Here is a 122,038-nt window from a genome sequence, read left to right on the forward strand (position 1 = left end):
CTGGAGCAATGAAATAGCACTGCTAACCACTGTGCTACCGGAGTTAGATGCATAGTAAAGGAGTGTTGTGTACAATTATAGCGTTCAATTATAGCAGGGAAGTCATTCAGCCCAACATCTGTGCTAGGTCTTTGTCAAAACAATTTAAAACTTATACCACAGCCACACTCTCACCCATTAGCTTCACCAGGGTCACACAGATGGTTGTCCATCTCTTCCTCTTCCAATACAACCATTATTATTCAAATTTCAACATTTATTTCACTGTCATTTAAATGTCCATTCATTGCAGTGGCATAAACAACTGAAGCTTTTTTTAGAACTGTTGATGAGGATTTTAACTACAAGGTTAGGTTTGAGGAGCTGGAGGAGTTGTCCTTGAAGCAAAGGAATTTTGGAGGAGATTTGATAGAGATATACAAGATGTAGACAGGCAGACAAAACAATGTTCCATTAGCTATTCGTACATAGACTGAGAAAAACAGATTATGATTTTGGGCAAGAGAATGTGTGTGTGTGTTTTTTTTGGGGGGGGGAGGCGGGGTGGCGCGGTGAAGAGTTGTAGGGAAGAATGTTTTTACACAGTGACTGGTAATGACCTGGAAGTTTTAGCCTACGGAGATGGTGGAAGAAGAAACAATGAATGATTTCTAAAGTAGATTGGATGAGGCACTTGAGGGAAATAAAGTTCAGAGATCGGAAAGTAGAATGAGGTAACTTACAATGGTACTAGCTGTTTGTTATTGTGCTATGCTGGTTTGTGCTGTTGTATTGAAGATGGCATGTTTATTGTTTTATATTGGATGATACTTTTGTAATTTTATTGAGATTGTATTCTGGTTTGTAATTTGAAAGTGTAATGTATTTTTGCATTTGTGAAGTATTTAAATAAGAGTGAGGCTAGAACGAGGAATGGGACTGACTGCATTACCCGAGAGTGAGCTACCATTGGCTTGATGCACCACCAATTGACCACCTCCTGTACCATCCAAAATAAATGACAAGGAAGGTGACTGAAAACAGAATCAACACCAATGTTAAATTCAGAGTTGGATGCATACTTAAAGTTTGCAGAGTTTTGGGAATTAACTGGTGCGCTTTCAGAGAACCAGTACAATGGGCTGAAGGTGATCAGCAGAGTACCGACACCAGCCATAAATGAGATTAAAGCAAAATATTGCGGATGCAGGAATCTGAAACAAACACGGAAAATCTCAGCAGGTCTGACAGCATCTGTGGCAGATCTGTGTTGCGGAGCCGGAGTCTGCCCCCCTATATTTCTGAAACAGCATCTTGAAGACTTATTGGGAGCAGTATCTGTACATGTGTATTCCTCGCTCCTCCTGATGGGTGCACTTCCGTGGGCTTGTCTCCACCCGGCTCCCACGTCCATGTACCCCACTCCCATCTTTGCCAATACCCCCAGCCCATGGCTTTGCTCTGTCTTCCTCCCTTCCCGTTCTCGCCCCCTTCCTCCCCCCAAGACAAACGTGGAAAAACACATCATTCAGGCACAGACTTTGAGTTTTATTGTCTCCCAATGATTGTGGGATTTTTTTTCGAGCCGACGCCTCCTGTCGCTTAGCAGCAGCAACAGGAAGAGGAAATTGCATTGAAATTGAACGTGGCTCTGTCGCTGGGGAAGGGAAATTTCTGGGACACAGGAAGTCTGTGTGTTCATTGAAAACTGTTGGTTGGGAATGAGAGGCTCCGGGGCTGGATTTATAAACGCAAATTGAGATTGAGATTGGGGTTTAAAGGGTGAATTGTACCATTGGGGTGAAAGGGGGAAGTGAATGTGTCTGCTGACGGTGCCTGCACTGTTGCACTTGCCCCTTGTTTGCAAAATGTTTGACTCCTGTTAGCCCGGGATCCCCGGGAAGCGGGGGGGGGGGTCCCTCGGAATTCCCGGGTTTAGGGGGTGGGGGCTTCCTCGCCCCCCAGGACTCCCAGCACGGCTGTGACGCGCCTGACGATCCTGTTCTGCTACTTTGTTGCATTGTTGCAGCTGAGGAGGATGTGGAGCAGCAAATATCTGCGGAGCCCCCTGTCCCGCTCACTGCTCAGCAACATGAGGCATCAGGCCGACGAAGAACAGGACAAGTTCCAGGTACAGCACTCACATTCTGGGGATGGGAGCGTTTTATTTCAAAATAATGTTTTGACGCCGGCCTGGCATTTCATCCTCCTGAAACAAGTGACATGTAAAAGATTGATTCTGAACTGAACTAAATTTCCACGTAAAAACCTTGTTGCAGTTCACCTTAATTCTTCCCCTCCCTCTCCAATTGTCGCACTTTGTTTTCATGGAGATAACCGCCTTGGTTCAGAGGGTTTCTGATTGACCTCTGAATCAGATGCTGTCTTGAGTTCAAGTTTCACTCTGGAGACCTGAGCACAAAATCTATGCTGACACTCAGTTAACACTGAGGGAGCCCTCCACTAACTTGGGGATGGTACAAAGGGACTGGCTTTATATTCCATATTCATTAATCAATAATTGTTGTCTTGGTGGGATTTGAACCCATGTCTCCAGCAAATTTGTTTATTTATTTGTTGTCACAAGGAGATTCACAATAACCTCGCAATGAAGTTACTGTGAAAATTCCTTAATTTCCACACTCTGGTGCCTGTTCGGGTACACTGAGGGAGAATTTAGCATAGCCCAATGCACCTAACCAGCATGTCTTTCAGACTGAGAGGAAACCCATGCAGGCACTGGAAGAATGTGCAGATGCCACACAATCAGTGACCCAAGCTGGAACTGAACCTGGGTTTTCAATGAACATGCAGAAGTCACAGAAAATTCCCTTCCATAGTGCTAACCACTGTGCCAATTTAGCCTGGACTGCTCGTCCAGTAATGTTACCACTGTGTTGCCATCTCCACACACACATCCCTCCCCCCCCCCCCCCCCAACCATGTTGGAGGTCAGTGCTCAGGGAGCACTAGACTGTCAGAGGGACAGCTGCGGTGTCAGAAGGGCAGTACTGAAGCAGCACTGCACCCTTGGGGGTACAATACTGAAAAAGCACTGCACTGTCGGAAGGTCAGTGCTGACAATCAGGACCAAGGATGTGCTGCATTGTCATGGGCACTGTTGTTTGGATGAGATGTTGGATGGTGGCCCTGCCTACCCTCTTGGGTAGACCTATGGCTACTTTATTTCCTTGTTGAAATGATAGCTGCTATTTTGCTCACATTGCACTTCAACTGTCTTTCTTGAGAGGCAGATCACAAATTTCTTTCCGACTTATTAGTGACCATTCTCTGAAAGTGTCCTATTTAAATCCAGCCCATTTCTTTCATCCCAGCCTGATGTTATGCCTGAAACAATTTAGGAAAAGAAACCAGCCCTACATGATGTACTGGTTGGGGAGATGCTTATTTTACTCCCTGCAAGAAATGACGGGATACAATGGGGAAGGAAAGAGGAGGAGGGGAGGGGAAGGGGGGGGGGGTAGATATTTTCAATGTGTGTTACAACTGCCCATGATTATTTAATTTTCTGATAATGTAGTGCATGACTGGGAAGAAATGAATTTCCCCATGTAAGGACACAGCTTCAAATTGCATTCTGTCAGCATAGCCAGATTTGACCTTTTAATGCCCCAGTTTCTTTCTTTACCTATTTTTATATAAACTATAGGATTGGAGGCAGTGCACAAGTTTCTCCAGTGTCACTGACTGGTAAATGCTGAGGAGACACTGACCATAGAATCCAACATAAAATCCAATGAAAGAAGAATAAACTTCTAATATATTATTGCTCTCACACTCTGCGCCGTGGTGCACACTTGTCACAGGATCCCTCTAACATATCGGGAGGGGTGGGCATAGCACGGTTCTTCTCCAAAGCAACCTGGGCACAGATGAGACCAGAGAGAGAAGGGTGAAAAGTGGCTCTCACCCCCACTCCCTTCAAATTTTAATGTAGTAAATCATTCCATGATTAGATATGGAACCATATGAGGAGATAATGGGTCAAAAACCTGACCAAAGGGGTAGCATCTTAAGGGAAGTCCAAAGATGTGCAGGTTAGGTTGATTTATCATGCTAAATTGTCCCTTAGAGTCAGGGGCATTAACGATAAATAAGTGAGGTTACGGGGATAGGGCCTGGATGGGATTTTTGTCAGTGCAGGTTCGATGGGCCAAATGACTTCCTCCTACATTGTAGGCATTCTATAAAAGAGAGGGGTGGAAGGGTTCTGGGAGATGATTCCAGAGCTTAGGATCCAGACAGCTGAAGGCAGCGATGGAGTGGTTAAAATCCAGGATATGGAGCAAGAGGCCAGACTTGGCGAGCGCAGAGCTTGGTACCTGGAGGAGGCCATAGAGATGGGGAGAGCGTAATGAGGCCACGGGGTTGTTGGGGGGGTTGGGCTCTAAAGATGGGGAGCTGATATCCTGGGGTGAAAAGTGAAAGGGACTTGTTGCAAGTAGGTATACTGGCTGCACATTTGGATGATGTAAGATGGGAGGCCAACCAGGTTTTGGAATAGTCAAATCTGGAGGCATCAAAGGCATGAAGGAGGGTTTCACTAATGCTGTTTAGCAGCATACAAGATTGACAGTCATTTCTATTGAGGGTGCTCATGCTATTGTCATTCTTTTGCAGTGGTACGTCTGTGATACAGAATTGCTGCCAACACATCTGCAACCGCTGTTTGTTCAGAGTTATCTGGATGTGGGGACACATGTATTCCTCAGGCAATGCTCAGAGAAATCCAACTGGCTCTTTGTTCAGATTTATTACTCCCTCGTCACCTCTGTCTTTAGTCTGTTCATGTCCAAGACGTCAATCAATGGGTAAAAGGTCAAAATATAACTTTATTTCAAGCTGGTATTTCTGATTGTCCATGGGGTGACTAGGCTGTCTGATATTGGCGTCAACTCTTCATCTTGAGTGAAGTGACTTCCATATGGTTTGATAGCCAGAGTTAATTAACAGTGTGAGAACCAAGTTAAAAGAGGGTGACTTTTTATACTAAAAAACCCATTTGAAAATTGACCAGCCCTCATGATCAGCTCAGTTTGAAGAAGATCAGGGGAGTTCTCTCCTCGTGCCCGGATCAATATTTATCCCTCAACCAACTTAACTGAAAACAGATTATCTGGTCACTTATCACATTACTGTTTGTGGGAGCTTGCTGTGTGCAAATTGACTGCCACATTTCCTTTACAGCAGTGAATAAGCTACAGATGTAATTGGTTTAAAGCACTTTGAAAGTGTGAGAAATGCACACCCTTTATGGGAGATCAGCAGGCAATCTCACATCTTGCCACTAGGTAGCAGTGGAATGCTGCAATATTTGGCCATTTCTTTAAGGGTCATTTTGTTTTCAAACTGTGTGCATGTGAAAGTGAATCGTAGAATCGCTATAGTGCAGAAGGAGGCCATTTGGCCCATCAAGTCTGCACCGACACCAATCCCAACCTGGCTCTAACCTGCTTAGTTACCATGTGAATCCCTCTAACCTATAACATCTTGGGACAATTTAAGGGTTAATTTAGCATGGCCAATCAACCTTACCCACACATCTTTGGACTGTGGGAGGAAACTGGAGCATCTGTAGGAAACCCACACAGATGAAGAGAATGTGCAAACTCCACACAGACAATGATCCAAGCTGGGAATCGAACCCGGGTCCCTGGTGCTGTGAAGCAGCAGTGCTAACTACCGTGCTGCCCTTATATTGGAGTAAAAATCACTATATCAGTGTAAAGTGTATTATACGATAGGGAAAGATCCAGAAATTATTTTTTTTCATTAAAAAGTTAAATCACTGCAGAAATGCTCATTGAAATTTTCACTAATTTTCAAAGGGTAAATTTACCACCTGTTACGTAGAAAATAGCTCTTCGAGTCTGCATGCCTGATTTTCTATTTCAATGCCATAATCCCACACTGTTTGAATGATTTCAGAGTTGATTTCCTTGTCTGAGGCCATTGAGATCAGCTGATTCACCTCAATCCTGCAGACTCCCTGCTTTGACTGGGAGACTGAAATTACTCCAAGCTGCTGGAACTCTCTGACCAATGATTCACATTGTGTTTTATTTACTAGACAGAGGGTTTACTAAAGAGAGTGCATTTGAGAGTTTTAAATATCTTTTTTACTTGAACGTAGATGACCTTGGGTAAGCCCATATTTGCTTCCCTGAGGACGTTGAGTTAACCATGTTGCAAGAGGGCAGAGGCCACTTGTAGAGAGGGTCAGAATGGCATGTTATCAGTAATTCCCTGCAGGATGCTTGCCAATTCATAGCCCCATCAGATTCAATTGCACACTTTACCAAGGTGGGATTTGAACTCGTGGCCCTTTGTTCATCCTGGGGGTGGCACAGTGGTTAGCACTACTGCCCCACAGCTCCAGGGACCTGACTCCAGCCTTGGAATGACTGTTCTCCCTGTGTCTGCGTGGGTTTCCTCTGGGTGCTCCGGTTTCCTCTGGGTGCTCCAGTTTCCTCCCACACCAAAGATGTGCAGGTTATGTGGGTTGGCACTCTAAATTGTCCCTTGGTGTCCCTAAATATGTCAGTTAGAAGGTGTGGTGAGGTAAATGGGAATAAGGGGTTTGGGGGATAAGGTCTAGGTGGGACGCTCTGACAGAGTCGGTGCAGACTCGATAAGCTGAATGGTCTCCTTCTGCACTATAGGGATTCTATAAAATCACCAAACTGGTGCCTGTAACTGAACCAACTCCAGATTATTAAAGGGATATGTAGAGACTGGAGGAGGTGCAAAAACATTGACATGGAATTGAGAAGTGAAATATTAGGAAAGGCTGAACAGGTTGGAGCTCACTCCTTTGGAAAAGAGAAGGCTGAGAATTGATCTGATGGGGATTTTTAAAATGGTAAAGGGGTTCTACAGGATGTTTCAGCTTGTTGGGAAGCCTAAATCTAAGGGCCATAAATATGAAGTACTCACTAATAAATCCAACTGAGGTTTCAGGAGAAATACTGAGAGGTGAGAATGTGGAAGGTGTTCCTACAGATATAATGAGGTGAATAGCATTGATGCATTTATGAGGAGATTGGATATGAAAGGAATAGATGGATACATTGATAGATTGAACTGAGGAGGGGTAGAACATAAAGCATAAGCATCAACTTAAACCGGCCGGGCTAAATGGCCTGTTCCTGTGCTGCTCATTCTATGTCTCCATCTCTCTCTCTCTCTCTCTCGGTTCAGACTGCTGGGAAGAGGATCGATGTTCGTCTTCTCTGAGGAGCAATTCCTCCGGCTCTTGAGGGTGGCACCAGACTGGAGGGCAGCCAGGGTACTTGATCTCGGGGCTGGAGATGGAGAGGTTACTAAAATCCTCAGCCCCCATTTTGAAGAGGTCTATGTGACTGAAGTGTCTCCCACCATGAAATGGCAACTTAAAAAGAAGCAGTACAGGTAAAAACTCTTCCCTGTAATTACCTGGTGTTCTGCAGAATGATTGAGAAACATCTACTAAGATGTTTTATCTGATAAATTTTTGAACAGTAAAGGAATTAAGGGTTATGGTGAGCGGGCGGGTAAGTGGAGCTGAGTCCACAAAAAGATCAGCCATGATTTTCTTGAATGGTGGGTAGGTTCGAGGAGCCAGATGGCCTACTCCTGCTCTTAGTTCTTATGTTTAGCCAGGAAATATTTGAAAGACAGTATCTTAATTCTTGAGATGTGGGCATTGCTAGCAAAGCTTTCTGGAAGCTCAGCAATCTATCCAGTGTAGGTGTATCCATAGTGCAGTTAGGGAGGGAATTCCAGGTTTTTGATCTGACAATGAAGGAACAGCGATTATATTTCCAAGTCGGGATGTGACTTGGAGGGGAACTTGCAGTATTCCCATGCCCCTGTTCTTCCAGACTGAAGATGCTAGATTGAAATATTCTTATTTGAAATGTGTTCCCCTTGTATTTTGTAGACTCCTGGGGATTGACGAGTGGCAGAATACTGGCTTTCACTACAATGTGATTAGCTGCCTGAACTTGCTGGATCGATGTGACCAGCCTCTGACCCTGCTGAAAGACATCAGGAATGCTCTGGAACCAACTAAAGGCCGACTGATACTGGCAGTGGTCTTGCCCTTCCAACCATATGTGGAAAATGGTAAGTTCCACAAAAAGTAGTTTGAGATGTGAGTGTGGGGCATGGATCTGGACACTGCAGGCTTGAAGATAATGCAGTCAGAGATATTCCGCTGTGCAAAACCAGTGTAGGAAAAACAGAATAGGAAACGTAGACTTTGGTGTATAGGGCACAATTTAAACATTTGCAGATGAGACAAAACTTGGAAGCATTGCAAACTGAGAGGACGATCATAAGGACACAGACTAGTTTTTGGAGTGTGAGGATAGGTAGCAGATGAAGTTCAATGGAGAGAAATGTGAAATGTTTCATTTTGATGGAAAGAGCATGAAGGGACAATAGAAAATAGAGGGTACAACTCTAAAGGGGTTGCAGAAGCAGAGGAACCTGGATGTATGTGATGTATGTATATACATGTGCATAACTCATTGAAGGTGGAAGGACAGGTTGATAGAAGAAGGCACATGGTAGGTTGGCCTTCATAGCGAGAGCGTTGGAGTATAGGAATAGGGGTGTTTTGCTGCAATTATATAGGGCATTGGTGAGGTCACACCTGCAGTATTGTGTGCAGTTTTGGTGTCCTTATCTGAGGAAGGATGTCCTTGCTATAGAGGGAATACAGTGAAGGTTTACCAGGCTGATTCCTGGGATGGCAGGTCTGTCATGTGAGGAGAGACTAAGTTGGTTAGGATTATATTCACTGGAGTTTAGAGGAGTGAAAGGGAATCTCGCAGAAACTTTATAAAATTCTAACAGTTAGAAAGGGTGGATTCACAAAGAATGTTCCCTATGGTGGGGGCGTCCAGGACTATGGGTCATAGTTTGAGGATAAGGGGTAAACCTTTTAGATCCGGGGTGAGGAGAAATTTCTTCCCCCAGAGGGTGGTGAATATGTGGAATTCACTACCATCGAATGTAGGCCAAAATGTTGTCTGATTTCAAGAAGAAATTAGATACAGCTCTAGAGGTTAAAGAGATCAAGGGATATGGGAGGAAGGGGAGGACCAGGATATTGAATTCGTTGATCAGTGTCTTGTATAAGATAATAGTTCAATGTCATCTATAGTATTGCATACAGTTTGTTTAGGAAGGATGTGAAGAGATCTGAGAGAGTGCTGAAAAGGTTCATGAAAATGGTTTCAGAAATGAGGAACTTTAGTTGGAAATAAGATTGGGGAAATTCTTTGGAGAAAAGGAAGTTAAGAGGAGAATTGACAGGTGTTCAAAATCATTAGGGGTCTGGAAAAAGTAGATGGGGAGAAACTGTTCCCGCTCGTGAAGGAATCAAGAATGGGAGTGCACAGATTGAAAGTAATTGGTAAAAGAGATTTTAAAAAATACTTTTTCACGCAGCTAGTGGTTCAGGCCTGGAATACACTGTCCAAGTGAGATGTTCAATCAAAGCATTCAAAAAGGAATTAGACTGCTATGTATAAAGGAAGAATGTGGGGGGGGGTGGTTATGGGGAGAAGGTGGGAGAATGGCACTGAATTGATCATTTGGAGAGCTGGTGCAGACACAATGGGCCAAATGGCCTCCTCCAGTGCTGTAACAATTCTGATTGGATATGTGTGTGTGGCAGTGCGTGAGAGTGAGTGAGATTGGTGCATGTGGCTAAATGGACACCCATAGCTGGTCAACAATTTGCATTGGACAACACCAGATTACTGCATTGGTACTAAACAACAGCATATAAAAATCTACACTGCTAACAACAAGCATTAACTAATTCTGCTTAAAAAAAAAAGCACAATCACAATAAAGCAGTTGATGTTTTGCTTGACACTGGGCTTCACTGAAATTGTAGTGACATTCCCGGCTAGTGCAGGCCAGGTTCTCTGCATTCTTCTGTGTTCGGCAATCATGACATAAGATGACAGGTGATGGCTACTACAGTCAGACAGGTTTTGTCTTCTCGAGTGCTTTTTGAACATTACTTCTCGGGTTGTGGGTGTCATTGGCAAGGTCAGCATTTATTGCCCATCCCTAATTACTCTTGAAAAAGTGGCAGAGAGTTCCTGCCTCGATCCGCTGCAGTCCATGTGGTGTAGGTACACCCACAGTGCTGTTAGGAATCCATTCCAGGAGTTCAATTCAGGGACAGTGAAGGAATGGCAATTATAGTCCCTAATCAGGTGACAGTGAAGGGTCAGTGACGTTCCTAGTCAGGTGATAGTGAAGGAATGGCGATTTATTTTCTAGTCAGGATGATGTGTGACTTAGAGATGAACCTGCAGCTGGTGGTGTTCCCATGTTCCCTTGTTCTGCCAGGTGGTAGCAGGCAACAAGTTTGGAAGATGCTTTTGAAGGGGGGGTTGCTGAGTTACTACCGGGTGTCTTATGGATGGTGTGATGGTGGATGGGGTGCCGATCAAGCAGGCTGCTTCATCTTGGATAGTTTTGAGCTTTGAAAATTGTTGTAGCTGTACCCAAGGATTCTGTTCAAAACTAATGAAAGCCCTCTGACCATAGAAGGCAAATTGAACAGCAGATAACCTTGGAAACAATAATTTTGGTGTTGACCTCTGATCCACCTGACACGTGTTGGCTGTTAACAATTCAGAAAAGGCTTCAGGTTCTGCTCTGAAGTCACCCAGTGCAGGGGTGGGTTGAAGTATAGAAAAGCAATGTTCAGATATGACAAGTTGATCACGTCAGAGTAAAAATTTGCACTTTTCTGGATTAAACACAGATCTGAATCTTGTCCTGCATTGCTGCCTAATGGTTGAGCTTGTTGACCATGGATCTCCTTTTATTTTCTTTTCTAGTTACATTAAAGTCCATTATCACCGTCTTGAAAAAATATGATTGGAAGAAAACCCCATCTGGCATCATTATTATTTCACCTGTGATCAAATTCTCTGTGGTGCCCTGGAACTGTACATTTATTCCTCATGTTTGGTGATTGAATTCTCAGGCGTTTTGATAGATGGTGTCATCATACTGAACACAATCAGGTTGCACGTCTTGCTATAAATACAAAGAGCAGAACAGACACAGTTATACCACGTGATCACATTAAAATAGCATTGAAGCAGCCAGCACTATCCAGCCTACAGGTAGCACAAGTATAATGGGGTCAAAATATTCACGGGTTGTGCTTGAAACTGACCGTTCCTCAATGTGTTTCAACGCAGGGCTCAGGCTACACTTTGCTTCGCGTTGGATCAAGATTGGAGTCAAGTAGCTGGGAGTGATGGGGGGCATTGAGGGTTGGTGAGGGGAGGCAAGATGAGAGGACAGTGACACACTCACTAAGTGTACATCTCAACTGCTGGCCCCCTTTCCAATCAGCCTCACAGAGACTGAGGATTCACTAAAAAGAGGCATGGTAATAAATGATCTTGCTGCATCTGTGATCCACCAGCTTGATATGCCACTGCAAAATCTTGGTCCACTAGCCAAGTGGACTAAATTGGAACCAGTTTCAATGGGTCAGTCTGTTGAGACCAACAGACACCTGCCTAATGCAGTGAGGGATGTGATGCAATATTCTTTGTCTGGATGTGTGCACTGAAGTAGTTCAACACCCCACCCCAAATCAAAGTAGGCAATTTGATTGGCACTTTCTCCACCACTGGTATATCATGGCAGCAGTGTGTACCAGTTACAAGGTGCATTGAAGCAATATGCCAAGTTTATGCCAACAGCATCTTCCAAATCCTATGACCTCAGTACTTCAGAGTACAAGGGCAGCAGGCATATGGGAACACCATCACCTGCAAGTTCCCCTCCAGATGGTGTCAGGATATTCTATATCATTGTTCTTTCACTGGGTCAAAATCTTAGGATGCCCTGCCTAACAGCACTCTGGGTGTACCTACATTGCTGCCATTCAAGGAGGTGGCTCAACATCACTACGATTAATGAATGCTGACCTAGACAGTGACACCCACATCCTGTGAAAGAGTTCAAACAGATTAATCCTTGTTCAGTAATTGATCCTAAAACAATCAGCTGCAGGATATAATGATGGCACTGGTTTAGGGGGATATTGCCAGATAATATGTGCAGGAGGGTCTATAACACACCCCTTGAGTTTCCCCATCCTAGTTTTCCATTAGTTTGGTTTTTGATGGTATGTAACAGTGAGTAACAGAGCAAAATGAACAGCATTTGTCAGCAGTCACATGGAACTATAAACCTCATGGGGCGCATGGTCTTAACTCTGTACAATACAATGAGTTCTGAATGAATTACAATCTCACCCGGCGGGAGTCAATGACTCAATTCAGCAGGAACCTGCTTTCTCTCAAACTCTGTACAGAGTTCTTTACAAGTAGAGACTAGATCCATCGGATTTTCATTCATTCTGCACTTACTAATGCTGTCTGCTGGGATTTTCTGTATTTTCTATTGAACTCCTGTGCAAGGTCTTTGCAAACTCGGCTTTTCTCCTCTTCATCAGGCTGTGTGGGCAGGGAACAGAAGACAGTCAGGCACAAAAAGGGAAGTTGGAGGGACAAATTGAGTAGACAAGACTTGCATTTTGATTGTTCCTTTCACAATCACAAGACATTCTAAAGTGCTTTAAAGGCAATGAAATACTTCTTGTAATGTCACTGTGGCAGCCGACTCATGCAGAGCAACTCCCACAAATTTGCAAGTCACAATAAATCTGTTTAGTGATCTTTGAGGAATAAGTATTGACCCAAGACATTGGAGTGAACCCTCCTGCTATTCTTCAAATTTGTGCCGTCTAAACCCACCCAAAGGCAGACAAGGCCCTTGGTATAATATCTTTGCTGAAAGCTAGCAGCCTCCAGCAGTACAGCACACTCTCTCAGCATTGGAACTGTCAGCCTTGATTTTTGTCTTCAAGTCTTTGGATTGGGATTTGAGCCCACAGCTTTCTGACCTGGAGGACAGTTTTTTTTATTCATACATGGGATATGGACATCACTGGCATTTATTGCCCATCCCTAGTTGTCCAAGGACAGTTGAGTCTACCGCATTGCTATGGCTCTGGAGTCATATGTAGGCCAGACCAAGTAAGAATGCCAGATTTCCTCCTCTAAAGGACAGAGAACCATCTGAACCAGATGAGTTTTTCTGATCATCGGTGGATTCTTAATCCCAGATATTTTTATTGAATTCAAATTCCACCATCTACCGTGGCGCGATTTGAACCCAAGTTCTCAGAACATGAGCTGAGTTCCTGGATTAATAGAATAGTGATAATACCACTAGGCCATTGCCTCCCCTGTGGGAGTTCTACCCACTGAACCATGGCTGACATTGTTTATCAACCGGTGCCCTGGCATAAGGAGGAGGATAGACACAATTTGATTGTGAAATAGCTGATTGAGCATAAGTGGATGGTTATTTGACTCTGAAAGAAAGGGTCTACATTTATATTGCACCATTGCCCCTCAGAATGTCCCAACCAATGAGCAATGTCTTGAAGCGCAGTAACAAAGGTATCTGCCAATTACTGCCCTGAAAGATTCCAATAATTAGCGTTAAATGAGCTATTTAGACAGACAAAGCCTCAACACCACTCTTAAAAGATTAATGCATTTCCAATTAAAAAGTTAACAATATCTACTTACAGTGTTGCTGCTGTGCTCATGAATAGAATTATCCTTCTGCATTGACCTGATGGTTTGCTGTAGAAAGATAAAGACAGGTGAGATTATGGAGGCCGCACCATTAATCTTTGTTACACGTATTCCCCAAGTTTAGTTCTCAGCATTTAAACCACCCAAATCAAGCAAATAACACTAACCAATTTTCATTTATTGTTATTATGAGTTGCAGTGCGTTATTCATGGCAAAATCTTTTGGCAGCACTGGTTATGTTGCTAGATTAGTAAGCCAGAGGCTGGGGCTAGTGAGTTGGAGGAGGTGAATTTTAGATTTTGAATGCAGTTTAAGAAAAATAAATTGGAAATAAAAATAACTGGGATCAATTAAAGTGATCATTAAACTGGTTCGATTTTTGTCAAACCCAGCTGGTTCACTGTTGTCCCTTAGGGAAGGAAACCTGTTGTCCTTACCCAGTCTAAAACTGTGTGACTCCAGTCCCACACCAATGTGATTGATTAAAGGGGTCTGGCAAGTCATTTCGTTGCACCCTCAGCTTCTCGGGGCAACTGAGGATAGGCAGTAAATGGTGGCATTACCCGCATCAGAATAAAAATGTTAAAAAAAAAAATTTGCAACAGTGGTATAATTATAAAAGAGTTCAGGAACAGCAACATCTTGGGGTTCACATAAACAAGTCTTTAAAAATAAAATTAATCCGTAGCAATATAAACAGAAGATTCAAGTACTAAAGCAAAGGATTAATAGTAAATCTTTTAAAAAAAATACTGGTTGAGCTCCAACTGGAGTATTATTGCTAATTCTGGATACCAAACATTGGGATGATACTGAGGCCTTGGATGTGAAGAAGATTTACTGGAATGACAAGCAGGAACGGGGGACTTCAGTATTTGGAGGAACTGGAGAAGCTGGGATTGCTCTCCTTAGAGCAGAGAAGGCCAAGGGCAGATTTAATGGAGCTGCTCAAAATTGAGAGATTTTGCTAGAGTAAATAAGAAACTGTTCCCAGTGGCAGGAGGGGTGGGCAATAAATTCCGGATTGGCTGGTATGCCCACATCCCAAGAATGAATTAAAAAAGATTGCTGAGCTGTCCCAAAGTTCCATTTTTTTGCTTGTTTATGTTCTCTGACAAATGTGCTTTCTTGGGATGACAATAGAGAAGAAGTTGAAATGCGCTGTCAGCAACTCACTACAAGGAGAATGGTGATGCAGATGCTGTATAAGGAGAGAATGATTATCAGTGTTGATTGGAGCCATAGATCTGATCCCATTGCATCTGCAATTAAAAACACATACATCTCTTATTCAATCTTCGCCAGAACATCTTAGTCATTGGTCAGAACTTCCAAGTTACGTTATCTTTTATTTCAATTTAGTTTGTTAGAAGCTCTGATTGGGCAGCCTGTCAAATGCACTGTCTCCTGTCCTGACAAAGGGTGGTGGTTAGAGCCAACTTGGAAAGGTTCTGATTAGAGACAGGGCAGGGGAGAAGCAGGAGGCAGGAAAAGAGGAATTGCAAGAGACACACAGCACAGAAACAGGCCATTTGGCTCAGCTAGTCCATGCTGGTATTTTTATGCTCCACACTCTGTCTAATTCTATCGGCATATTATTCTATTTCTTCCTCCTTCATATCTTTATTTAGTTCCCCCTTTAAAACTAAACTATTCACCTCAACTACTACTTGCGGTACTAAGTTTCACATTCTAAAGAAGTTTCTCCTGACTTCCTTATTTATTTTATTAGTGACTTTTAGATTTTGGCCCGATTTTGGTTTCCCCCACAAGCAGAAGCATCCCTGTGCACCCTTTTTCATAATCTTAAACATTGCTATCACTACAACTGCCACTAACCTCTCCCCTTCTCCACGCATATACCTGAAAAATCCAGCTCTAACATTTTAGACTATTCCCCTTAGTCTCAGACACCCCAACTAGTAAAAATAGTTGCTCCCAATCTTGTCTGCCTGTTTCCTTTAATATCTTGAAAATGTTGATTAGGACACCCCCCCCACCTTGTATATTCCAGGGAATATAACCCTGGCATGTGTAATGTTTCCTTTATAGCTTAACTCTTGAAGTCCAGATATCATTCTGATAAACATATATTGCACTCCGTCCAAGGCTAATACTGTGTGTGATGTCCAGCACTGCTCACATACCCCACTGTGATCTAACCAGGGTTTAGCGTAGCTGAAGCATGATTCCTGCCCTTTTGTATCAGGTAAAGATCAGCCTTCCATTAGCCTTTTGATGACTTGTTTATGGATATTTTAATGATCTATATCTCTGGACACTCCCACCAAATCCCTATTGGATCTCTACTATTTCTGGCTTTTCATCATTTAGAAAGCACCCTGTTCCATTCATTTTAGATCCATTTGCCCTCGCATTGGTTTGGCTTTCTACTCTATTCCAATAGATAAAGTGAATAGTTGAGTCTCCTTGCAAAACATCATTGGTCACAGTCAAAAGAATTGGAGTATAAAAGTAGAGAAGTGTTGCAATTGTATAGGGTGTTGGTGAGATCACATCTGGTGTATTGTGTCCAGTTTTGGTCTCCTTATTTCAGGAAGGATGTGGTGGCATTGGAGGCAGTTCAGAGGAGGTTCACCAGTTTATTTCTAGGGATGAAAGTGTTGACGTATGAGGGGAGATTAATAGTTTGGACTTGTACTCGCTGGAGTTTAGAAGGATGAGGTGGATCTGATTGAGGTATATAAAATTCTAAAAGGGATTGATAGAGTAAATATTAGACTAAATATTTCTTCTTATGGGGCAATCTAGAACAAGAGCTCACAAATATTGGCTGACAGGCAGCAGATTTAAAACTGAGGAACATCTTCTTGCAGATGCTGGTGAATTTGTGGAACTTGCTAGCCCATAGCGTGGTAGAGTCCATATCATCAAATGGTTTCAAAAAGGAGATGGATATATTTTTGATGATAACTGGGTTAGAGATTTGGGGAATAGGTTGGGAGCTGGATTTAAGACCAGGGAAAGATCAGCCATGATCTGATTGAATGGCAGAGCAGGCTTGAAGGGCTAAATTTGCTTACTTCTGCTCCTAATTCCTATGTTCCATATCCTGCTGATTAGAACACTTGCCCATTATCTTACTTCTGATCTCCATTCCTTCTACCAAATTCCTAACCAGGCCTTTGATTCGAGTCCAGCCACCCCCAACTACCCACTTCCTACAGTTATGCCCATTCAATTAAATGTTTCCACAAATGTGTACAGGATGATCCAACACTTCTTAGCTTTTTGGCTAAGATCAAGTGTAGTGTTTGTTCTTACCGTTTGTACACCAACAATGCTGCCTGATGTATTGACAGCAGCTGAGTCAATTTCTAGGGAACTTCAGACTTGTGTACTGACCTTTGACCACTAGCATTGTACCGTTTCCCGTTTGTTTGGACTTGAATGAGTACGATCCCCTGAAGGCTACACCACAGTAATACACACCACTGTCATTGTGGATCACCTGTTGAATTCTCAAAGAAGTTGAGGCAGAAAGAGTAAACCTGCTGTTAGACACTGTGTTTGTACAGATTCCCGAACACACGTTTATCGTTCTGTTGTTGTTGATCATGAACCACAGCACGTTGGCGTTACCCTTGCAACCGCTGGAAGTGTAAGTGCAGTTAATTGTCACGTTATGGTTCAAGTGTCCTTCAATGAAAGGTTCTTGGTTGACGGTTACAGTACATTCTTCAGCAGCAAAGCCTGTTGGGAACACGCATTGTTATTTCATTCTGTCTTTCCTTGCTGCTGAATATTTGATGTTAAATACAGCATGAGAAAAGATCAGCCAGCCCATTCTGGCTTGTGCTGATAAGTGGCAAGCAACATTTGCACCACACAAGTGCTAGAGAATGACCAAATAAGAGAATCTCACCATTTCCACTTCACATTCACCTCTGTTGAATTCTTCCCCCATCGACATAGTGGGTGGGTGGGGTGGGGGGGGGGGGTGCGGCGGGCAGTTATTGTTGACCAGAAACTTGACTGAACCAGCCTTATAATTATTCTGGCTTCGAGTTTGGTGATGTGGAGACACCAGCATTGGACTGGGGTAAACACAGTAAGGAGTCTCACAACGCCAGGTTAAAGTCCAACAGGTTTATTTGGTAGCAAAAGCCACTAGCTTTCGGAGTGCTGCTCCTTCATCTGGTGAGTGGGATTTCAGTTCACAAACAGGGCATATAAAGACACAAACTCAACTTACAAAATGATGGTTGGAATGCGAGTCTTTACAGGTAATCAAGTCTTGAAGGTACAGACAATGTGAGTGGAGAGAGAGTTGAGCACTGATTAAAGAGATGTGTATTGTCTCCAGCCAGGACACTTAGTGAGATTTTGCAAATTTCGAGAACGTGTCAGAGGCTGAATAATCTGTGCTGAGTTACCTCCCCCATGACTCACCAAAGCTTTTCCACTATCCACAAAGGCACAAGTCAGGAGTGTCTTCTCCACTTCCTTGATTGAGTGCAATGATAGTCAAGAATATTAAATTTCTGATCACTAGATGGTGAAGTATGAAGTCAAATGCCAAGTTTGTGCTTAAAACTAGATTTCTTTACAGCTTTACTTGTTGATTTATAAGGCTGTTTAATGATTTTCAGGGGCTGCTTTTTAATTCTCACTGAATCCTTTATTAGACAATGCAGTCATGTAGTAACATTACCTTCTATATTTGTGTTGACATATGGGATATTTGGACCCGCACAGAAGCAGAATTAGAAGAACTCATCAATACCCTCAATAATCAATCACCCCTCTGTTAAACTTAAAGCCTCAACATACAAAGTATTAATTCCTTAGATCCCACAGTATTTAAAAAGGCACAGAAAAACAACAAGTAGAAGCTAGCAACCATTATTTTTCAAAATAACATTTTAAAAAAAAATCATCATCCTAAACAAGCCTACAGATCCTAGCTAATTCATTTTCATCACTTAAGCACACAGCTGGAAGCGTTTATCCATGATGTGAAGATGCCAGTGTTGGACTGGGAAGGGCACAGTAAGAAGCCTCACAACACCAGGCTAAAGTCCAACAGGTTTATTTGGCAGCACAGATAAACCTGTTGGACTTTAACCTGGTGTTGTGAAACTTCTTACAGAGATTATCCAAGCAGTTAAATCTTAGCATCTCAAATCTTAATCTCAAATTTTAAATTTAATAATTGAAGCAGCATTAATATTGATCTAGCATCAGGTGGTGTTTGTGGTCGCGAGTTCCAAACTTCTACCAACCTTTGTGTGTCAAAGTCTTTCCTTATTTCATTCCTGAAAGATCTGGTTTTACTCTTTAGATTATGCTACCTGATCCTACACTATCCTAAATTAATTGATCATTTAGCCCATTCATTTCTTTCATTACAACAGTGACTATACTTCCCAAGCATTTCATTGACTAAAGCACTTTGGGATGTCCTGCAGTCAGCACTACAAAGTTACAATTCCTCATTATTGTTTAGGATCTTAGGGACAAAATCATTTTGCATATACTAACATGGTTACTGCACCTCAGGCAAGTCATGCTGTATGAAATACTTTGAGATGTGATAACATATGAATGCAACTCTTTCTTATGAAATAAAATTGTTCAATATTAAATTATCCTATTAACATTGTTCATTACAATAGCACATAGCCTTAAGCTAGAAACTCCACATTAATTTGTAGGAATTCTCTCTCTCTCTCTCTCTCTCTCTCTCTCTCTCTCTTCCCCCCCCCCCCCCCCCAACCCCCCACAACTTCCACAGCATCTCTTCCCTTCGCAACCTTTCCTCACCCCTTCCTCACTAATTCCAAATACCCATGGGGGCACTTGCAGGGTATTTGGGAAATTTCCTTGTGCAGGGCTGGGTTAGGAAGGTTAATGCGGATTGAAGAATTTATGTGGTTTCAGAAATTACAAATGGAATGAGCACTGGCAGGAACAGTGTAACCGGTGCTGTTCCAAAAGGATGTGTCCAGGGAAAACTCCTTAGGATACTTGCAAGGAAATGTCCTGGACATTCTAGGAAATCTTCTGAGACCCCTAAACTATTTATTAGATAGCTGAAATTAAATGGATTTCAAGTTGGTTATTGATCATATTTGTGAAGCAGTTATTAAACCAATACTGGGCTACATCTAAAAAAGGATATTGGATTATAAATCAGAACAAGTTATACTGATAGGGTAGAAGATCAATGTTGGGGCTAATTCTCATCTCTGGCCTGGTTTGGCCAACCTATGATGGAACTATATTAGTAAGAGTGACTCTATGGTTCCAGACTTTAACAGGTTAGATCATGAAGAAAGACTCTAATGACTAAACTTAATTTTATTGGCGGGAAGAAGGTTTTATTGTTCACTCATTCGATATGAGTGTTGCTGACAAGATCAACATTTATTGCCCATCCTTCATTGCTGGTGGTGGTGATCCACTGCCTTGAAACACTATGGTCCAGCCACAGTGCTGAGAGGGAGTTCCAGGATTTTGATCCAGTGACGGTAAAGGAAGGGCAGGATATTTCCAGGATCAGGATGGTGTATGATTTGGCGAGGAGCTTGCAGGTTGCGTTGTTCCCAGATGTCTGCTGCCCTTGTTTTTCTAGGTGTAAGAGATTACGGAGTTTGAAGGTGCTGTTGAAGGAGCCTTAGTGAATAGCTGCAGTGCTGCTTGTAGATGGTGCGCATTGCTGCCAATGTGCATCGGCGGTGGAAGGAATGAATGTTTTAAGATGGTGGATGGTTACTTTGACCTGGACGGTGCTGAGCTTCTTTAGTGTTGGAACAACAAACAAGTGGAAAATGTCCCATCCCCCTCCTAACTTGTGCGTTGTGGTTGGTGGACAGGCTTTGGGGAGTCAGCTAGCAGAATTCATAGCCTCTAACTTGCTCTTTTTGCACAGTATACATTTGGGCAGTTTCTAGTCAATGGGGGAGTTCAGTGATGGTATGCCATTGAGTATCAAGGAAATTTGGTTAAATTCTCTCTTGTTGGGGACATTGACCTCCTTCAGCACTGTAGGGGTTCTTTCAGCCCATCAAGCCTGCACTGACTCTTCAAAAGAGCATCTTGTCCAGCCTCCACCCTATCCCTATAACCCTGCTCACTTATCATGGCCGATCCATCTAACCCGCACATCTTTGGCCTGTGGAAGGAAACCAGAGCACCTCGAGGAAACCCACACAGACACGGGGAGAACTTGCCAACTCTACTCAGTCAGAATCAAAATCAGGTCCCTGGCTCTGAGGCAGTAGTGCCAACCATAATGCTGCCTCAGACGGAGGCTCTTTGACCTACTCGCATCCCCCGAACACTTCCTGTCTAAGCTAGGGAGCGGGCAGTGGAGTGAGGGAAGCAGAGTGAGCTGTAAGGGCTTAGGATCAAAGGGCTTGGGAGAAAAGGGCCAGGTAAGTTTGACTTCTTAACTGTGTTCTCAGTGAGAGACTGTGATGGAGGGATATGTGATGTGGGAGCTGGTGGACCCCAAGTCCTTCCCAGTGACCGTGTCAGCAGTAAGTGCTGGTTGCTGGAGGAGCTCCAGCTCAAAGTAGATGAGCTGGCCTCTGAGCTTCAGACACTGAGGCTCATCAGGGAGAGGGAGTGTACCGTAGGTAATGGGGTGCAAGAGACATCCACACCCCCTAGACTGGTTAACTAAGGGTCAGGGACAAGAGCGTGCTGCTGGGGGGAGGGGGGGGGGGGGTGTGGGGAGGAAGGAGGGGGGGGTACCCAAAGGCCTCAGCCTCTCAACCTGCACAACACGTTTGAGGTTCTTGCTCCCAGTGTGGACAAGAATGAAGGCTGTAAGGTTGACAAGCAAACTGCCCACAGTACAGTGGTGCAGACACAGGACAAAGAGGAAGAAGTAAAGAGGAATGTAGTGGTAATGGGGGATAGTGTAGTTAGTGGTATTGAAACTGTCCTTTGTGACAGGGATAAAGAATACAGAAGGGTGTGTTGTCTGCCTGGTGCTCAGGTCCAGGATGTCTCATCTGGGCTGCAGAGGAACCTGGAGTGGGAGGGTGAGAATCCGGTCGTTGTGGTACATGTGGGTGCCAACGACATAGGCAAATTGGAGACTAAGGATCTGCAGAGGAAGTATGAAAAGCTGGGAATGAAATTAAAAAGCAGAACCGACAAGGTGATTATCTCTGGATTACTACCTGAACCACGTGCAGATGGGCGTAGGGTAAATAGGATTAAAGAGATGAATGGGTGGCTCAGGGATTGATGTGGGAGGAATGGGTTTGAATTTATGGGGCATTGGCACCAGTATTGGGGCAGGTGGGACCTGTTCAGATGGGATGGTCTTGGAAGAACCGTGCTGGGACCAGAGTCCTGGCGAATTGTATAACTAGGACTGTAGATAGGGCTTTAGACTAATTAGGGGGGGGGAGGGTGCAGGGATAGGAGAAATTACAATGTCTAAAGTAAAAGAGAGGGTACAGGTATGGGAAAAGGATAAGGATGTCCCAATAATAAAGGGAGTAGGGGGCATGAGAAAGGTTGGTAGCGTTCCTTCAAATAGGGTCTAGATAAAGGCTGGGATAAAGACACTTTATCTGAATGCACGAAGCATTCGGAACAAAGTGAATGAGCTGGTGGCGCAGACCAGCACAAATGGATATGATCTGGTGGCCATTACGGAAACATGGTTGCAGGGTGACAGGGACTGGGAGCTGAATGTCCAGGGGTATCAAGTGTTTAGGAAGGATAGAAGGGAGGAAAGAGGGGGAGGGGTAGCTCTGCTGATTAAGGATAATATCAGGGCGGTAGTAAGGGAAGATATAGGCTCCAAAGAGCAGAACGTGGAATCATTGTGGGTGGAGATGAGGAATAGTAAGGAGAGGAAGATGCTGGTGGGTGCGGTCTATAGGCCCCCAAATAATAACTTGGAGGTGGGGCGGGCTATAAACAAGCAAATAAGTGATGTGTGCAGAAATGGAACAACGATAATTATGGGGGATTTCAATCTACATATTGATTGACCCATGTCGGACGTGGTGGGCTTGAGGAAGAGTTCTTGGAATGCTGCCGGGATAGTTTCCTTGAACAGTGTGTGATGGAACCGACGAAGGAGCGAGCTATCTTAGATCTGGTGTTATGTAACGAGGCAGGTAGAATTAGGGACCTTGTTGTGAGGGATCCTCTTGGGACGAGCGATCATTGTATGGTTGAGTTTTTGATGCAGATGGAGGATGAGAAAGTAGGGTCCCGAACCTGTGTCCTCTGTTTGAATAGAGGGGAGTATGATAGGATGAGAGAGGAATTGGCAAATGTAGATTGGGGGCGCAGATTGGCTGGTAGGACTGCTGAGGAACAGTGGAGGATCTTTACGGAGATCTTTTTCGGTGCTCAGCAGAAATTTATTCCAATGGTAAAGAAGGATCGTAGGAGAAGGGATAATCAGCCGTGGTTATCGAAGGAAATAAAGGAGAGTATTAAATTAAAAGCTGATGAGTTTAGAGTGGCTAAAAGTAGTGGGCGAATAGAAGATTGGGAGAGGTTTAAAAATCAACAAAGATTGATTCAGAAGATAAAGAAAGGAAGGACAGACTTTGAAGCTAAACTAGCACTAAATATAAGAACATAAGAACATAAGAAATAGGAGCAGGAGTAGGCCATCCAGCCCTTCGAGCCTGCCCCGCCATTCAATAAGATCATGGCTGATCTGTCGTTGCTCAGTTCCACTTTCCCGCCCTCTCCCCATAACCCTTAATCCCTTCTCCTATCAAAAACCCATCAACCCGCGTCTTAAAAATATTTAGCGAGGCAGCCTCCACCACTTCAACGGGCAGAGAATTCCAGAGATTCACCACCCTTTGAGTGAAGAAGTTCCTCCTCAACTCCGTTCTAAACCGCCCCCCCTTTATCTTGAGGCTGTGCCCCCTAGTCCTACTGTCTTTTTTGAGCGGGAAGAGTCTTTCCACCTCTATCCTATCCATCCCATTCATCATCTTATACGTCTCAATGAGATCTCCTCTCATTCTTCTAAACTCTAACGAGTACAAGCCCAGTTTATTCAGCCTCTCCTCATAGCTCAACCCCCTCAACTCCGGTATCAGCCTAGTAAACCTCCTCTGCACTCCCTCCAAGGCCAAAATATCTTTGCGCAGGTGCGGCGCCCAAAAATGCACACAGTACTCCAGTTGCGGCCTCACCAATGCCCTATACAGCTGCAGCAAGACCTCCCTACTTTTATATTCAATCCCCTTCGCTATGAAGGCCAGCATCCCATTCGCCTTCCTGACCACCTGCTGCACCTGCAAGCTGGGTTTTTGCGACTCATGCACAAGTACCCCGAGGTCCCTCTGCACCGTCGCCTGCTGCAGTTTTTCGCCCCGTAAGTAATAGTCCTTCCTACCATTCTTCCTACCAAAGTGGACCACCTCACACTTGCCAACATTAAATTCCATTTGCCATTTCCTGGCCCATTCGCCCAGCCTATCTAGATTCTTCTGCAGACTCTCCACACCCTCCGCACAATTTGCCATTCCCCCAATCTTGGTGTCATCAGCAAATTTCGACACTCTACACTCGGTTCCCTCCTCCAGATCATCTATATAAATGGTAAAAAGCTGAGGCCCCAGCACCGACCCCTGGGGCACTCCACTAGTCACCATCTGCCAATCCGAATAGCACCCGTTGACCCCCACTCTCTGCCTCCTATTTGACAACCAATCCTCTATCCACGCTAACACCCTACCCCCAACTCCATGTCCTTCGACCTTCTGCAATAACCTCTTGTGAGGCACTTTGTCAAACGCCTTCTGAAAATCTAGAAAGACCACATCCACCGGCTCTCCTCTATCCACCGCCCTAGACACATCCTCATAGAACTCCAGTAAATTTGTCAGACACGACTTCCCTTTAATGAAACCGTGCTGCGTCTGCTCTATCAAGCAATTCCCTTCAAGATGCCTCGCAACTTCCTCCTTAATGACAGATTCTAACATTTTACCTACCACAGACGTTAAACTAACCGGCCTATAATTCCCCGCCTTTTGCCTAATGTTACGCCGCTGTTTAAAAAGGGTAGCAAGCAAAAGGCAGGTAATTATAGGTTGGTTAGTTTAACGTCTGTTGTGGGAAAAATGCTTGAATCTGTCATCAAAGAAGAAATAACGAGGCACCTTGAGAATAATTGTTTGAGAGAGCAGACGCAGCATGGTTTCATTAAGGGGAATTCTATGAGGACGTGATTAGTGCGGTAGACAGAGGGGAACCGGTGGATGTGGTGTTTCTTGATTTTCAGAAGGCGTTTGATAAGGTGCCGCACAAAAGGTTGCTTCAGAAGGTTAGGGGGCATGGAGTTGGGGGTAAGGTGTTAGCATGGATAGAGGATTGGTCCTGTAATAGGAGGCAGAGAGTTGGTATCAATGGGTGCTGTTCTGATTGGCGGTTGGTGACTAGTGGAGTGCCGCAGGGATCGGTGCTGGGGCCTCAGCTATTTACCATTTATATAGATGATCTGGAGGAGGGGGCTGAGTATAGGGTGTCGAAATTTGCTGATGACACAAAGATGAGTGGAAAAGCAAATTGTGCGGAGGGTGTGGAAAGTCTGCAGAAGGATCTAGATAGGCTGAGCGAGTGGGCGAGGACCTGGCAGATGGAGTACAATGTTAGCAAGTGTGAGGTTATCCACTTTGGCAGGAATAATAGTAGGAGGGATTACTATTTAAAGGGCGAAAAGCTGCAGCATGCTACGGTGCAAAGGGACCTGGAGGTCCTTGTGCATGAGTCGCAAAAACCCAGTCTGCAGGTGCAGCAGGTGATCAAGAAGGCGAATGGGATGCTGGCCTTTATAGCGAGGGGGATAGAATATAAAAGGAGGGAGGTCTTGCTGCAACTGTACAGGGCACTGGTGAGGCCGCAGCTGGAGTACTGTGTGCAGTTTTGGTCGCCGCACTTACGCAAGGATATTTTGGCTTTGGAAGGAGTGCAGAGGAGGTTCACTAGGCTGATACAGGAGATGAGTGGGTTGGACTATGAAGAGAGGCTGAATAGACTGGGTTTGCACTCGGAGTTTAGAAGGATGAAGGGGGATCTTATAGAGATGTATAAAATAATGAAGAGGATGGATAGGGTAGAGGTAAAGAGATTCTTCCTGCTCGGAAAGGACAGCAGGACTAGAGGGCACAGCCTCAAGGTAAGAGGGGGGTGTAGTTTAGAACGGAGTTGAGGAGGAACTTCTTCACTCAAAGGGTGGTGAATCTCTGGAATTCTCTGCCCGTTGAAGTGGTAGAGGCTACCTCGCTAAATATATTTAAGACACGGGTAGATAGGTTTTTGGTAGGCAAGGGAATTAAGGGTTATGGGGGAAAGTGGAACTGAGCCACTTCAGATCAGCCATGATCTTATTGAATGGCGGGGCAGGTTCGAAGGGCTAGATGGCCTACTCCTGCTCCTATTTCTTTTGTTCTTAGTGAGGGGAATAAACTTTGGGCAAGACTGTGTGACATGGATTGATGCCATTTGAGAGAGGTCAAAATTGACCTTTTGGCAGGAGCCCCTCGCCCCTCAGTGTTTCATTTAAGCAGAAGTTATGCAATCTTATAGAGAGCAGAATTGAGTTCCTGGCATTGAATTATGCTTGTATAAATAGTCCAATATTGGGCAACGGAGCAATTGGGGGCTTTTATCTGCAGAACTAATAATCTTTAGTGACAATTATATTCACTTTTTTGTCATATGCCAGTTAACTAAGCTCCTTCAGACAGGATAAATATGACAGGCTAGATAGCCTCTTTCTGTGCTGTAACTATTCTAGGATTTTGTGAATAACCTAATTGGATTACAGTAGCAGCTCTTGGAGAAACACACCTGTCCCAGATTTCTCATTATTTCATATTTTACTAGCTGTCTTTATAGCAAATGTTGTCCTACTTCTTGTCTTTCTTTTTATGAGCGTTTTTGTAAGAGATTTTTGTCCTCGCTAAACACTGTAATTCACAAAACACTCCTAGTGAAATATTTTTGTTCCAGAAATGATTCCATTTACCTGGTTAAAAATTATTTTAAGAAGTCTTTAATCATTTCTAAAAATAGAATGACAATCGAACTTTTGTTGCTCTTATTTGCAGGCACCCAGCTCTGAAGGAGCTGGCTCTTTTCAGTTTAACAAAAAAAACAGAATTATGACTCAGGTTGTGGTTAATTCCTGCCAACAGCAACAGCTTCGCAACAAAAAAAAATGTAATTGTTCTGTGCCTGACTACTCACCAAAAAAAAGGTGGATTAGCACTTAGAGTAAACATAAGGGAGTCTTAAACAGACGCTTACAAACTTTATCAAAAATCTCCCAACGTACTTCATGTATTACAATGTGTTGTTACTGTTCTTGTGCAAGAAAATATGATATCCATTTTGTCTACAGTAAGATCTTGTTGGTACAAATAAGCATTCCATTTATTTTTAATGATGTTGGTTGTGGGCAAAACATTGATTAAGGCACCAGGAGAACTCCTTACTTTTCTTTGAATATGTCGTAGGATCCTTTATATCCACCTAAACAGGCAGATGAGACTGAGTTTAATATCTCACCTAAAAGACACCTCCAACAGTGCAGCACTTCCAGCACTTTTCAGTATGGGGTTAGATACAGAGCAAAACTCTTTATACTGTCCCCATCAAACACTCCCAGGACAGATGCAGCACAGGGTTAGATACAGAGTAAAGCTCCCTCTACACTATCCCAAACACTTTGAGGGAAAGTTTAGCATAGGGTTAGATACAGAATAAAGCTCCCTCTATATTATTCCATCAAAGACTTCCAGGACAGGATTAGCACTGGGTTAAATACAGAGTAAAGCTCCCTCTACACTGTCCCAAGCACTTACAGGGTAGGTTCAACAGTGAAGCTCCCTTTACACTTCCAACAAACACTCCCAGGGCCACTATTAGATGTAACAATACAGAAATAACCCATTCCACATGAACACCACACCCTTCCCCCAACAAGTCCTTAGTGGAGTTTACCCTTCATGTGGTCAATTAGTCTTCGTCACATTTCCCAACTCTGTTCCTCTATCCTTCTGTTCTCTTTACTTTCACATCCAATCAGTGTGGAAGATTGTACCAGTTTCTAATCTATACAGGTCGCAGGTTCAACTCCAACCACCACACCCCATCCCAGTCTGCGCTCTGCTACTTGATCCCAATAGAAGGACACTGCAGTACTGGAGGAAGCAACAACATCATTCCAGGTTTCTTTTCCCAGTCACTGTTCGCTATCATTCGGCACAAACTGAGTTGAGCTTGGCAGTGATGCCTCTCATTGTTACTTTGTTGTTTCATATTTCCAGTCTGGGCTCAAACATAACAAGAAGGAGCTATCTAGGGAATCCACTCGATAGCCACCTTGTCATGAGGCAGGCTCTTCATTTGGAAGATCAGGGCTGGAAATGAGTTGAAGAATTTCTCACCTGTTATATGAAGGCTTGCAGCTTGGAGGTAAAGGAAGAGAATCTTTCCAAGTCTCAGTGGAAACGCCATTGTTCAACCACTTCGAGCTGAACTTGAGAACTGTGTGTGCCTGTTCCTTATTGTGAAATTATTTCCGTTCTGAAGCTGTAGATGCAATATCACTGGGAGAGGAAGTTATGCCTCTGAATGGAAATTATTTTGTGTGGTTTTTCCCACTTGTTCATGGGACATGGACGTCACTGTCTCAACCCAGTTTATGCCCGATGTAAATGATGAGTGACTGGGAAAAGAACCTGGAGTAATGTTGTTGCTTCCTACAATACTACAGTGTCCCTCTATTGCCCATCCCTGGTTGCCCTTGAAGGGCAGTTGAAAGTCAACCACATTGCTGGGGCTGTAAAGCCATATGTAGCTCAGAACAGGTAAGGATAGCAGATTTCCTTCTGTAAAGGGCATTGGTGAACCAGATGGGCTTTTCCGACAATGGTTTCATAGTCATCGGTAGATTCTCAATTCCTGATTTTTTTTTTATTATTGAATTCAAATTCCACCATCTGCAGTGGCGGAATTCGAATTTGGAACATTAGCTGAGTTTCTGGATTAATAGTCCAGCAATAATACCACTGGGCCATCACCCTGCCTGCCTGCCTGCCCGCCCACCCTACTTACTGCACCAGAGGGACATTGAGGTGTTTGAGATTTGATTTGTGTCCTCTACCCTTGAGGCAGTCAATAGATCAGCTCACTGAATGTGTGTGTGTGGATTGTATGTGCTAATGTATGTATATAAGCTTTCACAATAGTTTGTGCATGGATTATCACTGCTGTGTATCCATATAGATTCTACACTTTCCGATTGTATGGATTATCAATACTTTTGCATGTACAAATTCTCTAGATTGTGTTGTGTACATAAACAGATTGAATGAATTGAGTGCCTGTGATATGTGGCTTAATTTAATGCTGTATTCACAGGTTTAGTGTCTCTTCATATGATTTCTGTTACAAATGAGCAAAGTAATTTACTATTTTCTTTCAGTATTCTGTTTGGAAGTAAAGCAGTTTGAAATATTATTTACCCAGTTTTTTTTTTAAACTGCTGAACAGCAGTTCCCAAAGTTTTTAAAACCTGATTTTGGAACAGGAATTGAGCAATGAACTTAGCCCACTTTTCCCAGACAACAGGTCTGTCCCTGGAATGCAGGATCTAGCTTCCCTTCCCCTATTCACCCACCCACCCAATTGATTATTATTTTCATATATAAACACAAGAGTGCTGGGAAGCAATTCCACTATGGAGAGAATTGCAACTGGACCCAGTCATCACAAGATGACCAGTTAATGGCAGATGAGGGAGGTTATTCAGCCCATCTTCATACTATCTGTCTAGAGCAACCCAGTATCTAGTTGTTTTTTAAATGATTCCCAGTTTCCTGCCTCCATTTAGAGTCCATTCTACACACTAACCACTCTTTATGTCTTCTCAGTCCTAAATTTTCCTTTGCACTAGTTTGACTCCATGGCCCATATCCTAAGCGTAGAATCCTTACAGTGCAGATAGAGGCCATTTGGCCCATCAAGTCAGCACTGACTCTCCAACAGAGCAACTTACCCCACTAATCCCTCTAGCCCACACATCTTGAGACACTAAAGCAATTTAGAATGGCCAATCGACCTTTGTCAAGCATCTTTGGATCTACGCTCGGTTTAATTTAACTTTTTCCAGTACCCTTAACTAGTGTATTACTTCTGGCCTCTCCCTTTTCTGGCTGAGAGCCCAGGTCTCTCCAGTCTTTCTTCATAGCTCTAAACCCTGACACATAAATCAGCCTCCAGACACTCCTCTCCCAGCAAGACATGGTGTCTCCCAAGACTGAGTAGCCCACAACAGCCTTTACTTCCTGCGAACACTGGTGAGGAATGGCAACTCTAGTGAGGATTGCTGGCTTTATAGAACTATTTAAACTGAGTTGGGAGATAATTGGAAACACTGGTTCATTTTTCTAATTCAGTCACGGGATGTGGGTGTTGCTGACTAGGACAACATTTATTGCCCATCCCTATTTGTCCTTGAGAAGGTGGTGGGGAACTTGAACTATTGCAGTCCGTGTTGAAGGAACACCCTCAGTGCTATTAATCCTGGATTTTGACCCAGTTACTGCATCTGTTTGATTTTACATTTTTAACTTTTTTTCTAGGTGGTAAGTGGGAGAAACCGTCAGAATATTTGGAGGTAACGGGAGAGACATGGGAAGAGCAAGTGGCCAGTTTTAGTGATGACGTGTTCAGCCACGTGGGCTTTGCCATCGAAACCTTCACCCGCCTCCCATATCTGTGTGAAGGGGACCTGTACAATGACCACTATGTTCTGGATGATGTGGTGTTCGTTCTTAAACCAGTTTAATGCTGCACTGCCCAGATGTTTCACAGCAAAGGACATGACTTAACAATTCCAATCAGCTAAAATAGACTTGAATTTCTAACTTGTCAGATAACGTTTTAAACAAAAGTTGTTTAACTTCAAGTATACTCAGATATTTTGTGACTCATTTGATAGTATTTTATATATCCAATTCTATTCTTTCTGGCCAAAATTGTGTTCCTCTGTCATGTGGTTGTACTTGGTGAAATATTTTCCCCGTTTCATCCTCCCTTGTCTCTTCCTGCTGTTGCTCGGAGCAAAGTGCAACACACCTCTCACTCCTCAATACTTTGTGTTGTGTGTGTTGGGGCGGGGGGGTCGGGGTAGATTGGGTTGCCAACTCTTCAGGGTTGACCTGGAGTCTCCAGGAAACAATCTGGAGGTGGGGAGAGCACAAGGTGAACAAAATTATAGAAGCAAAAAAAGTTTTAAAAAATCTCATTTCTTTAAATGCCTTTTGTTTATTAATATTGAGAAGTCGGGAGGACTATATCCAACCTAGAATTGGTAACCCTAGGTATTGGCGAGGATTTTGGTGCTTTCAGCCATTCTAAGAGGCAAAACTCTGCTCCCATGTGGAAACATCTAGCCAACAAAGTTAGAACAGGAAAATTTAGCCAATCGTGGGGAAATTGGTTGAGCCAATCATTCAGAAGGACATTCAGTCCTGTACCTCAGCATAACACAGTAAGAAATTCTCAAGGTTAAAGTCCAACAGGTTTATTTGGTAGATTTAGGGAACACTTCAGCAGTCATAGACATCTGACCTCTGATCCTCGGGCAAGTGCTCTCCAAGGTGCAGTCTTTGTTGCACGACTCTGCGTTGTTGTGTTTTGTGGGGGCTACCTTGGAGAGCACTTGCCAAGGATCGGATGGCCATGACCACTGAAGTGTTCCCCAAATCTACCAAATAAACCTGGTGTTGTGAGACTTCTTACTATGTTTATCCCAGTCCAATGCCAGCATCTCCACATCATGACCTCAGTATAATCACAGTGACTGAGCCAGCATTGACAGAGTTTAATCTCAACCCAATGATGTGAACGATTTATTGAAAATGTGCCTGATATTGTGTTATTCTCTTGAGCTGCTTTAACTTTACAAGAGCCTTAGAATCTGGTGTGTCTGTAAACTACCCTCTGTTGGTTTTCACAGGAGGTGGTAAATTATAATGGCCTGGGTTTAAATGGAATAATTCAAACCATCTCAGATATTTCACAGTGCCAGATTTTACAATTTAACAAGCAGACATCTGATGTCACCTTGACTATTAAATGTAAATCTTTAATATTTTACATTCCAAAGTTCAATTTTTTAATCTTGAAGGTTTTCACTTTAGAAACACACAGGGAGGTGGATGTCAGGGGTCACTTACAGGGGTAAGGGACAGTCAGGTGTAGATTTTCTCGATCTGATTCTATATTTATTTTGTGTCGCCTACAATCACCGCAATTGAATAAACTTTCCTTAAATTTGAAGTCGTAACATATCATGCATAGCGTCATAATAGATTAGTGATCAAGGTCAGAGCATGTGGTGTCAGAGACAAGTAGCAGGATGAAATATGAACTGATTTCAAGGCAGAAAACAGTGAGTAAGGGTAAAGGACATGTATTCAGAGTGGTGGGAAGTGAGGATTCCACAAAGATTCATTGTTCACAGTTTGTAATGAGCAATTTAGATTTGGAATAAAAAAAACACATCCTAAATTTGTGAACAGCAGTGAGTTGGACAAGATAACTAATACTGAGAAGGATTGCAACACATTAAAGAGGATGTTAATCAACCTGCAGAATTGACACGTAATCAGCAAGAATTTCACCATGAATAACTGTGAGGAATCGTATTTTTATACAAAAAAAATTCAGTTGGTATAGAATCCCTACAGTGCAGAAAGAGGTCACCTGGCCCATCAAGTCTGCATCAACTCTTTGTAAAAGCATCCCACCCAGGTGCTCCTGACTACCCTATCCTCATAACCCCATGCATTTACCATGGCCAATCCACCAAACCTGCACATCTTTGGACTGAGAGAGGAAACCGGAGCAAACCCACATTGATATGGGGAAAATGTACAAACTCCATACAGTCACTCAAGGCCAGAATCGTTCCTGGTACTGAGAGGCAGCAGCGCTAACCACTGTGCTGCTCAGTGGAGACTGATAACTTCTAAAAGAAAGAAATCTCTACTAAATAGAAAAACAATGAATGAGATTGAACTTTTCAAACTTTTACAATGATAAACCAACTAAAATCAATTTAAATATCAAAGATATCTAGTAAAAAGGTAATTTTCACTTCAAATAGTCACTGCAACAAAGGTGTACCTTAAATGGTTATAAGCACTTGTATTGCTTCCTGACAAATTTATTACTGTGGGCAATTATGGTCTTTTCAACATGGAACCTGAGGGGTTGGAATTAGCCCTCAAAGCTCCTCCGCAGCAACCCCCCCTGCCCCCTCCGTCCGCCAAACTGGTTTTCAAAATGCCAGTTAAGCAGTTATGGTTGAATTGAAGAATCTGCATGTAGTTGATCCTCCAGTCACAGGTTGCTTCTTTTCCCACATTTGCAGGAACCTAACCAAGGTCTAGGCAGCCGAGGGCTGAGATGCTGGGTAGCTGAAGCCACAGGAATGAGCCCAGGCAGGCTGGAATGGGGCATGAGGCAGCCAGAATGCACCTCAAGCAAGCTGGAGCAGGAAAGGGGCCCACTGGAGTTTGAGTGATTGGAGACAGACAGAAAGTGCGAGGGGGGAAGAAGAGTCTGGGTGGGGTAGAGATTGTGAGAGGGAGAGACTGTGGAGGGGGCGTGAGAGGTTGAGGGAGCATGAGGGGGCATGACAGAATAGAGGGATGTGAGGAAGGGAAGGGTGCGAAGAGTGTGAAAGGGTGTAACATAAGAACATAAGAAATAGGAGCAGGAGTAGGCCATCTAGCCCTTCGAGCCTGCCCCGCCATTCAATAAGATCATGGCTGATCTGTCGTGTCTCAGTTCCACATTCCCGCCCTCTCCCCATAACCCTTAATCCCCTTGCCTATCAAAAACCTATCAACCCGCATCTTAAATATATTTAGCGAGGCAGCCTCCACCACTTCAACGGGCAGAGAATTCCAGAGATTCACCACCCTTTGAGTGAAGAAGTTCCTCCTCAACTCCGTTCTAAACCGACCCCCCCTTTATCTTGAGGCTGTGCCCCCTAGTCCTACTGTCTTTTCTGAGCGGGAAGAGCCTCTCCACCTCTATCCTATCCATCCCATTCATCATCTTATATGTCTCAATGAGATCTCCCCTCATTCTTCTAAACTCTAACGAGTACAAGCCTAGTTTATTCAGCCTTTCCTCATAGTTCAACCCCCTCAACTCTGGTATCAGCCTAGTGAACCTCCTCTGCACTCCCTCCAAGGCCAAAATATCCTTGCGTAAGTGCGGTGACCAAAACTGCACACAGTACTCCAGCTGCGGCCTCACCAGTGCCCTGTACAGTTGCAGCAAGACCTCCCTACTTTTATATTCAATCCCCCTCGCTATGAAGGCCAGCATCCCATTAGCCTTCCTGACCACCTGCAGGCTGGGTTTTTGCCACTCATGCACAAGGACCCCGAGGTCCCTCTGCACCATCGCATGCTGCAGTTTTTCACCATGTAAGTAATAGTCCTTCCTACAATTATTCCTACCAAAGTGGACAACTTCACATTTGCCAACATTAAATTCCATTTGCCAGTTCCTGGCCCATTCGCCCAGCCTATCTAGATCCTTCTGCAGACTTTCCACACCCGCCGCACAATTTGCCGCTCCGCCAATCTTGGTGTCATCAGCAAATTTCGACACCATACACTCGGTTCCCTCCTCCAGACCATCTATATAAATGGTAAATAGCTGTAAGGGGGTGTGACAGGGAATAAAGTGATGTGAGGAAGGAAAAAGAGTGCGAGAGGCATGAGGGGGACATCCAAGGGCAATAGGGATGGACAATAATTGCCAGCCCAGCCAGTGATGCCCATATGCAATGAATTAAAACAAATCTTTCTGTAGCTTTGTAGACAGCAAGCCCTTCCAGCAATTCACTCCCATTGTTGAAATGATGAGTGGATTAAAGTGACAATAAATTATTAAAGAGACAATATCTGTTGATAAAACAGAGATGTGGAGAAATGGTTTGTGCTGAGGGTTGTTAGTCTGTGGGATCCATGTAGCAGTGGACGGAGTTAGACTGCTGTGGGAGTCAAAGAGAAAGGGAGGGTAGACAGGAAATAAAGGCCACAATCAAATCAGTCATGATCTTAGAGCAGGTTCAAGGGGCTGAATGTCCTCCTGCTCTGAATTTGTATACAGATGTTCGTATGTCAATGCTTAGGACACTGCAGACCAGGTTGATTCATGCCAGTCTCAGTTAGATTTGCACCTCAACCTGTTTGGGCTGGACATCATGTTGAGTGGAACAATGGAAGCCTTCAGTTGGGCTGGTTGTAGTTTGGATGGAAATGTATATGGAGCTCCGATGTTATAAGTAGACATTAAAGGAAAGTTCATTAAAACTTACAATCCCAACACATCCATTCTCATACACCCTGTTTTGTTTAGCCCACTTTCAAGTGCAGATTGGAAAGCGAACACTTTATTCTGCTTTTGTTATCTTTAAACCCAACTATTCCCATTACCCCAATCTGTGAACTTTAGCTCATCCAAAGTTCTTCTCTTACCTTAGCTCATACCCATAATCTCTCCCTCAATGTCAGTAAAATGGAGGAGATAGTCATTGACTGCAGGAAGCAAAATGGAGGACATGCCCCTGTCTATATTAATGGGGAGGAAATGGTCAAGAGCTTCAAGTTTCTAGATGTCCAGATCACCAAAAACCTGTCCCAGTCCTTCCATGCCAATGCTATAGTTAAGAAAGCCTACCAATACTTCTACTTTCTCAGGAGGCTACGATTTTCAGCGCGTCAACTACGACTCTCACCAATTTTTACCATAGAAGTACCATAGATGCAGGATAGAAAACATCCATTCTGGATGTATCACAGATTTGTATGGCTCCTGCTCTGACCAAGACTGCAAGAAACTACAAAGGGTTGTGAATGTAGCCCAGTCCATCATGCAAACCAGCCTTGCATCTACTGACTACGTCTACACTTCCTGCTGTCTCAGAAAAGCAGCCAGCATAATCAAGGACCGCACGCCCCCCAGATATACTCTCTTCCACCTTCTTCCATCAGAAAAAAGATAGAGGTCTGAGAGCACATACCAACCAACTCAAGAACAGCTTCTTCCCTGCTGCCATCAGACTTTTGAATGGACCAACCTTAAGAAATAGGAGCAGGAGTAGGCCATCTGGCCCTTCGAGCCTGCCCCGCCATTCAATAAGATCATGGCTGATCTGTCGTGGCTCAGTTCCACTTTCCCGCCCTCTCCCCATAACCCTCAATCCCCTCTCTTATCAAAAACCCATCAACCCGCTTCTTAAAAATATTTAGCGAGGCAGCCTCCACCACTTCAACGGGCAGAGAATTCCAGAGATTCACCACCCTTTGAGTGAAGAAGTTCCTCCTCAACTCCGTTCTGAACCGCCCCCCCTTTATCTTGAGGCTGTGCCCCCGAGTCCTACTGTCTTTTTTGAGCGGGAAGAGTCTTTCCACCTCTATCCTATCCATCCCATTCATCATCTTATACGTCTCAATGAGATCTCCCCTCATTCTTCTAAACTCTAACGAGTACAAGCCTAGTTTATTCAGCCTCTCCTCATAGCTCAACCCCCTCAACTCCGGTATCAGCCTAGTAAACCTCCTCTGCACTCCCTCCAAGGCCAAAATATCCTTGCGCAGGTGCGGCGCCCAAAACTGCACACAGTACTCCAGCTGCGGCCTCACCAATGCCCTATACAGCTGCAGCAAGACCTCCCTACTTTTATATTCAATCCCCCTCGCTATGAAGGCCAGCATCCCATTCGCCTTCCTGACCACCTGCTGCACCTGCAGGCTGGGTTTTTGCGACTCATGCACAAGGACCCCGAGGTCCCTCTGCACCGTCGCCTGCTGCAGTTTTTCGCCCCGTAAGTAATAGTCCTTCCTACCATTCTTCCTACCAAAGTGGACCACCTCACACTTGCCAACATTAAATTCCATTTGCCATTTCCTGGCCCATTCGCCCAGCCTATCTAGATCCTTCTGCAGACTCTCCACACCCTCCACACAATTTGCCTTTCCACCTTATATTAAGCTGATCTTTCTCTACATTCTAGCTATGAGTATAACATTATATTCTGCACCCTCTCCTTTCCTTCCCCCCAATGAACTCTATGAATGATATGCTTTGTTACATAGTGTGCAGAAACGATACTTTTCACTGTATACCAATGCATGTGACAATAATAAATCAAATCAAAACCAAGTCCTTTTCACTCTTGTTCTGACTGACCTGTGCTGATTCCCAATCCAGCAATTCTTGATTTTAAAATTCTCATCCTAGATTTTTAAAAAATGTTGATGGGATATAGGCATTGCTGGCTAAGTCAGCATTTATTGCCTATTTCTAGTTGCCCTTCAGAAGATGGTGATGAGCTACCTTCTTGAACCACTGTTGTCCCTCAGATGTAAGTACACCCACTGTACTGTTAGGGAAGGAATTCCAAGAATTTGACCCAAGAGCAGTGAAGCAACTGCTACTAAAAATCCATCCACAGCTTCACCCCTCCCTTCCTCTGTAAACTTCTCCAGCTCTAGAACCCTCTAAATAGCTCCAACCCTACTATCCTGACTTGGAAATACATTGTCTTCCTTCACAGACTCTGGGTCAAAATCCTGGAATTCCCTCCCTTAGGGCACATGGACTGCAGCAATTCAAGAAGGTGACTGGCTCTTCATCATCTTCTCAAACGCAGCTAAGGATGGGCAATAAATGTGGACCAGCCAGCAACTCCCAGGTCCCCCTAATGAAGAAAAATAAACCCTGACCTCTTGCCCATCTCCAATTTCTTTTGCGCCACTTTCATCAGCCTTGTCTTGAGCTGTTTGAGGGCCTCAACTCAGGACTACCCTAAGTGAACTTTTGGCCATTGCCACCTTTCTCCCATTCTTGAAGACGTTCTGAAAGCTGACCAAAATGACAAGGCGGGTGAAGGGGTGAATGATAATTGCCTTGGGATATATAACTACTTTAAAGATACTATATAAATGCAAGTCATAGAACGAGGACAGGTGTAACCTTTCACCCAGTTAACGTCAGCAAGGAGGGGTTTGAAATAAAAGTTCCTTGTTCCTTCAAGTGTCTGATTGCTGAATCGGGAACGGGGAAAGTCCAGTGGCAAAAAAAGGGAAAAGTTTGTAAGAGACTTACGACTTTGTTTGCACAGGTATACGCTCTTTTCTCTTTTTTTTCCTGGCGATCACAGATCTAAGAATAAATTTCAGCGGATGTTTTTAAGGATATTGTGGAGAATTAATTGGGCGTTTTGTTAGTTTCATAAACAAGTGTAATTTCATCGGCGGCTCATTACATAATGCATTAATTCAAGCATTGCCTTTATTTCAACTAAAAGAAAGATGTGTTAAATCTGAAGGGTTTTTTTTGCATCTCTTTCAGTACACACTGTTAACTTACTGAATCTGTAAATGCATTGAGTACGCCCCAGAATATTAGCAACCACCTGTTAATTTTAACCCCGATCCTGTAACAGATTGAACAGTGAATCGATTGTCTTGTATCCTTTTCAGGACCGGTTCCTATTTTATCGCAACTCCATTACAAACCTAAAACAAAATCAGATTTGTTTTCTCCTCTGTTAACAGTTTAATTTACAATTCCACGTATTCCTCTTATTTTCAAAACGGCCATTAAGACATTTCACTGTTTTCAGTGGAATATTTTGATTTAAAAAAGTTTTCCGCATAATTCAAGAACATTCGCAGTGGCTGGAAACCCCACCTTTATAAATTGAATTGTGCACGTTTATCGTGGTTATTCAGATATTGGGGCTGGTTTTATGTTTTGAATGAAGATAATCAGGGAAAGAACCCGGGCCGGGGGTGGTGTTGAGGGGAATCATTTTGTCAAGATAGTCATGAGTTGGAATTAACTGCCTCAAACAGATTCAATAATAACTTTCAAAAGAGAATTTGGAAATACTTGAAAAGGAGTAATTCTTTGGATAATTCCAAACAAAGGGTAGAAGGTATTTCGGACAATTTACCAAAAGTACAGATTTAAAAATATAGCTCCAGAGGCTGAATTTATTCATGGAGGGCAGGTGTCACTGGCAAGACCAACATTTATTGCCCATCCCTAATTGCCCTTGTTAAGGTGATGGTGAATTGCCTTCTCAGAACTGGCAGTGCATGAGGGGAGAGACACCTACAGTGCTATTGAGGTGGGAGTTCCAGGATTTTGACCCAGAGATAGTGAAGGGGTGATACAGTTCCACTGGATTGTTTGTGATGGAGGGGGGGGGAGGGGGGGGGGCTGGTGTTGGGGGGAGGGGGCGGATTTACAGGTGGGGTGTTCCCATGTGCCTGCCCTTCTTGTTCTTTGAATCTAGGTGGTCGAGATTGTGGCATTGGAAGATATTGTCGAATTAGCAGTGCATCTTGTAGATGGCACACATTCATAAGAACATAAGAACATAAGAAATAGGAGCAGGAGTAGGCCATCCAGCCCTTCGAGCCTGCCCCGCCATTCAATAAGATCATGGCTGATCTGTCGCTGCTCAGTTCCACTTTCCCGCTTTCTCCCCATAACCCTTAATCCCCTCTCTTATCAAAAACCCATCAACCCGTGTCTTAAAAATATTTAGCGAGGCAGCCTCCACCACTTCAACGGGCAGAGAATTCCAGAGATTCACCACCCTTTGAGTGAAGAAGTTGGCAAGGTTTAGGTCAGAGGTGAAGTGAAGGGTGAAGCAATGTGCTTTGCTTTTGGTATGAAAATAGGAAATGCTGGAAATGCCCAGCAGGTCTGGTAACATTTCAAGTCCACGGCCCTTCATCAAAACTGGGAAAAGGTTAGAAATGTAAATCAGAGTTCAGCAAGTGAAAGGAGTGAGGATGGCAAAAAGAACTAAAGGGAAGGTCTGTGATAGGATCTTCACTCAGATTTCCGTATGAATTAGGAGTAGACCACTTGGCCCCTTCACCCAGCTCTGCTATTCAATATGATTGTAGCTGTTCTGATTGTAACCTCAACCCTATATTCCCGCCTACCTCCCCTTAGTCTTTCACCCATTTGTTAATCAAGAATCTATCTATCTCTGCCTTTAAAAATCTCCAAAGACTCTGCTTCTGCTGCCTTTTAAGAAAAAAACTTCCAGAGACTCACAACCCTCTGGGAGAGAAGATTTCTTCTACCCTCTATCTTAAATGAGTGACCCCTAATTTTTAAATAGTGACCACTCATTCCAGGTTCCAGAAGAAGCAACATCTTCTCTACATCCACTCTGCCATTACCTCTCAAGGCCTTCAAGGTTTTGATCAAGTCACTTCTTACTCTTTTAAACTCTAACGGATACAAACCTAACCTCTCCAATCTTTCCTTATGAGACAACCTGCCCATTCCTAGTATTAGTCCAGTAAATCTTCTCTAAGCTGCTTTTAATGCAACTACATTTTTCCTTAAATAGCCACATTACCTTCTTCTTTGTAATAATGCAAATTATTTTTGTCTGTGTGACTGTCTGGTAAACCAAATGGTAAAAATAGTTACACACAGCAAACTTGACTCAAAAAGAATCTGAAACTATTGGATTGGCATAAAAACCCAATTACTTCAATGATGCCCTTTTAGGGAAGAGGATTTGCCATCCAAAGTGTAAATATTTATTTTGGTTTTACCATTTGAAGTTGATAGTTTTATTAATATATAAATAATAAAGCATTTTCTATAGCTCATTATGAAATACTCGACAGGTATTAAATATATTTAATCTTACTCATGGGGTCACGGTGAGGGATCAAGCTTAATTTCAATCTGGAGCCTACTGAGAGGAAGGAGGGCATTCATGTGGCCCACTCACTAGCCTAGGTTGCCCATCACTGTATTAGTAGAATGGTACCAAGGATGAGGGGCTTTGGTTATGTGGAAAGACTGGATAAGCTAGAATAGTTCTCCTTTGAAACAGAGAATCCTAGAATCTCTACAGTGCAGAAGGAAGTCATTCAACAAAGTGTGCACCAAAGAAGTGTGAAGGGAGATTTAACAGAGGTGATCAAAATTATGATGGGATTTTGATAATGTAAGTAAGGAACACATTCCATCAGTGGTCATCTGAAGTTACCCATTTGTCTGCGTCTTAACATGCAGCAAGTCTTGTTCACCTATTATCCCTGTGCTCATTGACTTACACTGGTTCCAGCAACATCTTCACTTTAAAATTCTCATCCTTGTTTTCAAATACCTCCATGGCCTTATCTCTCCTGATCTCTTTAATCTTCTCCAGCCCCCACAGCCCTCCAAGATATCTGTGCCCCTCTAATTCTAACCTCTTGTTCATTCCCAGTTATAATTGCTCCATCTTTGGTGACTGTGCCTTCAGTTGTCAAGGCCCTGAAATTCTGAAAATCCCTTTTTGCACTTCTCCAACTTGCTTTCCTATTTTAAGAAACTCTTTTAAAACCTCCCTTTGATCAAGCTTGACCTAATTTCCTTCTGTGGCTTGGTGTCGTACAACACGCCTGTGAAGCTCCTTGTGATGTTTTCTTACATAAATGTTACTTTGTAAATACAAGTTGTTACTAATGTGGCCAAAGAATCAGTGATTTGATTTGTTTTATCACATAAATTAGCTTCGTTCACAACCCTTTGTAGTTTCTTGCGGTTTTGGATGGAGCAGGAGCCATACCAAGCTGTGATACAACCAGAAAGAATGCTTTCTATGTTGCATCTGTGAAAGTTGGTGAGAGTTGTAGCAGATATGCCAAATTTCCTTAGCCTCCTGAGGAAGTAGAGGCGTTGCTGGGCTTTCTTAACTATAGCATCAGTGTGGAGGGAATGAGACAAGTTGTAGGTGATCTGGACACCTAGAAACCTGAAGATCTCAACCATTTCCACTTTATCCCCATTGATGCAGACAGGAACATGTCCTCCTCTATGCTTCCTGAAGTTGATGACTATCTCTTGCGTTTTGCTGGTATTGAGAGGAAGATTGTTGTCGTTGCACCAGTTCACCAGATTCTCTATCTCATTCCTGTACTCTGTCTCATTATTGTCTGAGGTACAACCCACTACAGCGGTGTCATCAGCAAACTTGAAAATCGAGTTGGAGAGGAATTTGGCTACACAATCATAGGTGTATATGGAGTACAGTAAGGGGCCGAGGACAAGGCCTTGTAGGGAATCAGTGTTGAGGATGATCATGGAGGAGGTGGTGTTGCCTATCCTCACTGATTGCAGTAAGTGGGTTAGGAAGTCTAGGATCCAGTCGCAGGGAAGGAGCCGAGCCCCAGGCCATGGAGTTTGAAGATGAATTTTGTAGGAATAATGGTGAAGGCTGATCTGTAGACAATAGGAATCTGACATAAGTGACTTTGTTATCTAGATGTTCCATGGTTGAGTGTAGGGCCAGGGAAATGGCATCTGCTGTGGACCTGTTGTGGCAATAGGTGAACTGTAATGGATCCAGGCAGTCTGGGAGGCCGGAATTGATTCATGCTATGACTGACCTTTCGAAGCACTTCATAATGATGAATGTCAGAGCCACGGTGCGATAGTTGTTGAGGTATGCTGCCTGGCTTTTCTTTGGTACAAGGATGATGGTCGTCTTCTTAAAGCAGATAGGGACATCAGATTGGTGTAAAGAAAGGTTAAATGTCTACGAATACCCTCACCAGATGGTCTACGCAGGATCTGAGTGCTCGTCCAGGTACCCCATCTGGCCCCAGTGAGCAGAGAACACAGATTTAAAGTAATTAATAAAAACCATTGGTGGGAAAATGGGATTTATTTTAACTCCATGAAGTTGTGATCTAGAATGTGCTGCTTGAAAGGCTGGTGGAAGCAGACTGTAGAAACTTTCAAAATGGGAATTTATCAATTATTTGCAATGAAATGTGGGGAAAGAACAGAGAATGGGACTGATTGGTTGGCTCTTTAAAGGAGTCAGCACCAAGCACAATGGTAGAAGGCCTTATACCATTTGACTCTGGTTGGGACATCTGCTAAATTACTATTGTGGAAATAAAACTGCTGGTGGTTTAGGTTACATTCCTCAAGTTTGAAGCAGCTGAAAGGAAATCATGTCTCTGATCTTTTTGTGGTGAACCTTCCCATTACCTGATCCTGCAAGAGATGTTTCTCATTAATATCGTCCATCATACTTGTTCACAGGAACAACACCACACTGGAACAAAGTAAAGATGCAACCAAACTTCTGGATCTGGCTGGTCATCCTGAACTTTTGGAGAGTTGGGTTCACTGTTGATGAAGATCCTGGCGAAAGTAAGAAATATATCTTTTGAATTATTTTTATAAGCATCTGTGTCTTTCAATTAATTTTCATATTAACAGCAGCATTGTTGTGAAGGAGGGAGGGAAAGAGAGAAGGCATAAAGAATTTAAAAAGCATTTCCTCTTTTACAAGCTCCTCCTCTGGGGACTCTCCACATCTTCTGTTGGCCTTTACTTCCTTCTCCAAGACTTACCAAATTTACTCATGTAAAAGTCAATGTTTTTTAGGTCAAAGGTCATGGGGTTGACTTTTCAAAGGGTTGGCATGTGGGTTTAACTTGGACTACACTGAATGGAGATAACATCTCAGAAGCAGACTTATTGCCAAGTTAATTTAAATAGTTTTTAACTCATTATTAAAAGGGGGACTGAGGTTTATTGAATAAATTTTTCAGGTATTTACTTTAAAAGAGACCTTAAAAAGAGGCCAGGTACTGGTCCCTGGATTGTGATCAGTAGTTGATTTTTGGTTCCCCCCTCCCCTCCATGCTGCCCCTTTACTCTACCTTCCCTGTCTGAAGAATACTTCCTTGGATGACTGGAACTTGTGAGCAGTGACCCTTGAATGAGAGAACAAAATTGATAGAAAATATGTTTCCTCTGTTTTCAAATAAAAGACTAACATTTCCATAGTGCGTCTCATGATCTCAAAACCAATGCTAATTTTAAAGCCAATTAAGTAGTTTAGGAATTGCAATCACTGTTGCTATGAAGGAAAGGTAGCAGACAATTTGTCACAATAGGCTCCCACAAACAGCAATGTGATAACAACCAGATAATCTGCTTGTGTGAGGGATGAAAATTGCCGTGGGTGCCAGGGATATCTCCCCTGCTTGTCTTCAAAAGAATTGCCTTATTTTCAAAAGAATCTTTTACTCTGAAAGGACTTTGGTTTAACATTGCACCTGGAAGACAGCACCTATGACCCAGCAATATTTGTGCAGTGCTGCATTGGAATGTCAGTCTAAAATTTTGTGTTCAAGTTACTGCAGTGGGATTTGAACTCTCAATTTTTTGAATTCCAGGTGAGAGTGTCACCCACTGAGCCAAGACTGACACCTTAACTTGCACAAACTATTGCACACTTCATGCAGAGGATTATTAAGAAGTCTCACATCACCGGTTTAAAGTCCAACAGGTTTATTTGGAATCATGAACTTTTGGAGCGCTGCTCCTTCATCAGGTGATGAAGGAGCAGTGCTCTGAAAGCTTGAGATTCCAAATAAACCTGTTGGACCTTAACCTGGTGTTGTGAGACTTCTTACTGTGTCCATCCCAGTTGGCACCTCCACATTGAGTATCATTTACACATTTGGGATTTTCTTTCTCTCTGCCATGCATCAGTTTTAACTCATTGTTCCTCTTACAGACTTACCAGCTGAATTGAGAGAGATACTGGTTAGTGACAGGATTTTATTTAAATTTAATTTCATTTGTTTCCTCTTGCTGACATTCATGGGTTTAACTGTTTAAACGTGTTTCTTACTTATAGGATAAGTTGTTGGATGGGAAGTACATAGAAGGTGAGATTCACTCAAATTAATCGGAATCAAACTGCTTGAAACATATTCTCCCAGATCTTATTTTGTTTTATGCATTTAAATCCTCTCCTTTTCATTTTTTTTCAGGAACTGTCGAGGGACTTGAATACTTTAGGTGAGATTTGTGGCTTCATCTTAAAGAAAACTGAAATAATGAACAAACTTTCATTTATATAGTACTTTTTCCAACTTCAGAATGTCTCAAAGTGTTGTTTTGTAATCAATGAAAGTACTTTTTGAAAGTTCCACCACTGTTTGATATAGGAAATACAGTAGTCAATTTGTGCATAGCAAACTCTCTCAAACAACAATTAGATATTAACCAGATCATCATCTGTTTTTGTGATGTTGGTTTAGCAATAGATATATCCAGGTCACCACAGTCTCATAGCGCCAGTGTTCTGAGTTCATTTTCAGCCTCAGGTCACTGTCTGTGTGGAGTTTGCACATTCTTGTTATGTATGTATAGGTTTCTTCCAGATGCCCCGTTTCCTCCCAAATACATGCAGATTAGATGGATTGGCCATGCTAAATTGTTCTTTAGTATCCTAAATGTGTAGATTAGCGAGATTAGTGGGGTAAGCATGTATGATTATGGGAATAGCGCAGGGGTGGGCCTGGCAAGATGCTCTGCCAGAGAGACAATGGAGACTTGATGGGCTGAATGGCTGCCTTCTGCACTATAGGGATTCTATGAATTCCCTTCCTTTTTAAAATAGTGACATAGGGAGAACTCCCTTGCTCCTCTTTAATATAGTGATATATTGTTTTTATTGCACCCACTTGACAGTGCTGCACTGGGTCAGCCTGGATTTCATATTGAAGTCACTGGAGTGAGAGTTGAATCGCTAGCCTTTTGACATGGAGGGGAGAGCACTCCACACTGAATTTGGCTGTCAGTCACAAGCCTGGGTAGCATGGGAAATGGGTTGACATAAAGTGGGTGCAGAATGGGGGAGTGGACTCATGAGATTGGAATAAAGTGCATTGCTGAGGCAGAGCGGAAGAGGTTTACCCTGCATCTGGAAACAATATGATTGACTGGAGGATCAATACTGGGTTATCTACAATTGGGATCCTTTCCCTAGAATTTATGGTCCTACACGGTGATATGCTATATGACATAATTGAAAAAAACAGACAGTAGATTGGAAGTTTCCAATCCACTCAGATAGGAGGGGAAGGACTCTTGTAATTCAACTCAAAAGAAATAATAATGTGAAATTTTTTTTTAAACGGTGAGCTTAATGATGTGTTTTCTGGATTCCAGGAATAACTCCGCAAGTAAATATTATGCAGACATGCTGCGATATCTTCATTCAAAGGGATCTAGTTTGCATTCGCTTCAGGTTTGATCTATACTTTTTTTTGTATGTTTGCAATTCAAATGTATGTCTGTGCCAGTACATTTATAACTTTGCAGACAACAACAATTTGTATTTATAATGTGTTTTAAAAATAGTTCAATGTCCCCATGCAAATCACAGCAATCAAGAACCCCATCCCAATATTGCTATCCAGTTAGGATCAGCTAACTCAACTTTGCCCAAAGACCAAACCTGGAGCACCACCTGGCATTGGCATATCTGTTTTATTTATTCCTTCAAAGGATGTGGACGTCACTGGCTAAGTCAGTATTTATTGCCCATCCTAAATTATCCTTGAGAAGGTGGTAATGAGTTGTCTTTGTGCACTGCTGCAGTCCACGCCATGAAGGTACACCCACTATGCTGTCAGGGAGGGAGTCATAAAATTTTGACTAAGCGACAGTGAAGGAAGGACACTATGGGCAGGATTTTCTGCGCTCGCCCCAAGACCGGAAAATCCCTCCCAAGGTCAACGGACCTTTGCCTGGTTCTGTCCCATCCGCAATGATTCTCGTGCAGATGGGGCAGGAAAATTCTGCCCTATATTTCCAAGTTAGGGTGACCGGTGGAGGGGGGGGGGGAATAACTTGAAGGTAATGATGTTCCCATGTATCTGCTGCCCTTGTCTCTCTAGGCGGTAGATGCTATAGATTTGGAAGCTGCTGTTGATGGAGCCTTGGTGATTTACTGCATCGTATCTTATAGATGGTACACACTGCTGGCACTGTGTATCAGTGATGAAGTGTGTGAATATTTAAGGTAGTGGGTGGGGTGCCAATCAAACAAGCTGTTTTGTCCTAGATGGTGTTGAGTGTTTAGAATTATCTGGATCTGCACTCATCCAGCCAAGCGGAGAGTATTCCATTACAAAACGATTGCTGTGATTTGCATGTGTTTCAAGGATAGCAATTGGAACATGGCAGTGGCAGTGACAGGAGTGTGAGCTGGGAATTTCCTTTTGCTGGTGGTGATGGGACTTGCTCTCAAATGCGCATGGGAGAGTTGGATCTTGAGAATGGGGCCTAGCCTTGAGCTGAAAGGGGCTGATCAAGGGTCAGCACCATTGGAGTCAGACCTGCCTTTGGGAAGTGGTGCAAAGGCAATTGAATGGGGGCTGGTGCTATGGAGATGGGTTCTGACTGGGTGGGCCCAAGGCTGTGGATGGGACCTAGTCATGGTGGGGTGGTGGGGCTTCCCTGCCTAGAAGGCCAGGGATGTGGTGAATGAGGATTATTGGAAGATGGATAATGGGACTTGGAAATGGTATCATTGATAGTTACAGCACAGAAATAGGCCTGTCAAGACCACATTGGCTCCCTGCCACAACAATTTGGCAACTTCCAACCCTTTGTTTTTCCTCATAGATCTGCAATTTTTTCTCTTTGGGTGCTTACTTCCTTTTGTAAATCAGAACTGACACTGCCTCCAATAAGCTCCCAGGCAGTGCAAACCCTAATCAGTCTGTTTTTTTAAAAAAAAGGTTTCTTCACTTCATTTTTTCTTCTTTTGCCATTCAGCTTAAATTAGTGTCCTCTGATTCTCAACCTCTTTGCCAAAAGGAACAATTCCTCTCTTTCTACTCTGCTCAGAGCTCTTGAGATTTTAAACATTTCTATCAAATCTCCTTCTCTGTCCTAAGAGAACTGTCCCATCTTCTCCAATTTATCGATGTATATGAATTCTCTCATTCCTGGGATCATTCTTGTAAATCATTTCTGCATTCTCTCTTTCTCTCTCCAATGCCTTCACATCTTTGCTGAAGTGTGGTTCCCAGAATTGAACACAATTCTCCAGTTGAGGTCAAACTGGTGTTTTATAAAGGCTTGTCATAATATCCTGGATTTTGTACTCTATGCCTCAATTTGTAAAATCAGGATCCAGTATGCTTTATTAACCACTTCCTTAACCTGTACTGCCACCTTCAACAATTTGTGCACATATACACTTGGGTCCCCTTGTTCCTGCATCCTGTTTAAAAGTGTACCATTTATTCTAAATTGCCTCTTCTTCTAGGTACTAAAATGTATTCACTTCACAATTCCCTTCATTAAATTTTGTTTGCCACGTATTTGCCCATTTCACCAATCTGTCTATGTCCCCATGAAGTTCATCACTATCCTTCTCTCAGTTCACAGTACTTTCAAATTTTGTGTTATCTTCAGATTATGAAATTGTGCCCTGTACATGCACCAAATCTAGGTCATTAACATGGACAAAGGCAAGTACTGATCCTAGCATTCACTTCTGGGAATCCCCATTATATAACTTTCTTCCAAGTGAAAAACATCATTCACTCTGACTCTATTTCCTGTCACTCAACCAACTTTTATCCATGCTGTCACATCAGCCCACTGGCCCAATTGATCATGTTAATATAATTGTATGCCAACGATTTTGAAGCTATAATGTAGTGGCTTGTTAAATTTTGTGTTGAGCTCTCTGAGATGTTCTTTTCTGACCTTTTTTTTCTTTCAGAATGCATTCTCCAATTATTTCAGAGAAATTGTCCTCCAGCCAAGGCGACTGGCTGCTGACTTACAGCAAATGAAAATCTCAACCTTCTTACTCAGTACAAAATATTTCTATGGTGGCAAAATCATAGAGGTTGGAGCAATATCTTTGTATTATCTGTAGCTGTTTGTTCTCATGTTCAAATCCCTCCATAGTCTCCCCTAACTCATCAAATTCCTTCAATGCTTTAAGCATCTTGATCAGATCATGCTGTATTCTTGAGTTATGAACCTCTCCTTCTAATTTAACACTGTATATCTCTGTAATATCCCGAGTTCCACAACCTTCTGAGGTCCCTGCAGTCCTCCAATTTCAGCTTTTTGAGCATCCCTAGTTTTGATTGCTCCACCATTGGTGACCGTACCATCAGCTGCCATAGGCCTTAAGCATCAGAAATTGGTAAGCTCCGTAAACACCTCTACCTCTTGCTCATCAACCACTCTGTAGGCATTTAGAGAGGCAAGGACTGATTAGGGACAGTTAGCATGGCTTTGTGAATGGAAAATCATGTCTCTCAAATTTGATTGAGTTTTTTGAAGGGGTAACCAAGAAGTTAGATGAGGGCAGTGCAGTTGATGTTGTCTACATGGACTTTAGAAGGCCTTAGACAAGGTAGCACATGGTAGATTGTTGCGTAAGTTAAATCTCACAGGATCCAGGATGAGGTAGGCAAGTGAATACAAAATTGGCTTGATGACTGAAGGCAGAGGGTGTTGCAGAGGATTGTTTTTCAAACTGGAGGTTTGTAACCAGCGGTGTGCCTCAGGGATTGGTGCGGGATCCACTGTTATTTGTCATTTATATTAATGATTTGGATGAGAATTTAGGAGGCATGGTTAGTAAGTTTGCAGATGACACCAAGATTGGTGGCATAGTGGACTGTGAAGAAGGTAATCTAGGATTGCAACAGGATCTTGATCAGTTGGGCCAGTGGGCTGATGAATGGCAGATAGAGTTTAATTTAGATAAATGCAAGGTAATGCATTTTGATGGATTGAACCAGGGCAGGGTTTACTCAGTTAATGGTAGGGAGAGTTATAGAACAAAGAGACCTAGGAGTACAGGTTCATAGCTCCTTGAAAGTGGAGTCACTGATGGACAGAGTAGTGAAGAAGGCATTTGACGTGCTTGGTTTCATTGGTCAGAACATTGAATACAGGAGTTGGGACGTCTTGTTCAAATTGTATAAGACATTGGTAAGGCCACACTTGGAGTACTGTGTACAGTTCTGGTCACCCTATCATAGAAAGGACATTATTAAACAGAAAGAGTGCAAAAATGATTTATTAGGATGCTACCAGGACTTGATAGTTTGAGTTATAAGGAAAGAGTGGATAGACTAGGACTTTTTCCTCTGGAACATAGGAGACTTAGGGGTGATCTTATAGAGGTCTATAACATAATGAGGGGCATAAATCAAAATATGTTGATCTATGCCCCTCATAGGAGCATAGTCAACATCTTTCCCCCAAAGGTAGGGGAATCAAAAACTAGAGGGCATAGATTTAAGGTGAGAGGGAAAAGATACAACAGAGTCCAGAGGGGCAATTTTTTCAGAGAGTGGAATGTCTGGAACAATTGCCAGAGGTAATAGTAGATGCGGGTACAATTTTGTCTCTTAAAAAGCATTTAGATAGTTACATGAGTAAGATGGGTACAGAGAGATTTGGGCCAAACATGAACAATTGGGACTAGCGTAGTGGTTAAGAAAAGGGTGGAATGGACAAGTTGAGGCGTAGGGCCTGTTTCTATGCTGTAAACGTCTATGACTCCTCCCCCCGCTATTGTCCTAGCCCCCAGTATACAGTGGGCAGTTAAGAGCAGGAACTCTGCCTAATGTATTTCCCTGGCTCAGTAATGACCATTTGCATTACTTCTGTTATTTTCTTGGCTGAGATCAGTTAACGCTGCACAGGTTCAGGATCAATCCTTGCTGATTTTGATGACTTTTTAAACCAGCTTGCCAATGCACAATGAGCCATTAAGACACTTCCAAGACCCCTATACCGACTGTTTTATTGACAATTGTTTTCATTGGCCTGTCACTGTAAAACATCATTTTACTTTAATTGTTACTGATATTTTTCAGTTAACTGATATCTGTGATATTTTGTAGTAAACATAAATCTCGCTGCTCTCATTTAAATACCAGTAGTGAACATGCAGTTTAAAGTGTTCAAATAAAAGGAGGTTACTTAAACTAAGTTTGTATTGGCACGAGTTTAGAAGAGTAATCTCTTCAAGATGTTTAAAGTGTGAAAGAAATTCACTAAAGTAGAAACTTTGATGGGGAAGCCAGAGCAAAAGGGCATAATTTTGAAATTATTACTGGGCCATTTACAAGTGGTTAGCACTGCTGCCTCACAACGCCAGGGACCCAGGTTCAATTCCGGCCTTGGGTCACTGTCTGTGTGGAGTTTACGTGTTCTCCCTGTGTCTGTGTGGGTTTCCTCCTGGGTGCTCCGGTTTCCACCCGCAGTCCAAAGATGTGCAGGTTAAGTTGATTGGCCGTGCTAAACTGACACTTACTATCGGGGGTATGTACGTAAATACCCCCTAGCAGGGTAAATACGTGGGTTATGGGGATAGGGTCTGGATTGTTGTCAGTGCAGGTTCAATGGGCTGAATAGCTTCCTTCTGCACACAAGGGATTCTATGAAGTGAGAGCAGGAAGCAACTTGAGTAGTGGTAATCAGGAATTCTCTCCCCTAAAAGGTTTTGAATGCTGGAGTTCATTCAAGATTCTGATCGATATGTTCCTGTTTGACATATGGAGCAAAGGCAGATGAATGAGTTAAAATGTTGATCAGCCATGACCCAACTGAATGCTGGAATAGATTTGAGGGACTGAACGACCTCCTCTCAGGGAGGGGAGAGTTGATCTTCTAGAAGGATAAGAACAAACGGAATGAAACAGGAGGACCAGAACAAATGGGACCAGAAACAGGAGGAGACCACTCTGACTCTCAAGCCTATCCCATCATTCAAAGAGACTCACCATTTGCACAAGACAATTCCAAATTTCTACTATCCTCAGGGTGGAATTTAATCAAAGTGACACAATGAATTTATCCACTGAATCATCATTGCAGCACATTTATCTTTCCCTGGTCAACTCCTTTGGGGAAAGGTCACCTCATTAAACCCCAATCAGGCAACTAAGTGGCCAGTTGTGGACTTCCCTTGAAATCAAGGACCCCTAGGGCAGAAATCCCTTCATTGTCCACTTATGGGCTTCACCAGGCATCAAGATAGGAAGGTTGCCTACAGACCTTCCAAACTTCCTCAGGGGAACATTAAATTCCGTTCTTAGTGTGTAGAAATGTTTCCTGATTTCACTTCTGAAAGGTCTGCTTCTAATTCGTAGACCTTGCCCCTCATCTTAGAGTTCCCAACCTGTGTAATATACTCCTCAACACCTTGAAAATATCAATAAAATCATCCCACATCTTCCTAAATACCAGTAAATACAACTGTAGTGTGTTCAGTCTCACCTTGTAGAATAACTGTTGGAATTCTATTCTGAGACTATGGATTTGTGCTAGCTCTGTGACATGATGATTGTATCCAGAACTCTCACTTGCTCTCTCTCTCCATTTTGTTTGCCCAGATTGCATTCATCACCATTGACTTTGGGCATATTAAAAACCAGATAATGCAGATACCCGGAGGGAACCGTTCTCTCTTTGAAACCAGCTGGCAGAAGTGTTTACCATTGATCAGCTCCTCTCAGTGTTTGGAGCTGTTGATCATGGCACTGAGACTGTCTTCAGCCATCTACCTGCAACCAGAGATGATTGTGAACATGCCAAAAGATCTTCAGGAAGAGACTTTTAAAAATATGTAAGATTTAACTTATCCATTGTACTGTTTCCTAACCTGTTACTGTATTCCTTGAGGGATGGTGGACATTGCTTTGTGATAGTGTGCACTACCATATATGCGTGGCTGCCAATTTCATGTACACCTTGACAGTGAGCGCCGATGGAGGACTGCCTCTGTTTCCCTATTCCTGTTAGTTCTCTCACTAGAATGGTTGAGGAAGCTTGAAAATGCTGACTAACGTTTCTGTTCCTATCCTTGCCCCAAACACCCACAATTATTCTGAACACATTGTTCTGAAGCATTGTGCCTCCCTGGGTTGGTATAGATCAGTTGTGAAATGCATTTATCCATTGAGCCCTCAGAGCAGCACATCTGTCTTTCCTTCATTGATATTCATCCCTCAACTAATATCATAAAACCCATTTTCGGGTTGTCGGCACTTGGCTGTCAGTTGGGGCTTGCTGTTTGCAAATTGGCTGCTATGTTTCCTACATTAGATCAGCGACTACACTTCATAACACATTTAATTAGTGGTTAAGTGCTTTGGGACATTCTGATGTTGTGCAAGGTGCTATAGAAATGCAAGACTTTCTTTTTTTCACTGTTATAGACTGAACTCTTGTCTCTGAGTCAGAAAGATTCCAGCCCCATTCCAGACACTCGGGCACATAATCCATAATTCTGAATACAAGATGGTACAAACTCTCAGTGTAGTACCGAGGGACTGTATCTGTTCGTTTGCTACTGTTATAACAGGTCCTGAACCATCAATAGTGATTCTTTTGTGGCCAGAATGTCTGAACTCTTTACTGGCCAAGAACAAGGACTCAACTGACCAGCAAAACTCAACCTTAGCAGTCTGTATTGCTATGAATGGTTATAATGTCCACAAACCCCCACAGTCGACTTTCCAATTATTACCAAGTGATTAATCTTGGATCCCATGATGTAGATGTTATCTTTGTTCTCTCTAACTTTATAAAGAACAATTACTTTGGTTCTTCCAGAACAACTGTATTTAAGGAGCTCTATGACAAAATGACTGCGCGTACACAAAGAGCAATATACGAATGGATGAGGCAGAGCCTACAGCAATCTTATAAACCACCTGGTAGGTTGACTCAAAATCAATAGAACTGGGCCTTTTTGAGAAGGGTGAACTAATCACAACAAAGAATGTTTTTTCATTTTTCCCAAAACAGGGGAGAGTGGAATTGAATCGTGGATCACCGCAGAGAACCTGTGGTTTTTGGGGAGGTACATTGTCCATCTTCCTCTGGAGGAGATCCAGAAGATCAGCTTAAATGAGGTGAGTGAAAAGCTCTGAGACCTAATTCAGGTTGACCAGCAGGTTTGAGGGGCTGAAAGGCCTTATCTTGTCCCTTGATATCTTGTGGCCTTTAAATGGGTCTCTGAAAGTGAAATCTGCAGCCGCTAATCAACTCTTAAGTCAAAAAGGTGGCAAGCACCCATGCCATTGTGCCAATAATCCAGTGTGCATGAGTTTCTACTCCATCGGAGATGGTACCTTACTGATTCAGCATGTAATAATTAGCAAAGGAGCTTCATTTATCACCAATAACACCTCAGTTTAAAGTAAAAATATTCTCACTGTGGAACAAAGATGGGAGTTGGACTGGAGGCCTGAATCGGAGAGGATGCAGTAATCCTAAAGGGTCGTAGGGCTGCAGGAAGTTACAGAGATGGGGTGGGACGTTGAGTGGCCCCCTTAAGGGCTAGTGGTGTACCAGTAAAAAGTTAGTTCTAATTTAGTGGATGGGTGTGCTTGTGATTTTATTTTCAAATGCAGATACGACTGTTTATTAATTACGACAATGCAACAAAGCAGTTGGATTCAGTGTACGACATCACGCCAGCTACAGCCAGAGCTTTCCAGGAAAGGATCGATGCCAGTGGATTTGACATGGCCAACACCTCCACAGTGTACAGGTAAATGGCAGCTCCCTCCCCTGCACTCACACCAGCTACTCTGGTGCAATTAGTATCCCTCAAAATACATCCAGGTCACCAAATGCACCCCCCTCTCCTTTTTATTAAAGCGCACCTCAGCAATCAGGAAGTTGACCTAATATCATTTGCACAATCTCACTCATTTTCTTTCCTAAAACCTTTTCCAGGCTTGGTCTTCTGGTCTGTTTCTTCGACAATGTCCAGGAGCTGGATGCTGGAGAAGCTCGCAGTTTACTCCACCAGATGATTAAGTGCAGTCGCCTCAAGGGGTTCCAAGTTGCAGTGAGGAAGGTAGGACATCCCTCAGGAATGCATATTCCCTCCTAGACATAGAAAGCCTGTTTGTTTACACTTGTAGAGGAGCCCAAAATTCAGGGCCTTAAATATAAAGGAGTAACTAAAAAAATCTATTAAGAAATTCAGGAGAAAGTTCTTTATCCAGACAATGGTGAGAATGTGGAACTCACTACCACAAAGAATGATTGCACTGAATAGTATAGATACATTTGAGGGCAAACTAGATTAACACATGCGGGATAAAGGAATAGTTGACTCTACTAAAAGAAGGAGATGAAGAATGGAGTGGAAGGAGGGCCGGTTAGTTTAATGTCTGTTGTAGGTAAAATGTTAGAATCCGTCATCAAGGAGGAAATGGCTAGGCACCTTGAGGGGAATTGCTTGATAGAGCAGACGCAGCACGGTTTCGTTAAGGGGAAGTCGTGTCTGACAAATTTATTGGAGTTCTATGAGGATGTGTCTGGGGCGGTGGATAGAGGAGAGCCAGTGGATGTGGTCTTTCTTGATTTTCAGAAGGCGTTTGACAAGGTACCTCACAAGAGGTTATTGCAGAAGGTAAGGGGGCATGGAGTTGGGGGTAGGGTGTTAGCGTGGATAGAGGATTGGTTGTCAAATAGGAGGCAGAGAGTGGGGGTCAATGGGTGCTATTCGGATTGGCGGTTGGTGACTAGTGGAGTGCCCCAGGGGTCGGTGCTGGGGCCTCAGCTATTTACCATTTATATAGATGGTCTGGAGGAGGGAACCAAGCGTATGGTGTCGAAATTTGCTGATGACACCAAGATTGGTGGAACGGCAAATTGCGTGGAGGGTGTGGAGAGTCTGCAGAAGGATCTAGATAGGCTGGGCGAATGGGCCAGGAACTGGCAAATGGAATTTAATGTTGGCAAGTGCGAGGTGGTCCACTTTGGTAGGAATAATGGTAGGAAGGACTATTACTTACGTGGCGAAAAACTGCAGCAGGCGACGGTGCAGAGGGACCTCGGGGTCCTTGTGCATGAGTCGCAAAAACCCAGCTTGCAGGTGCAGCAGGTGGTCAGGAAGGCTAATGGAATGCTGGCCTTCATAGCGAGGGGGATTGAATATAAAAGTAGGGAGGTCTTGCTGCGGCTGTGTAGGGCATTGGTGAGGCCGCAGCTGGAGTACTGTGTGCAGTTTTGTCGCCGCACTTACGCAAGGATATTTTGGCCTTGGAGGGAGTGCACAGGAGGTCTACTAGGCTGATACCGGAGTTGAGGGGGTTGAGCTATGAGGAGAGGCTGAATAGACTGGGCTTGTACTCGTTAGAGTTTAGAAGAATGAGGGGAGATCTCATTGAGATGTATAAGATGATGAATGGGATGGATAGGATAGAGGTGGAGAGACTCTTCCCGCTCAGAAAGGACAGTAGGACTAGGGGGCACAGCCTCAAGATAAAGGGGGGTGCGGTTTAGAACGGAGTTGAGGAGGAACTTCTTCACTCAAAGGGTGGTGAATCTCTGGAATTCTCTGCCTGTTGAAGTGGTGGAGGCTGCCTCGCTAAATATTTTTAAGACGCGGGTTGATGGGTTTTTGATAAGCGAGGGGATTAAGGGTTATGGGGAGAGGGCGGGAAAGTGGAACTGAGCCACGACAGATCAGCCATGATCTTATTGAATGGTGGGGCAGGCTCGAAGGGCTAGATGGCCTACTCCTGCTCCTATTTCTTATGTTCTTATGATTGTGGGGAGCTTAAATGCCAGCTTGAACCAGTTGGGCTGAACAGCCTGTTACAATGCTGCTCTTTTGTAATGTCCTAACTATGTTAGGTATTGTGGGTTTTACACAAAAAAAGATGTGGTTTGTACATGGATTCAAACTAACAACAATAGATTTATTGAAGGAGCTGTTGCCTGTTTAGAGTAGAAAATGAAAGCAAATGGGGGGCCCTTGAAACACCCCAATGACATCAGCATCAAATCAAATGACCAACTCTTAAAGCAATCATGCAACCATGTTTGGCGACATGGTGGTACAATGGTTAGCACTGCTGCCTCACAGCACCAGGAACCTGGGATCAATTCCAGACTTGGGTAACTGTCTGTGTGGAGTTGCACATTCTCCCTGTGTCTGTGTAGATTTTCTCCAGGTGCTCTGATTTCCTCCCACAGTCCAACAATGTGCAGGTTAGGTTATTGGCCATGCAAAATTGTGCCTTAGGGTCAGGAGGACTAGCAGGATAAATACATGAGATTACTGGGATAGGGTCTGGGTGGGATTGTTGCTGGTGCAGACTCAATGGGCCAAATGACCTCTTTCTGCACTGTAGGGATTCTATGATTCTTACCACTTAAATATATTATATCCCTCCCCCTTTACATCTGTGGGCATGACAACAAATTACTTTGATGTTATATATGGGATCAATAATACTCTAGACACCACTATGCACCATTAATCATTGTAAACAGTCAATAAGAAAGTCGATTAGAAGGACATCAATTCCGCTTTGGTTGTATACAACATTCTGGAATTTGGCTGTCCCATATCTAGAAGTGTGATTTGGAACTTCAGTAGACATCTCTCTTGGAACTAATTCTGCATCATTCTCATGTAGTACAGTGGCAAAGATACAATCATCAGGCAACTCAGATTCAACTAAGTGTTCCATAGTAGTATTCACAACACTAAGGATTAACAAAGTTGATATTTCTGGAGATGATTCAGAGAAATCATTTCAAGATGACAATAATTGTTTCCATGCTGTTGGTGGATTGAGAGTCTGTGTAGGTAAGTGAACGCCCAAAATGTCTGCCCACTGTAGAGCCCTCCTGTGACCTTTGACACTTTTGGTGCCGCCATTAAACCAAATTTAACATTGCCTATGGTGGAAGCTTGCTTTTCTACTTTGGTTTCTTGATTCTTTTTTCTTTTTCAGCTGAAATCCAAACTCCTTGAGCTGGTCCTGAAAAACCAAACTCTGAATGAAACGTTGGACTCCATTTCTGATGCTATTGCAGGGCTGTCCTTTATACAGCTCGAGTCACTGTCCCCACAAGCCGTACGGGGCGCCATCTCTGTCCTAAGGACAGTGAGTGGGTGGACAAAGAGCCAGATGATCATCCTCGCCGACAAATTTATTGGAGACAGTAAGGTAAATGGAGGTGTGATTTGGAAACTTTGTACATACTGAATGTTAAAGAGTGAACTCTTATCTTTTGGATTTGAGAAATTACTGAGAATAATTGTATAGAAACTTTCCATTAATGTGCAAATGGGTAATTGAGGACATAGATTTAAAATAGCTGGCAAAAAACCAGAGAGAAGTCAAAGAAGAATTGTTTTAACACATTATGATCTGAATGTACAAATCTGAAAGAGTTGCAGAAGCAGATTCAATAGTAACTTTCAATTGGATAAATATTTGAAAATGAAAAATTTGCAGGGGCACAAGGAAAGAGAAGGAGAGTGGGAAGAATTGAATACCTCTTTCAAAAGAGCAATCGAGGCACAATGGGCTGAATGAGCTTCTTCTATGCTGTACCATTTTATAATGATCACAGCATAGCGTTCAATGGGGCAAGTTGAAATCCAGGGAAGGGCGTGTTTTCAGTGAGATTGCACTCATCATTTATGTTTCATTCCCTCCACTTTGCAGCAGCTGTCACTCTTTAACATCAGCCAGTTGGGCGAGTTGGTACTGGGAGTCAGTGCAGATGTGTTCTATAGCACCAGCGCTGATGATCTGGCCCAGGCTGTGAAAGGCACACTGTCTGATCATGCAGCAAAGCTTTCAGCAGCTCAACAATTGGCTGTGGTCACTAAGGTAACGTGTAATGTTTAATCACTGAAATACCCGGCTTTATTCTTACCTGCTACTAGATTTTTCTTTTCTTCTCGATCCTGAACACTTCCTCTCTGATTTACAGATTGTTGAAACTAAGGATATCTCCTCTGTGCTAGACCTGTTGAATGGGTCCTTCTTAAAAGAATTGCCTCTCTCCAGCCTGCTTAGAGCAAAGAACTACAACATTACCCAGCTAGTCCACAAGGAGTTGAGACGAAGTCAGGTAAATTTGCCACCCTAACCTATGGATTAAACAGTTTCTTGATATCTTGCAGTAACTGAATTATGAATTTAAAAACAGACCAAAATGGATCACAATTTCTCCCTGGACCTCAGTGTGATTTATATCACACAGGTAGAATTGGACCTGAAATATCCCACAGCCCCTACCTCTGCCTTGCTTTGCTAACTTGATTCCACAGCCCTGTTGGCAATGATCAATTGTGCCAGTGCAAGATTGCTCCTCTGCATTTGCCTGAGAGACATATTTTGTGACTTTGTTTCTGATAGGGTTGCCTGCCCTCCAGATTGGCCTGGAGTCTCCATGAATGAATCTCCCAGGGCAACGCCATGAGTGTAATGGAGGAGATGGTGTCATAACGCTAATGGAATATAAAACTAGTCTCTGTGATGGTGACCATGAAGCTATCATTGATTGTTATAAAAACCCATCTAGTTCACTAATGTCTTTTAGGGAGGGGAATCTGCCATCCTTACCTGGTCCGGCCTCTGTGACTCCAGAACCACTACAATGTGGTTGACTCTAAACTGCCTTCTGAAATGGTTGCGGGCTTTGCCAGTGACGCCCACTTTCCGTGAAAGAGAAATCATGAGGGCATTTTTCTTTAAATTGTTTTTTTCATCTTTTCTTTGAAGACTTTTATTTGTTGGTCATAATAAAATTGGATAGAAGCAAAATACTGCGAATGCTGGACCTTGAAGCAAAAATAGAAAATACTGGAAAATCTCAGCAGGTCTGACAGCATCTGTGGAAAGAGAATAGAGTCAACATTTTGAGTCTGTGACCCTTCATCAGAGCTAAGAGCAAAGAAAATCAGAAGAGATTTATTCTGTGAGGGTGGGGACAGCAATACTCGGACAAAGGGAATGTAAATAAGAATGAAGAAGGCTGAGAAAGGTGCAAAAAAGTATCCATTAAGTGATCAGAATATGTGAATGGCAGAACAGAGATACGGATGGTTAAAGCAGTTGCCCTGATGTGGGGGATGGAGCAAGATGGAGAGTGGAAGTGGAAAAATGGAAGTGAGAAAGAAGGATGATAAAAATGGATAAATGAGATGAAAAGAAGAAAACTAAATGAAATAAAATAAATAGAAATGGGGTGAGAGTGAAGAAAGGAGTTCGTGCTCTGAAGATGTTGAACTCAATGTTCAGTCTGGAATGTTGTAAAGTGCCTAATCAGAAGATGAGGTGCTGTTCCTCCAGTTTGCATTAGAATTCACTAGAACATTGTAAAAGGCCAAGGACAGATATGTGGACAGAGCAGGGTGGTGTTGAAGTGGCAAGCAATAGGAAGGTCTCGCAGACGGACTGAAGTTGTTCAGCAAAGTGGTCACCCAGTCTGCATTTGGTCTCTCCAATATAGAATAGATTGCATTGGGAGCAGCGAATGCAATAGACCAGATTGAAGGGGGTGCATGTGAAGTGATGTTTTACCTGGAAGGGGTGTATAGGACCTGGGATGGTGAGCAGGGAGGAGGTAATCCTCCTCAATTGTGGTTTTCCACCCACTGTGGTTGACAAGGCTCACAACTGTGTCTGACACATCTCTGGGCTGTTCTCACCTCCTTCCCTCCCTTCCAGAACTAGGAAAGGGTCACCCCTGTCTTCACTTTTCACCCCACCAGTCTCCGCATTTCGCCAACCTTGCCAACCCCTCACCCCCCCAACACACACACACACACACACACACACACACATCAGGGCCTTAACCATCTGTATACTCTGTTCTGCCATTCACACATTCTGGTCACTTGATGGACAATTTTAACACCTTTCTCAGCCTTCTTCATCTTCATTTACATTCCTTTGTCCAATTACTGCCCCCTCCCCTTCATAGTAAAAGTAATAGTTTATTTATTAGTCACAAGTAGGCTTACATTCACACTGCAATGAAGTTACAGTGAAAATCCCTTAGTCGCCACACTCCAGCATCTGTTCGGGTACACTGAGGGAGAATTTAGCATGGCCAATCCACCAGACCAGCACATTTTTCAGATTGTGGGAGGAAACCAGAGCATCTGGAGGAAACCCACACATACATAGGAGAACATACAAATTCCACACAGACAGTGGCCTAAGCCAGGAATTGAACCTGGGTCCCTGGCACTGTGAGGCAGCAGTGCTAACCACAGCTCCACTGTGTATAAATCTCTTCTGATTTTCTTTGCTGTTAGCTCTGGAAAATAGTCATCCAGACTCAAAAAGTTGGCTCTGTTCTCTCTCTATGGATAATATAATTGGAGATTGGGTTGGAGTGGTTGTTGCATTGGATCAGTTAGGAAGGCAAGGCACTTTGAAGATTTGTCTTGGGTGGGGTGGGGGTGATTTGGCAACCTAAAGGATAGGCAGGTGGGTCTGTAAAACCCTGTGATTTGGGCAAATCTGCTGACCTGAAGTACTGACCTCAACTTGATAAATAATCCATTGACAGCAGGAAGCCCTTTCCACATTCCTCAACTTAACCACTAATGAGGTAGAAAAGAAATCATTGCCTTTTATTCACCGGCCTGTCTTATTTATGTGTGTTGCTACTGAATTAGCATTAATTTACTCTCTGACTCTCCTTATCGTTTGTAGGCTTTGTTTCTTTACAATATCGTGTCTGATGGGAAGCCTGCTAACGAAACAATCAGGTAATGAATCTGTTATAGAAAGAAAAATATGTTTCTAATCATCTTTTCCCAAAGCCTCATGGTCCCCCTGGCTGCGATAGGTAACTCTGCATTGACTAGGGCACAAAGTTGGGCTTATATGAGTAAGTACTGTGTCTACCTGTTTTTTTTGTTTCTTTTTTTCGTTTCCCTCTCTGTCTCCTTCAACCTGTCAAATTTCTTTTAAATTTTATGTGTTAAATGTCAGAGTTTAAGAAGACAAAAGCCAATTTTTTCGCACTGGGGAAGGAAGGAATATTGGGGAGGACACTGGATAGCACTTCCCTGCTTTCCTTTGGAATAATGGCTGCAGGATCTTTCACGTCCACCTGAGAGGGGAGACTCATTTTAAATATTATATTTGAAGACAGCACCTCTGACAGTGCAGCACTGCTCAGTTCTGCACTGACTGGCTATTTATTACAATTGCTGTTTGCAGGACCTTGCTGTCCTGGAGATGGCTCCCTTGCTGCCCTACCTCAGAATAATCATCAATTTGGTGCAAAATGTTGAGGATGTAATGTAAATATTGGCTTTTTCTCCTGTTTCAATCATTTCTATTGTTTCCTCTTTTCAGTTTTGGGGAGTTAGTGAAAGGTTTAACTTGTGAACAAATCCAATCCTTGGACAACGCCACATTTCTTGCAGTTGCTGAACTCTTGGAAAATAACCTGGACCTTCTGTCGCCACATCAGGTAACCAATACAGTACAACTGAAATAAAGAACTAGAATTTGCCTTTATATTGCGCCTTCAGGACATCTCAAAGTGCTTTACAGCCAATGAGGTACTTACTGAAATGTAGTCACTGTTGTAATGTAGGAAATGCAGCAGCTGCTTTGCACACAGGAAGATCCCACAAACATTAATGAGGAAATGAGCAAGTAATCGGTTGTATTGATGTTGATTGAAGGAAAAATGTTGACAAGGAGAGCTGGGGGTAAACTTCTTTGCAGGTGGGGCCATAAGGCCATGAGCTGGCTAATGTCCACCTGAGAAAGCTGACAGCACCTCAAATCTCACGTGAAGGGCAGTAACTCTGACTCTGCAACATTCTATCCGTAGTGGCACTTGGACAGTACAGCGCTCTCTCAGTACTGACTCTCGTCGGATACAGCTCCCTCAGTACTGACTCTTCTCGGATACAGCTCCCTCAGTACTGACTCTCCTCGGATACAGCTCCCTCAGTACTGACTCTTCTCGGATACAGCTCCCTCAGTACTGACTCTTCTCGGATACAGCTCCCTCAGTACTGACTCTCCTCGGATACAGCTCCCTCAGTACTGACTCTCCTCGGATACAGCTCCCTCAGTACTGACTCTTCTCGGATACAGCTCCCTCAGTACTGACTCTTCTCGGATACAGCTCCCTCAGTACTGACTCTTCTCGGATACAGCTCCCTCAGTACTGACTCTTCTCGGATACAGCTCCCTCAGTACTGACTCTTCTCGGATACAGCTCCCTCAGTACTGACTCTTCTCGGATACAGCTCCCTCAGTACTGACTCTTCTCGGATACAGCTCCCTCAGTACTGACTCTTCTCGGATACAGCTCCCTCAGTACTGACTCTTCTCGGATACAGCTCCCTCAGTACTGACTCTTCTCGGATACAGCTCCCTCAGTACTGACTCTTCTCGGATACAGCTCCCTCAGTACTGACTCTCCTCGGATACAGCTCCCTCAGTACTGACTCTCCTCGGATACAGCTCCCTCAGTACTGACTCTCCTTGGACACGCTCCCTCAGTACTGACCCTCCTTAGTCAGAGTTCCCTTAGTACTGACTCTTCTTGGCCAGAGCTCCTCAGTACTTACTCTCCTCGGACAGTGCTCCCTCAGTACTGACTTTCCTCAGGCAGCACTTCTTCAGTATTGAACCTCCTCAGCAGATCTCCCTCAGTACTGACCATCTTGGACAGCACTCCCTCAGTATTGACCCTCCTCGGGCAGCGCTCCCTCAGTATTGACCCTCCTCGGGCAGCGCTCCCTCAGTATTGACCCTCCTCGGGCAGCGCTCCCTCAGTATTGACCCTCCTCGGACAGGGCCGTCTCAGTACTGACCCTTCCCAGACAGCATTCCCTCAGTACTGACCCTCCTCGGACAGGGCTCACTCAGCAGTGGCTCTCCACGGAGAGCGCTCCCTCAGTACTGACCTGCCTCGGACAGCGCTCCCTCAGTATTGACCCTCCTCGGACAGCGTTCCCTCAGCGCTGGCTCTCCAAAGAGCGTTCCCTCAGTACTGACCTGCCTCGGACAGCGCTCTCTTACAACAGTGACCCCACTTTAAAAAATACTTCATTGGCTGTTGAGCATTTTAGGTTGTGAAAAGCACTATATGATTGCAAGTCTTTTTTGAAACCAGCATTACTGAATTCATCATATATAATGAAGTTCATCATTGTGATCTTTTAAGATCTGGGATAAAACAGGAAATGAATGAACAGATGTTTCCCAGTTTGGGGGAGTTGGATTCTGGAGCATGCAAGTGGGAAGGTCCTGACAATATTGTCAACTTGGGATCCTGACAGCACCCTGCTCTGTTTCACCTTTCCCCAAGGTGGGATTAAAGGCTTAGCTATGACAAGTAAGTTATTAACTTTATGCAGTAAGTGGTTAGAATCTGGAATGCACTGCCAAGCATGTGTAGTGGAAGCAGATTCGATTGGGGCTTTCAAAATGGAATTGGATAAGTACCTAACAAGAAAAGAAAAGTTGTTGTGAGGAAGTGGGACTCTCTGAGCAACTCTTGCAGCTGGCCAGCATAGACATGGTGGGCCAAATAGTGTCCTGTGCAGTAACCATTCTATAATTCTGAGTAAAATAGTGTTGTGTGTGTGTATGCATCGTTCTTGTCTTGCTGAAATTGTACACATTGCCATTTATATAATTGCCTTATATGCTGGTCGCTGCCCCTTTAAATATTCTTCCTGCCATTTCAGCTGAACTGCCTGGCATGGAAGTACCAACAAAAAATGCCCAAGTCAATGCCACCTCTTCTTCTCACAACCCTCCCGTGAGTATGCGTTCGGGCATATAGGGTTATGTCTTTAGAGTTTAGCCATTTGAAAATGGCAAGAGTAAATCTTAAAATTTGTTTTCTTCTTCCTCTGTTTAGTTTTGCTCTTCTGGAGAATGCTGCTCAATCTATTTGCAGACCATTGTTACTCAGCCTGGGCAAAGCTAAGCTACATTTAATAATTCCCGACTCCAGAAAGAGGAATAAGGTGATCAGAAAAGCACTGCAGTGTTTGGTAAGGAAGCTGCCGAGGACGGACTCAGGTTAATAACATGATTAGCCCAGTACTTCAAGACTCTAACCCAACTCAGATATATGATGAGAACATAAGAACTAGGAGCAGAGGCTGCTCTGCCATTCAATAAAATCATGGCTGTTCTGTTTACATTGAGTTCCACATTCTCATCTATCCCAATAACCTTTGATTCCCTTGCCCAATGAGAATCTTATCTACTTCTGCCTTAAAAATATTCAATGAATCTGCTTCTATTGATGCAGAGATTCCACAGTTGCACAGTTCTTTGAGAGAAAAATAATTCTTCCCTTTTTGTTCAATAAGGGCCACCCTTAATTTTAAAAATGTCCCTTGTTCCGGACTTGCTCACAAGAAGAAACGTCCTTTCCATCTCTACTTTGTCAATGCCGTTCAGGATCTTCTACACTTCAATCAAGTCACCTCTCACTCTTCTAAACTCCAGTGGAAACAAGCCCAGTCTTTCCAACCTATCTTCATAAGACAACCTGCTCATACCAGGTATCAATCTAGTTGACGTCCTCTGAACTGCCTCCAATGCAAGAACGTCCTCCTTTAAATAAGGAAACTAAAACTGCACAAGTATCAGATCCATTGAAAATACTGACGAATGTTCCTGATTCAGGACAATATACTTAAGTCAACAATCACCAGTTTGACTACCTAACTAGAAACTTAACTGTACTGTGACAATTAGTCAGAGGCTGGGAACTCTGCAGTGAGTAACTCATCTCCTATCTCCCCAAAGCTTGTCCAGCATTTACAAGGCGCAAGTATAAATTGTGATTGAACACTCTTCACTTGTCTGTAAGAGTGCATTGCAACAACAATTGAAGCTTAACATTATCCAGGACAAAGCAGTCTGCTTGATTGGCACTCCTTTTACCACCTCAAATATTCACTCCCTCCATCACTGATGTACAGTGACAGCAGCATGTACCATCTATAAGATGCACTGCGGCAAATCACCAAGGCTCTTTCAACAGTACCTTCAAAACCAATGACCTCTACCACCTAGAAGATCAAGAACATTAGACACATGGGGATATCACCAGCAAGTTCTCCTCCAAGCTACATACCACCCTGAAAAGGAACTATATAGTTAGCATGGTGGCACTGTGGTTAGCACTACTGCCTCATAGCAACAGTGACGTGAGTTCAATTTCTGGCTTGGGTCACTGTGCAGTGTTTGCACATTCTCCCTGTATCTGCGTGAGTTTCCTCTGGGTGCTCTAGTTTCCTCCCACAGTCCGAAAGATGTGCTGGTTGGATGTATTGACCATACTAAATTCTCCCTCAGTGTATCCAAACAGGTGCTAGAGTGTGGTGACTAGGAAATTTTCACAGTAACTTCATTGAAGTGCTAATGTAAGCCTACCAGTGACATTAATAAATAATCTTAAAAACTGGTCATCCTTTCACTGTTGTTGGGTCAAAATCCTGGAGCTGATTCCTAAATTGCACTGTGGGTGTACTTGCAACACATAGACTGCAGTAGTTCAAGAAGGCAACTCATCACCATCTTCTTGAGGACAATTAAGAATGGGCAATGAATGCAGGCCTGGCCAATGACACTCATGTTCATGAATGAATTTAAAAGAAAATGTCTCCAATACACAACCTGATTTGACAATCCCTATTGCATCTGTATTAAACATCCTGATTCAGAGATTATACATTAAGATGAAATTAAGAGATGGTGATATTGATACCCATATTAATTTGTAGAACTATTTTAATTATTGATATCTTTGCATTTTCAGAATTACACACTACGAGATGAGTATGATGTGGATATATTGGGCAGAATGATTTGCAATCTGTCACCGCAAATCATCAAGACAAATATATCCCTCAAAGCACTGACGGAAGCGTTCATGCAGATTAGGTCTTGCAGAAACCTCAGCAACGACCAGAAAAGAGAAGTTCGAAATAAGATTAGAAAATATTATGGGTAAGGCAATGAACCATTAAACATTAGAGGCTTCCCAATGACTCAGTGAAGGATGGTAATGTGGGTTTGGTATCTCTCCAATTCATTGAATAAATGAATGTACTAATGACACAATGCAATCATTCCCCAATGCACACAGGTTTGTCCCCTGCTCTGAGCTGACTCAGCTGATGTCAGAATTCAGATCAGTTTTCAGTTGATGTGAGGTCAGAATTATGATAAGGAGAATGTTACAACTGGTTTCCATCCCTCTAGGCCAAGAGATAGAAAATATCATCCAAAGTTCCCATCCTTGACCACTATCCGTTGCCTGCCTTCTCCAGAACCTCATGTGTAAGGGCAGCTGATGAAGACATGGTTTGGCTCAGCTCTGTTACCTCTTCATGGTGGCATCACCATTAGTGGTTACTGGGCTCATGGGCAAGATACCAAAGAGTGGATAATATCAGTGACACATTACACCAGCAAGGGTCAGCATTCTGAGGAGGAAAGAAGAGAATGTTCTGGGGAGAGTGAATGAGGGGGCAACAGGACATCACATTAATCAATTTACAATTGAAAGTTCCATGGTGCAGAACATTGTAAAAAGTCTGACAACACCAGGTTTTAGTCCAACCTATAGTCCAACCTATCCACAGCAGAACATTGTGACAGGTGGAAGCCCCTGTTCTATAATTCTATAATTCCATCAAATCATAACTGTATAACAAAACTCCATATCCTTTTGTGAAGAAAAAATCTAATGAGTCCAGTGAATTCCCATTGTCTGTGTATAAATGCCCAAATTTCTAACAATCCATATTTCTATTCAAGGAATCCCACTGTCTGGCAGCCGGAATTGATACAGGATCTGGGACCTTTAGTTACACTTTTGTCTAAGGAGGACCTGATCATTCTTGCTGAAAAGGTACCTAAGTCTGCGCCCTTTTGTTCAGTTGACCATGTGTTGTGTCTTGGCACATCAATCAAATCAGTCTTGCCCATGTTTGCCAGCTACTTAGAAAGCTAATTTTCAGATTTGTGACTGGAAAATTAACGGAAAAGTTAAAAATTATTTGAAGCAGAGGAAGGTACGAGGGTTGAGGTGAGAGAATGGGCAGTGGGGTTACTTTTAGGTTGCTCAAGCAAAGGGCCAATGTCAGCAAGATGGGTCGAATGATTTCTTTCTATGTTATCTACCTTTACAGTCCTTATGCATGTGCAACATCCCAAAACAGATAATACCTGACAATCGCAGGCCCATGATATCTGGATAATTATTTGACAAAAGAAGTTTGTTTTACGGTTCAGTTTCATTCAGTGAGTTTAAATACTTTCATTAAATTCTGTTTTTCCTTTTTCCTCAGTTTCCAGATATACTGTTGCAGTTGGCATTGGATGTAGAGGGAATGGTCGTATTTCAGGACTTCCTGGCTGTGGTGTTTGATGCTCTCAAAAGAACAAGTGGGAATGATAAACCTTCAAGTTCGACACCAGGTGAATTTCTTTTCCTTTACAGAACTGAGTGCACCTTGAAAATGGCTCACTTCTCTGTGCCACCTGTAATTAAATTCTTTCCTTCTCAAAGAGCTTTCTGTTTGAGTTCATTGATTTTTAAATCACTTCTACTTTTCCCCAATCAATGTAAGTTTAATCCAATCCAGTGACGCTCAGTTTGAAAGCAGTGGTCGCTTGTATCAAGAGCTAATTAAACGAAGTTTTGTGTGTTTCCTGAATAACTGTGTAACGTTAAGATTGTGCACTTAGAGTCACGCAACACAGGATGAGGCCATTTGGCCAATCATGCCAGTGCTAGCTCTTTAAAAGAGCTGTACAGTTAGCCCCACTTCACCAACCCCCAGCCCTGCCACCACCCCCCACCCCCACCCTCCAAAGGCCTACACAGATTTCATTTTCAAATATTTATCCAGTTCCCTTTTATTGAAAATGATTATTCAACCTGAGTCCATCATCCCTTCAGGCAGTTCAAAACAATTCAATCTTTTCAAAAAGAAAATTCTCCTCATCTCCCCCTGGTTTTTCTAACGATTATTTTAAATGTGTCATAGAATCCCTAGTGCAGAAGGAGGCCATTAAGCCCATCAAACCTGCACTGGTAACAATCCCACCCAGGCCCTATCTCCGTAACCCCAAATATTCACACTGCTAATCTCCCTGACACTAAGGTCCAATTTAGCCTGGCCAATCAACCTAACCAGCACATCTTTGGACTGTGGGAGGAAACTGGAGCATCTGCGGTAAACTTATGCAGATGGGGGGAGAACAAATTCCAAAAGACTGTTGGAATTGAACCCAGGTTTCTGCCACTTATAAGACAGTAGTGCTAACCACTGTTCCGTTCCAGTCCCTGACTGTCCTGCCAGTTTCTGTATATTTATTCTGTTTGGACATAATTGAAAATGGTATTTTATCAGTTCCGGAAACAGCAGGTAGAGTCTGGGAGAGGGAGGGTGGGCAGATTTCCAGGGCCAGTGTGAGGGAATGAGCCCAGGAGCATTTGCAGCAAAGCTGAAATTGGAGCACATTTAGAAAGCAATGCTGGGGCTTGTGAGAGGCGGTCCTAGGGTTGCTTATTTCACTTCTCTCCAGGTCCCTAGCTTTTGTCATGCCTGCTTTACCACAAAGCCTTGATGGATATGAAAAAAGGGAGGAGTTATGTGTAGTACTGTGGAGCAGAGTGGAAGGATCAGGCCAACCTGGATAGCTTTGTCAAAGGAAATTTGCAATGTAAAAATCAAGTCAATGTTGCAGTTTATCTGCCATTTAGCTGTCCTTTAGGGTGACCAACTATCACTTATTTTACAGGATTGTCCTTTATCAGAGTCCCGTGTCCTTGGCTGCAAGCTGCCAGGAAGCTGTTTTATTCTGTAATCCGAATCTTCAAATTTCATGCATGTGCAGTGCCTGCTCTCCTTGATTGGGTGCTCCAAGTGCTCTGGTCCCTACCCTCACCACTCTTACATCTCTGGAAATTTCACTCCCAGCACTCTCTCAGTTCTGGGCCATCCCCTCCTCTTCTCCAACTCCCCTTGGTTCTAGAACACCCTCCACTACTCCTGTTTCTCTGGAACCTGACCAACACTGTCCCTTAATATTCTCCAGGAGAGTTCATCATCTGCTCCTGAAACCCTGTGTTTCCCTTACCTGCAGCAACACCCCCACCCCACTGAACACTGCCTTCAGTGTGTTTCAGTAACCAGATGGTGATGTGATCTGACCCTGTGTCATTTAGAAATCAACACACCTTCCACACCCCTGACGAAGGAATAGTGTTTCTGAAAGCTTGTGGATTTACTATCATATAAACTGGTTGGACTTTAACCTGATGCTTGAGACTTTTTACTCTGTTTACCCCAGTCCAGCGCCGACATCTCCACATCATTTAGAAATTTCCAGCTCTGCTGGGCCCTTGGCCATCCAGTGTTGAGTTTTCCAGGGATTGGATTTAAGAGAACCCGTCACAGTGGGTACCATGATGGCCCAACCCACTTAATCAGTCTCCCAGCCTTCCACCCCCAGCTGGTCTCCCGACCACGGTGGGCAAGTACCCCCATGGCCTGACAAGATCCTGGTCTCTTTCAGATGCATCTAAGCTATTTCCTGGAGAAAGTTAATTGGCTGAATTCCCCCCCTCCCCTTTACATTTTTATTCACCCTTAACAAGAAACCTCATCAACCACAGCCCTGGTAAGTTGTTATAATGTTGAATGTAGTGTCTAGCTGATTTGCTGCTGATCATAACAGAGCTGATGTGGGTTAGTTTCAAGTCTGTTGCTGGTGTCAGTTTCAGTCACTGAAGGGATCTGCATTCCCACACACCTGAATCCAGCACTGCTCTGTGATTCACAGAAAGCATTTACATGTAAATTGCTGACCTTTAAGTGAGCTGAATGTGTGCAGCCTTCTGGGCCTTGGGGAATGCTCTCTATCTGTCCCATTTACCAGTTCTGGAGTTGGAAATCTGGGATGTGACAATGATTATGTTTGTTGTTTGTTTCTTTTCAACCAGTGTTCAGTTATCACATACTATTAAATATTGTGGATGCTGGAAATCTGAAATAAAAATAAAAAATGCTAGATAAACACAGCAGGTCTGGCAGCATCGGTGGTGAGAGAAACATAGTTAGCATTTCGACTCCAGATTTTCTGTTCAATAATCAGGTATTCTTTTAAAACACAGAATTTGCAACTTTCAAAACAGACCATTTAGCCTGAGAAATTCATGTTGGTGTTTATTCAAGGAAAAGAGAGACTTGCATTTATATAGTGCCTTGCATGACCAGCAGGCTCCCAAAGTGCTTTTCAGCCAGTTAAGTTTTGTTTTAAAGTATAGTCACTGTTACAAGGTGGGAAACATGGCTGCCAATTTGCACACAGGAAACTCCCACAAACAGCAATGTGATAATGTCCAGTTCATCTGTTTTTCGTGATGTTGATTGAGGAATAAAATATTGGCTTGATGACATCAAGGAACACTCTCCTGATTGTCTTTGAAATAGTGCCACTGGATCTTTTACATCCACCTGAGCTGACAGATGGTGCTTGTTAACAACTCATCCGTAAGAAAGCACTTCTGACACTGCAGCACTCTCTCCATGCTGTAGTGAACTGTCAGGCTAGATTTTAGTACTCGAGGCCTGGAGTGGGACTCAAATGTTCAACCTTCTGACCAAAGAGATGAGTCTGCCACATGTTCTAATATACCCAACCCTGTTCCCAAAATCCTGGGTCTCCCTTTCCTGTATAAGCAATTATGTAAAGCATTCTGAAATGTTGCACTTCTTGTGTTTCAACCGTTAGGTTAATTCATAACCTCAGTTTTTGTTGCTGAAACATTGAAAATTTTCTTTTGCTCCTTGTCCTAAATCTAGAACATTTCATCTTCTATCTATGGGGTGAATCATGACCTTCTGTAGTCAGATGCTAGTGAATCAGAAGCCTGTTTTAGAAATCCCCCAGCTCCCCACCCCGTTTTCATTTTCATTGGTTTTTAATCTTCCTTTCTGAAATCCATTTTGGCCACTTCTAATTATTTTTCTCTTGATTCATCTTTAATGTTGCATGCTGAATTTAATATTCTCCTGAAGTGTGTTAAATTATTTTTTCCTCCCCCTTTCAGTGCAGTGTGCTGTATGCTCCACCATCACATCAGTTTAAATCCAGCATGGTTCAGAGTTGTGAGATGAAAGTTACCCCCGTTCTGTCTCCCTGCAGATTGTAGTGGCGTTAGAGTACCTTCTTTTGATCATATACTCAAGCTGGCTGATGCCAACTCCTACTGGTCAATCCAGGAACTAAACTGCATGTCAACTCAGACTTTCATAAAAGGTGTCGAACTTCTTGGTGCCCTGAAGAGTTTCAATATGGAACAGCTTACGGCTCTAAAGGACAAAGCCAAGATGGTATGTCAGCACATCAACTGCAACCTGAATTTATATAGCATCTTTTAGCATTGTAAAATCCCAAGGCACTTTGCACTGAGCAACATGGGAAGAAATTAGGACGTATTTTAAGAATCGTTTCAAAGGAAGAGGTAGGTAGAGAGGTTTAGGTAGGAAATTTCTGAGCTTGGAACCCAGGAGCTAAAGGAATTAGCCAATAATGGTGAACACAGTAAGAAGTCTCACAACACCAGGTCAAAGTCCAATAGGTTTATTTGGTAGCACAAGCTTTTGGAGCACTGCTCCTTCATCAAGTGAGTGAAGACCTGGGTGCACAAACAGTGCATATGTAGACACAAACTCAATTTATAAGATAGTGGTTGGAATGTTAATCTTAATAGACAATCAAGTCTTTACAGGTACAGACAATGTGAGTGGAGAGAGGGTTAAGCACAGGTTAGAGGCGTAAATTGTCTCAAGTCAGAACAGTTAGTGAGATTTTGCAAGCCCAGGCAAATTGTGGGGGTTACAGATAGTGTGACCTGAATCCAAGATCCTGGTTGAGGCTGTCCTCATGTTTGAGGAACTTGGCTGTCAGTTTTTGCTCAGCGACTTTGCATTTTCGTGTATTGTGAAGGCCACCTTGGAGAACGCTTACCCAAAGATCAGAAGTGAATTGCTGAAGTGAAGGGAACATTCTTGCCTAGTGATTGTCGAGACATGTCCATTCATCCGTTGTCATAGCATCTGCATGATCTCACCAATGTACCATGCCTCGGGACATCCTTTCCTGCAGGTAGATAACATTGGATGAGTCGTAAGAGTATTTACCATGTACCAGGTGGATGATGTTCTTACATGAGATGATGACATCCATGTCCATAATCCAGTATGTCTTGTAGTGGTTGAGTATTTACCATGTACCAGGTGGATGATGCTCTTACATGAGATGATGACATCCATGTCCATAATCCAGTATGTCTTGTAGGGTTCATGGTGTGTGGTCACTGTTCTCCTGAAGACTCAGGTAGTTTGCTGCGGACAATGGTCTGTTTGAGGTTGTGCAGTTGCTTGAAGTCAAGTAATGGGGGTGCGGGGATGGCATTGGCAAGATGTTCGTCTTCATCGAGGATATGTTGAAGATTCCAGAGAAGATGTGGTAGCTCCTCTGCTCTGGGGAAGTACTGGATGATGAAGGGTACTTGTTCACCGTGTCCCGTGTTAGACTTCTGAGGGGATCAGTACAGTTTTTCACTGTGGTGCATCTGAACTGTTGACTGATGAGTCAAGCGTCATATCTTGTTCTTGTGAGGACGTCCGTAGGTGTCTGTTGTGATCCTCCGCATCTGAGCAGATCCTGTGTATACAGAGGGCTTGTCTGCAGGGGATGGCTTCTTTAACATGTTTAGGGTGAAAGCTGGGGAAATGGAGCATTGTGAGGTTATCCATGGGCTTGCAGTAGAATGAAGGTTGAGGTGACTGTCCTTGATGGAGATGCGTGTATCCAAGAATGCAACCAATTCTGGAGAATAGTCCATGGTAAGTCTGATGGTGGGATGGAACTTGTTGATGTCATCATATAGTTGTTTCAGTGATTGTTCGCTGTGAGTCCAAAGGAAGAAAATGTCATTGATGTATCTAGTATATAGCATCGGTTGAAGGTCCTTTGCAGTGAAAAGGTCTTGTTCGAACCTGTGCATGAAGATGTTGGCATATTGCGGTGCAAATTTGGTCCCCATGGCTGTTCCATGTGTCTGGATGAAGAACTGGTTGTTGAAGGTGAAGACATTGTGGTCCAGGATGAAGCAGATGAGTTGCAGATTTGCCTCTGTAGATGGGCAGTTGTCGGCATTGAGTACTGAGGCAGTTGCAGCAATGGCATCGTCATGGGGGATGCTGGTGTAGAGTGACAAGACATCCATTGTGACAAGGAGTGTTCCTGGGTCAACTGCTGCAACAGAAGCTGGGGATTCTTTGTATGATGGGTTTCAGGATGCCCTTGACGTAGCTGGAGAAGTTCTCACACAGGGTCCCATTGCTCAATACGATGGGACGGCCAGGTGTGTTGGCCTTGTGTATCTTCAGGAGGCTGTAGAGATCTCCAATGCGGGGAGTACGTGAGATGAGAGCACGTAGGATGCTTTGAAGGTTCGGATCAAAGGTCATGATCAGTCTGAGTTGACAGTGTGTTCTTTGGTCAGATCTGCAGGTAACTGTCTGTAGTGTTCTTTGTTGTTCAGTTGTCGGTACCTTTCTTTGCAGTAATCCATTCTGTTCAGTATGACAGTGGCCCTCTTTTGTCTGCTGGTTTGATGACAATGTTGCAGTTGATCTTGAGAGTGCAGATGTTCGGGGCTGTCTTGTGAGGACGGCTCATGAATCTGGTGCACTTCTTGACAGTTTAGGCATGCATGTCAAGTCTAGGGCAGCAGCCTTTCAGGGGAGTCCAATTTGACTCTTTCCTTTTCGGTTGCTGCACTGTGGATCTCTCTGTTGGCTGTTCAGGTTCATTGGCTGTCTCATTGGGTTGCAGTCAAGGGCATTCAGCCTCTGATTTTAGGGTAAGTGCTCTCCAAGGTGGCCTTCATGACACATGATAACGCAGAATCACCAAGCAAAAACTGATAGCCAAGTTCCGCACACATGAGGATGGCCTCAACCGGGACCTTGGGTTCATGTCACACTATCTGTAACTTGCCTGGGCTTGTAAAATCTCACTAACTGTTCTGACTTGAGACAATTTACACCTCTAACCTGTGCTTAACCCTCTCCACTCACATTGTCTGTACCCCTAAAGACTTGATTACCTGTTAAGACTTGCACTCCAACCATTATCTTGTAAATTGAGTCTGTGCCTATATATGCCCTGTTTGTGAATCCAACTCTTCACTCGCCTGATGAAGGAGCAGTGCTCTGAAAGCTTCTGATAAACCTGATGGACTTTAACCTGGTATTGTGAGACGTCTTAGGCACAGTACTTCATTCCAACGCCAGCATCTCCACATCACAACAATGGTGGAGTAATGGAAATTGGGAATGCTAAAGAGGCCAAAAATGGAAGAGCGCAGAGATCCCGGAAAGTTGTAGGGCTGAGAGTTAGGTGCGGTAGTGCAAGACTGTGGAAGGATTTGAAAATCAGCACGGGAATTATAAAATCAAGACATTGCTTAATCAGGAGTAAATGTAGGGTCGGTGAGCACCGGGGTGATGGATGAACAGGACCGGGTATGGGTTAGGGTACAGGGCTGCAGAATTTAGGATGAATTGAAGTTTGCTGAGGTTGGGAGGCTGGCCAGGAGAGTGGTGGAGGGACTGAGCCTGTTTCAGCTGGCTGTTGTTGTGAGACTGTCCGTTGCAGCTTCCACCAGACCAGGAGCAACTCCTATAATATGGATCCCTTTGTAATGGTGAGGTATTGACTGGTGCTCCTACATGCAGTATTTTTTTTGGTGAGAGGCCAGTAGGTCAAGGAACTTCATGTGCACAAATAACAATTGTCCTTTCACAAGGCTTGGGGTCCAGTTCGAAGCTGGAAGAAATACCAGGTCGTCGCGCTTGGACGCATTGCACTGGCTTTAAACGAGAGTGAAATCAAAGAGCTGGAGCTTGTTTCCATTGACACCATTACTGCCCTGAGCCAACAGACAGAATGGACTCCGATGCAGGTAAGGGAATGGCTTCAGTCACACTGGGGTCAGCCAAGAAACTTGGAGCCATCCATAAGATTATATTTTGGGAGGTCAGGATAAAGAAATTTGTTTCTGTATCACAGAGAGAGAGAGAGAGAATTCCTCGAATGTTGATGCATTCCAGTTTCGGCCCCAGGAGATTATTTATCTGGAAACCAAGAAGGGCAATTCTGCCAAGGAAAGGCCAGGAGAGCAAGTCTCATCTTGACCTTGCCTACCCCTTCCTGGACAGCTCCCAGGCTAGTAAGTGTGGGTGAGACCGTTGCTTGGTTCTGGCGCTGAAGTCCAGTGAAGCTGCTGGTCTGGCTGAGATTAATGAACACTGAGCAAAGGGCTGATAATCAAATTCAAGACTTGCCTGGGAATGTGGGGAACTTTGCCATGTTATGTAATTATACTCCTAACATGCTGTACTGATTAATTATCCACTTCCAATAGAACGCTGCAAAATAATGGATAATTTTTTTTAAAAAAAGGACATTTTTGCTTCTTCAAAAATATTTTTAATGGTTATAACACTCACAGGCTGTTCTGATGTGATTTCTGGATGGTCCCTTGTTGATTTTATTAATGACAGACTGAAATTCAGATTCATCACCATGTGACTCACTGCTACCAAGTCTGTTGCTGTCATCATCACATGGACAGTCAATGAGATCTAGATAACGTACGATGCAAATGGTTCCACAACACACTTGAACTACTTAACTCCACTTACATAGAATCGAAGCTGCTTTTAAATTGTTGTTTTAATTTAAACTCTTGTGTCGGAGTGAGGAACAGGGAATGAAACAGCAGCACCTGCACTGATTCAAAACATCTAGTCGTAACTATATTGAAAATCCAGACAGACCTCCCTCTGCCTGTGAGCGAACTCTACCTTCCTCGTTTGCCCTCCAGTACTGGTACCTCACACCCCAGTGACTAACCTCAGCCACATAATCAAAAGAAACAAAAGAGAAGGTTTTGCAATAATGTAGTTCCTTTCACAACCACTCAAAGTATTTTCAGCCAATGAAGTACTTTTGAAGCGTGGCCATATAGTAACACATGGAACACAGCAGTCATTTGGCATACAGCAAGCTCCCACAAACAGCAGTGTGACAATAACCAGATAATCTGATTTAATGATGCTGATTGAGGGATAAATGTTGTCCAGGACACCAAGGAGAACTCTCCTGTTCTTCTAACACCATGGAATCTTTTACATCTCTCTCGGAGGGTAAATGGAGCTTCAACTTGATGTTGCATTTGAAAGATGACTCCTCTGAATACAGCATTACCTCAGCAGTGTATTGAAATGCCAATGTGGATTTCAGCATTCAAGTTCTGAAGTGGACTTGAACCTGGAACCTTGTGACTCGGAGGCAAGGATGCTACCTGCAGACACTGAAGAGATTAGGGGACATAGGAATAGAAGAAGGCCATTTGGCCCTTTGTGTCTGTTCTGCCATTCAGTTAAATCATGACCATTTTATATTTCAACTCCAACTACCTGCTTTTGTTCCATATCTCTTAACACACTTGCTTAACAAAAATCTATCCATGTGGACAGAGAAATGAAGCTAATATTTCATCAGAACTCAGCTTCAACTGCTTTTTGGGAGTTCCAGATTTCACTATGCTTTGAATGAAGAAATGCTTCCTGACCCCATTACCCCTGAACAATCTAAGTCCAATTTTAAGTCCAATCTAAGTCCCATGTTCTAGACTTCCTCCACCCCAGAGGAAATAGTTACTCGATCTACCTGATCAAGTATTATAATCATTTTAAACACCTCAACAATAACATCACCCCTTAATCTTCAATAAGTAGGAGTATACAAGACTAATGTATGCAACCTATCTTCATAATGTACTCTGGTATGATTATTGTTGGAAAACTATTCAACAAAGAGAGGATCACAGCCAGGCATGATTGTGCTCTCGCATTTTCTAGTGAGGGTGAACAAAAGCAGTTATACTGAAAGTGCAATGGGCTGTGGACCTTGTCACACCAACGATGGATAAACCATTCCTTTTGTATAATCACAAGGCTTTAAAAAAAATGAAAACCTAAAGCTAAGTGTGGGATTTGCCAACACAAGACTTATTTTTCAAGCAATCTGTTCATCTTTTAGGCAAATATTTGGTCCTTTTTTAAAAAATCTATAATGAAAAGGACTATTATAAATACTTAATCTAGAAAAAAAGTAATTTTCTCAATTTTATTGAAAACTATTTTTCTCCTGCCAAAATGAAAGCAGCAGAAATTATTCAATGAGAAAGTTAAGATTAATTATAAAAATTGCCTTATAGTAAATGGGGGAATGAAGCCCCATTTTACTGACTCATCACAGAGAGACTGAAAAGCAGACATGTTGATTATGCTTTAGTCAATGCATAGTAGAAAGCAGCCAGTTAATCTGGATGACATGAGGCGCTGAATTGAGACCACAGGCACTCCTCGGAAATACGACCCAGTTGGTTCCATTTCGTATGTTGTGAGTTGGAGTCGATTTCCCCATAGGAATGATATTACAAATGAGAAATTGATTCCTGAACTAAGACCTGAAATCACTACCTGTCAGTGTTAAATGCTCTCAACTCTTGCCTTGTCAAGTTGCTGAGGTGACAGTTGATGTCTGCACACGTTAGCATAAGTTTCTCCGATTGTGTGAGGGATATAATGAAGCCATCGATCACTGTCAGTTGCCTGTTTAACCTTAAGAGTTTGACCGCATAATAGATGATGCACTGAGTGCTGTAGCGGTGGTTGTGCAAAAAAAACTCTGACATTAGTTAACAGGTGGATTAACTGAATAAGACACTTGTTTCCTAACCTAACCCTAATAAAGACAGCACAGTGGCTGGGGTAACATTGTCCAGTTGTACAGATGGGTGGTGCAGAATGTCAGTGAGCATGTACAGCTCTACAAAAGAGCATTCCACTCAGGCCCTTCCTTCTACCCTATCCCCTTAAACCCATGCATTTAAAGAACATAAGAACATAAGAAATAGGAGCAGGAGTAGGCCATCTGGCCCTTCGAGCCTGCCCCGCCATTCAATAAGATCATGGCTGATCTGTCGTGGCTCAGTTCCACTTTCCCGCCCTCTCCCCATAACCCTTAATCCCCTCTCTTATCAAAAACCCATCAACCCGCTTCTTAAAAATATTTAGCGAGGCAGCCTCCACCACTTCAACGGGCAGAGAATTCCAGAGATTCACCACCCTTTGAGTGAAGAAGTTCCTCCTCAACTCCGTTCTGAACTGCCTCCCCTTTATCTTGAGGCTGTGCCCCCTAGTCCTACTGTCTTTTTTGAGCGGGAAGAGTCTTTCCACCTCTATCCTATCCATCCCATTCATCATCTTATACGTCTCAATGAGATCTCCCCTCATTCTTCTAAACTCTAACGAGTACAAGCCTAGTTTATTCAGCCTCTCCTCATAGCTCAACCCCCTCAACTCCGGTATCAGCCTAGTAAACCTCCTCTGCACTCCCTCCAAGGCCAAAATATCCTTGCGCAGGTGCGGCGCCCAAAACTGCACACAGTACTCCAGCTGCGGCCTCACCAATGCCCTATACAGCTGCAGCAAGACCTCCCTACTTTTATATTCAATCCCCCTCGCTATGAAGGCCAGCATCCCATTCGCCTTCCTGACCACCTGCTGCACCTGCAGGCTGGGTTTTTGCGACTCATGCACAAGGACCCCGAGGTCCCTCTGCACCGTCGCCTGCTGCAGTTTTTCGCCACGTAAGTAATAGTCCTTCCTACCATTCTTCCTACCAAAGTGGACCACCTCACACTTGCCAACATTAAATTCCATTTGCCATTTCCTGGCCCATTCGCCCAGCCTATCTAGATCCTTCTGCAGACTCTCCACACCCTCCGCACAATTTGCCCTTCCCCCAATCTTGGTGTCATCAGCAAATTTCGACACCCTACACTCGGTTCCCTCCTCCAGATCATCTATATAAATGGTAAATAGCTGAGGCCCCAGCACCGACCCCTGGGGCACTCCACTAGTCACCAACCGCCAATCCGAATAGCACCCATTGACCCCCACTCTCTGCCTCCTATTTGACAACCAATCCTCTATCCACGCTAACACCCTACCCCCAACTCCATGTCCTCTGACCTTCTGCAGTAACCTCTTGTGAGGTACCTTATCAAACGCCTTCTGAAAATCCAGAAAGACCACATCCACCGGCTCTCCTCTATCCACCGCCCTAGACACATCCTCATAGAACTCCAGTAAATTTGTCAGACACGACTTCCCTTTAATGAAACCGTGTTGCGTCTGCCCTATCAAGCAATTGCCTTCAAGATGCCTCGCAATTTCCTCCTTAATGACGGATTCTAACATTTTACCTACCACAGACGTTAAACTAACCGGCCTGTAATTCCCCGCCTTTTGCCTGGCACCCTTCTTAAACAACGGCGTAACATTAGCCGTTTTCCAATCCTCCGGCACTTCCCCGGAATCCAGCGACGTCTGGAAAATAACCACCAAGGCATCCACTATCACCTCCGCCATTTCTTTCAGAACCCTCGGATGCATTCCATCCGGTCCTGGGGACTTGTCCACAATCAGCCCCTCCAGTCTGTCGCGCACCACCTCTCTAGTAACAGTAATGTCATTAAGACCCTCCAGTCCTACCACCTTTCCATCGCTAACACCCGGCAAATTATTCACGTCCTCCTCCGTGAAGACAGAAACAAAAAAGTTATTCAAGACCTTAGCCATATCCCCATCCCCTACCACTAGGTCCCCTTTCTCATCCGCTAAGGGACCAACGTTCACCCTAGCCAGCCTCTTCCTTTTTATATATTTATAAAAACTCTTGCTATCCTTTTTTATATTAAGTGCTAGCCCAGCTTCATAGCTTCTTCTACCCTCCTTTATCAACTTTTTTGTCAATCTTTGTTGACATTTAAACCTTTCCCAATCCTCTTCTCGCCCACTGCTCTTAGCTACTCTAAATTCCTCCGCTTTTAATTTAACACTTTCCTTCACCTCCTTCGTTATCCACGGCTTATTACCTCTCTTCCTACTGTCCTTTTTGACCATCGGAATAAATTTCTGCTGAGCACCAAGAAAGATCTCCTTAAAGATCCTCCACTGCTCCTCAGCAGACCTACCTTCCAACGCGCTCCCCCAGTCCACATTCGCCAATTCTTCTCTCATCCTACCATACTCCCCTCTATTCAAACAAAGGACACGTGTCCGGGAACCCACTTTCTCCTCCTCCATCTGCAACAGAAACTCCACCATACAATGATCACTCTCTCCAAGAGGATCCTTCACCTCAAGGTCCCTAATTCTACCCGCCTCATTACATAGCACCAGATCCAAGATAGCTCGCTCCCTCGTCGGCTCCAACACACACTGTTCCAGGAAACTATCCCGGCAGCATTCCAAGAACTCCTCCTCGAGCCCACCTCGTCCAACATGGGTCGACCAATCAATATGCAGATTGAAATCCCCCATAACTACTGCCGTCCCATTCCTGCACGCCGCACTTATTTGCGCGTTAACAGCCCGCCCCACCTCCAGATCATTATTCGGGGGCCTATAGACGACACCCACCAGCGTCTTCCTCCCTTTGCTGTTCCTAATCTCCACCCACAACGATTCCACTTTCTGCTCTTTGGCTCCGATATCATCCCTTGCTACCACCTTGATGCTGTCCTTAATCAGCAGAGCTACGCCACCCCCTCTTTCCTCCTGCCTATCCTTCCTAAACACTTGATAGCCCTGTACATTCATCTCCCAGTCCCTGTCACCTTGCAGCCACGTCTCTGTAATGGCCACCAGATCGTATCCATTTGTGTCGATCTGCGCCACCAGCTCATCCACTTTATTCCGAATGCTTCGTGCATTCAGATAAAGCGCTTTCATCCCAGCCTTCTTCTGGACTCTATTTGCCGTAACGCCACCACTTGGGACATCCTCAGCCTCTTCCCTTACCTGTACCCTATCCTTAACTGTAGACCTCCTAACATCACCTACCCTCGCACCCTCCCCCCCCCTAATTAGTTTAAAGCCCTGTCTACAGTTCTCTTTACTCGATTCGCCAGCACTCTGGTCCCAGCACGATTCAGACCAACCCCATCCTGCCCGAACAAGTCCCACCTACCCCAATACTGGTGCCAATGCCCCATAAATTCGATCCCATTCCTCCCACACCAATCTCTGAGCCACCCATTCACTTCCTTTATCCTGTCAACCCTACGCCCGTCTGCACTCGGTTCAGGCAGTAGCCCAGAGAAGACCACCTTGTCGGTTCTACTTTTTAATTCCATTCCCAGCTTCTCATACTCCCTCCCCAGATCCTCAGTCCGCACTTTGCCTACGTGGTATGGCTAATTCACTTAACCTGCACATCTTTGGACTGTGGGAGCACTCAGAGAAAACCCACGCAGAACGGAGAATGTGCAAACGCCACACACGTCATCCAAGGCCAGAATCAAACACAGATTCCTGTTCTGAGGCAGCAGTACTAACCACTGTGCCACTGTGCTGCCATGCCAATCACACATACTGCCATTCATCATAATTCAAATGTCGTAAAGTTGAGAACTGCCTGTAACTCAGACATCTTTCACATAGAGAAAGCTGGCAGAGACAAATGGCTTTTCAATCCATCTAGGTCTGATTCAAACCTGGGTCTGTGAAAGGGTAAGGACAGTGAGATAAACTACCTCTTCCCCAGAGACCCAGTGGCCTTCACCCTTTGAGACTAACCTGTTAGGATGGCACAGTGGCATATTGGTTAACACTGCTGCCTCACACAACCAGGGACCTGGGTTTGATTCCCGGCTTGGGTCACTGTCTGTGTGGAGTTTGCATGTTTTCCCTGTGTCTGCATTGGTTTCCTTCCACAGTCTTAAAGGTGTGTGGTTAGGTGCATTGACCTGAACAAGTGCTGGAGTGTGGTGACTAGGGAATTTCACAGTAACTTCAATGCAGTGTTAATGTAAACCTTACTTGCGACTAATTTTGTTTTAATAAACTATAAAATATGCATCAACACAATAGAATTGTGAAGTTAGTGATATTGAATGGAATTTGGAACAAAATGGATGAGCAAATGTATAACCTGAAAGTTTTGTCCACAGGGATATTTCCAGCCAGTTTATATAAAAATAAAGCATGTTCATTGCATTTATAAAAATCCTTAGCCTCCATGGACTTGCCCCCGCTTCCCATTCCCTAATATGAACTAATCTCCTCTAACACCACAACCTTCTGAAAATCTCTACACTCCCCTAATTCTGGCCTCTTTTGCATTCATGATTTTAATTGCTCTACCATTGGTGGTTCTTTTGGCTATCAGTGCCATATGCTCTGGAATTTGTTCTTAAACTATTCTATCTGTTCACCTCTCCTTTTAAAATGTTCCTCACAACCTAGTTCTGCTCCTAATATTTCCTTATGCAGATTAATGTTAGGTTTTGTCTGGTTTATGCACTCAGAAGCTCTTACTGTTGTATAATTAAGGGTCCTTTTCTTTCTCACTAGGCTAGATCTATTTTGGAAGGCTTTCTCCAAGATTCTGGTCTGACTGTTGATGCAATGAAGGGATGGGACCTGGTTGGATCAGGGAGCTTGCTTTGTGCTATGAATGCCCATGAAATCAACTCCTTAAGTGTTGCCACCTACAGGTACAGTCCATTTTACAGAGTGCTCAACAGAGCGCCTAATGATTTATTGAAAGTAGTAAATGGGGATTTTAATGGCTTTTATTGATTAGTATTGTTTTTGACGTGAAATATTTGAAAACAAGGCTATGTGGGAATCTCCTGATTTATAGTGTATATGTAATATGGTCTGTGTGAAATATATATCTATCTCCAGACACAGCTATAGGAAAAGTATTTGTTTTCTTCTTGACTTCTTCTTGACCTTATTAATTGACCCTGGGGCCTTCACATTCTGCCTGTTCATGTTCAACCACATAATGCAGAACTGGAGTTCCATGTGGGTAAGAGTGGTTCCCATCCCTAAAAGATAAATATTGTGAATGACAGTCAATGTGTGTGGTCACTTATAGAAAATGAGGAGCAATTCAACCCCTGGAGTCTGTTCCACCATTCAATGAGATCATGGCTGATCTGCAATTTAACTTCATGTTAGGTTGGAGACCTTTGACCCACATGCCGTAGTATCTTTGGCTAACAAAAACCTATCAATCTCAGATTTTAAATTAACAATTGATTTGGCATCAGCTGTGGAAGAGAGTTTCATGCTTTTATTACTCTTTGTGTGTATAAGGTTTTCTTAATTTCAGTCCTGAAAGGTCTGTTGTGGTTAGATTATGTCCCCTAGTCTTAGGTTCTCCAACCTATCATAAATGTTGAAAGAGTGAAAGGTGGTCTGGGTGAGTTACCTCTGCTCACATGCCAGAAACAGCAGGAAGTGTAGTTGGATTTTTCCACCAAAATGGGACTTTTCATTCTCATTCTCTGGTGCCTGCACACAGATTACTGAGTTCAGTTTCATAGCATGCTGCAATAGGGTTTGAACTCGTGGCCTGTAACTGCACCCTGATTATTAAATTCAACCCCAGCTGGTAAACTACACCCATCTGTTGTGTTGCCTGCAGTGCTGCAGCTGCAAGAATTGGTGAGATTTCCTGCAAGGTGGAGATTCTCCAAGGATTGCTGAAGAAAGCAAGAAATGGTTTTGGAAATGTCGAAGACTGGCGCAACTTCAATCTCCAGGAGGTTGGAACAATAGCAGGTTAGATTGGTGAACGTGTGTGAGAGAGTGGGAAAACATTGTGAAAGGATAGCCCAAGAGGTAGAGATAAATAGCAATGGGGCTTAAGGATTTAAGAGATTAAGGAATGGCAAAAAGTCATTTTGATCCCATCAAAATTTATTCTTTTCCTTCATATAAAGATTTCTCCGGGACAGATTCAATCCTTCCCATTTAATCTCCTGATGGACACAGCAGGAGGTAAAACACAAAACTTTCTTTCAAACCATATAAAGAGCAGTTTCATTTTTTTTGATGTGATAGAATTAAGCAAAGTTTAAAAGCAAAAACTTAAAGTGTGCATAATGAAAGAGATAATTGAAAAATATGAAACTAGTTTGCAAAATTAAAAAATGAGTCAACCAATACAGTTAACTGAAGGAAGATCAAAGTTTAGGAATAGAAGAAGTGAATAATTAAGTGTTTGACTGAGTTATACACAACAGAATCATTTGGTTAACTGTGTTAATTGTTAACCTGGCTTTGGGGATAGTGGTTGGTTGAGGGGGGAGAGGTGTGGTAGTTGGTGAGGAGGAAGAGGTATGCGGTGGTTGATGAGGAAGGGACAGTGGTTGCTGAATTTGGATGCTGGAATCTGAAACAAAAACAGAAAATGCTGGAAAATCTTAGTAGCTCTGACAGCATTTGTGGAGAGAGACCAGAATAACATTTCTTGTCTGGATGATCCTTTGTCAGAGCTGTGGCTTGTTAATTAGATCTTCAAGAAGTAACTGATTCCATTAAAGGAGGGGACATGGCCGGTTCTCGGTTAGAGTTTAAGTTGCTCACTCTATATTGTGCATCTCCTCTTCACAGCTGGGATGAGCAAAGAAGAAATAAGAATCCTGAATGAAGACCTGATGCCCTACTTTCAGCCAGCAGCAATAGCTGCTCTGCCCAGTGAAGTATTTAAAGTGAGTAGGGAAAGATGCACTCAGCTCCTCCTAAATCCTGACCCTGCTGTCAACGGGATTTGAGAATTTGATCAAGATGGTTATTATTTCCAACCTGAGGTTTCGTTCTGATTTTAGTTACATAGAGAGACCTTTGAAACACGAACGCAAACTCAATTAATGTTTATGATTCTTTGCATCTTAGTGATTTAGTGGCATAGTAGTGGGAACATGGAGGACTGTTTTAGCTCTGTAAAGCTGGACATAACACTTGGACATGTGCAGTAGTTAAAGGATATAAAATGCCTCATGGAGTGAGGAGTGGGGAGATGGGTGACACCTGTACACTGATTTCTTAAAACTTCCTTTAAGAGGAAGAGAGAACAACATGGAAGGGTGGGAATCTGTGAGGATGGTATTTTTTTAACACAAATGAGTTGTGCAATAATGGCAACTATATTGTTACTGCGAAGTGTCAGCTGGGACTTGTTGGGTAGTTCTTTCGACGACCCAACAAGTAAATGAACTCAAATAAACTTAGGAACAAATTAAGAGGGACAGCCCCCCAAAAAGGGAGGGGGAATGGCCCGAACAGAAACCAAAGTCCAAAGGAAACTTAAAACATTAAATCAAAATGTGATTATCAGGGTCTATAACACACACCAGCCCCTGCGGTGCCCAGCAGGCACGGAAGGCATCAACTGCACCCGTGGATACTGCATGCTCCCTCTCCAGGGACACCTGGCCATGAACGTAGCTGCGGTAGAGGGGCAGGCAGTTGGGATGGACGGCCCTGTCAATCGCCTGCTGCCTGGACCTATTGATGGCGTGTCTCGCCAGGCCCAGGAGGAGGTTCACGAGGAGGTTGGCGTCCCGATATGCCCCTCTCTGCACCAGGTGCCCATAGATCAGGAGCGTGGGACTGAAGTGCAAACAAAACATCAGTAAAAGGTGTTTGAGAAAACCAAAAAGGGTGTGCAGTCTATAACACAGAACATAGACATGGTCCACGGACTCCTCATAAGGGACTTGTTGGGTAGCACTTTCGCCTCTGAATCAGAAGGATGTGGTTTGAAGGCCCACTCCAGAAAGAAGTGAGTGTTGCTGAGGTACACTGTTATTCTGGCAGCATCCTCTTGTAACTTGTATCAGGTGCACAGTTTGCACGGGAGAGTCTTGATGTTGAGCAATGTGAACATAGTGGGAAAGTTAAACTCAGTACAGATCGACAATCATTTCTGTGGGGCTCAGCACCGTGCTATGTTGCACAGCAGGTGTATATATCCTGTGAGCCACTTAACCCTTATCCAAATTAAGAAAGAAGTACATCAAATCAGGAAGTGGTCAGAAGTAGCATGTGGTGAAATAGTATCATGTGATCTTTGTTTGCCAGAGAGGTCAGACAGGGCCATCTGAAAGACAGGCATCTCTTAACGTGCAGCAGTCTAGAGTTCTGCAATGGCAGTGTCAGCCTGGACATTATGCTCGTTTTTCTGGAGTGGTTCACACAACCTTCTGACTTGGAGGTGAGATTCACTGAACCATGGCTGAATTTTAATTCACAATTGACAGACGGGTAATTTGTGTGTTTTTTTTTAGGAATTTTCCCCAAAACAGTTAGCAAGCCTTGGACCTGAGAATGCAGCCGTTGTCACAGAATCTCAAAAAGCGGTGCTGAGCCCAAAACAAATTTCCAGTCTACAGGCAGCGCTGGATGGAGCTGGTTTAATTGAGATGCTGCCCACTGCTTTCCCAGTCAAAGATAGTGAGTTTGTGACTTTGTGCTAAACTGTAAACATTCTGTTGTGTGTGCAGCTGATAATTGTGACTTTACCATCAGATATGTGCTCATGTCTACAGGCTCATAACTGAACATAATTTCCAAAGCTCTGCAGCCTACCTTCTAACTCGCACCAAATCCATTCACCCAACACTCTTCTGTGCTCACTAACTTACATTGGCTCCTAGTCAGGCAATGCCTCAAGTTTAACTGTCTCTTCCTAATCTACCATGCTCCATTGCCTTTCCTCTCCTTATCTCCTTATCTCCATAATCTCCTCCAGACCAACAATCCTCTTGAGATTTATATGCTCTTCCAATTTATGTATTTTTTACATGCCTGACTGTGATTGCTTCTTAATAGGTGCCCTTCAACTTCCTGAGCCCTAAACTCTGATATTTCCTTATGAATTCTCTCCACATCTCTCCCCTTCTATAAAATGCTTCTTAAAACCCACCTCTTTGACCAAAGTTTTGGTCACTGGTGGTCATTACCAGTTCTAATATTTCTGGCTTGGTGTCACCATTTGCTTGATTATGTCATAGAGGTTTATAACATGAAAACAGGCCCTTTGGCCCAACTTGTCCATGCTGCCCCTTTTTTGTTAACCCCTCAACTAGTCCCAATTGCCCACTTTTGGCCTATATCTCTCTATAGCTATCTTACCCATGTAACTGCCTAAATGCTTTTTAAAAGACAGAATTGTTTCTGCCTCTACTACTACCTCTGGCAGCTTGTTCCAGACACTCACCTCCCTCTGTGTGAAAACAATTGCCCCTCTGGACACTTTTGTATCTCTTCCTTCTCACTTAAAACCTATGCCCTCTAGGTTTAGACTCCCTATCTTTGGGAAAAAAATTGACTATCTAGCTGTTCTCTGCCCCTCATTATTTTATAGACCTCTATAAGGTCACCCTGAAGCCTCCTACGTTCCGGAGGAAAAAGGTCCCAGTCTACCCAGCCTCTCCTTATAACTCAAACCATCAAGTCCCGTTAGCATCTTAGTAGACTTTTCTGCACTCTTTCTAATTTAATAGTATCCTTTCTATAATAGGGTGACCAGAACTGTACACAGTATTCCAAGTGTGGCCTTGCCAATGTCTTGTACAACTTCAACAAGTCATCCCAACTCCTGTATTCAATGTTCTGACCAATGAAACCAAGCACGCTGAATGCCTTCCTCACCACTCTGTCCACCTGTGACTCTACTTTCAAGGAGCTATGAATTGTACCCCTAGTTCGATCAACCAAAATGCATCTTCTCGGATTTATCTAAATTAAACTCCATCTGTCATTTGTCAGCCCTCTGGCCCAATTGATCAAGATCCCATTGCAATCCTAAATAACCTTCTTCACTGTCCATTATGCCACCAATCTTGGTGTCATCTGCAAACTTATTAACCATGCCTACTAAATTTTCATCCAAATCATTAATATAAATGACAAATACCAGTGGACCCAGCACCGATCCCTAAGGCATACCACTGATCACAGACCTCCAGTTAGAAAAACAACCCTGTCCAACCACCTTGTCTTCTGTCATCAAGCCAATTTTGTACCCATTTGGCTACCTCACCCTGAATCCCGTGAGATTTAACTTCATGCAGCAACCTACCATGTGATAACTTGTCAAAGGCCTTGCTAAAGTCCATGTAGACAACATCAACTGCATTGCCCTCATCTATCTTCTTGGCTACTCTTCAAAAGACTCAATCAAATTTGTGAGACATGATTTTCCACTCACAAAGCATGCTGACTGTCCCTAATCAGTGCTTGCGTCTCTAAATGCCTGTAGATCCTGTCTCTCAAATTATCTTCTAACAACTTACCCACTACAGATGTGAGGCTTACCGGCCTGTAGTTCTCAGGCTTTTCCCTGCGGCCCCTTTTAAACAAAGGTACAACATTTGCCACTCTCCAATCTTCAGGCACCTCACCTGTGACTATTGATGATTCAAATATCTCTGCTAGGGGGCCCAAAATTTCTTCCCTAGCCTCCCACACTGTCCTGGGATGTACTTCATCAGATGTCGGGAATTTATCTCCCTTGATGTGCTTTAAGAATTCCAGCACCACCTCCTCTGTTATATGTACACTCGTCAAGACATCACTATTTATTTCCCTAAGTTTCTTCACATCTGTGCTTTTCTCAACAGTGAATATGATGAGAAATATTCATTTAGGATCTTACCCATCTCTTATGGATCCCCACCTTAGATGACCTTGTTGATCCTTAAGAGGTCCTACTTTCTCCCTAGCTACTCTTTTGCCCTTTATGTATGTGTAGATGCTCTTTGGATTCTCCTTTGCCTTATCTGCCAAAACGATCTCATGTCCCCTTTTTGCCTCCTGACTTCTCTGTCTTAACTCTACTCCTGCACCCTCTATACTCTTCAAAAATTTATACTCCTATACCCTCTATACACTTGATCCCAGCTGCTTATGCATGTCATGTGCCTCCTTCTTCTTGACCAGGGTCTCAATATCCCGAGTCATCCAGGAGCCCCTACTTCTACCAGCCTTGCCCTTCACTCTAAGAGGAACGTGTTTACCCTGGTTAACACACTTTTGAAAGCCTCTCAGTTACGAAACATCCCTTTGCCATCCCACAGACTCCACCAATTAACTGTCAAAAGTTCCTGCCTGATACCATCAAAATTGGCCTTGCCCCAATTTAGAATTTTAACTTTTGGGCCAGACCTATCATTCTCCATAGTTATCTAAAACTAATGGAACTATGGTGTTAGTGATCCCTCACTAACACTTCTGTCACCAGCCCTTCCTTATTTCCCAAGAAGTCAAGTTTTGTCCCCTCTCCTAGTCAAGCCATCCACATACTGAATGAGAAAATCCACCTGAATACACTCAACAAATTTCTCTCCATCCAAGCTTGTAATACTATGGCTGTCCCAGGTAATGTTGGAAATGTTAAAATCCTCTACTATTACCACCCTATTTTTCTATCTGTAATCTCCTTACATTTTTGTTCCTCAATTTCCCGCTGACTATTTGGGGGTCTATGTGATGTCACTTGGGACATTTTATTACATTAAATGCATCATATGAATGCAACTTACTGTTGGAGCCTCCATCAACAAAGTTTATGAAGTGAGCAGACATGATCTGGAATGCACTGCCTGCAGGGGTGGTGGAAGCAAATTCAGCAGTAACCTTCAAAAGATTTAGATATACACTTAATTTGGGAAAAGACAAGAGGAGTGGGGTGAGTTGAATGACTCAGCACAGACCTAATGACTATGTTACAAGATTCTAGGATTATGGAATATGAATTGATTTTGGATATTAAAAGAATCAAAGTACTAGAATTATGAAATGAATATTCTATAGGATATGTTTCTGTGTTTCAGTGGTTAATATGCCTTTCATTTCTGATACCTTTGTGTTAATTATATTTCTTAACAGGTTCAACTGTCTGTGGTGAAAACTTTGTCTTACTTTGGGCTGCCTGTACCATGGTGTATTTTATTGCTTGATGACCTCCTTACTGATGATGATGCACAATATTTGTCTATTGTATCCATTTAATGTGTAGACATTACTGAACGGTAACGTAATAGGTTAATGAATTTTCAAAGAGCTAAATGAGCATCCATGTCAATTTTTAAGCTCAGAAATGCCTATCACTTCTTGATTTTCATGTGTCCATGCAATAGGAACAGATTGCCACCTAGCAAGAGATTTAGGAAGATCTTTCTTTGTCTTTTGGATGTGAGCCATGATGGCTGCATGTCGCTTATCCTTAGTTGCTTTGAGGGCATTCAAAGTCAACAACATATTCCAGTCAAGTGGAGGCCAAGATTTTCTCTCTGAAGGACTTTTGGTTTTTTTATCAATTCATGGAATGTGGACATCAGTAGCTGGGCTAACATTTGTTGCCCATTCCTAATTGCCTTTGAACTGAGTGGCTTAGTAGGCCATTTCAGAAGACCGTTAAGAATTAATCTGTGGATGTGGAGTCACAAGTAGGCCAGACCAGTTAAGGACAGCAAATTTCCTTCCTTAAAGGACAAGGACAAATTTTATGGATATTTACTGATGCTGGTCCAGAAACTACCAAATTTTATTAAATTAATTTCTGCAGATAGGGAAGGCAGAGGGAGCCTCTGTTTTCAGTCTCCCCCTCAAGACGGCAGATCAGAGTGCAACACTCCTTCTTTGCTGCACTGTTGGCTTAGATTATGTGTTGGTCTTTAGGATGGAAGGGTGAACCCATGACCTTTTGCCACAGAGCCTGGGGCCAAGGCAGTTGAAGGCATTGCTGCCAATGGTAGAATAATTAAAATCAGGGACATTGGAGAAGTGCAGAGATCAAGGAGGGCTGTAGGCCAAAGGATGCTTTTAACAATAAAACCTGTAACTGTATAGATAAAAGTACCTCTAGTTGCTCAGTTGTATGTTTCTTATTGTCCAGTAGCTTTCCCTGTACACCCAAGTGATATTTTGAATTTTGCTGGTTAATATGTATATATATTTTAATGTTAGAGGACACAAAGGGAAGAGTGAGGAGGGGTATCCTGATGTCACCTTAGTGACAAGAGTTTGAATGCAACATAAATGAATATGTTGAAAGTTTCTGACGGTTTGAGGCCAGTTGCCCAGGTACATATAGACATCCCATAATTTCACTTAACAAAGAATAGTTGGTCTGGGGAAAAACAAAGATATTTGGCTTCCAATAGAGAACGCACTTCCTTTTTTGCAAAAATATACTTTATTCATTAAATATTTGAATAAACATTGCAAATATTTAAAGACGGCCATCAGTCAGGAAGTGCTTAAATATTCAGGTTTTCTTCATCGAGAACACACTTTTTGCAGAACTGCCTTCAGTTCCCAACTGAGAGACAAACACCAACTGATGACAGAGTGGATATACTTTCTATCTATTAATCCAGCTATATGAATATGATGGACCAGACTAATTTTGGGAGGTTTTTTTTTTAACCTATTTGAAATCTGAATGGTTTGTAGAAGACACAAATGGATTTTAGCTTTGCAGACTCAAGCTCTTCAATTTGCATGTTTGTAAATAATTATTAGATAACCACAACTGAAAATGTGAACATGTAAATAAAGATAAACATTCACTTTTTGTCTTTGTTTCTCTCTTGTGTTGACTGTTTTGCTGTTCTTAGAATATGTATAAAAAATGTGATTGAACACCCATATGTAAAATATATGGCAAGTGTAAGCCTGGATAATATAGAATTTGGATCCATGTTCTTCTGCCTCGTGGGAAGAGTGCAATCATAAGACTGACACTTAAGAAGACTATACTTTTTCAGCACTTGATTCATGTGGATCAGCATTGGTGTAATGACAGTGGGAGGGGCAGAGTAAATTGCTAGATTCAGCCAGCTTCTATCAAAGTTGTTCCTTCTGGCCATCAATGCAGTCATGAAGTACATCCTATTGTGAAATTGGATGTACTGGCTGCTGTTTTCAATTTTACACTTTGATTGCACAGAGAAAGCACAAAATTATGGTAATTCAAGAGAAATTGGTATCCTTGTATAAGAAATAGAGAGTTAACGTTCAAATACAGCATGCAACTAAGAAGATAAGATTGCAACAAGTTTGGAGGACAAGATTAACGAAGACTTGCTGTGATAAAACAGCGCTTTGATAAAACCACACATGAAGTACTGTGTACTTTTGGCCTCTTTAGTCTATGGCAGGATATATTGTTGAAGAGGGAGTGCAAGAGGTTTGTTAGATTGATTCCTGGGATGATAGGGCTATCCTGTGAGGAGGGAATAAGTAGAGCTATATTGACTAGAAGAAGAATAAGAAGTAATCTCATTGACACTATAAAATTCTTCAGAGAACTTGGATAGGAGAGATGCTGAAATACTGTTTCTCCTCGGCTGAAGGGTGTGGAACAAGGGGTCACAGTTTCAGGATAGATGGTCACCCATTTCAGATGGAAATAAAAAAATCTCTTCACTCAGATCTGTGATTATTAGGATTTTCTACCTCGAGATCTAGGAATTCTCAGTCAATGAGTACATATATTCAATTTAGAGATTGGTTTGATAGATCTTCAAATAATAAAGAAATTAAAGGTTATGGAATATGGCAGAAAGGTGGAGTTGGTGTACAGGTTTAGTTATGGTCTTTCTGAATGGTAGACCAGCCTCAAAGCCAAATGGCCTATTCCTGCCCCTGTTATTTATGTATGATCCCAAAGTATCTTACAGCTGATGATACTTATTTGAAATGTGATCATTATTAGTTAAAAAAACTCCATCAAATGTTTATTTATGAGAATCAAAATCAATTCAGAAGTGGTGGATATGTTGTTTCCAGAAAGCTGCCTTTTTACCCACTCTTTGAATGTCACAGTTCTTTTAGACAAAGCAGATGACCTTTATCGTCACTTGATAAAGACCAAAGTCTTTTGCGATGAATTGTTACTCACTTTTTTTCAGAAAGCTTGACAGGACAGTGGTGGATCTGTACTTTGTGGGGCCCTATGCTCACCTTCACTTCTGGGCATCCCAGTAATATCATGCCCCTCCTAATCCGCCCACCCTTACCCAAAAGAACACAAAGGTGCTAGCTACAAATTGACCACTGCTTAACTGCTTTGTTTTTTAACTTGTAAAAACATACTTGTATAAATAACTGATGAATTGAAATCCAAGCTTACCACTTGTTGGAATGATAGTAAAGATGTTCAATATTGTGATGTATGTCTTGAGGCAAGCAAACATGGAACTAGCTGATCAGCAATGAGATGAATCAGCTGAAGACATCACTGCAGCACAGGCCAGTGCAGGAAGAGGATTAGCCAGTCCACTGCTGGAGCAAATACTCCAATCAACAAAATGCATATACTGCCATTCAGTATATTTCAGAGTCTTGTTCCGTTTCAAAAGTTAACTCCCTTACTTTCCCTCTCAAAATCAAAAGTTATCGCTGTAAATTCACATGAGGCGAGTGGCCAGTGAGTCTAAGTCCAATTTAAATGGCTCTGTCTGCAGGATTCCATTCTTTGTCCTAGAAGAAACTTTCTAAAGGCCACTCTTGAGAGTGATGGTGGTTGGAACTATCAGCATGTGACCAACTGCAGCCATTATATCAGTCTAGCAATGGTCTATTTCGAGAAACAGTATTTGAACATGAGAATATGGAAGATGGGCAGATTTTAAAGATTTTCTTGCTTCATCCCTTATTGGCATGGCAATGTAGATGTCTTTTCTTCTGCATCTTTTCATCACAAAATGAATTACTCCATTGTAGTGATATGAACTGTGCTGTTTTGATATATTTTATGTTTAAGAGGGGCTGTTTTAAGAGGCAGTGTTTTTTACAAGAATCAGTTTGCCTGAAAAGCTGAATATTTACTCATTTTAGCCATGTTAGTGTTTATTTTGCAGCACACTTAATAAGTTTTTGTTTACTTGTGTTCTCCTGGGATTTTAGACTAGGTATGCAGAATCATGTAGTTTTGATGAGGCTGATTGACAGGGTCAGAGCCATGCATTTAATGGGAGGACTTAGCTTGCAAAGAAAAGGTTTCATTTTCATTTTAAAATACTGAGCAGTTGCTGCCTGGAGCTGGTGAAATATAAAACATAACGTGAAACATAATAATAATGTTTCATTATTAACATTATTTGTTAATAATGAAACAAATTAACGAAGTGTTTCACCTCATCTTCAAAAATATTTGTGTCTATGTCCTTGTGTAGAATTTACTTACTTTCTTCTGGCAGTGGCAGTCATTCTCATTCAAACTTTAGTCAAAAAGCATGCAAAATGAATCAACCGTTTTCTTCAGATTCACTTCTACTGTGCAACTGCGCCATTATTATGACACAAATAACACTGATAGTCTCGACAGTGATCTTCTCTTTCTCTTTTAAATTGATTTCATTGTCTCTAGTTTCATTAAAAAATAACTTCCTGTGTTTCTAGTTTCATTGAAAAAATAACTTGCTGTGTCTTATATACTTCTCATCATCATTTTTTGCTCATGTTGGTGCCTCTGTTTCCATCGTGGTATAGTCATTTCGAATTTCCATGGCAAAATTTTTAACTGAGGCTAATAATTGTGCAGCACTCAATAAAGTTGTATCAACCTTTTGCATGATTTGCTGACAATACTAATTCTTTGGTTCTACAAAACAGTAAAAACAGCAATATTATAATTTTCAAACTACTCCACCAAGGATTTTGCTTCAGCTCTCACATGTTGTTTTCCGAATTTGACGCGGCTATGTCTGATAAAGTTACTTTTAACATCTGTACGAGCAGACCACCTGGTGTCACAAGTTCTTCTGACCATTGAATATTTTTCATTTGCTTGCTCCAAGTGTGATTGCATCAAATTCCACCAATGCATGGAAACTGAAATAAAAGCATAAAGGCACAAACTAAGTCAAAATAAATTGTACAGCTGCCTCATAGGATTCAGTTGCAAATGTTAAATTAAATTAAAGGAGTGACTGAAATATGGAATGAGTAATGCACAGGACGTGTATTGTTTAGTTTTGTTTGTAGTCCTGAATATGTACATACAAACATACGAATTAGGAGCAGGAAGCAGGAGCCTACTCCACAATTTAATAAGATCATAGCTAATTTGACTGTGATCTTAATGCCACTATCCTGTCTGTCCTCATACCCTTTGATTCCCTTGTCAATAAAAATCAATCTACCACTGCATCAAAAATATTCAATGACCCTGCCTTTACTACTCTACTGGTGAGAGTGTTCCACAAACCCATAAGTCTCTGAGAAAAAAAGAAAATCTTCTCATCTCTGTCTTAAATAGGAGATCCTTGAATCCCCTAATTCTGGTCCCTCCCACAGCATTTTCAGCATCCACTCTGTCAAGTATTTCTGTCAGTCTGCAGACATTTATCTTACTGGACCTTCTGAATAAAAGGTATTTGCTTTTTGTTTGTAGTCTTATTATCTTCCAGTTTATATTTGGCTAAAGCAACTCTAGCTATTTAAAATGATATAAAATAAAGACAGAAACTCCCTGCTTATAGGATCAGATTTCCCCACCTCACTGATCCATATCGCAATTTTAAGTGATCAAAACATTGGATATACCAATCACTGAGGAATTGTCCCTGACTGCAGTAAGTTATTGAAGACATCAATCAATGATTCATATATGACCCCATTCCCTTAAGTAACCCAGGATAAATTGAATCCTGTTCTGTGGAACTATTAATCTTAAATCCATTAACCTTGGTCCACATTATGTCATGTATGACTTCTAATTTAATCCAATCAGGGATCCTATAAACATAATTATTTTCAGGTATGAAAACAGTTGTGAAATAGTTCCTTAACTTATTGGTCATTTCTTTATCCTTGATAATAATCTATCCTGATACAATTGCTCTCTTATGGAATTCCCAACAAGTTGCAACCAGAAAAAGTAATGAATAGTTTAATTACTCTACTTGACTATAGTAATGAATGGTTTAATTACTTTATTTGACTTCCTTCACTTGGCTGCCCCTGTCATACCACCAAAGCAAAAGATATGCCCAATAATAATGGTTCTACTCTCCTTTCCTAATTAAGTTATGAAGCTCCTTGTCCTTTTCAGTGTGAACATAAGAACATAAGAATATAAGAAATAGGAGCAGGAGTAGGCCATCTAGCCCTTCGAGCCTGCCCCGCCATTCAATAAGATCATGGCTGATCTGTCGCTGCTCAGTTCCACTTTCCCGCCCTCTCCCCATAACCCTTAATCCCCTCGCTTATCAAAAACCCATCAACCCGCGTCTTAAAAATATTTAGCGAGGCAGCCTCCACCACTTTAACGGGCAGAGAATTCCAGAGATTCACCACCCTTTGAGTGAAGAAGTTCCTCCTCAACTCCGTTCTAAACCACCCCCTTTTATCTTGAGGCTGTGCCCCCTAGTCCTACTGTCTTTTTTGAGCGGGAAGAGTCTCTCCACCTCCATCCTGTCCATCCCATTCATCATCTTATACGTCTCAATGAGATCTCCCCTCATTCTTCTAAACTCTAACGAGTACAAGCCCAGTTTATTCAGCCTCTCCTCATAGCTCAACCCCCTCAACTCCGATATCAGCCTAGTAAACCTCCTCTGCACTCCCTCCAAGGCCAAAATATCTTTGCGCAGGTGCGGCGCCCAAAACTGCACACAGTATTCCAGCTGCGACCTCACCAATGCCCTATACAGCTGCAGCAAGACCTCCCTACTTTTATATTCAATCCCCCTCGCTATGAAGGCCAGCATCCCATTCGCCTTCCTGACCACCTGCTGCACCTGCAGGCGGGGTTTTTGCGACTCATGCACAAGGACCCCGAGGTCCCTCTGCACCGTCGCCTGCTGCAGTTTTTCGCCCCGTAAGTAATAGTCCTTCCTACCATTCTTCCTGTCGTCCTGCACATTTAAAACAGATACTAGGTATCAGTCTGGCGCTTAACCTTGGTTTCCTTTGTATCAAAACTGTTTCCACTGATCCCTCTTGATGAGTCAATTCCTTGCTCTCAAATCACCTTTTTCAAAAGAACATAAACACTTCACCATTTATTGTATAATCTATCTCTCTAACACATTTTAAACCTCATATTTACAATTCTATTCTAATATTTTATAGAAGATGCAACAGAGAAATAACTTAACTAGTCCATGCTTATGTTTATGTTCCATTTGAACTTCCTCCTGTCCTTCTTCAAGTAACTATCTGCCTAACCCTTTATCCCTTCTTGTTTGTCTAGCTTCCACTTACATATGTTGTATGGACATTAACTACTTCCTTGCCTGCAAATTACTCCCAATCTTGAGCCTTATTTCTGTGATACCTAAAAGACCCAAATAACCAATCATAACATTTATCTTCCAGCAATGTTCTTAATACCTTCTGTACTTCCTTTTGATGGTTTATTAGGGCTCTTTTTAATACTAGATCTGTTACATGAACTACTTTCCCAGGTTATTTAAATTAAAAACAAGTTATAAGCAAGTGGTGATGTGATGGGGGCAGTAGGTCATATTTGGCAGTTGTTATTCAGTGCCGATAAATGTTGAAGTATACACATGGAGAGGCATTGCCAAGCATGTCCAAAGATGTGCAGGTTAGGTGGATTGCTAAAATGTTCCTTAGTGTCCTAAGATTTGTAGGTTAGATGGATCGGCCATGCTAAAATGTCCTTAGTGTCCAAAGATTTGTAAATTAGGTGGATTAGCCATGGTAAATTAGTGGGATTATGGGAATAGAGCAGGGATGTGTCTGGGTAAGGCATCTTTTGGTGCAGACCAAATTGGCCAAATGGCCTCCTTCTGCACTGCATGGGCCTCTTTTAAGGTCGAACCAAATAAACAAACTCAAACTAAATTAGGACAAAGTAAAAGGGGCAGCTCCCCAAAAGGAAGGGGAACGTCCCGAACAAAATCAGAGTGCAAAGGAAACTTAAAAACGTCAAATTAAAAGGTGATTTCTAGGGTTAATAATGCACCCCAGTTCCTACGGTGTCCAACGGGCACGGAAGGCATCAACTGCGCCCGCAGACTGCACTGTATGGGTTCTATGGTTGTATGTATGTCACATAGTAGAAGAAGGAGCTGAAGTAGGCTAAGTCCCTCTAGCTGCTTCACCAGTGAATAAGAGTGTGGCTGATCATCTAACCTCAACTCCACCTTCCTATATAATCCCCATTTCTATTGATTCCCTTGGTGTCCAAAAATCTATGCCAAATAAACGTACTGAAGGACCATATCCATAGTTCCCTTTTTTTGAAGTTTTAAAAGTTTATTTTTAAAATAAATATCAGTCAACTTAAGTTTTCAAAGACTTTGATTTTAAGCTGTTTGTTCAGATTATCATGTGTAGGATCAGAAAGGATCATAGCCAAGCCAATATTAGGATTCCATTTAAATAGATCTCCAGATAGTGATAAAAATCATAGAAAACCATTTTCATTCAATATTAGGCAGCAAAACCTTGGCCCCTAGACATCAGCATGACTCAAAAATATAGTTCAAAGCAGTCTTGCTCTAAAGGCAAAAAGGTAAGAATGATATTCTTTTACTACCATCCCAGTCCAAAAGAAAACACTCGATGCTCCACTTAGTTTATTGCTGTCTGTAAATGGCAGGGAAAGGGACCCCAAAAATTCAAATGATAGACCGACCATATCCATATCCTTTGCTTGGCAAAGGTTTCAACACTTTCACGTATTACCATCACCATGTTTCCTGTTGAGAGCCAACCTTGAGGTAAGATGGGCCAATCTGGTTTTGGAATGGGTAGAAACAAAATTTTGTAAGTAAATGCTTAATGGAGTTGGTGTGCATTTCAGATCACATTGTGATAACATGCTAGTTTTCAGACTACATCTAAAATCTGTAAAAAAAAGTATTCATCTTTTGAGGAAATGAGTCTAGATTACAGAACTGGTGCTTAAATGATATCTCAAACTGCAAGTGTGGTAAGAAACTATCTCCAAATTCAACATGGTTAATGGAGGCAAAATGAATTAAGACGGGAAGAGGCTCATGTTTACACACACACACACCTTTTGGGCCAAATAGGCCATTATTGAGCTTTAAAATAGTTTTCTGAGCTATATAATTCCAAAGATTCATAACTTTTTGAGTGAAGAAAACTAATTCCTTATTCTAATCAAACTGTAATTAAATTCCCCAGCAATGAGACGAAAACGTTAAACGGCATTTGGAAGGCGTCAAGGGGCGCTAACATCAGCCACCTTCCGATAACAGCTGGGTTTTCTCAGGGCGGGCGGGCTGAAGGGGCGTGGTTTTCTCTAGGCGGGAAAGGTGAAGAGCTGATGAGGTGGCTCCGCTTCCTCAGCAAGGGCGGGGATGAAGGGGCGTGGCTTTCTCAGAGAGGGCGGGGTGGGGGCGGTAGGCGATGACGTTCACACGTATCCCATGATGCGGCGCGCTGCTGGCCACGTCCCCGGGCCACGTCGCTGCCGCCGCCATTTTGAGGGGGCCGGCCTCAGAAGGAGGAGCTATTCTAGCTCAGCTGTCGGACGAGCTTCGGTTCGGACTCTTTCTCTGTCTCTCAGACTTACTCTTTCGACTCACCCACCATGAATATCTTTCGGTTGGCCGGCGATTTTTCGCATTTAGTGGCTATCATCATCCTGCTGCTGAAAATATGGAAGACCCGGTCCTGCGCTGGTGAGTTCCGGACTGGGACTTTCTGTTGCTATGGGAAGTGGGGGAGGAGGGTCGGAAGGCCCCAGGAGTAGAGGATGAGGGAGATCTTTTAATTTAACAAAATCAAATAGAATATTATTTAGTATTTACCTCTGCTACTTTTGTGTTAACACGTTATTCTGAGTAAGTGAGTTTATATTAATTCTAAGCCATCATTCTGTGATATCAATAGGTTCACAACGATCAATTATATCACCGGTGACGTGTAGAAAGTGAGCGTGATGTGGCCCATAGATGGGTGGTCGATCTGTAGTGCGATACCCGATCCCCCCCCCCCCCCCCCCGGTGATGCTGATGCCCGGGTGCCTGCTCACCTCTGGGGTGTGCAGTGAGCCCGGAGTAGGAGCTAATGAGGTCTGGTTACCTGTCAGTGTCCCGCCCCCAGTCACTCATTCACTCTCTGCTACCTTACTGCCACTCCATTTTTGCAGCAGGCGCCATCAATTTTCTATAAAATGTTGAGTGAATTATTCGCAGCTGTTTTTTTATTTGGCAAGATGCGATTGCTTTATATATAGTTCATTTGAAAGTTAGATCACTCTTTTGGCTGAACTCGGGGGCATCTGTGTAGAGAGAACAGAGAATATTGGAAGAATTCGGGCATTTGTGGAGCGAGAAACAGTTAACGATTGTTCAGAGCGATACTGACTCGAAACGTTAGCTTTGTTTCTCTCTCCTCATACTGCTCAGACCAATTGAATTTTTCTTGCATTTTCCGTCTTTTACTTAATGTTTTTGCTTTAGTTTTGAAATTAGTTTCTCTACAAGTTTGCATTCCCGTCCTGCTTTCGTGGCGTGTGTGGAACTAGCTCCGATTTGTGCTTAAATAGGGACTAACTGTCACCGTACAACGATTGCTTGAAAGGCGTTCGTACTGTTTAAGCCTCGGAGTTTTATTTCTGCTCTCTCCCCATTTTATGATCTTTAGTTTGCCTATCCTGTTCTGACGTGGCAACCGCTTTGTAGGTGTGGTGCGGGAGGGAGCTGCCTTCTCAGGGTCTCACGCTGCAAAGGAAAAGATTTGTGCACATCCTGTGAAAGAGATTTTAACTTTGTGCATGTCGATACGCGGTTAGCACGGCAAACCTTCTGGTTGATGTGAGCATTCCACGATGAGAAAAAGCTGCGCGGCATTTTGTAAATCCTGGTCTTTGTTGCTTCCCCATCTTTGATCGACATAACGCATGCGTATAAATTGCATCCGATTCACTAATATTCGAAATGATTAGTTTGCAAGAGTGTGTGGAGACTATTTTAATTGAGTTTTCTGCTGCACCGCTGAATTGGTTAACCGAAGAGCTTGGTTCTGCCATTCTGACCATGAGTGTAATTAGTAAAACTGCGACTACCAACAATCTTCTCGCTGTTCGTTCGACTGGGGCAACTGGCCAATTCGAGCCCTGTAATGGTTTGCAGGATTATCTGCAGTTAAGTGGATAAAATCTCAAGTTCTCGGTGACGGATTATCCCTCCAGGTTCCACCAATGAGCCAGGCTGTCTGACACCTATCATTTTGAGACGAAAGATTCAATTGGTGTCTCATTTATCCTTATGTGGGTCTTGAAACTGGAGTACCTGTCCTAGTTAAAATCCAAGATTCTGACTGAATTACTCTTGATATTATGATGAACTACAGTTCAAGGAAACATGTACGTGAATAAAAGTCATTTCTGATTATATTGTAGATCTATGCCAATATAACTTTGTACTATTGTCTTATTGCACGTTGCCATCATCTTGCAATACTGTTCTGAGAAGCAGAAATATTTGTGTAAATTAAGGTCGGGGTTGCAACTCTAATCTGGCAGCCACTGATGCTTCAAATTCGGTGAAGTGCTTTTTACTTTACCATATTGGGATTTCCCCCTTACATATGTAGAAACATTAAGTATACAAAATATTTGCAGTTCTGGAATATTAGTGTCCACTGGAAAGATGCCACTTGACCCCTGACCACAAACTTTGTTGGCTCTCTTGTTCTTTTATGGAACAAAGCTTTGTTTTGACTAGTTCTCAATTAAAGTACTTTAATTTCTGCAAGTAGAGTGGTTGCTTGTGAAATGTCTTGTTTAATTGAATAAGAAAGTTTTGCCTCTCCTTGCAGTGTGTATACATTTATCAGCTGGCTTAAAGCACTAATTTTTTTTTTTGCTGATAGGGAACTTAGCTGCTTTGTAGGTAAGTGTCCCAATTCCAAAGACTACTGTCTCATTGATAATGTTGAATAGCCAATTTGAATTGCAGACTTGTTCTGTGACTCTGAGCTGTTGGACTTTTCTTATTCCTCAGTTGTCATTATAGAAACAGAAGATAGGAGGGGGCTGTTTGGTTCTTCGAGCCAGTTCCACCATTCATTATGATCATGGCTGATCGTCCAACTCATTAACCTAATCCTGCTTTTTCCCCACAACCTTTGATCCCAATCACCCCAAGTGCTATATCCAGCTGCCTCCAATACATTTGGTTTGTTTGGAATCAACTACTTCCTGTGGTAATGAATTCCACAGGCTCACCACTTTTTGGGTGAAAAAAATGTCTCCTCACCTCTGTCCTAAATGGTCTGTGTCAGACTGTGACCCCTGGTTTTGGACTCCCCCCACCATCAGGAATATCCTTCCTCTCTAGTCCAGTTAGAATTTTATAAGTCTGAGGTCCCCCTCATTCATCTGAACGCCAGCGAAAACAATCCTAACCTAGTTAATCTCTCCTCATGCATCAATCTCTCCATCCCCGGAATCAGCCTGGTAAACAGTCCTATGCCTTGTGTCACTTTAAAAATGCCAATATTTGTGTTCTTCCCTTGCAACCAGTAATTATTGATCACATGAATTCACTGGCAATTATAAATGATATGAATTTGCTACCATTAATTATTTAGGAAGTTGGGTTAGTCCTTTTAGATCTATATAAAATGATTCAGGAAGTCAGGTTAACCTGTTTGGGTCTATATAAAATGGCGTCACAGTTGCACCATGTGATTTGCATGACCTGTTGTTGTATAACTTTAGTAATTATGGCATTTGATTTTATCCAGTATCAAGCTGTCTCCCAGCTTCTTTGTATATCCTTATTTCATTGTTGTTTTCCCTTCTATCTGGTAATACGTGTTACATGTGCAACTGGAAGGTTCATTTCTCAGAGCCTACGTGGAGTTTGACAGGGTGGTGTAGCTTCCTGCTATGCAAATTTAAACAGGTTTATGCAACTATCATCTAATGAATATTGAACATTAAACTCCCTGTTTGAGTCTGGTGTTGAGATTTGAGGAATATGTTTGTCATCTTTGGTGTTGCTGCAGGACACACTTTGATCCAACAATGCAACCAACACTCTTACAACTGGTTTCAGGCACAAATTGCAGATCTAGGATGGTAAGCTTAGCATCTTTTTTTCAGTGTGAATTACAAAAGGCAAAGTTCAATGGGCAGGAAAGAAAGAAATATCGTCCCCTAAATATAATTGATATTTGCCTCTTATTTGTTAAATCTAATTGTACAAGTTATCCAAGTTGTCTTGTGTACATGTATTGTTAAAGTGTCACATCAGTTATGAGTTGTCCCAACAACCTGATAGGAATCTGTTCATTTTATTTTGTGAAGTGACTAAGTGGCTTTAACTACATTTTTCACATCATTGGGATTAGCGAAACTTCCGGGTGCACCTTGTTACCTTGGACGGCTGTATGTGTTGTCTAATCTCGGTTTTGCAGAATGTTAATGAGTTCACAGTTCCCTTGCTGCTTGTGAAGCACCTTTGAGCAGCATTTATAGTCCTTGCTATAAGTGCAGACAGTGATTAAACTATCCATCTCAGTGACTGCATTCTTATGAGTTGGAAAGTTGTGGGTTCAGGTCCCATTTCAAGTATTTGAGCACACAATCTGCCCTCGGTAGGTGTAAAAGGTCCCATCGTACTCCTTTGAAAAGGAGCTGGGGAGCTTTCCACACTGGCTAATCGTCAACCATCATCAATACAACTGCATCTCATAAATTATCATGTCGGAGTGAAGATGCTTTGGGGTGTCCAGAAAGTAAAATAGCTTGACATACCTTTTCTCCCTCATTTTTCCTTTGGATTGGTAGATATTAGTTCCTATGATTTCTAAATCTAGAGTTAGATATAGCAGCTGACAAAAACAGGGAAGTTAAATGCTGATCAGTGATTCTGTCAAATATTTACGCACATGCAATTTTTCTGTTATCATTTTCCTGAGAAGAAACCTGTGGAGGCGAAATGGTGCTAGAATATATTAATGAAGGGGAGAAAAACTAGGTGGAAGCTGACTTCCTGCTCAGTGTGTGTGAGATAGATGGCAAAATGATTGCACAAAACAATCTGCTTCTGGGGCTTCCGCTGGACTCTGGAAGATCAGTATATAGAGTTATAGAGGTTTACAGCATGGAAACAGGCCCTTCAGCCCAACTTAAGTCCCTAAGCTAATCCCAATTGCCTGCATTTGGCCCATATCCCTCTATACCCATCTAACTGTCTATATGCTTTTTAAAAGACAAAACTGTACCCACCTCTACTAGTACTTATGGCAGCTTGTTCTAGACGTTCATCATCGTGTGTGTGTGTGTGTGTGTGTGTGTGGGTGGGGGGGGGAATTGCCCTTTGGACACTTTTGTATCTCCCCTCTTGCCTTGAATTTCTGCCCTCTAGTTGTAGACTCCCCTATATTTGGTAAGTATATTGACTATCAAGCTGATCTGTGCCCCCATTATTTTACAGACCTTTAAAATCATGCCTCAGCCTTCTATGCTTCAGAAAAAATAGTCCCAGTCTATCTAGCCTCTTATAATAACTCAAACCATCAAGTCTGGGTAGCATCCTGGTAAATCTTTTCTGCACTCTTTCTAATTTAATAATATCCTTTCTATAACAGGGTGATCAGAACAGTATTCCAAGTGTGACCTTGTCAATGTCTTGTACAACTTCAACAATATGTCCCAACTCCTATAGTCAGTGTTCTGACCAATCATGCCAAATGCTGCCTTCACCACTCTGTCCACCTGTGACTCCACTTTCAAGCAGCTATGAACACGTACCCCAAGGTCTCTTTGTTCTGTAACTCTCCCCAATGCCCTACTATTGAACCAGGGCAGGACTTAGTTAATCTACCAAAATGCATTACCTCACAATTACCTAAATTAAACATCTGTCATTCATCAGCCTACTGGCCCAATTGATCAAGACCCTGTTGCAATCAAAGATAGCTTTCTTCACTGTCCACTATGCCACCAATCTTGGTGTCATCTGCAAACTTAGTAAACATGCCTCCTATATTCTAATCCAAAAATAAGTGGACCCAGCACTGATCCCTGAGGCACACCACTGGTCATAGGCTTCCAGTTTGAAAAACAACCCCCTACAACTACCCTCTAGCTTCTGGCAGGAAGCCAATTTTGTATTCCATATAATATCAAATATTGTATCCAATATCAAAATACAATTTTGTAATTTATATGGTATCCCTGTTCAGTGTTTTGTGGTTTTATCATCAGATCTGTGCAACACATGCCCTTGCTACATGTGAGAGGGTGTTGAAATTGGCTTGAGAGGAACCATTAAAAAATAGGGGTGGGGGAAAGAGCAAGAATCAATAAATATCTGCAATTGGGGATTAAACATCAAGAGTATTCTTAATGAAATTTAAATCTTCTGCATGCATTGCAGAATGTGAAACCAAAGGATTGCAGCTTCTGTTTTCTCCACTTATCCTAAGTAGTTAGCATCCCCACGTGCTTCGTTTTAAAAGATAATTTATCAAGTAAAATATTTTTGAGTTAGCTTGCAACTGTTGAAGTGAAAACAGCCATATTGTAAATCCTGTGCTAAAGCTACATATTGTAAAATGTAACTTTGTTATGACTGGCTTCACTTTCCATTCTGGGTTTGGTTATTTTAATGCCTTTTTATATTAAAGTAATTGAACCGTCTACTCCAGCTCTGGAAGTAGACAAATGAACATCTTTTGTTCCTACATAACTTGAAGATTTAACTACTGAAATATAGCCAGAGAGTACACCTGATCCAACATTTACAAGATTGTAATGCAGATCCATGAGATACCAGGTCTGATTCTCAAATGTTTCAGTTGCTTGTTTCAAAATGTCCATAGCAGCTGCTGCACAACATCAGATTGAATGCAATCATTGATGTATGTGAATAAATATACATTGCAGAAAGGCTTGTGACACCGATTTGATGAAAGTTGTATCTGCATTCATGAAGTTATGTTGTCATCTTCTGTGATTCAGTGCTGTTGCTTTCAATCATACAGTTTGCATGCTGTGATTGTAAGATGCAGGTATTAAATATTGCATTTCAGCTGAGGAAAGTTAGAACATGCTCTACCTATTACCCCTGAAATAAGCCAATCTTTATTTACAAAAGTAGTTCTCTTGATGTTAAAATCCATTTGGGAACTAGTGAATGCGCTCACTGCAGATTTTGTTTTGACACTATTTTCTCAACTGGTACTGTAACTTTTTTTTAGGCTGTATGTTTACTTCTGTTTAAATTTACAATAATTTTGAATTGTATTTAAGCATGCATCACCCAAATTATTCTATCACTTGAGCTTGTGTTTTTATTAATGTATGTGTGAATCTTTTGTATTGTCTGATTGAAAATTTGGTCCTTAAAAACTAAGGCTGCCTCTACAGAGGTGATTCCTTTCGTGAAATTTGGCTCAGTTTACTGATCTACAGTTTTCACCACCTCGTGTTTAAATTTTACTTTTCCCATGGTCTCTTGTTTTAATCAGCATTTGCCAGATGAAGTTAGTAAGCAGAGCTAAATACATAAAGACTCAGCCAGATCAGCTGAAGGATGGAGTGTACATTTGATGAGAGAGATGGAAATTGCCCTATGGCATCATTTCTTGTGGACAAAAGATGAGGAAAAGCTAGCCAGAGTTCCCATTTTTTGGTTTTTGCCATTTAGAGGATGACCATTGTGGGCAGGACCAACATTAATTGCTTCTCTCAGCAGGAGGCAGTGTCTTTGGTTGGGATGTGGAGAAGGCGAAAAGGCTAGTTGAATATTCCTGTATTAATTTTCAAATCAGTTTGAATTTGATTATGAAGGGGTGCTGAGGCTATTCTTTTTGGAAGTTCATACTCGTTAGAGTTTAGAAGAATGAGGGGAGATCTCATTGAGACGTATAAGATGATGAATGGGATGGATAGGATAGAGGTGGAGAGACTCTTCCCGCTCAAAAAAGACAGTAGGACTAGGGGGCACAGCCTCAAGATAAAGGGGGGGCGGTTTAGAACGGAGTTGAGGAGGAACTTCTTCACTCAAAGGGTGGTGAATCTCTGGAATTCTCTGCCCGTTGAAGTGGTGGAGGCTGCCTCGCCACATATTTTTAAGACGCGGGTTGATGGGTTTTTGATAGGAGAGGGGATTAAGGGTTATGGGAAGAGGGCAGGAAAGTGGAACTGAGCCACGACAGATCAGCCATGATCTTATTGAATGGCGGGGCAGGCTCGAAGGGCTAGATGGCCTACTCCTCCTATTTCTTATGTTCTTATAATGCAGTTTTTTTTTTCAGCCTTTTCAGGTGCTAGTCGGAAGTATAAAACTAACCTCAATTTAATGTGTAGAATTGATCCTGACGAGGCCTCTTTGTACTGTAAAACTCTATGACCAGTTATGATTTGAAGGGGTAAAGCAGATCACTCCAATAGCATTGTTATTACAGGTCTAAAGCACATTCCTGCTGTATGACTGCTATAAAAGCACCTCCATTGGGCCCTTGGCCTGATAATTTGTGATTTGAAGTGCTGAATAGATGTCACTACATTGTGCTCCTGCTGGTTTGAAGTCTTCGGTCATGAAATTTGAGCATGTTGATCCCCTGAGTTGAGGAGAGAGAAATATTTCAGCTTGCTTCTACATTCGCTTCAGTTTGCAATACTTTCTGTTCCCAGCAAGTAACTTCAGTTTACAGTAACTACATTTATCAGCCCAATTGGCTTGCTGAGCAACGCAGTCATCACTGAGGTGATGCTGGTGATGCCAGTTAGCACCATGGTTTTGCAGCTTGCTGGATTTGCACAGCCAAGTGATGATCATTTCATGTTGGTTTAGTTTGAAGGACAACCATTGGGAACATTCTAGTTCGGAAGTTTCCTAAAGCATCAATATAAATTGGATCAATGCAAAAATGTTCATAGTGTAAATAGAAGAATATATAAATGCTTTTGAAGATAGCAGTGAGCAAATGCTTCTGACTCTAAAGTTTTGAATTTAATTAACCTGGCAGTAGTAACTTCAGTTTTTTTCATTGTTCTCCTATCTCTTGTACTCTGAACTACACTCAGTTACAAAGTGGCAAACCCTGGATGCGTGCATGCAAATCAAAGTCTGTAATCTCTGTTCCTGACTTAATGCAAACAAGTCAAATCAATTGCACATATGGGTTGTTCCCAGACTGCCAGCAGTCCTCCTATAGCTGGCTGTGAAGAGACCTCAATCTCTGACTGCATAGCTCAGGAAGCTATCACATTGAGCGTCAGCGTTATGTGACAATCCACCTTTGTCATTTTAATGTTTTGAATAATCCCATGACTAATCTAAAAACAGTCTTCCCAGACACAGTCCCTTTTGGTGCAAAGATGACCACTGTGTTTAGATTCATTTGCATCTTTGTCCTTTTTTTCCTCTGCTCTCCTGAAGAGCCCAGGAAGTTTCCATAAATCAAACAGATGTTGAGAAATGTGATTCACGTGGGCTGTAACATAAATAAGCTGTGAATGGGATCTTAATCCAATTGACAGTGAAACAATCACAATAGTGGTCAGCAGTGAGCAAAGCAAATTGGATATTAGGATGTATTAAAATGTCAATATTGAGCTAAAATAATGAGTTAATTTTGCCACTGACTAAATGCACTTGGAATCCTCTAATACAGTTCTGATTGCCAGAATACAGTCTTGCAGTAGTGAAGGGCTATTCTGGAGCAAATAATGATTGAGAAGATGGAGGAAAAATTGTATTCTGAGGGTGGTTTATATAAATTAGGCTTTTTAATGAAAAGAGCAGACTGTGAAGTGATTTCTTTTTAAGAACTCTAAAGTGGCTAGATATTGTAGGTTGTAAGCTTTTTAATTTTACCCAGTGCAGTTTCCAAAGTATGGTGTCCAAATACAGTCCACAAGATCCAGTGACCCACCTTAACATTTTTGGGCTAACCAATCTTATTGATGTTTTGAAATTTTCTTGCATTTTGAAAATTTCCACTACCCTTTGAGCAGCCTTGTTCCCATTTTAAGGTTATACCCCCTTGAACTGAACATTCTAACCACAGATTCTCTTCTTGTACATTTTTAATGGAATTAAAATTTCACAGTAATTCCCAGGGGAATTTCACAGTTAGTTCATTGCAGTGTTAATGTAAGCCTTACTTGTGACTAATAAATAAACTTTAACTTTAAACTTTCAAAAAAAAGAAACAGGGCTTGCTCTTGAATAGACGTCAATTCAAAGCTAATCTGCAGAAATAATGTTTCTCCTTACAGAAACAGTGGGAGCAGATAGTATTTCATTTAATCAAATGGATTTATTCCAGAACTTATTGTTTCAAATTAATATTGTATTCCAAAAATAATATGGTAATATGTAACATGCCTGGGAAGAACAGGTAACGTTGGATCTTGAGCCAAAGTGCTCCATCACTGTGGGTTTCATTGGTTCAAGTTGTGTGTTATAAACAAATTGATGGCTATGATTAGTCAACAACGCATCATTGTATTGGGATACCATGTTAAAAAGTAACCTCAATGGGTGTAGGTCTGTATTGTAGCAATATTTAGTGTAATATTGAATATTTTGGACAGTGTGTTTCAAGGTGAACTGTCAGGCTAATTCAGTAGGAATCTAGATTTATGCAGCAATGCCTAGAGTATTTGAGGATCTATGCATACAAATATGTCTTACTGAGGAAATTGTCACTTGCATTTTGAGTAATTTTTTTTTGCTTCCTTAGGTATTTCTGGGAAGAGTCAGATTCTGTTTGCATTGGTCTTTGTTACTCGATACTTGGATCTGTTCACGATTTTCATCTCTCTTTACAACAGTGCCATGAAGGTAAACTTTAAGGCAGTTTCAATTATTTCCAACACCACAATACTTGGAATTACCTTTCTGCAATGTTATACATTGAAGCTCTTTACAAAGATTGACATCCATACTACTTCTCCCATTCCTTATCACCCTCTACACAATCCCAGAAATTAGGTTGTGTATCCTGTTTACATTCTAATTTGGGTATTCAAACTTGCCACATGCAATCTCAATCCTATTTATGCTTGTATGCTGCCATTTGCTGTTCAAACCTGAAGTTTTGAACTTCCAGTTTTCTGTCCTTGGCTAAATCTTGAATCAGACTCATTGTATTGGCTTGGATAAGATCATGGATTAATCTTCATATGCCTTCTATACTCAAAGATTCCACAGTATTTACCTTGTGGTTCTCAATGTCCTGGTTGATTGTAAATTTTTAACAAAAGTGCATTGATTTGCACTTTTGAATGACCTGAGTACATTGCTGCAAAGACCAGTGTCTTCCATTTGAGTTTGCCATTGTGACTTTGGAGGGAGAAAAAAGGCATTTGGCCTTGCGCTTCTGTATGCCAAACACAAATGTTTATAATTGTTTAAATTTGCTTGTTGACCAGGATTAATGAGTTGCTGCTTTTTATCTTTATTTCAACAGATTATCTACATTACTTGCGCCATTACCACAGTGTACTTGATCTATTTTAAGTTTAAGGCCACCTATGATGGAAACCACGATACATTCCGTGTGGAATTTCTAGTTGTTCCTGTAGGCGGCTTGTCTTTCCTTGTCAATCATGACTTCTCTCCAATGGAGGTAAATCTCTTTTCACTTAAATTCAGGTGATTTCAATTAAAATAGTGTTTGGAATTTTGTTTCATTTTCTGTTTCAGCTGTCATTATGTATCTATCCCAACTGAGGACATGGGTTGGAACAATCTGTTAGCGTATTCTATAGCAGTGGCCTCAACATGTGTAACAGCAGCTTGAAAGTTTTTTCTTTGTTTTCAATCCTAGTTAGTAAACTTCCAAGCTACTGTTCTGCATCTCCTTATAACATCTCCCCATAGTGCGGGGTAGAGGATCTAGCATTGCTCTTTTTTGTCTAAAATTCCCCCTTTCTTGATGGATAACCCTCTGCTAATTTTAAATCTGTGAACTGTCCTTGTGCTTAATCAAGCATTGTGTGGTGCAAACTATGGATGAGACAGTAAATAATATTTTGGGAACGAATCCATCTGTAATCTAGTCCTGTATTTGACTTCAGTCTTGTACTAATTTGATTGACCACGAACTGCCCTTGGAATTAGCCTAGCAACTCAGTTGCCAAAAGCAGGGTCAATGCTAGCCTTGTAGTGAAATCAGCCGGATGGGTCCCAATGGGGTCTTAAGTCGACTTTTTGTTGCCAGCTCACAAATGAATGATCTCACAGCTAGTGTGATTTTAACTGATCTCTGCCTACTGGACCAATACCATGCATATTGTGCTTCCTGTATACTGCAATGAAGACTAATATTGAAATTGTATCCATCACCTAATCGATTGTAATACTTTAATGCATTTTGTGTGCTCTGTCACCTTGGGTCCCATTTTCAAAAGTGTTACAAAGTAGCCTGTAGAAGACTTGATGTTTTTGGACTATTTCCTCTCATTGCCATCTGTCTTTATTTGGTGTTTAAAATTGCAATGTTTACCTGCTGTTCAACTCCTCTCCAATGATGGACTAGAGATAGGACACGTGACATTTTTGGAGTTGGGTAATGACTTGTTACAGAATTTATTGCCATTGTGGAATTTACCATTTTAAAAAAAACTGGTGTTGCATTCTTTCCTCTTTAAATGCTGGAATTTTATTCTGTCACGAAATGCAGGTTTCACTGGCAAAACCAGAATTTATTGCCTGTCCCAATTGCCCTTAAAGTGGCAGTGGGCCACTGCTTTTAACTGTTGTAGTCCATGTGGGTTGGTGCACCCATAGTGCTGTTCGTGAAGGTTTTCCAGCATGTAGACCTAGCAATTGTATTTTAAAGCAGTGATATCCTTCAGGTATTCGTGTTCCCAGGCAATTGCTGCCCTTGTCCTGGTGATGGAATTTGCTGGTTTAGAAGATTCTGTGGAATTTAAATTTGCTTGTTGACTAGAATTAATGAGTTGCTGCTTTTTATCTTTATTTCAACAGATTATCTACATTACTTGCGCCATTACCACAGTGTACTTGATCTATTTTAAGTTTAAGCCCACCTATGATGGAAACCACGATACATTCCGTGTGGAATTTCTAGTTGTTTACTAGTTGTTTAAGTGCTGTTTACCCGCGCTTCATTGAATTTCTTCACTTTGACATTCAGAGCACTGGGCAGAAATCACATCGCGTCAACACCAGCCAGTGGCCCTCGCGATGCTTTGTTTTAATTAAACAGTCGGATTCCCCTGGTCCGCACCAGTTCTAAGTCAGCTGCTGGGCGCTGGCCGAGGCCACTCAACTGCCCAGGAGGGCTGAAGGCACCGCAGCTGAGGCGATCCACAAGAAGGGCCCGGCGCATGTCCAGAGTCGCCACCGCCCCGGAGGGCAGCGCAAGCTACAGCCTTGAGGTTGTAATAAGTCAAAGCAGTTGATGAAGGTCTGAAATGTATGGTGGGAGAATTGTAGCCTGAATAAAGTTGTTAAAAAAAACTTAACTCTCTTCCAGATCCTGTGGACATTCTCAATTTACTTGGAGTCGGTTGCAATTCTTCCCCAGCTTTTCATGATCAGCAAGACAGGTGAAGCGGAGACCATCACGACTCATTATCTCTTCTTCCTTGGCTTGTACCGTGGTCTGTACCTTATCAACTGGATCTGGCGCTATTACTTTGAGGGTTTCTTTGACCTCATTGCTATCGTGGCTGGCTTGGTTCAGACTATTCTCTATTGTGACTTTTTCTATTTGTACGTCACAAAAGGTGAGAAACCAAAGATTTCCACTTCGCTTTTACATTTTATACTGAAGAAACTTCTCTAAATCTTTTAAAAATTGTTTGGGAACCCCAGTGATGAACCTGTGTAAAAGAATGATGGCAAAGATGTAGCAAAAGTTTTTTTGGTAAATATTTTGTAGCTTTTGATCTACTGTGTCCTTAAGCTGTCCAAACTGCCAGGCTAATTTGATGGTTCAGGCAGATATCCATAGAAGTATTCAAAAGGGGGAGTTCTCATGCCACTGGTCACTATTCCTCGCTCAGTCACCACCATCAAAATATCATCAGCTAGCTGTGCCATTGTGTGAATAATTAATTGTTGAATTTGCTTAAGGGGTACAGTGGTCACATAATGAACACATTTCTGAACTAGTAACTCAGACTAGTTTGTTTCTTATGTTAGTTGGAGAATTAAAATTCAGTTAAGTCAGGGTGGGGGGGCAGCACAGTATCAGCAATAACTACTAGATGTTTTAAAAACCTCTTGCTGGTGCCTTTTTAAGGAAATGTGCCTTGCCTAGTTTGCTTCACATTGAGTGATGTAGTCCAATGTGGTTGACCCTTAACTGCCCTCTGAAATGGCCCAGCAAGCTACTTGGTTGTATTCTCAAAATGGCTCACTACCATCTGTGCAATGAATATTAATAAATGCTAGTGACTCCCTTATCCTGCGCACGAATAAAATAAGTTATTGCACATTGAAGTAATTCAGGTGGTGATTTTGCATATTTGAGGTGTTATACAAGTGCAAGGGTTTTTTACAAATGTGCCCATTAAGTTCTTGTAAATGTTACATTGCACCTTCTGACTTTTTTTCTCTCTCCACATTTTGGTCTTTATAGTTCTCAAAGGAAAGAAACTGAGTTTACCAGCTTAAGTGCCAAAGATCATCTAAACTTCTGTTGGTCACATCTGAACAGAGGAAGAATTACAACACAACAGAAAACTTATCAAGAGTGTAAGATGCCTGAGACAGAGAGCAAGGGGACACATTTTAAGAATTGCATTTAAACTTGATGTCAACAACTGTTCTGTAGTCTGATGGACCACAAATATCAGTTTTCTGTTTTATGCATCTTGCCTTTTTTATTACAGTGTAAAAATATATTTTCTACAAAGGAATATATACTGAAAGGATGAATTACTTGCAGTGGTTTTAAAAAAAACTTGGAAGCTTAGATTGGAAATGCTGAGTGTGTTTCCCTTTAGCTGTTTACAAGGATCAAGTGCAAATTGTTTCAATAAAATCTGTAAATTACTGACTGGTTTAATTAGAACACAGTATCTAATGTGCAAAGCTGGTCCTGTAGTTTTTCAACCACTTGCTCTATTTATTTGAATTTGCCAAATTTTTCTGAACATGATTCATTCTTTCCTCCACTGCCCCAATTAAAACACTAGAATTGTCTCGAGGCTGATGTGATTTAACTATGCCTTGTTGTCTGGGTGACAAGGTTTCCTTTATTCAATCAGTGGTTAAACCACCTTCACATGGAATGCATGTATTCTGTCCTTTGGCATATGTTCTTGTGAACATAATACATGAAGAATAAAGATTACAGAAACCTTACTAGATGTGCATATTACTGACTGAAAAGTGATTTGGACTGTGTAACATTAGATATTCAAGGGACCATATGACTTGAGTTTAATCTTGATTTTTTTTTAATTGAACAAATCACTTTTAGAATCGTTGGCCTGGACTACCACTCTTATCTCTTTGGGAACATTAGTGGGGGGGGGGGGGGGGGGTATTGTGGTTTTTTTTACACTAAGCTGTTGCATGATATCTTGTGATACTGCCCCAAATAAACATTTTATGGAAAATATTCATGTCTATTGTGTTCTAGCATGTTGCTGTCCACCTTGCATTTTAATGTAGCTTTGATAGGTGGTACTGGAAAATATTTGCTTTGAATCAGCAGTAGCTTTCAACCCACCTTTGTATATATGTGGGGAGGCTGAAAGTATTGGAGATCCCTTCAAATATTATGGGCAAGTTATCCTCACTTTGTGCCCATTCCTACCCTCATTGAAATCTACCCAAAGAATAGATTGAGTATATTATTAAACTAATAAAACACTTAAAGACCCTGGTCCACTAATTTCAGGGATCCCACTTTGAAACTAGATCTTTGCATCATTTGACTATACTCTTGCTCCTGGAAAAGCCAAATAATTTTCTTGTCTTTTTTGGTGTACATTTTAGGATTTGCTTTGGGGTGTTCATTTTGGGAGTTAACTAATTTTAGGGCAGTTACTTTCCTAGTACAACTTGAGATGACAGAACGAGGCCACGTACATTGGTGTTCTTGTGCACAAATGCATTGCTAGTTTTCTGTCTCAGATTTGAAGAGATTGTTGTGTCAAGTGTCAAATGAAAAGTAAGCTTGAATAAATATACTGCCTTTAAAGTAAAATATCATGGTTCAGAGAGGCATTTGGAACAGACTGACAGAGCAATGAATAATTGGAGGCAGTTGACTACAAATGCAGTTGGATGTAGATTGTTAGGAATATCTAAACAATGAAATGTGAGCTGAAGTTTTGGATGGGAATTATGGGGAGCCCAGACAGCTGAAGGAACAACCACCAATGATGGAACAACTCAAACCCAGGATGCTCAATAGGCCAGGATTGGAGAAGCACAGATCTTAAGAGGTTGGTGAGATTAGAGATGAAGAGCCTGGACATTTTGTTTTGTTTTCAATATTGTTTGGGTCTATATAGGTCAGCAAGTGTGGGACTTTGTCATTCAAAATTCTGCTACTTGTTTTATAAATCAATGTGAAAATGTGAGAAGCCAGCAAACATCAAGAATAGTCACATTTGGAGATTTTGCACGTGAGCTGAGACAGGGGTGACAGTTGGCAGTCTTGGTGACGGTAGGTTCTGTGGTTGATGGCTCATAATATGATACCATGGTTGCCATGAATTGGATTTACTGACACTGGACTGGGGTAGGCACAGTAAGTAGTCTCAACACCAGGTTAAAGTCCAGAAGGCTTGTTTGGTAGCAGAGCTTTTGGAGTGCTGTTCCTTCAGTGTGTGTCTTGGGTGCCTCACCTGTTGAAGGGGCAGCGCTCCAAAAGCTCATGCTACCAAATAAACCTGTTGGATTTTAACCTGACGTTGTGAGACTACTTATGATACCATGGTTGTGAAGTTAGAAGTACCAGCAGCAGCACTTTTGTTCAGAAAATTCTTAATGCAACTAGATCAACTTTTCAATTGTATTTTGGTGAACCAAACCTGAAATTAAGGAATTTTGAATTTAGAAAAGTCCCAAAGGAATAAAACCTACAATGACCAGCCTTCTACAGAAAACATCAATGCCTGGAACCACATCTTTTTGTTTTCCCATCTGGCACTTGATTTATTTGTAAAATAAAAACATTCTTATCAACAAGCTGCAACATCACATGGAAAAACTTTAATAGATTTACCTAAAGAGCTTCAAAACAACAAATTAACAAGTAAATTCAGTGTTTTATTCTTGTAAAAGTTCAGATGTTGGAACTCTGAAATAAAAACAAAGTATTGGGAATACTCAGCAGATCTGACAAACTTAACATTTCTGGTTGATGTCCAATTTTCTCCTGAAAATGCATTTTAATGGCCATTTTTTGTCAATAGGATAGTTATCAATGCTGAAGTCTTGCGATTTTCAAGTATTTTTGTATCCATCACAATTCAATATAGTTTTCACAAACCACAAATGTTTGCAGCCCTCTGGTCTAAAGATGGATGCTCCAGTTTTTGGAGCAATGTTCTACCTCAATGCTTTTGATTATCCAGTGGGCAGCAGAGTACAGGCAAAGCCTCTATTGAACAAAAGTTCACATGTGTAACATACCCTAAGCTTGGGTTCAAATAGTTTCTGCAATAGTTTTACCAATATGGTTTCTTAAGTAGTAATGAATTTTTACAATTTTTTCTGGATTGGTGTGGTGACTGTGCAATTCAGCTTTGTAGTAGTTTGCTAGTGTAAATTGTAGACTCAGGTTGAGTTCATTTTATTCAAGTATTAATACTTGCCCCCCCCCCCCCCCCCCCCCCCCCCCCGGCTTGTAATCTGTTTCCTGACAACCTGTAAATGCCTTGGATGCCACTGCTCTCTCTGAACAAAGATTATTTGGTAGTGTTCAGGACAGATACCCATTTGTTTTTGATGCAGACATCAAATCGAACCTGTGTGTTTCAAACTCATTTGTTTTCCACTTTCAGGTGTCCCCAAGATAATGCTGCTCCTGTGCTTGCCTCTACCTGCAATTCTTTAGCAATTTACCATACCTGTTCAATAGCAGATGGGCAAGTCCATGTGCCTGCACTGAACTAGTACATTCTGTGTAGCTTTTCCTCTTCCTTAGCTGCTTGGGACAGCTTTAAAGCAAGATGTCGTGTGGTATCTAACCCTCTGCAAGGATGCCTTTGCAGTTCTTTTTTAGGTTCTATTGGGCTAATCACAATGTATTACATCCTTTTGGCTAATTGTAGAATGAGTTATGATTATTCCTGTACATTTTTATGCACCCTTGCAAATGAAAGTAATTTGCAGATTCTGCTTCATGCTCAGCGGATGTTGGTCTAATTTTGCAGCACCTCGTGTCAGCAGGCTTCAAATATTGTGAAAGGCCATTTGGCCAAACAAGCCCTTGCTGGCTCTCAACAAAAGCAACTTGCCTAGTTCCTCCAACGTTTCTTCATAGCTCTTTCTCTTCAGATAATTATCTGTTGAAGGTTGCAATTGAATTTACACCACACTCTTGGACAGAGCATTTCAGACCTTAACCACTCCAGTCCCTAATATGTTTTTCCTTGTGTTTCTATTGCTTCTTTTGCCAATCACCTTGAAAGGATGGCCTTTGCTTCTCGATCCTTCCACCAATAGAAACATTTTCTCCTCTGTGCGCATTCCTAGGTGCTGACCAATGCCCTGCTGCTTCTATTCCCTGTGTCCTTGAGTGAGGAATAGCCAGATAGACCTGGCATTGGAAGGGAGCTCTGTTATGGTATTCATAAATGAGCATCTTTAGTAGAGAAATAAGAGTAATTAGAGGGACAAATATTCTACTTGATGAAACTCATTTGGTTGCTGGAGCCCAGAATTCAACAGTGCAGCAATCATGACAACAGGAGCATTTAGGTATTAACAGTAATCACACACCCAAGTCAGCAAATAAGGTATTAGCCTTAGTTCAGTGGTAGTATGCTCCCCTCACTCCAGAGACTTGAAATAAATGACTTGCATTTATATTGTGTTTTTTCTTGAGCACTGGACATCTCGAAGTACTTTGCAGCCAATGAAATACTTTAAGTAGCCACTGGCGTAATGCATGAAATTCAGCAGCTAATTTGTGTGCAGCAAGGTCTGACAAAATCAATATGAGTGGGACCAGATAATCTGTTCCTGTGATGTTGATTGCGGGATAAATAAATGCCCAAACATCAAGGATAACTTCCTGCTCTTCATAAATGTCATAGCATCTTTTACATCCAATCAAACAAGCATGGTGGCATAGTGGTTAGCACTGCTGCCTCACAGTGTGGGGGTCCTGTGTTTGATTCTCCGCTTGGGTCATTGTCTGTAGGATGTCTGTATAATCACCCCATGTCTGTGTGTGTTTCCTCTGGCTGTTCCAGTTTCTCCCACAGTCCAAAAGACATGCAATGTCTATGTTAAATTCTCTCGCAATGTACCTGAACAGGTGCTGGAGTGCGGCGACTAGGGAATTTTCACAGTAACTTTGTTGCACTGTTAATATAAGCCTACTTGTGACAATAAATTTTAAATAGATGGGGTGTCAGTTTTAAATACCTCATTCAAAAGATGGCATCTCCAACCATGCAGAATTCCCTCAGTGGTGAACTGGAATGTCAGCTTTGATTTATGTGCTTAAGCCCTGGAGTGGGATTTGAATGCTAAACCGTATAACTCAGTGTTACCAACTGAACAATAGCTATCACATTTGGCACAGTATCTATGCCAACATTCCCTTGCAGTGGTGAAAAAGTGCTACCTGTGAAAGGAATCATCCTTCAGTTGAGACATTAAGCCAAGGCCCTGTCTGCCCCCTCAGGTGGATGTTAAAAGGTTCCATGCACTAGTTAAAAAAGAACTGGCAGCTTCTAATGTCAACATTCATCCCTCAACCAACACAAAATGCAAACAATCTTTTAACCATTTCAGTGTTATTTTTGGACATATTAACTATTGTGTTCCCTACATAACAACAACCACTGGCCTTCATTAGTTGCAAGTTAATTTGGGAAGTTTTGAGGTCTTGATAGAGACAACATAAATGCAAGTTCTTTATTTAAGAAAGTTATATGTCATGATCCATTGTATAGAATCCATACATACATCACATTTTGAGCCTTTGTACCCCCAGGGTTACAAAGAAAGGACTGCATTTTATGTAATAAAATGTCCCATAGCACTTTGCTGGAACAATATAAAACAAAATCATTGTGTCTCCTGCCGATGCAAGATGGCCACCAATACCCATCAAATCATGCACACTTGCCTACATGTGCAGAAAACCATTGACAGGTTTTGACAAATTTGGGTTGTGTCAAGGGCCATTTTCAAATTATAAAATACCATATATAAAGTGTAGAGGACTAGAGAGACCTCGGGCTGCATGTCCATAGGTTCCTGAAGGCAGCAGGATATTTAAAGTGGTTACAAAGATATATGGGATACTTGCCTTTATTAACAAAGGCATTGAATATAAGTCATGATGTGGAGATGCCAGTGTTGGACTGGGGTAAACACAGTAAGAAGTCTGACAACACCAGGTTTAAGTCCAACCGATTTATTTGATAGTTTACTATCAAATAAAGTCAGACTTCTTACTACATTGAATATAAGTGCAGGGAGGTAATGTTGGAGTTGTAAAAAACATTTGTTAGGCCACAGCTAGAATACTATGGGCATTTCTGGTTGCCACACGATGGAGGAGTGTGACTACACAAGAAAGGGTGAAGAGAAGATTCACTAGGATGTTGCCTAGGCTGGAGCGTTTCAATTATGAAGAGAGGCTGGTTAGGCTGGGGTTGTTTTCCTTGGAGCAAACAAAGCTGAAGGGCAACCTGTTTGAGGTGCACAAAATTATGAAGGACGTAGATGAGAAGAAACTTTTACCTTTAGCTGAGGAGTCAATAACCAAAGGGCATAGATTTAAGGAAATGGACAGGAGATTTATAGGGCATTTGAGGTAAACTTTTTTCTCCTAGAGGGTGGTGGGAATCTGGAACTCTCTGCAATGATGATGGAGATGGGAACCCTCAGCATTTATCATTAACACGAAAGAGGTAGTGTTGGGCAAGCTAATGGGGCTAAAGGTAGATAAGTCTCCTGGTGCTGTTGGAATGCATCCCAGGGTACTAAAAGTGATGACGGGGAAATAGCAAATACAGTAGTGGTAATTTGCCAAAATTCGCTGAACTTTGGGGTGGTTTCTGCAGATTGGAAAACAGCAGATGTGACGCCACTGTTTAAAAAAAGGAGATAGACAAAAGGCAGGTACCTCTAGGCTGGTTAGCTTAACTTCTGTAGTAGGGAAAATGCTTGAATCTATCATCAAGGAAGAAATAGCTAGACATCTGGATATAAATTGTCCCATTGGTAAGATGCAGCATGGGTTCATGAAGGGCAGGTCATGTTTGACGAATTTGGTGGAATTCTTTGAGAACATTGCATGTGCAGTAGACAATGGGGGATATGGTGTATCTGGATTTCCAGAAGGCATTTGACAAGGTTCCGCATCAAAGACTGCTACATAAGATAAAAGTGCACAGTATTACAGGTAATATATGAGCATGGCTAGAGGATTGGTTAACTAATAGAAAGCAAAGAGTCGGGGTAAATGGGTGTTTTTCTGGTTGACAATCAGAGACTAGTGGTGTGCCTCAGGGATCAGTGTTGGGACCACAATTGTTTACGATTTATACAGATGATTTGGAGTTGGGGACCAAGTGCAGTGTGTCAAAATTCACAGATGACACTAAGATGGGTGGCAGAGCGAAACGTGCAGAGGACGCTGAAAGTCTTCAGAGGAATATAGAAAGTCTACATGAGTGGGCAAGGGTCTGACAGATGGAGTATAATGTTAGTAAATGTGAGGTCATCCATTTTGGTAGGAGTAACAGCAAAATGGACTATTCTTTAAATGGTAAAAAATTACAGTCTGCTGCTGTGCAGAGGGACCTTAGAGTCCTTGTGCAAGAATCACAAGGAGTTGGTTTGCAGGTGCAACAGGTAACTAAGGAAGCAAATGGAATTTTGTCCATCGCTAGAGGGATGAAGTTTAAAAACAGTGAGGTTATGTTGCAGCTGTACAAGGTGCTGGTGAGGCCACACCTGGAGTACTGTGTACAGGTTTGGTCTCCTTTCTTGAGAAAGGATATGCTGGCAATGGAGAGGTGCAGAGGAGATTCACTAGGTTGATTCTAGAGTTGAGAAGTTTGGCTTATGAGGAGAGATTGAGTAGACTGGGGCTAAACTCTTTGGAATTCAGAAGAATGAGGGAAGATCTTGTAGGAACATATAAGATTATAAAGGGAATAGATAAGATAGAAGCAGGGAAGTTGTTTCCACTAATGGGTAAAACTAGAACTAGGGGCATTATCTCAAAATAAAGGGGAGCAGATTTAGGACTGAGTTGAGGAGAAATGTCTTCACACAAAGGGTTGTGAATCTGTGGAATTCCCTGCCCAGTGAAGCAGTTGAGGCTACCTCATTGAATATTTTTAAGGCAAGGATAGATAGATTTTTGAACAGTAAAGGAATTAAGGATTATGGTGAGCAGGCAGGTAAAGCAGACTTGAGGGGACAGAAGTCCTACTCCTGCTCCTAGTTCTTATGATCCACCTTAACCATCTCCTGAGGTCCCCAGCATTACCGATTTTCAGCTGTGTGAGATCAAGAAATGGCTGAAGGCATTGGATACTGCAAAGGCTATGGA

The 122,038-nt window shown here is 42.3% G+C and overlaps 4 protein-coding genes and 1 pseudogene across 6 annotated transcripts; 4 read left to right on the top strand and 1 right to left on the bottom strand.

Moving 5' to 3' along the window:
* Positions 1-581: 581 nt before the first annotated feature.
* mettl9 (methyltransferase 9, His-X-His N1-histidine) lies at positions 582-31,782 on the top strand. The gene is made up of 5 exons (XM_080206791.1): positions 582-2,110; positions 4,621-4,811; positions 7,201-7,410; positions 7,922-8,106; positions 30,264-31,782. Exons 1-5 carry the CDS (start codon positions 2,018-2,020, stop codon positions 30,467-30,469), a joined length of 885 nt encoding a protein of 294 aa, XP_080062917.1. The 5' UTR covers positions 582-2,017; the 3' UTR covers positions 30,470-31,782.
* Positions 10,536-28,156, bottom strand: LOC145355021 (immunoglobulin superfamily member 6-like). The gene is made up of 6 exons (XM_080206792.1): positions 28,065-28,156; positions 17,014-17,361; positions 14,824-14,909; positions 13,638-13,694; positions 12,408-12,494; positions 10,536-11,055 (listed from the first exon to the last, which is right to left on the bottom strand). Exons 1-6 carry the CDS (start codon positions 28,132-28,134, stop codon positions 10,999-11,001), a joined length of 705 nt encoding a protein of 234 aa, XP_080062918.1. The 5' UTR covers positions 28,135-28,156; the 3' UTR covers positions 10,536-10,998.
* On the top strand, positions 16,884-17,059 carry LOC145355211 (U2 spliceosomal RNA; annotated as a pseudogene).
* A 5,967-nt stretch (positions 31,783-37,749) lies between the features above and the next one.
* On the top strand, positions 37,750-91,949 carry LOC145355022 (otoancorin-like). Of its 3 annotated transcripts, XM_080206794.1 has the most exons (29): positions 37,750-37,837; positions 42,799-42,909; positions 44,288-44,316; positions 44,411-44,441; positions 44,547-44,574; positions 45,730-45,808; positions 48,302-48,430; positions 51,948-52,180; positions 53,170-53,273; positions 53,365-53,471; positions 53,973-54,112; positions 54,301-54,424; positions 57,324-57,539; positions 58,044-58,211; positions 58,315-58,455; positions 61,053-61,108; positions 61,704-61,821; positions 64,064-64,137; positions 64,240-64,375; positions 66,157-66,347; positions 67,161-67,254; positions 67,694-67,823; positions 71,562-71,749; positions 75,238-75,393; positions 82,925-83,067; positions 84,009-84,145; positions 84,980-85,077; positions 86,656-86,821; positions 90,260-91,949. In XM_080206794.1, exons 2-29 carry the CDS (start codon positions 42,828-42,830, stop codon positions 90,328-90,330), a joined length of 3,369 nt encoding a protein of 1,122 aa, XP_080062920.1. In that variant the 5' UTR covers positions 37,750-37,837; positions 42,799-42,827; the 3' UTR covers positions 90,331-91,949. The 3 variants fall into 3 exon arrangements, with proteins under 3 accessions (XP_080062920.1, XP_080062921.1, XP_080062922.1); XM_080206795.1 differs by lacking the exons at positions 84,980-85,077; positions 86,656-86,821; positions 90,260-91,949 and adding an exon at positions 84,307-84,364; XM_080206796.1 differs by lacking the exons at positions 71,562-71,749; positions 75,238-75,393; positions 82,925-83,067; ... (2 more) ...; positions 86,656-86,821; positions 90,260-91,949 and adding an exon at positions 69,153-70,160.
* A 7,848-nt stretch (positions 91,950-99,797) lies between these two features.
* On the top strand, positions 99,798-114,898 carry kdelr2b (KDEL endoplasmic reticulum protein retention receptor 2b). Its single transcript, XM_080206797.1, has 5 exons — positions 99,798-100,005; positions 110,039-110,139; positions 110,768-110,926; positions 112,802-113,054; positions 113,912-114,898. Exons 1-5 carry the CDS (start codon positions 99,915-99,917, stop codon positions 113,944-113,946), a joined length of 639 nt encoding a protein of 212 aa, XP_080062923.1. The 5' UTR covers positions 99,798-99,914; the 3' UTR covers positions 113,947-114,898.
* Positions 114,899-122,038: the final 7,140 nt, after the last annotated feature.

This window comes from Carcharhinus amblyrhynchos, chromosome 18 (assembly GCF_965287045.1).
Source record: "Carcharhinus amblyrhynchos chromosome 18, sCarAmb.v2.hapA, whole genome shotgun sequence".
Taxonomy (NCBI): domain Eukaryota; kingdom Metazoa; phylum Chordata; class Chondrichthyes; order Carcharhiniformes; family Carcharhinidae; genus Carcharhinus; species Carcharhinus amblyrhynchos.

Bases quoted from the DNA above. Each gene is read 5' to 3' on its own strand.
- mettl9 (XM_080206791.1), top strand. From the start codon at position 2,018: ATGTGGAGCAGCAAATATCTGCGGAGCCCCCTGTCCCGCTCACTGCTC. The intron at 4,812-7,200 runs GTAAAAGGTCAA...CTCTCGGTTCAG, and splicing joins TCCAAGACGTCAATCAATGG to ACTGCTGGGAAGAGGATCGA. The intron at 7,411-7,921 runs GTAAAAACTCTT...TGTATTTTGTAG, and splicing joins CTTAAAAAGAAGCAGTACAG to ACTCCTGGGGATTGACGAGT.
- LOC145355021 (XM_080206792.1), bottom strand. From the start codon at position 28,134: ATGGCGTTTCCACTGAGACTTGGAAAGATTCTCTTCCTTTACCTCCAA. The intron at 17,362-28,064 runs GTGAGAAATTCT...TGTTCCCAACAG, and splicing joins TGCAAGCCTTCATATAACAG to GCTTTGCTGCTGAAGAATGT. The intron at 12,495-13,637 runs GTAAGTAGATAT...CTGCCCACACAG, and splicing joins ATGAGCACAGCAGCAACACT to CCTGATGAAGAGGAGAAAAG.
- LOC145355022 (XM_080206794.1), top strand. From the start codon at position 42,828: ATGCAACCAAACTTCTGGATCTGGCTGGTCATCCTGAACTTTTGGAGA. The intron at 42,910-44,287 runs GTAAGAAATATA...TTCCTCTTACAG, and splicing joins TGATGAAGATCCTGGCGAAA to ACTTACCAGCTGAATTGAGA. The intron at 44,317-44,410 runs GTTAGTGACAGG...TCTTACTTATAG, and splicing joins CTGAATTGAGAGAGATACTG to GATAAGTTGTTGGATGGGAA.
- kdelr2b (XM_080206797.1), top strand. From the start codon at position 99,915: ATGAATATCTTTCGGTTGGCCGGCGATTTTTCGCATTTAGTGGCTATC. The intron at 100,006-110,038 runs GTGAGTTCCGGA...TTGCTTCCTTAG, and splicing joins GAAGACCCGGTCCTGCGCTG to GTATTTCTGGGAAGAGTCAG. The intron at 110,140-110,767 runs GTAAACTTTAAG...TTATTTCAACAG, and splicing joins TTTACAACAGTGCCATGAAG to ATTATCTACATTACTTGCGC.